At 40.2% G+C, this 139,369-nt stretch overlaps 1 protein-coding gene and 1 non-coding gene across 4 annotated transcripts; both read left to right on the plus strand.

The window, feature by feature from the left end:
- Positions 1-34,184: 34,184 nt before the first annotated feature.
- Positions 34,185-113,811, plus strand: LOC126162426 (aconitate hydratase, mitochondrial-like). 3 transcript variants are annotated; one of them, XM_049918927.1, is made up of 15 exons: positions 34,185-34,641; positions 37,421-37,581; positions 37,841-38,066; positions 38,778-38,903; positions 49,607-49,765; positions 57,487-57,637; positions 60,503-60,678; positions 66,022-66,151; positions 76,324-76,481; positions 78,842-79,100; positions 81,931-82,136; positions 100,641-100,738; positions 101,953-102,089; positions 108,248-108,459; positions 112,320-113,811. In XM_049918927.1, the coding sequence occupies exons 1-15, from the start codon at positions 34,609-34,611 to the stop codon at positions 112,458-112,460; spliced, it is 2,373 nt and encodes a 790-aa protein (XP_049774884.1). In that variant the 5' UTR covers positions 34,185-34,608; the 3' UTR covers positions 112,461-113,811. The 3 variants fall into 3 exon arrangements, with proteins under 3 accessions (XP_049774884.1, XP_049774885.1, XP_049774883.1); XM_049918928.1 differs by lacking the exon at positions 34,185-34,641 and adding an exon at positions 34,754-34,771; XM_049918926.1 differs by lacking the exon at positions 34,185-34,641 and adding an exon at positions 35,265-35,428.
- Positions 82,697-82,771, plus strand: Trnas-cga (transfer RNA serine (anticodon CGA)). The gene has a single exon. It is a non-coding gene; the product is annotated as a tRNA-Ser (tRNA).
- Positions 113,812-139,369: the final 25,558 nt, after the last annotated feature.

Genomic DNA, 139,369 nt, shown 5'->3' on the forward strand with positions numbered 1-139,369 from the left:
CTAGGGTGTGCAGATTTGAGTGAGGCCTTGTAATATCTTCGAGAAGTAGAAGTTCGATTGCATTTTTGTAGCGACGAACACATTGAAGTCGTTGCTCTTGGAAGAGAGCTGTGGCGGTGATGTGGCTCTGTTGTTGTTACCACGTAGTGATTTCCGAAGATGGAAAAAATCGAGATTCGAGCAGTGATTAAGTACTTCGTAAAGAAAGGTATGAAAGCAAAGGACATTCATGCCGATTCCCAGAAAACACTGAGGGTCTCTGCTCCTTCATATTAAGCTGCCGCCAAGTGGACAAATGAATTTAAATTTGGTTGGGAGAGCTTAGATGATGATCCGCGCAGTTATCGGCCAAGATGTGTCACTACTACAGAAATCATTGCAAAAGTGCACAAAATGGTCATAGAGGATCGCCGATTGAAAGTGTGTGAAATTGCTCACGTTTTCTAGATGTCATCTGAAAGGGTATATCACATTTTAACTGAAGATTTAGAAATGGAAAAAATATCTGCAAGATGGGTGCCGTGACACTTGATGCATGAGCATGAACAAATGGGAACAATGTTTGGCTCGTTTTAGGAGAAACGAACAAGATTTTTCGCGCCTTTTTGTGACGACAGATGAAACTTGGGTGCACTTCTATACCCCAGAGACAAAATAAGAGTCGAAGCAGTGGAAACATGCTGATTCTCCACCAAAAAAAGCAAAGACAATTCCTTCGGGGGGGGGGGGGGGGGGGAAGAAGGTCATGGCATCAGTGTTCTGGGATGCGAAAATGATTCTGTTTGTAGATTATCTCCCCACTGGGAAAACAATTACTGGAGAATACTGTGCTAACCTCCTAGAGAAATTGCGACTAAAGATATGCGAAAAAAGGCCAGGTTTAGCAAGGAAGAAAGTCACCTTACATCATTCCATCAAGACAATGCGCGCCCACACACGAGTCGTCGCCATGGCAAAATTACACGAACTAAGACATGAATTGTTGCTACAGCTGCCTTATTCACCTGATATGGTTCCGTCAGACATCAGTCTCTTCCAAAAACTGAAAATTTTTCTTGGTGGACGAAATTTCACTTCAAACGAAGAACTGATAGCCAGAGCTGACAACTATTTTGCAGGCCTGGAGGAAACTCATTTTCGAGATGGAATCAAATCACTGGAGCATCGTTGGACTAAGTGCACTAATCTACAAGGAGACTACATTGAAAAATAAAGAAAAGTTTCAGTGATGTAAGTACTTTTTTTTCTATTTCGTTCTGAGAACTTTTCAAACCACCCTCGTTGTTCTTGGGGTAGAACGAGTTTTCAGATTCAACAAATCAGTTAAACTAGCCCAGTACTGGAAAATGTTCTGCGGACGCCCATAGTCATAATGCAAACAATTCACCAAACATTGCCAACACCCTATATGAGCGTTGCTTCCTCATCAGACACCCCATTAGCAAAACGTGTCTTCCAGCATTGGTTTCGTGACATTGAAACTTTAGCGTAGTGCAGTGTATTCTGAGGTGCAGGATATTGTGCAGTCTTCTTACAGCAAGTTTTTCACGCGACCCTGTGGCCTAGTGATGAAGTAACTCAGTAACCAGGCCCAGAGGACCGCAGGATGCCGACCGGCCGCCGTGTCATCCTCTGCCATAGGGGGTCATTTGGGTGCGGTATGAAGGGGCATGGGATCGGCACACCGTTCTCCTGGCTGTTGTTTTTTCAGACCTTTGGAGCCGCTGCTTCTCAGTCAAGGAGCTCCTCAATTGGCATCATGAGGCCTAGTTGACCGTGAGTCCTCCGCACAGATGTCAGACGCACTGACCGTTCCACTAGGGAAATGGACCAGTAGTAGAAGGCCAGATTATAAATCCAAAGGTCACAAGTTCGATCCCTGGTCTCTCCTAGGATTTAGATCTGTCACTTACCACTTCTTTCACCTCTGGCAATGTTTGTTGATGAGAAAATTGCCCATTTGCACCGTGGCTCAGAGACCACAGTAAACGCTGGGGTAAATCACTTCAAAGGATGGAGGAAATTAGAGGCATACCACCTCAATAAGGCTATGCCTAGTAAAGCACTGTGGCATTCACACGAACCGTTGGATTGGTGACAGCTTTATTTGAGTCAGTGATCGTCGAGATGCATTTCAACTTCCTGGCAGTGTCTACACTACTGTCAAAGGGCATTCTACTGCAAACAAGGAGAAGATATGAGTTTCCAGAATGAGATTTTCACTCTGCAGCGAAGTGTGCGCTGATATGAAACTTCTTGCCAGGTAAAACTGTGTGCCGGACCGAGACTCGAACTCGGGACCTCGAATTCGAGTCTCGGTCCGGCACACAGTTTTAATCTGCCAGGAAATTTCATATCAGCTCACACTCCGCTGCAGAGTGAAAATCTCATTCTGGAAATATCCCCCAGGCTGTGGCAAAGTCATGTCTCCGCAATATCCTTTCTTTCAGGAGTGCTAGTTCTGCAAAGTTCGCAGGAGAGCTTCTGTAAAGTTTGGAAGGTAGGAGACGAGGTACTGGCAGAAGTAAAGCTGTGAGGACGGGGCGTGAGTCGTGCTTGGGTAGCTCAGCTGGTAGAGCACTTGCCCGCGAAAGGCAAAGGTCCCGAGTTCGAGTCTCGGTCCGGCACACAGTTTTAATCTGCCAGTAAGTTTCAAAGATATGAATTATCAGTATAAACGTGTGGTATCTGCATCATACCCGTTGAACTTATAACACGGGAAATTCTACAGCCTGTGATTAACAAACGTTTCTCCTCCAGAGGATAGAGCGAAGAGGACCTCAAAGCTGTTAGTCCAATTTCTCTGATCTGACACCACGAGGTACATTGTTTACAAGTACACGTCTCTTACGCCGAATTACATGAAAAGCCACATAAGAGCAGCATGTTCGTACATTTCATCGCAAATATTAAGTAATATTCAGCGATAGCTGCGTACTTGACTGGTAGCTTGTACCGAAACTAACGACAATCATTTTGAAGACACCTGGTAAAAGAATACAATAGCTATGACACGAATAGATACAAGGTTTGTTTTAGGTGATATTTAACAAAATGAAATTGTTTTTGGAATCACCGAACAGCTCCTTCACTTCGTGAACAATTGTCTGTACTTCCTGTTTGTGACAACACTTTGCGGCGTAACGACGTTATGTTACGAAATTTTTGTATCAGAACTCCACGGTATTCTCTCTTACGGTTCAGATCACCCTACTATTACTTTCGAAGTGAAACCGGCATTGCTATTTTCCAGAAATAGCTGTGTGATATTATTTAACATGTTTTCTAAACCTTTTATCTAAATTTTTACTGTATGAAAATTTAGGTATGTGAGGAACAAAGAGTTTTCCGTCTGAAGCAATTAATTATATGTCGAGTGAGTGGCTGCCGTAGATCCATGACTGACAGAAAACGTGGTGGAATTAAACAGCGTTATATCACAGCAGATGATAACATGCGTCCCCGACCATAGCAACAGTTCGTAATCGAGAATTTTGTGAAGCGCTGAAAATGCACCTGTCCACACAAATGGTTCAAATGGCTCTGAGCACTATGGGACTTAACACCTATGGTCATCAGTCCCCTAGAACTTAGACCTACTTAAACCTAACTAACCTAAGGACATCACACAACACCCAGTAATCACGAGGCAGAGAAAATCCCTGACCCCGCCGGGAATCGAACCCGGGAACCCGGGCGCGGGAAGCGAGAACGCTACCGCACGACCACGAGCTGCGGACTCTGTCCACACAGAAAGGTTCATTGCACAATGGTTCGAATAAAATCCAGTAGATTTGGCAGTCTTGCTCATAAAGCCCTAGTATGAACCGCATGTTTGGAATGAAACAAAATGTTTCAAATGGCTCTGAGCACTATGGGACTTAACTTCTGAGGTTATCAGACCCCTACAACTTAGAACTACTTAAACCTTACTAACCTAAGGACATCATACACATCCATGCCTGAGGCAGGATTCGAACCTGCGACCGTAGCGGTCGCGCGGTTCCAGACTGTAGCGGCTAGAACCGCTCGGCCTCTTCGGCCGGCGGAATGGAACAGAAAGGGTATGATTGCCAGCCAGGTAAATTAGTTTAAAAACGTTAACTTAGTTGCATATCTTGTCCAACTTCCCCAATTACTAACCAGCCGGGCCGGCCGCGGTGGTCGTGCGGTTCTAGGCGCTCCAGTCCGGAGCCGCGCTGCTGCTACGGTCGCAGGTTCGAATCCTGCCTCGGGCATGGATGTGTGTGATGTCCTCAGGTTAGTTAGGTTTAATTAGTTCTAAGTTCTAGGGGACTGATGACCACAGCAGTAGAGTCCCATAGTGCTCAGAGCCATTTGAACCATTTGAACTAACCAGCCGCCTTGAGGAAATGTAGTAACACTGTGTGTGTACCATATTTAAATTACCTCCCTGCCCTGAAGTGTGAGCTGTAACGACTTCTTGGTAGAATAACGCTGCGCACACCTTATCGTATTTACTTAAGAGTTCTTGATTTCCTGAATGAAGAGATTGCGAGCCGGATTACCTACGGCTACTGTTTTCAGTTTCCACGCTACTTTTGAAAGTACGTTAGTCCAGTGTAGAACGAACACATTATTTTCACCTGCAGGATATACTGCAGAATGCATCAACATCGCCTGCTGCCTTCTTCAGATGAAATTCTTTTCTCACATGATGAGCGGTCTTCCTAGAATCCTACGTACTATTGGTTTATATTTCAGCAAAATATTCGGAAATCTGTTATTGTTCATTTGTTCAATATGCTCTTTCCGTTTTAGTTTATCGTCCTGTATTCTGTTTTATATAGAAAATTTCCATTCTTCGACATCTCATTTCTTAGTTTTTAATTGGGGACTGAATATAGATTTTAAAAATCTCACCTCGGCGTCTTCTGATTTTCTTCCGTCTGCTCTGTTTACCGTCCATTTAACACGGGGACTGCCATCATATTAGAGAACTTGAGTTGTAGTGATTTCTCCATTTTTCCCCTAACGTCCTTTTGCTTGAACCCGGCGTCACTTTAAATATACTTATTAAGCTGGTAAGCTCTATTCTTTCAGCATAAGATACATAACACCCTTATCAGTTGTGACTGAGTATTTGTTCCACAGTTACATCAGTTGTAAATACACTAGTTACTTTTCAAATGTTGTATTGTTTCCATTGCAAGCCCGTCGCCTTGCTCTTGGTCACTGATATCTTCAGCTTAAAATTTTAGATTTCTGCAACAAATTGATGTTAGTTGCGTAGGTGTGAAACTTTGTCCATTAATCTTACAGTTCCTCTTGAAAGCAACAGGATCTCTCTCCAATACACAATCAACGAATTGTTGTTCTACCTACGCAGGATAAATAAGAAACAGAGTATAACGTAACTGTTCTACCCATAGGTGCCAGGCACTCAGGCAATTAATATTATCTTTCAGATGTGCAGGTGGCGTAGTTTTTCACCGCAAGCTCTGACGCTGTTAATAATCCGCCAACTTGGTACGACCTTGCTGTCCTTATCAGTACGTAGTCAACAAGTCAGTTACGTAACCCACGTTGACAGACTCTGACGTCCACATTGCTGTGCAGCTTGATTTTCTACGTATTTGGGCTGTGCGAGGCTGTTAGATAAGACGTAATTTTCTACGGCACTCATGCCTAATTAGGCACAATGTTCTCCTCTGTCAAGATAAGACCCCCAGCATTACGTTACTAACGAGCAGGGTATAGAAGTCGGGAGCCCACTGCGTTAGTGCCGAATATGGCCGCAGGAAGATTTCTCGATGCAATTTTCAGCAAGCTCGCTTTACAAATACTTTGTTAGCGAACAGAATACGACTCGATTTGTTGATAAGATAATGTGAACTCGCCATTCTCAAACAACTGAGTTACAACATGGGGAAAGTAGGATGTCTGAACGTATAGTTTTTCTTAAAGGGTAATAGCTGGATAAGAAAGCAAGATCAGTGTTTAACGTCCCGTCGACAACAAGGGTATCCAAGATGAAGCATAAGCTCAGACTTTCATGAATGTGGAAGGAAATCAGCCGAGTCTTTTTCAGGGGAATCATCCTGATATTTTCCGTGAGGGATTCACGAACACCACGGTAAACGCACATCACGATGGATGGACTGGGGCTTGAACCGCTGTTCTTCCGACTGTGAGTCAAGAGGGTAATCACAGAACCACCTCGTTCGACCAGCTGCATAAGAGATGATTGGAGAGTCGGACGTTGTGCTTTAGACAATACAATACTGAATGTATAGACTGCGCACTGTTTTGAATACTTGCTGTTTCCTTTTCGTCCCTTCTTTAGTTCTTCTTTTTCATATCCTGCTCCATCCTCTTCCGCCCCCATGCTTCAAACTGACAAGCGTGTGACTTTCAAATTCGTTTATACTCATATACACTGACGTCGATACAATAAGAATCTCCAGATCCACTAAACAACATGAAGCACAGCGCTAATTGTGAACAAAAAGGTTCTATATCATCACTGAGATATGTTGAAACGTGCCCATCGACTTATTGTGTCACTTGGACGTCATTTTTGTTGCGCCATTATCGCGTCTGCCACGCTAAAATTTACCGTGCACTAAACTTTTGGAGAGGTGGACCAAGCGAACTGTCTTATTTCATTTATTCCTATCGGTGCTATTTTATTTTTCCTTACACTGTATTTCATGAGTGAGTGTCTTTAGATTGTGTGGGTGTTTGATAATTAACGAAGCATGCAGGCAGAGAAGGGAATGGGCCATATAAGGCTCGGGGTGAGAGAGTTGGTTGGTAGTTTCAAGCCCAACAAATCTCTGATCCTCCAATTTTTTTAACAGAGGAACGAGTCTCTTGAGCATTTCGTTTTAGACACGACAGAGAAAGGAACAGACAATGATAAGGATAAAAAGTTGAGGCCTAGAGTGAGAGTGTGGTTGGACAATTCGAAACAAACGAACCTTTCCACTCTGCTTTTTGAACAGAGGAACTGTTCTCTAGATAGCGCGATGGTAGACACGGCAGAAAAGAAGACACCTTCATACAGGGATAAAAAAAGTTGGGAAGGGAGCAAGAGAGTCTGGATGGTCATTTCGAAGTAAACGAATCCACCCTCCTATTTTTAACAGCAGAAGAGTCATTCCGCTTGTGGGGGTGTTTTCGGAACACTTTTGGCGAACTGGGTAAGAGGGCAGATGTGTTCATCAGAGCATTTTTCTCTGGTTTGGGGGAAAAGGTACCAGAATGTGTTAGTTTTGTGATTTATCGTTTTAGATTACGATTGTTCCAGCTCAGTTATGTTAGTGAAATGTTTCGTGTTGTTATTTCCTTTTAGAGGCATTTTGGATTTGATAAGACTTTCGTGGGACTTCCATTCTACATTAGGCAGTACAGTTTCTCCACTCTGTCACCGTTGTTTTATCGTAGTGAGCAGTAATTAACAGAAAGACATGTTGTCTATGTGTATCTGCGATGAATACGAGAGAATAATAATTTTTCTTTATCAGAGAGAATAATAATTTTTCTTTGTCACAAATGATTACCTCAGTTCCTCCTCAAAGAGTGCATCTTTGACGTTTTAACTGAATTTTAAAATATTGCGTGTTAGGGAAACACTTTTTGTTGTTGTAAATGTTCTGATTCAGATTTTGTGGTGAACCATCTGACCTTGCTTAAAGAAATAAAAGACTCGCATTGTAAATTGTGGAAGCGTTCCACTATTATGCGAAGAGATCCCGTGCATTTCTGAGACTTTTCCCACACCAAAACGTTCATGAAAAGAAATAGTAGGAGAGGTTTTATAGCAATTTCTTTCAGTAATTAATCACATCTGAATTGAATTATGTACAATACGTCCAAACGCTATCTGCACTCGACCATGTCACTTCCCAACACCTGTTTGCTTGTAAGTCTTTACAGCGTATTGCGCGAAACTACGCTGAAGAGGCAAAGAAACTGGTACACCTGCCTAATATCGTGTAGGACCCCCGCGAACACGCAGAAATGCTGCAACACGACGTGGCATGAACTGACTAATGACTGAATAGTGCTGGGGGGAATTGACACCATTAATCCTGCAGGGCTGTCCATAAATCCGTAAGAGTACGAGGGGTTGGAGATCTCTTCTGAACAGCTCGTTGCGAAGTATCCCAGATATGCTCAATAATGTTGATGTCTGGCGAGTTTGGTGGCCAGCGGGAGTGTTTAAACTCAGAAGAGTGTTCCTGGAGCCACTCTGTAGCAACCCTGGACGTGTGGGGTGCCGCATTGTCCTGCTGGAATTGCCGAAGTCCGTCGGAATGCACAATGGACATGAATGGATGCAGGTGATCAGACAGGACGCTTACGTATGTCGTCGCCTGTCAGACTAGTATCTAGACGTATCAGGGGTCTCATATCACTCCAACTGCACACGCCCCACACCATTACATAGAGCCTCCACCAGCTTGATCAGTCCCCTGCTGACATGCAGGGTCCATGGATTCATGATGTTGTCTCCATACCCATACACGTCCATCCGCTCGATACAATTTGAAACGAGACTCATTCGACCAGGCAACATGTTTCCAGCCATCAACAGTCCAATGTCTGTGTTGACAGACCCAGGCGAGGCGTAAAGCTTTGTGTCGTGCAATCATCAAGGGTACAGGAGTGGGCCTTCGACCACGAAAGCCTATATCGATGATGTTTCCACACGCTGCCATTTGTTGATGGCCCAGCACTGAAATCTGAAGCAATTTATGGAAGGGTTGCACTTCTGTCATGTTGAACGATACTCTTGTCATCGTTGGTCTCGTTCTTGCAGGATCTTTTCCGGCTGCAGCGATGTCGGAAATTTGATGTTTCACCAGATCCCTGATATTCACGGTACTCGTGAAATGGTCGTGTGGGAACGTCCCTGCTTCATCGCTGCCTTGGAGATGCTGTATCCCATCGTCGTGTGCTGAGTATACACTACGCTCAAACTCACTTAAATCTAGATAATCTGCCATTGCAGCAGCAGTAAGCGACCTAACAACTGCGCCAGACACTTGTTGTCTTATATAGCCGTTGCCGACCGCAACGCCGTATTCTGCCTGTTTACATATCTCTGTATTTGGATACCCATACCTACACCGGTTTCTTTGGTACTTCAGTGTAGATTACCGTTTTCATTGGGCCATGATTTAGTTGTTTTATCCGAGTATCTAAAGCAACAGGTAACGAATCCAACATGAAGGAGTAAATCAAAGGTAAAGAGATAGTTCGAAGTAGACAAAAGTGCTCTATTCGGCAATTTCCTTGCGGGATAGTAGTAACAGCTTGACGCACAACTTTCATTTTACGACCTTCCGTCGAGATAATGGGCATAATAGGTCATTTTTATTCGGTAACTTCCTACGAAAGAAGTATTCATATGCATTTTTTGTAACAAACGTGGATCTTAGGATGATTAATAACTTGTAATTTTCTGCTTGTGTTAAAAATCCGCAGTTGCATAGTAGCATTGTTAACGGAGTCGTGAGTGTTTTCTTTTAGGGATTTGTTTGTTTAAGAAAGTATGTTCATATGAAAATTATTTAATAAGTGCTCAGGTTGATTTTTGTAATAGTAGACGTTTTTATTTTGTGGTTTGTTATTCCCTATTTTTGAGGGAGTATGGTAAAGAATTGAAGGTCATATTACGGCAGTAGTAGGAATGAAAGTTAATACAAGAATGAAAGCTTAAATTTTCAACACAATGGACGGTGAGTAGCCACGTTGTGAGTCTGGAGAAACCGAGGCAGGCGACTCTGACCAAAATAAGGTAAGTATCGTGGAGTTACAGATAGAGACGGGACTGGCTATATACCAGGACAGTAGAAAAAATTCCGAAATCCACACAGCGGAGACTGCAAGTGGACAACAAGGCGAAGAGACAATTTTTACCTCAAGAGCTGAATCTGTCTAGATAGAGGCGCCAGGCACGTTACAATGGCAACCTCGGGACGCTCACTAACCGAAATCCTCGCACTGTCGTTACAGGAACAATGGGCATTGGAGATGACTGTTAATGAGAGACAACAGGTGCTAGATAAAAAACTTGATGATCAACAAGAGTTAAATTAATAACTTGATCAAAAAAGAGCGTAGATAAAAAAAATTGCCGATCAAAACAAGACGTTCAAAGATAGACGATAGACGCTGGATAAAAAGCTTGGAGAATTAGGAATTGGTAGTTGCAGAGACTAACGCTGTTGCAGAATCCATGCACCAAGAAATGGCTGAAATAACGGAGGAGCTTAGTGTGGTCACCCAATGGAAAGACAAAATAGTAATGAAAACTGATTAGGTTCAAGGGAACCAATAGGAGTTGGGACGAGTACAGATATCGATAAGATAAGAGGGGTTATCGAAAGGTTTATGGCCAACACCAAGAGACTCTCGAACGAATGTGCCAAGTCATCCAATAAGAGACTTAGTTGCAAAAACACGGGGCTGAGGATTATGAGGTAGTCGAAAAAATAGTTGCCCTTGTAGACACTCTGGCAGCAAAAGTTGACCAAATGTCGTCCAGGAATGAAGGGGATTCAGACTGAACGGAGGCAGTGGCACTTGGAGAGAGTGAAGAGATACTTTCCCTGTTACGTCTCAAACAAAACCGGTGTGAGATAAACAAGCGCCGTCAGGAGACTCTAGATCAGGAGTAGTCAACCTTTTTATACTCACCGTCCTCTTTTCTATCTCTATCAGCAGTAAATTTTCTTATCGCCACAGATTCAAAAAAGTAGGGAAGTAAACTTACTTTGCACAATTCATAAAGCAGAATTACAACGAGTTAAACATACAGTAATAATAACTTACCAAGTAATTTATGTCAAACTTTCTCTAATTTTGGCAGAGTAAATCATTATAAAACGACTTACACCAGTTAAATCTATATTTTTATTTATATTTTGCATATATAGAAGCATGAATTCTTATGAAATTAAATTTAGGTAATTACATTATTAATGAGATCCTTCAGGCTGATACTGAGAAGTAACACTAAATATCTGACTCGTTTTTGTAATGAATAAACGTAGGTCTCCTCCTGTGGTAAATCACTATAAGACAAAAAAGAAAGAAAAAGAAAGCGACCTATCACGCAGGAATTATCTGAAAGGGACGAAAATCGGTAGATGTGATGTACATGCACAGACAAAGAAATGATTACACTTTCAGGAAAATAGGATAATTTATTCAAGAGAGAGAGCTTTACAAATTGAGCAAGACAGCAACGCATTGGTTCCCATGTGGCCCTTATGCAAGCTGTTATTCGGCTTGGCATTGATTGACAGAGTTGTTGGATCCCCCCCTGGGGTTAGCATGCCAAATTCTGTCCAATTGGGACGTTAGATCGTCAAATTCCCGAGCTGGTTGGGGCCCTGCCCATAATGCTTCAAATGTTCTCAGTTAGGGAGAGATTGGGCGATCTTGGTAGCCAAGGCAGAGTTTGGCAAGCATGAAGGCAAGCAGTAGAAACTCTTGTCGTGTGTGGGATGGCATTATCATGCTGAAATGTAAGCCTAGGATGGCTTGCCATGAAGGTCAACAAAATGGGGCATAAAATATTGTCAACGTAGAGCTGTGCTGTGAGTGTGGCACAGATGACAACCAAACGGGTCCTGCTATATAAATAAATGGCACTGCAGACTATTACTCCTGGTTGTCGTATCATATGGCATACGACACTCAGGTATGTATCCCTTCTATGTCCAGGCGCCTACAGACAAGTATTCTGCCCAGAATCTCATTGACTGGAGTAGAATTGCCTTCAGTGACAAGTCCTGCTTCATACTGAGCCCTGACGATCAGCAAAGACGTGTCTCGATATATGGCCTGGACAATAGCAGGATATCAATCTGACTGTCATCCACTGGATGGCTGTGCACCCAGAAGTGATGGTCTACAGCGCCATTCCTTTTCATAGCAGGACCTCTTTCGTGGTCAGTCTTGGCACCGTTACAGCACTGCGATATGTCGACGATATTTGATGCCCCGTTTTGATGCCCTTCATGGCAAGTCATCCTGGGCTTCCATTTCAGCATGATAATGTCAGCTCACACATGGAGAAAGTTTCTACGGTTGTCTTCGTGCTTGCCAAACCATACCTTGGCCAGCAACAGTGCCAGACCTTCCCACAATTGTGAACGTTTGGAGCATTATGGGCAGGGTCCTCCAACCAGGTCGAAATTTTGCTTGTCTAACTCGCAGATTAGTGTAAATGTAACACTGTAAATAAACAACAGTCTAATGGCGGTACTGACTAAAGAAATATTCAAATAAGCTTGAAATTTCCTGATACACCACAGAGCTCGATACAGTATAAAGTACTACTCTATCAGTCATGCAAACTTTTGTTGTATTTGAACTTATTTCCAATAACAGTTCTCATACAGTGTTAACAGAAAAAAAGTATGGTGGTTTTCTATGTATAGATAACGAAGGCGAAGGCAATGTCTTTCTAAAATATTATTCAGCTCAGAATTCATAAATCTTTTATTTATTTATTAGAGACTATAATAGTTTACCAAGTGACCTACAAATGAGCATTTCGATTTTTGTTAAGATATTAGAATAATGAGTAAAAACATCACAGTTTTTAAGAGCCTTTAAAACAGGGTGTTAGCAGAAACTTCCTGGCAGATAAAATCTCGAACTTGGGTCCTTTGTCTTTTGCCAGCAAGTGCTCTACATCCTGAGCTACCAAAGCACAATGCACAACCCCTCCTCACAGTTCCACTTCAGCCAGTACCTTATCTCCTGTCTTTCAAACTTCAAAGAAGTTCTCCTCTGAAACTCCATTGCAGAGTGAAAATTTCATTCTGCAAGCTATTAACATTCAGATCAAACAAGAAAGAAATTAATAGAGAACTGAGTGCCCAGTAAATGAAAATGAATCTCATTAAACTGAGAATAAAGTAATAACAGTGACAAGACCCATAGTATCTACAGACATCACTATACAAGGTGTTAAAAAAAGGTACGGCCAAACTTTCAGGAAACATTCCTCACACACAAAGAAAGAAAATATGTTATGTGGATATGTGTCCGGAAACGCTTACTTTCCATGTTAGAGCTCATTTTATTACTTCACTTCAAATCACATTAATCATGGAATGGAAACACACAGCAACAGAACGTACCAGCGTGACTTCAAACACTTTGTTACAGGAAATGTTCAAAATGTCCTCCGTTAGCGAGGATCCACCCTCCGTCGCATGGAATCCCTGATGCGCTGATGCAGCCCTGGAGAATGGCGTATTGTATCACAGCCGTCCACAATACGAGCACGAAGAGTCTCTACATTTGGTACCGGGGTTGCGTAGACAAGAGCTTTCAAATGCCCCCATAAATGAAAGTCAAGAGGGTTGAGGTCAGGAGAGCGTGGAGGCCATGGAATTGGTCCGCCTCTACCAATCCATCGGTCACCGAATCTGTTGTTGAGAAGCGTACGAACACTTCGACCGAAATGTGCAGGAGCTCCATCGCGCATGAACCACATGTTGTGTCGTACTTGTAAAGGCACATGTTCTAGCAGCACTGGTAGAGTATCCCGTATGAAGTCATGATGACGTGCTCCATTGAGCGTAGGTGGACGAAACTAAAATGAGCTCTAACATGGAAATTAAGCGTTTCCGGACACATGTCCACATAACATCTTTTCTTTATTTGTGTGTGAGGAATGTCTCCTGAAAGCTTGGCCGTACCTTTTTGTAACACCCTGTATAGCAAGATGAGCTAACCTCGATTGAGAGCCCATACAGAGCTCGAGAATTAGAATGAATCGTGACTGTGACCATTTATTTATTTATTAGTGGCTGTGTTTAACTACGACCTGTGCTCTGTAAAACACTGCAGTAGGTGCTTCACGGTTGTTTTTATGTTTAAAATCCACTAAAATCCATTGAAGATAGCACCAACAGAAATCGATAAATCGTGTGGCGATCGAAAGCTCAAACAAAGCCCAAGATTTCTCGACCTGTGGTGTCTACTACTTGAACAGGTCGTGTCATGCTCAATACAAGCACTAGCACTGACTCCAAACAAAAGAGCCTGCGCCATATATCATTGTCTGTAGATGCCTCTCGTGCATTGTGTATTGGGTCTGAGTTGGGAGCAGCATAAGGTATCATCTCTGCTTGTCTGTTGCACCTTGGTGGTTTGTGGGGAAATCCACGAGCTGTTCTGGGCAAGACTCTTTTGCTTGCAGTCACACCACAGCACCATTTAATTTCACATAACATAATGTGAACTGAACTTAACCGTGGGCACTACTAACAGCACAGATTTTTTAGGCATGGGGAATTTTGTAAAAACCTAATGAAATTTTTTTTAAAACTCCTTACCACCTACTGCCCACCATGAAAGCTGGAGTACTGACTAGTGTGTGTTAGGGACTAGGTTGACTACCACTGGTCTAGAGCATGTGGGATCATATAACTGATGTACATGAGATTTTTAAGTATGTGTTCTTGTGGAAGGGTGTACTCTCTCTCTTTCACTCCCTCTCTCTCTCATTGTATGGTTTAACTGTTCATGTGAAGTTCCCTGCAGAGATCGTATAACCAACAAGTATCACTGAGAGAGAATGAGCAGTTCTGTGAAACAACCACAATTTGCACTGATGTGTCACACAGATGAATCCATTCATCCAGGGATAATACGACTTTGGTATCACTATATCATTTCTTTTCTTTTAACTACCACCAGATAGAACTCATGATCTGACATCATTCCCACACTGATGCATTTACTGCCACTGATGTTTGGGCTGTAAGTCATGTTAAATAGTGTTAACTTCATGTTGAGTGACACCTGCTCACAAGAGGGCTGTTTTTTAGTGGAAAGTGTTGCTATGCAATTCGACATGTTTACTGAAATTTAAACCATCATGGGGAATTTTATGAAAACACAATGAAAATGTTTTAAAACCCTTCCAGTTACTGCCCACCATAAAAGCTTGAACGATGACTTGTGGGGTGGTAGAGACCAGGCTGACTGCTAGTGGTCTAGAACATATAGGATCATATAACTGATATACACGAGATTCTTAAACATATGTTCTTGTAGAAAGGTGAAGTCTCTCTCTCTCTCTCTCTCGTTGTACAGTTTCACTATTCTTATGAAGTCTCACACAGAGTTTGTATGATCACTGAGTATCACTGATGGAGAGTAAGCATTTCTGTGGAAGTAATATTAAATAGCGTTAATTTCGCATTGGGCGACATCTCCACATATGAGGGCTGTCTTGCAGTGGGGAGTGTTGAGATGCATATCGAAATGTTTACCTTCAAGAGTTCCCACATGACTGGGTGAATGATTTATCAGCCACTGTAAATATATGTTATATTAGCAACAGTGTATGCAACTTTTAAAAAATTAATTTATATCATCTTTGCTAAATACAAATACCACCTATTACAACTATATTGTGAGGACTGATAAATAAGAAATGCATTATTTTTCCTAAATTTTTTTAACGTATGTAGGCACTACAGCTTAGCAAGTTGGTTGGATTATTATCTGTTTATGAATGAAACACCATACCCACTGTCCTACGATGGCTACAAGAACTCCCTCTCTAAGATGTGTGTAGCTGGGTAGTGGTGTTATATCTCTGTCAAAAGCAATCTGGGAAGTGTTTTCTGGTGGCAATCATTGCCTAATTGACTGATTATTGACCAAGTGTGGTGGCAGCAATGGCAGCACGATGGCAGGAGAGGCACCTGCGCTGTTGCATGTGACCTCAATGTAATGATGCCGTTTCTCCCCAGCGATCTATGCCTATACACACTGAGGTAACAAAAGTCATGGGTACCTCCCAATATCGTGTCAGACTTCCTTTTGCCCAGCTTAGTGCAGAAACTCGATGTGCCATGAACTCAACAAGTAGTTGGAAGTCCCCTGTAGATATATTGAACCATGCTGCCTTTATAGCCGCCTATAACTGCGAAAGTGTTGCCAGTTCAAGATTTTGTGCACGAACTGACCTCTCGATTATTTTCGAAGGGAGTCATGTTTGGCGATGTGGATGGCCAAATCATCTGCTCAAACTGTCCAGAATGTTCTTCAAACCAATGTTAAACAGTTGTGCCCCAGTGACATGGCGCATCGTCATCAATAAAAATTCCATCATTTTTTGACCTCCATGTAGCCGAAAATGACCATTTCCAGTCAATGATCTGTTCAGTTGCACCAGAGGACCCAGTCCGTTCCATGTAAACACAGTCCACACCATCATGGAGCCAACAGCAGCAGTTGCTTCACGCAGTGTTGCTTGCCTGTTAGCACTGACAGTTGCAAGACAAAAAAAAACGTACACAGCATCGTGCAGTTTGCCTATCTCAGGGATAACCATACCTCAAGCAGAAGCATGCAACCAGCACCAGCACAAGCATCCCTTCCCCTCCCCTCGCCTCATGTCCCATCCCACCTCCTCCCAACCACTCCCTTCTTCTCCCTCCCCTCCCCTTCTCTTCCCTCCCTACACAGGTGTGCTTTGTCAGAAGTTCTCACAGTCACATGGTGCTCTGTTGCTGCTTTCAGAAGATTTGATGGAGGTTTAATGATAGTTGCAAACAATGGAAACACAAAGTTTCATCTTGGCTGCCAGTATCAAGCAATCCAGCTTCAGGTACTTTCTTAAGACGTTGCTTAATAGCTGAAGACAACCTTTAAAAGACGCCAGCCTTTGCATTGTATGTTCTATATTTAGGGTGAGTTAACCTAATCTCCTGCACATCACACACTGAACTGCATAACGATGCTGCTTCAGGAGATGAATGTGGGAGTATCTCCATTCTGCACACGTTACAAGTATCATACAAAACAAACAGTTCAACACACCGATATACCTCCCCAACACCCTCAGACATCCACAATGCCACAGAGCGCTCCGCTTTCAAAGCTCCCTTTATACACTCCTGGAAATTGAAATAAGAACACCGTGAATTCATTGTCCCAGGAAGGGGAAACTTTATTGACACATTCCTGGGGTCAGATACATCACATGATCACACTGACAGAACCACAGGCACATAGACACATGCAACAGAGCATGCACAATGTCGGCACTAGTACAGTGTATATCCACCTTTCGCAGCAATGCAGGCTGCTATTCTCCCATGGAGACTATCGTAGAGATGCTGGATGTAGTCCTGTGGAACGGCTTGCCATGCCATTTCCACCTGGCGCCTCAGTTGGACCAGCGTTCGTGCTGGACGTGCAGACCGCGTGAGACGACGCTTCATCCAGTCCCAAACATGCTCAATGGGGGACAGATCCGGAGATCTTGCTGGCCAGGGTAGTTGACTTACACCTTCTAGAGCACGTTGGGTGGCACGGGATACATGCGGACGTGCATTGTCCTGTTGGAACAGCAAGTTCCCTTGCCGGTCTAGGAATGGTAGAACGATGGGTTCGATGACGGTTTGGATGTACCGTGCTCTATTCAGTGTCCCCTCGACGATCACCAGTGGTGTACGGCCAGTGTAGGAGATCGCTCCCCACACCATGATGCCGGGTGTTGGCCCTGTGTGCCTCGGTCGTATGCAGTCCTGATTGTGGCGCTCACCTGCACGGCGCCAAACACGCATACGACCATCATTGGCACCAAGGCAGAAGCGACTCTCATCGCTGAAGACGACACGTCTCCATTCGTCCCTCCATTCACGCCTGTCGCGACACCACTGGAGGCGGGCTGCACGATGTTGGGGCGTGAGCGGAAGACGGCCTAACGGTGTGCGGGACCGTAGCCCAGCTTCATGGAGACTGTTGCGAATGGTCCTCGCCGATACCCCAGGAGCAACAGTGTCCCTAATTTGCTGGGAAGTGGCGGTGCGGTCCCCTACGGCACTGCGTAGAATCCTACGGTCTTGGCGTGCATCCGTGCGTCGCTGCGGTCCGGTCCCAGGTCGACGGGCACGTGCACCTTCCACCGACCACTGGCGACAACATCGATGTACTGTGGAGACCTCACGCCCCACGTGTTGAGCAATTCGGCGGTACGTCCACCCGGCCTCCCGCTTGCCCACTATACGCCCTCGCTCAAAGTCCGTCAACTGCACATACGGTTCACGTCCACGCTGTCGCGGCATGCTACCAGTGTTAAAGACTGCGATGGAGCTCCGTATGCCACGGCAAACTGGCTGACACTGACGGCGGCGGTGCACAAATGCTGCGCAGCTAGCGCCATTCGACGGCCAACACCGCGGTTCCTGGTGTGTCCGCTGTGCCGTGCGTGTGATCATTGCTTGTACAGCCCTCTCGCAGTGTCAGGAGCAAGTATGGTGGGTCTGACACACCGGTGTCAATGTGTTCTTTTTTCCATTTCCAGGAGTGTATATAGCCTACTCTAAAGATCCAAGATGCTGACACATCTGTTCACGTGATCATGACGTCACTTCTGGCCACGATTCTAAATTTGCTAGTATATGTAGTACAGTTGTAAACACTTAGCACAACTGTTCTACTTTTCTATGTGTATGTGTCTTGGCTTTACATGGGGTGCTCTGGTACAGGGTCATTTGGGGATGGGACAGGAATAGAGCTTGTAGGTGGATCCACCATGCATTTCATCTGGGATGGGGTTTAAAGGTGGATCCATCATGCGTTATGGTTGGGGTAAGGTCCAGAGATGAATCAACCAAGCATTATGGACGGGATAGGGTTTATCTACCCATGATATGTCCAGGACGGAGTCCTAAGGTGGGTTCAATAGGTCCAAAGTAGATTTCGAATGTGAATACACCTGTGATACGTCTGGGATGGTGTCTGAAGGTGGATTCACCAGCAGTAAGTCTGGAATAGGGTCTGGGGAGCCCCATGCAAAACCAATACACACACACAGAAAAATAGCACAGTTGCGCTAGGTGTTTGCAACAGTACTTCATTTACAAACAAATTTAGAATATGTGGCCAGAAGTGACGTCATGATAGTGTGAGCAAAAGTATCAGCATCTTGGACCTTTAGAGTAGGTTATATACACTATGTGATCAGAAGAATCCGGACCACCCCCCCCCCCCCCCTAAACCTACGTTTTTCATAATAGATGCATTGTGCTGCCACCTGCTGCCAGGTACTCCATATCAGCGACCTCAGTAGTCATTAGACATCGTAAGAGAGCAGAATGGGGCCCTCTGCAGACCTCACAGACTTTGAACATGGTCAGGTGATTGGGTGTGTCAGACGTCTGTACGCGAAATTTCCACACTCCTAAACATCCCAAGGTCCACTGTTTCCGATGTGATAGTGAAGTGGAAAGGTGAAGGGACATGTACAGCACAAAAGCATACAGGCCGACCTTGTCTGTTGACTGACAGAGACCGCCGACAGTTGAAGACGATCATAATGTGTACTAGACATGCATCTATCCAGACCATTACACAGGAATTCCAAACTACATCAGGATCCATTGCAAGTACTATGAAAGTTAGGTGGGAGGTGAGAAAACTTGGATTTCATGGTCGAGCGGCTACTCATAAGCCACACATCACGCTGGTAAACGCCAAACGACACCTCGCTTGGTGTAAGGAGTGTCAACATTGGACAATTGAACAGTGGAAAAACGTTGTGTGGAGTGAAGAATCACGTTACACAATGTGGCGATGCGATGGCAGGGTGTGGGTATGGCGAATGCTCGGTGAACGTCTTCTGCCAACGTGTGTAGTGCCAACAGTAAAATTCCGAGGCATTGTTGCTATGGTGTGGTCGAGTTTCTCATGGAGAAGGCTTGCACCCCTTGATGTTTTGCGTGGTACTATCACAACACAGGCCTACATTGATGTTTTAAGAACCTTCTTGCTTCTCACTATTGAAGAGCAAATTTGGGGATGGCGATTGCATCTTCTAACGCAATTGAGCACCTGTTCATAATGCACGACCTGTGGCGGAATGGTTACACGAAATAACATCCATGTAATCGACTGGCCTGCACAGAGTCCTGACCTGAATCCTATAGAACACCTTGGGATGTTTTGGCACTCTGACTTGGAACCAGGCCTCACTGAGCGACATCGATACCTCTCCTCAGTGCAGCACTCCATGAAGAATGGGTTGTTATTCCCCAAGAAACCTTCCAGCCCCTGACTGAACGTGTGCCTGCGAGAATGGAAGCTGTCATCAAGGCTAAGGGTGGGCCAACACCATACTGCATTCCAGCATTACCGATGGAGGGCGCCACGAACTTATAAGTCATTTTCAGCCAGGTGTCCGGATACTTTTGATCACATAGTGTATAGAGGAAGCTCTGAAAGCAGGTCACTCTGTAATGATATTGTAAGAGGTATCATTTTCTTATGAGAGACTCTGGATACTTTGTTAACGCCCATTGTGAAGAGTAAAGCCTTATCGTTAAAATACGTTCTTTTCTTGTTTTTTCCTACACCAATCACATTTAAGTCTGCTCAGTATGATAGCTGTGTAAGATTGTGATCTTAACTCCTCCTGACTTTTGTTGAAGAACAGTGATTTAGCCGGCCGGAGTGGCCGTGCGGTTCTAGGTGCTACAGTCTGGAGCTGAGCGACCGCTCCGGTCGCGGGTTCGAATCCTGCCTCGGGCATGGATGTGTGTGATGTCCTTAGGTTAGTTAGGTTTAATTAGTTCTAAGTTCTAGGCGACTGATGACCTCAGAAGTTAAGTCGCATAGTGCTCAGAGCCATTTGAACCATTTGAACAGTGATTTGTTTAGTCTCGAAGCACAGAACTGACATAGAATACCACTGTTTTGTCAATGTATGCAGTCTTCCATGGGGTTAAAAGAATAAAAACCAACAGAATTTCGGCCCCAATCGAGTACTGTTGATAAGATCTGTGCCACACAGTCCTATATGATCCAGTAACAAAAGCCTTTGTGACGTGTACACCCCGCTAAGCTAGTAGTGACTGCATTCTGTACTGAAGTGTACTGCAGGTAGAAAAAGAAAATATGGGTGCTGCCTACAACCATGCATCATATTACTTTAGTATAAAGGATTACACAACAAATTTTGGAGGTACTTGGTTTCTTAATGTATGCAGTTTTTGTTGGATGGAAGCATGATGCCATACATCAGTACCTTAATAGGGGGAAGTCTGCTTGCACTGTACAGTGGCTCATTGTGTATTTGTTCTAGATGTGGGATGTTCGTAGGTAATGGAGTCACCTGCTAGTAGACAGGAAGACCTGTTGTGGAGTTGGCAGGAGATCTTATCATAACAAAAACTATTGCACAGTAATAGAACTATAAATCCCATACACGGTCATTGGAAGCATTAACTGCAGTAAAATGCTCAGCAGTAAGCATCTGGAGGGAGCTCAAGAAGAACACATATGTTGGGTCGGATTTATTGGCTGGAATCTTAAGGGAAGCAACCCAGATGCTGAAGGCTGACAGTTCAGTGAGCGAAAGTAGAAGAATATGTCAGGCTCAAATATATATGCATGGATTATTAAAGGGGCATAATCCACCCACTAAGAAGTGACAGTGTAGGAGGCGAGTGGCTCGAATTTCCATTGGGATGTCAACTGGAGACTATGGCACTACAATTCGTATTGAGATGTAAGGGGCACTAAGATGACTGCTGTTGCTAGAGGAAACATCGACACTAATTTGGTCTGGCTTCTACTTGTTGGTCAATCAGCTCTCAATGTATGACTGTCGGATAAGTGTGTAAGTACTAGGTTTCTTTCAAAATAAATAACTATGCTTACATATTTGTACCATCAAATGGATATTCACTGTTCTAGACAGAATACGGTATCATGTCAGTTCACTCCTGAAGAGCACATAGGGAGAAAAATGAACAATGTAATGATTAAACTCCGATCTTTCCCTACTCTTGCAGTGGTTCTGAATTGTGTGTGGAGGTATGAGGCTGGTGCAGTGGGGAGCGTGCGTGTTGGAAGCTCTGTGACACTGATCGAATTGTAGCATGGAAGTACAGCCCAATTGGAAAACTGGTGACGTATTCTTCTGAAACACTATGCTGTCAACGAAGACTCTGACACCGTTATGCCGTCGCATATCTAACGCAATGATCAATGGAATACAGTAAGGGAGATTAGGACATGTACAGAGACATTTTTAAAGACAATCATTCGATACTGAAGAATTGTAGATACGGTATATCAGATTTTCTGTATACAGTCTTCATATAGTAAAGGTGCAGCAGTAAGGCTACATTGGCCGTTAAAAAGCTTATATCTGGAATAGCGATCATAGAAGAGATTGAGATTATACACAGAGGCACACAGACATTCAGTTTCACTCGATCATTACGAACATGACTGGAAAAGGAACTAAGAAATCTGTAATACTGTTACTACATAGTCGACAGCGTGCAGTGGTTTGCCAAATACGTATTTAGATGTAGGCTTCTTTTTATAGCTGGGTTGCAACGCCAGTAAGCTATAGGGAATTGCAGAGGATTGAGGACTGGTGGGCGTTGGAGCTGAATGTAGATAAATGTAACTATTGAATCTAAAGTAACTGAAGTGACCTGCTGCTATTTTATTACTTCGCTGACTACAAATCCCAATAAGCAGCACAGGTCGTAAGAAAAAACTGGACACAAGCATCCGCATGGTGGTGAATTTCTCTGCACGTTACTGTGCTATTTTTTCTCTTTGTGGTAGCTTTTTACATAGACAGTGACGGATAGAGGGCTAAACAGCCTTCTGACTAATTGGTGAGCGCTGTCGTAACGTGATGGAATTTCGAGAGAATTAGAAGGGTCTGTGACTTGGCTGGGGGTAAATATCACTATATATCGAAGGCTGGAAGATTCGTGCGAATATGGGGGGGGGGGGGGGGGGGGGAGGGGGAGGGGGGTAAGCGATACTCTGACAAAGGGAGGCTGAGAGGTGATCTCTTAATGGCTTCTTCTAATCATAGTGAGCAAACATATTACTCCCTCCTACGTAAGTCTCCCGAAGTGGCTGCAATGAAAAACTTAGCGACTATACCTCAACTGATCGACATACTAATCGAGGAAGTATAAAATGTTTACGGAAAGAAGGTAATACGGCTATATAAATACCTTAGGAAGGAGATAAATAGGAAAAGCAGGGCAGCAACGTCGATGTCACTGCATAAAAAATTTTATGTGCTATTTTTCTTGTTGTGATAGCTCTCTGCCTAGTCAGTAACGGATGGGGGAGCAGACAGATTTCTGACAAATGGTACAGCGCTGTCGAAACGTGATGGGATATCGAGAGAATTAGCAAGGGTCTATCAATTCGCGGGGAATATCTCTTACTCATCAAAACCACGTGGGCTCAAATGCTATACATGGAAGACTGGAATTGAAAGGTGCGTTCTGTCTCGCTCCTTCTAACATATTACAGCCTCTCTTATACGCACTTACTATAATTTTGAAGTCAGTCTCAATTCTACAGTAGTTTAAAAATTTTCATGAAAAAGTAAACTTCCGATCGTAGCACAGACGGATCGGCTGACTGTCATGCATTTGAAGAATTTCACCGACTACATTGCAGCAAACTCTCTGACTTTCAGAGTGCAATCTGACGTGAAAACTTAATTACGACGAATAAAAGGTGTATTTTCAATTCTAAGTGTTTGAAATTAGTTCTAATTAAAAACAAATAGTGCTTGTTCACCGAATTGAATGAGCTTGCTTAATAACAGGGCTTGTGAATAAACAATTTACGACGATGTCAAGCTGCGTTACCTCTGCCATTACTCTTTCAAGAGGTTTTAATGAAGTGTGTGACTCGTCCTCCTAGCTTTAAATAAAAATAAACTGGAGGTCGAAGACGTCGTCACTCTCCAATTTAATAAACTAAAATTTAGCACTCACGAAAGATACTAAAAGGAGCAGGAGCCACAAAGAGCTAAGGTCACTAGTGGGAACAGATTTATTGCAGTATATAATTCCTTACAGAGATTGTGACTAAAACAGCTTCCTCAAAATATTTGGATTGTTTTGGCAGCAGACACAGAGTTGCCGCTTGGTGTGCTAGCGGGTGAGGTAAAGCCATTGCAAGTTGTTTATAGTACAACATTGGCTGTCCAGAAGCAAAATACTGTAGGGCGGATGGCTCCAAACTGCACACAGTGGCTTTCGGCCACGCATTCTAAGTAGCGTACTCTCAACAGCCACAAATGATAAGAAAGGCAGCCATCACTAACGCGTTCGATCTGTTCGATTATCACATCATGGCAGCAAAACCAGGCATTGATTTTGTATTTTGTTACATGGATGATATTCTAATGTTTTCAGAGCCTCTATAGCAACACGAGAACCATCTAAGACATCTTTCCCAACACCTAGGCCAATATGGGATTGTCATCAAAAAAGACAAGTGCTTCTTGGGAAAAAGCAATGTTAACTTTCTCGGTTTTAACGTATCAGCTCCTACGCCTGAGAGGGTAAAAAAATTCACAAATTGCCGATACGACAGACATACAAAGATCTATTCCGCTTCCTCGGTAAGCTTAATTATTACAGAGGGCACGTACCGAAAGCAGCAGGACTGCAGGGAATTTCCCATGGTGTGATTGAAAGGAAAATATACGGCCTGTAGGAGGAAAGTGGAGTGACGTCAAGAACTACTAATAGCATTTAACTCGCTTAAAGAATATCCAGGTCAGGTAGTGCTCTTTGCGCACCCACAGCATAATGCATCGATGGCATTAATGGTGGACATCAGCCATACCATTGGACTGCCTTGTAGCAACTTGTACATGGAGTCTGGCAGCCACTACAATTTTTCTCGAAAGTGATTAAGACAAAACAGCAAAATTGGAACACAATCGACAGAGAATTGTACGTTGTATATGCTGTAATGCAACATTTCCCTGGTTCAGTGGAAGGCAAACACTTCACCATCTAGACCAACAGTTCTCCACTTACCAACTTCTTTTCTAAAGTCTCTACACACGGCTCACTGAGTCACTGTAGACAGGCTGAATACATTTCTCAATTCATTATAGCTGTAAAACTCATGAGCAGCTGTATAAATGTGTTTGCTGATTTTTTAATCAAGTTTTTGTGCAAGTGTGAAGGCCATCCCATCAGTCAGCACAGCAGAACATCAACAGATTTACAACGGCCTACATCTCACACTTGAGTTGCAGTCAAACCTCAACTTGTCACAGAGACATGTGCCCCCACTGCAAGTTTCATTGTGGTGTGACATATCACAGAACCTTCTGCACATTTTTGTATCTAGAAAATCTTAATCCTAGTTTTTGAGACCTTCCACAATTTAGCACATCTGGGAGTTAGATCAACTGTCAAGTGGATAACGAAAAAGATGGTTTGGCTGGGTATTAAGAACGACTGCCGAAAACGGGCTGGAGAATGCTCCAGATGCCAATAGTACAAGATTGACAGGCATATATTGGCACCACTTGGCTGCATAATCACACCTATGGCGCGATTCATGCATGTTCGTGTAGACATGGTGAGATGTTTGCAGTGCACAGGTCAGTTTAGTTACTTATTAACGGTTGTTGACAGGTATACATGCTTGCCCAAGACCTTTTCAATCACTGATATGGCCACAGAAATGGTGAACAGAACTTTTGTAAATGGCTGGATTGCAAGATTTGGGGTACCCTAGATGATAACAACAGACTGAAGAGGGCAGTTCGAATCGTTACTGTTCCACTAGCTCCTATGACTATGTAGTTGTTCGCATATTGCAACAACCAGTTTCCATCCCATTAGCAGCAGGATGGTAGAGAGGTTCTATCGGAGCACATAGGTGATCATTATCTGCTGGGGAGATCAGTGAACTAGGCGTTACCTCCAGTGCTATTAGGATTACAGAAGGTATTGAGGGAAGATCTGAGTTACACCACAACTCGCCTGGTGTATGGAGTGCATCTGAGACATATCTAGCCAAAATCATCTCTGCCAGACGAAGACTTCTGTCTATGGAAGAAGCCACAATGGAAGGACAACTTCTCCAAAGAAGCATGGTACTGAACATATCTTCATCCACAAGAACCCACAAAAAAACCTCACATGTTTGATTGCACTATGATATGATACAAACACCTTTAAGACTTCCTTGCACATGACCGTGTAAAGTCATCCACAATGGAGTAAACACATTCAACATAGAGTGGGACGATTGAGAAGAAACAGTCTCTATCGAACAACTGAAGTCAGCCCATGTGGAGGAGGACGCAATGGATCAGAGGCCATAGGCTACAACACCTACTCCATTTGGCTCTAAGCTCAGCCCGTCTCTGTCAATGCAAATGACGAGGGCTTTGAACGACATGGCGCCCAGCAACCTCCAACCTGTCACCGCGACCAGCAGTGGTAACCAGAGCGGGCAGAGCAGTAAAACACCAATTTCCCCTCACCTCCAGTGCTCCATGGTCAAAACAAGGCGAGGGGGTCTAATGTAGTGGCCTCAGAATCGACCGATCAGTCGCGTACAGAGAAAAGGCATATTGTGTGGGACAGTTTTCCTATGTTGTGCTCTCTGTACTTGCTTGTTTATCACGAATTTTGCTTGTTGTGACAAGTTTTAGAATGGTGTAAAGTAAAGCAAAATATGCGCGAGTATTCAGAGATCGTGTCTACATAATCACAGTAGTGTTTGTTTGCTTCGTGAACGCAAAAATTCTATACATGTATTATATGACGGTTTTTCCTTTGCTCCCTATTTTGACGTATTGATATCACTGTTACTTTTTTATCTTATTTGAGGTGTTGGAAACGACAAATGCAGTTGCTTCCATTGTACTCTGTTCGCGCAATTCAAAGGCAAAAAATTTTCAGTAAATAGATTCAAATTCTGGTTTTATGATGGTATTGCGTCCCACAGATTTTTAAAATTATCGTATTCCTTGTCCAGTGCAGATAAACTCGACCATTTAACATTCTTTCAGACAACATTTTCTTGTTAGTGTTTATAAGTGTATTCAGTTTGTTTGTATCTTAATTTTTGTGTTTATCGGACTTGAATATGGGAGCTTTACTCCGAGAACACGTTTTGTTGTGAAATAAACCTGGGCACATGTCCAGTACGAACATACACATATATATACATTTTAGATTCGAAAAATGGAAAATGTCGCTTTGAATCAACAACAGTACAAGACAAATTACTTGGTTTTATTTTGCCTTTGGCACGTAACGAACTTCCCTAACAATCGTAATCTTAGTTTCACTTTCACATTTTCCTCGTAATATGTGAGAAAAGGTACACCAATCTCTTTAACCTTTTCAAATGTTTCTTCTTTTTAAGAGATTGCCGATCCACTGCTGTATATTTAACAGAATGTGTGTGTTTTATGGCATGAAACATTTCTTCAGTCATTTCTCTCTTGTAGTACAAGTTGCACCAAGAACAGTTAAGATTTTTCAAATGTGGCAAGATGAGTGTTTTAGAAAAATTTCGTTCACTATTAATGAAGCAGCACAATGTAGCAATACGTTTATAGCGCACTGGCGTGTCTGCTTAACACTCACATTCATATTGGATCATCTTTGTCACAGCCTACTTGAAAAAAATGAGGGACTGCACATGCCGCTCAATAGCGTTATAACATTCTCATATCACACAATTACAATACACTTAGTTACGCGACTGACTGCGAGTTCAGCCGCATAAGGTTTCTGATTGACACTAGTTTCTCTTAAACGCTTGCCGGACACTACCTCCCTGAATATTTTCTGAGCTTCAAAACCATGTTACGGTACTGTTTTGAAGGTCTGTGCTTTTCTATACTGAGGAAGACTTGAAATACGACGAGTCCCATTGTACATTCTGGAGGCCAACATGAATTTAGGCTTGTAGTGGCGGATGCTATACACAAGATGTGCGCCGTAATACAGCTGACCTCTCGATCTCTCATTCATAAAATTTTCCGCTGTAGTGATGCTGCTAGAGACGCTCAGAGCCACAAATGCTACATTCACACACTCCCTATACCGAACGACGTAGCATTGCTTTAAACAGCCTGGCTGTTTATTCAGGAGGGTTTAGTCTTCACCCAGCCACACTGATTTAAGTTTTCTGTGGTAAATCCCAGGTCACGGTCGACTACCTGTCGCATTCCTTGTCAGACTAGATCTGTCATTATGTAAATGCCTGTGTGCACGAATTACATAATTTTTTTGTTCGTAAATAGTTTCCATCTTAAAGTTATGTGAGGTCACCCCTTCAGGAAAATCCACAGTTTCATGTTCTGATATGCAAACCGTAAAACATGGTGTCCTTCAAGGATCAGTTTTAGGCCCAATCCTATTCCTCCTGTTCATTAATGATCTTCCTCTTCACCTACAGACTTGCAATACCTACCTTTTTGCTGACGACACCAATACCCTTATCTGACTCAGATGATTGCAGTGAAGCTGCAGTTAACCAATGTACAGCTCTACTAGATTCATGGCTTACAGCTAATAGGCTACTTCTTAATGCAAAAAAGGCCTCACATTTCATACAGTCCAGAACAGAGACCCCACTGTCCCAACTATACAAGTAGGTGGAAATAGTACTGAAATGGAAAATGTAACTAAATTTCTTGGAATATCTATCTCTGGCACTCTAAGCTGGAAAAGGCACACCGACAGCTTAGCTACCAAGCTAAGTAAAGTATGTTTTATGCTTCTGTCAATCAGGGAAGTGACAAGTATAAATAACTAACATAGGTGTACCATGCTCTTTTTCACTCAATCCTAACATATGGCCTCATATTGTGGGACCACAGTTCTGAGTCCAATAAAATATTTAAACTCCAAAAGAAAGCTGTCAGGATAATCTTATTATTTACTCGTGTAAATGACTATTCCAAAAGCTAGGTATTCTTCCACTTCATGCCAGTACATATTTGAGATATTAAGTTTTACCAAGCTAAATTTTGGCAGTCTGAAGCAGAATCAGGACTATCACCAGCATGACACTAGAGGGAAATATTTGTTGACACAGTTTCCCCATTCCACCAAATTATATGCTGATAGTGTAAAGTGCATAGGGATTAAACTTAACAATCATCTACTGCTAAACATAAAAAACATCAATCATCCAGTACATTTTAAAAGAAGGCTTAGATCTATATTATTAAAATACTCCTTTTATAACTTATTTGAATATTTTGAATGTGATTTTTGTATGTAATATATTTGCACAATTATCTTTCTGTACTATAATTTATCTTCAAAATGTAATTTTCAATAAGGCCTTACCTTAAAAATTGATCTACTTGTATATACTTATTATATATATCTAGTAAATCTTAACTATTGTATGAGTTATGTAATGTTTATCTGTACTTAATTTGATTTCAAATGTATCCACAAATTTTAATTTTAACTAGGCCTTGTTGACCTAAATTCTCAACAACTTATGGGTACACTAATGCTCTATCCTGTAATCTATAAATATCAAACACTTGTGTAAGTCTAGGTGTATTTAATTAAGCGTTACATATTTTTAAATGTTTACCTCCTTCAATGACTTGTGCCATATCATGTAGTACTCTCTGTACGCAAAATGATTCTGTGGATCAATAAAGAATTAATGAATGAATGGATGAATGAATGAATGCAGATGAATAAAACTCCAACTGCTATTACTCCTGTTGGCTTATTTTCGTAAACAGTATTGTAGTGTGATTCAAAAATGCCCTCAGTTGGTTAAAAATTTATGTAAATTACTAGCATGATGATGGATTATCAGGAATTGTCAGTCATTATTAACCTTTCATTTTCAACACTGTTTTGGATGGGTCTGATGATAAAACTGTTTTATGTGTAAACAAACTGATCGCAGTTACCCACCCATGCAGACGTATTGCGTGCACGAATCCTATGTGATTCACCAGATAGCATCAGATTTTCATGCGATCAGCATCTGATCGTTGTGATTTGCACATTTGATTTGTCCACACGTGTAATCGCAGGCCCAGATCGCTGCAAACCGTCGATCTTTTGTGAGTCTGGTATCTCTATATTGACAATAGACGTTGGTTTCTTTTGTTTTGTCAAATATCTATTTTATTTAGTGGGTTTTATCGGTATGTTGCAGTCGATATATCAACCAAATTATTGGTTGTTTTCTTCTTTTTATTCCAGACATGAAATTCTATTTGCCTCGTAGGTAATTGTTGGCTAGTATGAACCAAAGAAACAATTAATCTTTAAATATAACACTTATTAGAATATACACAAATATAGCCTTGGTGTCTCGTGGACCCCAATCTATTTCTTCTTATATTTACCACAATTTTTTGAAATTTTTGTAAATATTTTGTTTACATACTTCTCATGTACATTTAATCATGCTGAAACAATTTTTGGTAGGAAAACTTGTCTTATCGAATTTTAGTAGCAATTTTCAAAGGATATTATATTCTTATTTACTAAAATGTATTGATTTCTAAAAAAAACTGAAATTTTAAAAACTGGATTGAATCTACTGATATTTTCAAAGTTTTTTGTTTCGTATAGTGAATTTGATGTTCCTCAAGTAATTTCATTGGGAAAACAAGATGTCAAAATGTGTTGTTTTTTCCGTATCCAGGGTGTAATTACAAAGCTAATAAAATGTTTTCTTGCCTTTAAATAATATTTTTCATCAGGTTATGGGCCCAGTACACGTGTAAAGGCAAACAACACAGTTTAATTAAAACAATATTTGAAATGAGCGTATGTCTGTAAAGAAACATGACTGCTAGCGGCGATTATAAGGTCAGCATTGATAAGCTTGAAGGACCTGACGACTGGGCCAAATGGAAATGGCATATTTCTATGGTGCTACGTTCATATGGACTAGAAGATATTATTAACGGTACACGTGAACGCGTAGAGTTGCCGCAAGATGCGACAAGTGAACAAAAAAAGGCGTATGTGGAATGGCTCAAGGACGACGCAAAGGCAGCAAGTCTTATAGCAAGTGCGCTAAGAAAACCTGTTGCAGAACTCGCCTTAACGTGCAAGAATGCTAAAGAAATCTGGGACAAATTACGCGCCCGATTTGAATGTAGCAGTACTCAGCCTTTGAATATGTTGATTGAAACATTTTTCCGTGTTAAACGTGATGAATCGGAAGATATTAGTGCACATGTGGCCAAACTGCAAAAGTTATTTGTGGACCTGAACGATGAATTAGCAAAACATAAAGAAAATACGCTATCTGAAAGAATCTTAAATGGTCGAATTTTGTCTACACTGGGAAAAGACTACGACAATTTTAAGGATCTCTGGGATACGGTACAGACAGAAAAGCAAAGCTTGAATTTATTGATTGAAAAACTCTGTACTATTGAACTGCGTGAACAAGACGTTAATGGAAGTGCAGCTTTTGTCGTTTCTAAAACAAGAAAACGGCAAACAAGTAATCAGCAAGTAAAGATGACGAAGTCACAATTAAAACAGAAGTTTCCGTGTAATAAATGCAAACAATTAGGTCACTGGGCAGCAGAGTGTCCACAGAACACTCGTGACAGCAATAAAAGAAAAGAGAAGAAGCGAGACAGTGAACACGCTGCATTTACTTCATACGCTATGGGTGTGTGTACCAGTAATCACAGTGACCCAAATAAATGGTATTGCGACAGTGGCGCTACAAATCATATCACTCCCAACAAACAGTATTTTGTTTCGTATAGTGAATTTGATGTTCCTCAAGTAATTTCATTGGGAAAACAAGTTGTCAAAATGTGTTGTTTTTCCGTATCCAGGGTGTAATTACAAAGCTAATAAAATGTTTTCTTGCCTTTAAATAATATTTTTCATCACTTATTTACTAAAATGTATTGATTTCTAAAAAAAACTGAAATTTCAAAAGCTGGATTGCATCTACTGATATTTTCAGAAAGTACACAAAAAGTAGAATAATTTAGTGTTTTCGGAAAAGTGAAAGCGTTTTAAGATTTTCTTATAATACCATACAAAAAAGATACTTTTTACTACAAAAATTACCCAAATCCTCTTACATCATAGGTATAGTCTCTTATACAATAGGAATAAATTGAAAACTAATTAAATCTGTAACCAGGACTTATATTTACACAGTATAAACTACATTTATTCCGCATAATGTTGAATAACTTTTAGATAATGGAATTCTAACAAAATTAATTAACCATTAAGTGAAAAATGTAAGAAAAATTGATTATTTGCCTTGAAGTGGTATATGTCCTTTTTCTACTCTGTACGATCTCTGCAAACCATTGCATGATGTTCCTCACACATAGCAGATCAGCATGATGAACAGAGGAGTTTTGTTTTCTGATCTCTTGCTTAAGGGCAGGAGGAGCAGCATTGTTTTTCTAGGTGGCTCGACGTCATTTGCAACTTGACATTCTGCTGGAATCTGCAGTATTTCTCGAATAGCAAGTCTGATTCCTCTCTGAATCGTTGGACTTTCCAGACGTTCATAGAGCCATGGTTTTATCAAGTTCTTTGCCAATATCTGCAAATACTTCCTTCAGCTGAGTTTAGGAGTTTTTGCATTCAAAAGGTACAAAACCATAGAGTTCATGCCACATTGATCCAACATCCCGAAAAAGAATCTTACCAGCCAACGTTTCGTTCTCCAGCTAACACTGTAACCATGGCATAATTTGTCAAAAATATCAGTCCCTCCTTTTGTTGAGTTATAGATCAGAACTATTTCGGGTTTCTTGGCCTCCGCATCTACATTTGCACTGTGATGCATTGTCGAGAGCAAAATAACATTTTTCTCTTTTGGGCTATAGGAAACTAAGGTCTTGTTATGGTCGAAAGTGAATAACGATTCTTTTGCAGGTTTAGATTGCAAACATTTTGCAGGTATCTCAGTTTTGTTAGCCCTCATTGTACCAACCGTTGTTAGTTTGTGGTCGACAAGCATTTTGTTGAACAATGGGATGGACGTGAACCAGTTGTTTGTCATAATATTACGATTTGTCCCATATATTGGCTCAGATAGCTTCCTCACATAATACGTGAGTACAGGTTCACTGTTCAGGGTTTTTACTTTTCCAATGTAATCAATTGCATTTAACATGTAACTGGTCTTACAATCGTTCGGCATAACTATTTTCAAATCATACCTACCCGGTTTTGATTTCATGTATGCCCTGAATCCACATCGATCACGAAAGCCTAGAAGTTGTTCATCAGTGGTGCAGTGGTGAAATGGTGTGTAATAAGCACGACAGTGTTCCACAAAAGTGTCCCACAAATATCGTATCGCAGCCAAAGGATCATCTCTTACCTAGTGGCTTTGTCATCAAAGTGCAAGCAAGTACTTATAAAGGGAAAACGAGGTAAGGACATAGTAGCTCTGTATGTAGAAAATCCTAACTCAGTTGACCAAAGTTCTTCTAACTTCCTTTTTGAATCTTTGTGCACACCAGCCAAGTACAAAAGCACTATGTACGCAATCATTCCGTTTTTACATGTATTCCACTGATACGATTGCCTTACAGTGTTGCATACTTGTCTGTCTATTTCTTCATTAGTTCGCATAGTTATCTCTTCTAGCATCACATCATCTTTTAGAAGCTTCCAAGCATTTTCAGGTGTTCCTACCTCTTTAGCAGCTCCCTTAGGACCAGGTAAATGAGTTACCAGGTTTCTTTCTGCAACTCTTCCACGGTGTACTGGCTCTTTGGTAGACCAAATATATGGCGTCTTTTGTTCCTCCCCCAAATCAGATGTCTATTTCGTTGATGTTCCTCATTTTCACTGCTATCATCTTCTTCACCATCTTCATTTTCTATTTCACGAGACTCACCACTATTCAGTGCATGATTAGGTTCACTGGCAACCAGTTCATCATCTAAATCCTCATCTTCAAGCACGACATCTGGATCAGAATCAGCATCATCACCAAATAGGCTTTCTGACTCTTCTTCCTAACTTGCTTCTAACAAAGCTAGAATTCAGTCTGGCCTATCACGTAAATTTTTTACCATTTTGTTAGTACAAACGGATGAAACTCAAATGTAAACAAAAACTTACAACTTAAAAAACGCACACGTCAATATAACACTGTGGTCGAGTATACCCCACAGCAGTTTGTTTCCACTGCAGGCAGAGACTGGAATAGGAGGGAGAACCGATAGAGGTACTGAAGGTACCCTCCGCCACACACCGTCAGGTGGCTTGCGGAGTATGGATGTAGATGTAGATGTAGATGTAGGCAGCCAGGAGCAGACTGACAGCTGGCGGGCGGTAGTGCAAAATCATCACATGGATGCCAATAGAATTTACATACGAGTGAAATATCCCTACCTTCTTTTTTCAAAGAGAAATAACTTAAAAAGGAAAGGGTGTGGTACGATGGACTCCATGGTAATATTTAAAGGTTAATATGGATTTCTGTAGAGACGGAATAGCTGTCAGCAGAATTCATTATGCGATTTGCTAGTGAATTAAGTCATGACAACGCGTGGCAATAAAAAACAAAAGTAAATGCTCTACGGTAAGCCTCTAGAGAAATACTTGTAGTTCGAAAGAATATGGATGAATGACATTTTGCTAGACTGTTGGTAAAGTGTCGAAGCAGAAGCAGTGTCGCAGTGTAGCACTTGATAAAATTTCGTTCAATCGGCGTCCTATCGTAACATGCACGAGAGATTAAGTTCCTCGGTATTTAAGGCTGAACGCAGAGGCCAAGTGCTATCAGATACAGTTGCAGATATTACTGGCGTCGTCTGCCACTGCTATGATGTACTGCGTTCGTGCTCTTCACAGCCAGGTAAGAACACCTGATTGGTTTTGATGTATTGTGATTTGTTAGAAAATGTGGAGTACTATACTGTACAGTGACCAGTTGTAAAACTTGATGCAGACATGTCAATCCTACGTACTGGAAACAACTAGCTAAGGTAATAACGGTGTTATGACTTAAAAGACAGCATAAGCCGACTTCGCAGCTTTGAATAGTAGGTCAGAGTAAAATCATTGATGTAACAACTCGCATTGTAATCTCTTTAGTATTTCGGATATGGAATAAAAAAAAAGTGATATTACTTGAACTTAACCTCTAGCTTACAATTGGGAATGATTAAATGATAGCCCTCGATTTTGGATCACTGCCAGTTCACTGACACGTCTACCGGTGTGTTTTCTGCCAAGACTAGTGCTGATCTTTATGTGATAAATGCATACCAGACCACGCCAGATCTGTTGCAATATTTTTAAGTAGATGCGTAGGTGTTGTACTGTGTTCCATCTATCGTGTTTCACAATTCATCTTCACGATATGCCAAACCAACGACATGAATTAAATTGATGATGATCATTTTTTTTTTTAATCAATGGAAAATTTAGCGTTTCAGTGGCCATAAGATATGTTTTACTATGTGGCATTTGGAGGAAGTGTGATCCTACAAATAATATAACATCAAGAACTGATAATGTAGTTCACTGTGTGAAACTTCCAAACATACCATACTGTACATATGAGCATTAAAATACTGTACCGCACAACACAATATTACCGTCATAAATGGGACATGCCGGGACATGTCACATTATTCCACGTAAGTGTCATATCATTTACTCCCCCCCCCCCCCCCCCCCCCCCAGCATTTGTTGCCTTTCCTTTGGCTCTTGTTAACACCTGAAAAGTAAATCTTTGGTGTCCCTTTTGGATTGGCTTTCTAAGTGGCCACTTGTCACTTGGTCCTTAAACTCGCCCTGGGGGTGCTGCCATGTTTTAGTTTTATACTGCAAACTACATCTGTCAAAACTAATGATTGTTGTAGCCCTACTGTAATAGCTAACATATTTTGCAATAAGTAATATAAATTTCTATTTAATTAAGCTTTTCAAAAGCTAGATCATTGACCAGCCATTGGGGGGGGGGGGGGGGGGGGGGGGGGAGGTTATGTTTTGATTAAATTGTATCTGCAATGATGTAAAATTGACGTTTTAGCAGCATATTACAGTTCAGACCACAGTGTTGTGAAATTCTGTGAACAGTAAAATTGTCATTGTAATCACGTAGAAACTGGAATGTTACATATCAATCATGAACATTTATTTCACGCTCAAGATTCAGCTTCTTGCTTGTCTTACAATTCGTTCAAAGTTAAGTGTTTATTCGTTGAGTCTCCAAGTTGCAACAATAGTTGATAATGATGTGATACCCAGCCTCCAATAGGACACTGCCTAATAAAGCCTGGGTAAAAGTTTCGTAGTGGACCCCTCCCTTGTGTTCTTCATAGATTACGTATGTGATGTGCATCAGAATCCTCATTATCTAATATATATTTTTTTAATTTCCCTTGTGGTTTGTTTTTATGACACAAAGTGTGTTAAATATGGCAAAGTGCACTTAAATATGGTGTCAACATAAACATTACACTATGCTACAGGTTAATCTGCTACCACAACCTTCATTTTACATTCACCAACACTCAACCAAATATTGCCCCCTCAGGGGTTACGACACTTTGCTGAGTGTGTGTGGTGAGTGCACTATTGCAGAACCTACTTCCTGCAATCTCTCATATCTGACTATCCTTCCTTTTCTTACTATCTGTCGTGAACTCAGCCCTTCCTGTTTGACATTTTTGGACCCATTCTGGGTTTCACCATTTTCAGTTTTTTTTTTTTTTTTTTTTTTTTTTTTTTCCGTAGTGTGGATGGATTGGTGAAGAACATCTTAAATAGCACCTACTGTATGCAGTGTTCAAGATCATATGTGCACAGCACCTGCATAGACTCTTATATACACTTCAAAGCGGACACAGTAGCCAATCTAATATGTAGTTGTCATGTATCCTTCAGTTGGGCCCCACTGATAACATGGGAGCTGAGCCCTGGGAGACCACTTAACTGCTCTAACCGACGTATTGATCCAATACACATACTTTTACTTGTGCATAATTCATTTTTCAGGTCTAGCATTAGTATTGCCTTCAGTGTCTTGCTTTTACCGGTCCTGTACACTTTCCTCATCATGGCATATTCGTAGTTGACGTCACTACCTCTAGATGAATGACCCCTTGATTGAGGGATTGATTACCTCTCCACTTAGCCCCTTACCCACTTCCACCAATCAACCAACCAAATTATTACCTTTCAACCTGACCTAGATCTTAGGCTACACTACAGATTAGGTGCACAACCAGGAATTCAAGAGGGGAAAAGAGGGGGGGGGGGGCAGTGTCACACTAGAGTATAAATGTTTTTACTGGGGTTCACAGGTCAAGGTGACACTGCATTTCAGATGTTTCCTACAAGCTCATTTTGTGCCTTTCACATCAAAGTTTGCAACTATGTCACTCCTGCTAATGCTTTCATTTCAAAATGCCTGTTACTTGATGCCATTAGTTTTTTTGCTAGCGAAAAGTTTGTGACGAACAAATCTGATTACTGTAATTATTGTAGCTGCAAGTAGTTTCTGTCTTGAGTTTGGATGTTGTTTGCACAATATTTTGTATTTGTGTGTGTGCTCTATGAAATAACTTTTTCTGTGTAACATGAACAGTTAGTGTTTGTTAGCAATTGTACTTTTGGTTACTTAGGGAACACCATGGCTGATTGCTGCACAAGAAATTCAACGGCGATGCTTTCATGTTTCGCCGCTTGCTGCTGCAGCTCGGAAAGTCGCCATGAGCAGGTTCGACAAAGACAGTTACTTGCCCTACGAGAAACTTGAAAAGAACCTGGGTATTGTTAAAAAGAGGTAGGTATCTACCTGTTGATTGTTTGGCTTTTGTTAATGTTTGATGAAAATACAAAGCCTACCTTTTTTTGCTTGAAATTTGCTATGTTGTACACACTTAACGTGAAATACATTTATGTTCATGACACATCTATAGTTTAAATTGCAATAGCTTAGAAATGTTGCATTAAGGTTGAGTGCATATAGGTCGTATTCTGTTTAGGTGCTTAAGTTGGTAAAATAATGAATAACGCATAATTATACTTCTGTTTTGTAATAGACTGACTCGTCCTCTGACATTGGCTGAAAAGGTTCTGTATTCTCATTTGGATGAACCAGAGAAGCAGGATATTGAACGTGGCACAAGTTACCTCAGATTGAGACCAGACCGTGTTGCAATGCAAGATGTAACTGCACAGATGGCAATGCTGCAGTTTATCTCATCAGGTCTGCCAAGGGTTGCTGTCCCTTCAACAATACACTGTGATCATCTTATTGAAGCTCAGGTATGCATCTGTTCTGTCAAGACTGACAGTACAGAATAAACTGAAAATATGCTGACAAATAGTGTAACAGTTGCATCATAATTGTTTAGGGTGGATATCTTAAAAACCACTCAGACATTAGCTGTTGGATTTTAATATGGGCCACTGAATGTGGTGATGCGTGGTTTTGAGGTATCACCTTGCCTGGAGTTCAAGAAGTAATGAGGATGTCAACCCTTTCCAAAGTTGATCATATCTCTGTGGAAGACCAATATGAAATACATGGACAATACACTCACTCAACACATTTCAATCCTGTAATTATCATGGGCTCAGTCCCCAATAGCCATTGCTGGCACATCCACCAAAACATGCTGCCTCATGGCCCCAATCTCATTCATTCTAAACTCGCACCCACTTCCCCACAGTCTCCCTTTTCATCTGTTTTGCCTCCCACTCCTAATCTCCTCCTGAACATCATTTTGCGCTGTGCATAACTATCTGTGCGTGCTTGTCAGTGAGCTGACTGGTGCCACATTGCTGTCACATGTGTCCCAGGTATCGGCCACCATTCCACAGTGCAATGTGTGTGACACCTCGTTAACGTAACTTTTAAATGCAGAAAATATCTTTTTGAACTTGTGCTATCTACTATTATTATTTGAGGGCCTTTATAAAGGTTCCTCTTTCACATTGATCATGAATGAGTAATTGAGACTGTATGATGTTTAGGTTGGTGGTGAAAAAGATCTTGCAAGAGCCAAGAATCTCAACCAAGAAGTGTATGACTTCCTGAGTTCAGCTTGTGCCAAGTATGGAATTGGTTTCTGGAAACCTGGTTCTGGGATCATTCATCAGGTTGGTTAGCTCTTTTAGTGCTTACTATTTTTGTTGTGTTGGTCTGTGATGATATTTAAGTTGTCACAGATGCATAAGAAATGCACAGCTTTTAATATTGAATTACCTTTGCATGTAGTGAATGGAGATTCAATATCAAAAGTACTGAACAGAGGAGAGGTTATTTTGCCATTCAGGTTGAGGAGGGTGGACCCTGGAAATTTTATGGTATTCACATAGTAGTAATTTTTGTGATATAATTGCAGTAGACTTGTAATGTAAGTTCTGAAAAAAAATGTGTAGCACTTGAAGATTTTTTTGTTATCATATTATTTGTAGGTCATTGTTTAGTCACTGTTTAATTTATATGAAGTCTGTTCAAAAAATTACACAGAACTTTGTCCACAAAATTTTTTGACCCTTACCCTATATTTATTGTGTTTGGTCTTTTTTGAAGTAATCTCCTTTGCAGTTGATACACCTCTCAGTGCCATTTCAACTTCCAAAAGCAGTCTTGGTATGCCCCTCACTGGATCATGCAAAGCTGTGTCTGCGAATTTTGTTTTATATCATCTGTCGCAAATCTTTGTCCTTTCAATGGGGCTTTCGACTTTGGAGATAAAAAAAGTCCATAGGGGCCAATTCTGGGGAATATGGAGGATAAGGCAGCACAGTGATATCAGTTTTTGTGCAGTAGTCACGCACCCACAGGAATGAATGTGCGACTGCATTATTGTGATGTAAGAGCCATGAATTGTCTCGCCCCATTTTGGGCCATTTCCTTCTCATATTTTCTTGGAAGTGTCACATCACGTCCCGATAGTATCATCGATTAACAGTTTGTCCCTATGGTATGAATCCATGATGAACTAATCCATCAAAGTCGAGGAAAACTATCAATATGGTTTTGACATATGACCTGATCTGTTGCACTTTTTTGGTCTTGGAAATCCTTTCCCGACCCATTGTGAAGATTGAACTGTGATCTCATCATCAGAACTGTAGACTGACGTCTGATCACCAGTTATGATTCTCTTAAGGAACATCCCATCCTCATTTGCGCGATCCAAAAGCTCTTCACAGATTGTGAGGTGAAGGTCTACTGCTCTTGACTCGTGAGCCGTGGGTCAAACTTGGCGGCAACCAGTGCGTTCCAGGATTTCATGACAAGATCCAATTTAAATGTTACTTTCTTCTGCAAAATCTCTCATAGTCAGTCTTCAATTGGCACACACAATTTCGTTGACATTCCTGACATGAATGTCATTAGTGGACGTTGAAGGGTGTCCTTAATGAAGTCATTTTTAACTTCTGCCCAGCCATTTTTAAACTGTGTGAAACATTTGTAACACCAAGTACAGCTTAAGCATTCATCACTGTAGATTTCCTGCATCATTTGTTGTGTCTCTGTAAAGGTTTTCTTGAGTTTCACAAAAAATTTAATGCAGAAGTGTTACTCCCCTAACTCTGCCATCTCAAAATTCGCAAACTTTGCGACACAACATTCTACTCAATACAGCACTGTATGATAACTAGCAGACATAAACAATGAAACTCCCGGGAGTTAGACATTAAACACAGGCATGTTCAGGGATGCCAACCGCATTTCGCTCCAACACACCATTGGTGTGAAATTCCGAATGTTCCGGAATTTTTTGAACAAACCTCCTAGGTACATAAGTGCAAGTGGCTTGTACTGTATTTTATATGTATTCTAGCTTAAATGGAATTATGTCCATGTAAGGTTTAGCTTTTCCAGTGAAATAGATGCTGAATGTGTTTGCTTCACATTGTAGCCACAAAATTTATCAGCACAGTAATCTCATGCAGCAAAAAAATGGCATTTCTTTACTAAAGAAACATACTTGTCTACTACTGCGACGTCTCTACCATGTTTGTATCTGCAGAAGTTGTGTGGTCTGGTAGCTTCTTTTTTTTTTTTTTTCATGCCTTTGTTCTTTGGACAGTTTGCTTGACCATTTTGCTGAAGAGACATTGCTGCCTTCGTAAGTACGGTTACTGGAACCTACATGAGTTGGCATTGTGATGAGGTTTAGGGCAAAGAGAGAACAATATTACCCATTAAAATTAGAGTTCTTCATTCTCCAGGTGTTCACCCACTGAATATTCCACACTCACACATACAGAACTGCATGGGTGAGCAGTTATACAAAAAGTTACAGCTGCAGGGTGACATAATAAACTTTTAATTAATATTAGTACAAATCTAAATGATATGTAATCACAAGAACATTCCCTATGAACTACATGTAAAGAGAATGGCAGTGCTTCATGACCTTTGCGTTTATCTCCACTCACATGAATGAAATCATATGTCCTTAGCACAAAACAACTTGAATAACATCATTTTTACATTACTGCATATATTATAACTAGGGCCTGGATTTTAATGACAAATCTATTTTTTTTTTTCCTGAACTATATGGTGAATTTTAGAACAATTTATACACAAATTTTGGTGTCGAAAAATGTATTTTGATTGTGCATATGAAATCATATTTCAACAGCTTTTACTAATAGGTCATACTGCGGCTAACTTTTAATATAATAGGTCATATTTCTGTTAACTTTTGCCAAAAATGGATATACCGTTTTTCTTGTATCTTATGGGACACACGAATAAGAAAATGAATATGTTGCTCACGAGATAATATTTAACATGCTATTATGAAAGATAAACAGATAAATTAGTACACAGCTTTATATCTCAGGACTGTAGCAGAAAATCGGTGTACCACAACAGTCGTTTCGCGAACATAAAACATTGTTTCACAGAGTCGACAATACGCTCTGAGCCAACAAAGGCGGCTTCTGCCGTAATAATCGTCGCAGTCACGCAGGTGTTCCCAGTAACCAGTTTGAATACAGCCTTTGCCTTGTTCAACATGCGTAAAGCAAAGTGCTGAGACAGCATGAAGTTGCAAGGATATGTTCGAGAATTTGGAGAGAAGTTCTTTAGTACTGATGGGAAAATATTATTTTGTAAACTGTGTGAAGTTAAAGTTAGTGCAGAAAAGCGCTTTAATGTGCAACAACACTGTAATACCGCTAAACACAACAGCTGTGTGAAATGAAATGCTGAAAATAACAGCAGGCAAATGCTGTTATTTGAACAGACAGGTCAATCATCAACCCTGCAATCGTTCTGCAAGGATTTGTGGGTTCTTGGAGAAGTACACAACACATCCAGTTCCAGATGAATCTACACTGAGAAAGAACTATTTATCCGTATGCTACAATGGTGTGCTCAACAAAATACGTATTACTATTGCTGAGCAAAAGATCTGGCTGTCGATAGATGAAACTACGGATATTAGTGGGCGATATATTGCAAGTGTTGTTGTTGGTGTTCTAAAAGTTGATGGTCCTGGGGATATATTCCTACTAACATGTGAAGCTCACGATAGAGTAACAATTCGACGATTGCTATTTTGTTTGACAACTCTCTGAAGCTAATGTGGCCGGATGGTGTGGAAAGAGACAATATTTTGCTGCTTGTAACATATGGTGCTTCATGTATGGCTAAAGCAGCCAAAGGGCTTCAGATTCTCTACCCCAGTATGGTGTACGGCACTTGCCTTGCACATGCGTTGCACAGAGTTTCCGAAGAGGTGCGATCAAATTACCCTGACATGGACACATTAATTTCCTGTGGCAAGAAAATCTATGTGAAGGCTCCGCTATGGTGCAGAAATTCAAGGAATGAGCACCTTAAACACCCCTCCCACCTAAACCTGTTCTTACACGATGGGGTTCGTGGCTTAATGCTACTGAGTATTACTGCACCAACATCATCCAAAAAAAAAGACAATCCTCTGTGAGCTTGATAGCTATGAATCAAGTGCTATCAAAATTGTGAAAGAAGTTTTTATAGATAAATTGTCTCGAAACTTGGCATACATCAACGCCAATTTTTCAGTGGTATCAAAAGCCGTCAAACAACTGGAAGCTGTTGGCACTCAGCTATGTGAGGCCCTGAGTACTGTGCAACACGTGCAGAGTGAGTTGGGCCGAACTCGTGGTCATGTGGCTGACAAAGTGAAAACCAAATTTGCAAAGTGTTCTCCAACGGAATCCTGAATATTCTACACTGTGCAAAATTAGTGACAGTCTTTCAGGGAATGCTGCAACATTTGAAGATACTGAAACAAAGCTGAACGCCAGTGACCTGGCTGCCTTCAAATGCGCTCCAGTGACGTCTTGTGAAGTGGAGAGGAGCTTTTCCAGGTACAAAACTATCCTCAGTGACAACCATAGATCTTTGACAATGGAAAACCTGAAAATGCACCTTGTGATCCAGTGCAACTTTGCAGATACTGAAGATTGACATACGGTATTAAATAATGTGAAACGCTTTAAATACTATGTAAAAATAAAAACATTGTGTTACTGTTTCAATAGATGATCTTTTCACTGTTCTTTGTGTTTAGAAAATAAAACATTCAGACATACAAAAAATAGGTGCAAATTAGCCACAAACCCTACAGAAAGGAAGAACTATATTTACAATATTTTGAGAAGTGAATTTTGTATTACTTTATGGTGAATAAAAAATTAAATAAACAAACAAAAGTGCTTTAAATAAACTTCTATTAAGTCATATTTTATTTTTTAAGGTCATATTTATGTAAGTTTTAGGTCATAAATGCTTGCATATTTCACTGTTTTTTAGGTAATTAAAATCTGGGCCCTAATTATAACATTAACTGTTTATGGTGCACTTTATGAAAAACTATGCATGCCGCTGTCATGGTGAAAGATCTCTTCTTAATTCTGTATGGCACATCCTGCCACATGAATAACTTTTAATGGTAATAATACATGGGTTTATTTTTACTTAATTGAAACAAATTAAAGAACAAGAAGTTGGTATTTCAAGAAGACTATACCTTGCACAAGACATTGATTCTTTTCTACAAAGTAGAGAATGGCAGATTTTCTTCACACCAAGGGGAGTGTCTGTTGCGTGACTTAGAAAAAAAAAATGTTAACTGAAAAGTGGTTTATCTTTGATATAGTTTGAAAAAACTAGCAATAACCACTGAAGAAGAGGCAGTAATTCTTCTCTTACTTCTGTCTGAACTTATCCCTCACTTAGCTGACACCAGCACGTTCTGTACAGGGAAAAGGGTCATGAATAACTGTGCAGTGATTTGGGAGTGTTTTGAAACAGGTGAAGAGTATGTACATTGAGAGGTGGACACAATCTGCTGGAAACAAGAAATTATGATGTTCTGATACAAGACTGGAGGGAAGATAAAAACGTAACTTCAAATAGTTTCAAATTGCCAAAGGTGAATAACATGTAAATTAAGATAATTGATTGCAGATCTTTTTGTCTGTGAGACAAATAGTTTACAATTCTACTAAGAGTGTTTGGTGTAAAAGATTACATATGCATTCTCCACAAGTAGAAGCTGTGCTGAAATTTATTGTTAGGTAGTTCAAATGCCTCCAAGAATGCCACTAATAGAGTTAAACAGTAAAATCACCACAGTTTCAATATTTCTTCAGACCAAAAGATTCTGCTTCTTGTGTTTATCATCTTAGAGCTTTTCTCTGTATCCAGTGAACAAATTACACGTAATTTAAGGTCCATATCCAGTGATCTGTGGATCTGGAAGATATCAATTTTGTGAACAACATACATTGTATTTTACTGATTATTGAAGGTACTGTGCATCATTTTGTAACTACAAAATTCCCTGTTTCTGTGGGTTAAATTCCGAACACACGTTACTGGATTTCATTGGGGATTTTAATAGTATTAAAATGTGGTTCTCAGAAGACCTGAGATTAACCCTCGCAATATCGGGGGGGGGGGGGGGGGGGGGTGTACCTACTCAGGTACTGAGGCAGCAAATACCCAAGACAGGCTTGAATTCATGGCATGCATATGGCTACTTCTTATTATGGGGAAGGAAAATTACGTAAATTATCTGTTACAGATTTATGGTCCTACACTTCAGGAAGGTTTGTTTATTCTCCCACCATGAGCTGAACCAGATTCTAACAGTTTACTGAAATATACCTAAAAACAAAGATGATGTGACTTACCAAATGAAAGTGCTGGCAGGTCGACAGACACACAAACGAACACAAACATACACACAAAATTCAAGCTTTCGCAACAAACTGTTGCCTCATCAGGAAAGAGGGAAGGAGAGGGAAAGACGAAAGGATGTGGGTTTTAAGGGAGAGGGTAAGGAGTCATTCCAGTACCGGGAGCGGAAAGACTTACCTTAGGGGGAAAAAAGGACGGGTATACACTCGCACACACACACATATCCATATGTATATGTGTGGATGGATATGTGTGTGTGTGCGAGTGTATACCCGTCCTTTTTTCCCCCTAAGGTAAGTCTTTCCGCTCCCGGGACTGGAATGACTCCTTACCCTCTCCCTTAAAACCCACATCCTTTCGTCTTTCCCTCTCCTTCCCTCTTTCCTGATGAGGCAACAGTTTGTTGCGAAAGCTTGAATTTTGTGTGTATGTTTGTGTTCGTTTGTGTGTCTGTCGACCTGCCAGCACTTTCATTTGGTAAGTCACATCATCTTTGTTTTTAGGTATATTTTTCCTACGTGGAATGTTTCCTTCTATTATAACCATATCATTAGTTTACTGAAATAGTAAGATTTGATGACAGAGTCGCGAAGCGATCACAGGAAACATGATAAGTTTGCTGCAATATGAAAAGTTTTTGATAAAATGAATGAATGACTGCAAAATATTATTATGTTGGGATGCACACTGTTATTGATGAAATGTCATTGTTCCATGGCATGTGTCCCCTCAAGGTCTTCATGAAGGAAAAGCCTGGTAAATACGGTACACGTATACACATGCTCACAGAGGCTAAAACCAGATATGTTATCAGCATGGAGCCTTATGCTGGGAAAAGAAATGATGGTACACAACAATCAAATTCTGCTGTAGCTGTGGTGAAATGCCTGGTGGTTCCTATACAAAATTCAGGGCGAAATGTCACTACAGACAGGTATTACACTTCAATTGATTTGGCTGAAGATCTATGGAGGAATCACAAGTTAACTCTCGTGGGAACATCACAAGCTAATAGGAAACATACACCAGAAGAACTGAAAGATATCTCAAGATGAGAATTATATTCTAGCAAACTTGCTTTCAGTGATACTAGTACTGGAAACATTCCAATCACAATTGTTCCTTATATCCCCCGTGAAAAACCCAAAAGAAATCTGCTGTTTCTATCATTTCAATATTATGATGCTGCAGTGGGTTCACCTACTGACACTATAGTGCGTTTAAAATTGGTTGCGACTTCTGATGTTTAGCTCACCCGAGGGGTCATGATGCCGTCACCCAGATAACACCAATGGTGAGCCATCTTTCCATACTGCGCTGCCAGCAGTTAAACTGGTAATGCACCCCTGTTGCCACTATGTGGATAAACAGCACCATGAAGTGTCACGCATTAGATGCAACTACATTCCTTAGCTCTCTTTGTAAGGTATTTTTTCTGATCTTGAAGTATTCTGCAGAAATTGCATATTGTGAACAAGTGTTTTGCATTGGCTTCGCATTAATAACAACAGTGCAGCACGTCTGAGCAAGAGATTCACAATAAAAGTGGTCGTCTGAACATGTTTAGTGGCTGTGAAGATAATGTTGCGCCTGCAGAATATTCCTCCAAATATGACAATAGTAATGGACAATGTGTCATATCACTCCCTTGTAATGTATAAAGCTCCAACAATGCATGGAGGTTCATTGATTTGGGGGAGGGGACCAAACAGTGAGTCATCAGTCCCATCGGGTTAGGGAAGGATGGGTAGGGAAGTCGACCATGCCCTTTCAAAGGAACTGTCCCTGTGTTTGCCTGAAGTGACTTAGGGAAATCGCAATTCTTGGAGAAAATCTTATATTTTGCTCTGGTACAAGTAAATGTTCCATTGCCTAAAGGTGAACATAGATTGTGTAAGGCGGAGTTAATGGAACTTTTGTACAAGCCAAAAACTCCATGCTACCAGCTCGATGAACTGGCTAACACTAAAGGGTATATTTTAACCAGACATCCTCCCTATCATGCTCATTTAAATTCTACTGAGAATATATGGGCTAGGTGAAAAGCAATGTAGCAAAAAAACAACAAGAAATTTATGCTCAGTCAGGGTATATGTTGATAAAAGAAGGCATTGCAAATGTTACACCACAGCCATATCAAGAAGGTAGCTGAAGAGACATGTATTCATGAAAGACTGTGATGAGTTGTGAGTAATACATAACTTCTCTTGTGCCATTCCTAAACAAGGAAGAGTTTACAAATATTCATCCCACTAGCATTTTAATGCAGCTGAAATTGTGACAGAATCCTAAAATAGCGTATTATCGAACTAGCAACATGAGGCTAAGACTGGTCGATAGTTATGAAAAAGGCCATTCTCAGTTTAAAAATAAATGTGTAACTTCACTTACATTGCTGCAAAACCCACAGAAAATCTCGTTTCACCAGCTATTGGTGGTCCTTAAATGTCACATTATTTCATCTAAAAATGTGTATTGTTTGAATATCGCAGTAGATATGTATTTTTGCATATCACTCATATTGTAAAATACTCTCCGCTTTGTGTGCCATCAGTTGCTAAAAACTTGTTTCCATACCTCTGACCTTTTATGAGATATGAGGGATTTATGAATATTTCATTATTTCATTCTGTCTTTTTAACTGGTGCTTGCGTTCTTGACGGAGCCCTTTATATACTTTCCATATCCACGACATTGGAGACAGATACTGACATCCTTCAAAGTTTCAAGGATAATTCAATATGTCATCTAAATTGGATGCAACTACATATAACCTAATACATACCAAATGCAAATTCATAGAGTCCCATGTTTTTCATTGCAAACTTTTAAGAATTTTGGGCAGTAGTTTACCTAATATCGAAATATCACAAAAACAATGACCATTAACGGAATGATAGGCAGTTCACCATGAAGCTGAGGAATGAAGCTATGAGAAGGGTGAGAATCAGAGTTTAGTACCAAACAGTTTCTTTAAAATCGTTTGAGAAAGACTGCAGATTGGCCGGCTTGCGTGGCTTGCTGTTCATGTGGTCAAGCGAGGTTGACAGGTTCCCCATTCAGCATGCTCTGGCAACTACGCTACCCACCACTCGCCTCATACTGAGCTGTCAAAAGTTGCAACTAATTCAGTATTCACTATAAGATGAGAACAGTTACAAATTTATATTATAATGAGACTAAAGGTGGTGTTGACACGATAGATCAAATGGTGAGGAAATATTAAACTAAGAGGGCTACAGGGAGGTTGCCACTGTCTGTTTTGTATACTCTTGTGGACATAGCAGCAGTAAATAGTTACACACTATTTTTGTTGAACTTTCCGTATTGGAATAAGAAAAAACCTAATAAGCGACACCTTCTTCTTCAAGAACTGGGACTACAGGTCACGAAACCATACATTGAAGAAAGGGCTACAAGTTTTGCAAGACTGTCAAAGCCTGTAGTTTCGGGTATGGAAAATCAAGCAGAACTTCGGTGAAAAGGAGGCTCATGGAGGTAAAGGTAGATGTCATTTGTGTGTTAGTGAAAGCCGTTCAAAAGGAGAAAAGTACAACAAAGTGAACAAAACAACAGTAATCTGCAACAATTGTAAGAGATACACATGTGGTTAACACAGCAAAAAGACTGTTATATGTTCCAAGTGTGAAATAGATTCCGAAGAAAGTTATGAATAAGTCTTCTCTCAAAACTATGTTAGGTGCCTGAGCTGTTTGTATATTACCTCAAGTTTTTGTAATATTTTTTAACTATAGTAAAGTGTACTTCAATAGCACTATAACGAGTTTTACTACTATTTGTTCTCAAGATAATTAGACTTAGTAAACTTAAATGACAAAGTAAGTGAAAAATATAAAATGCATTTTTGAAAACAGTTTTAATTTAAAAGAAATATTCAGATTCTGGATCCTGATCATGCATCAACAGATCTTTCAAAAGTATGTCATTAATGTAATTCAAGAACAATTAATGAATTTTATTTATTTCTTAAATTTTTTTATGGTGGGCACAAAGTAAAGCTCCCCCTCCCCCCTCCTCTTGGAAATACATGTTACTGAAAATGGTTTGGTATTGCGAGGGTTAAGTTTAGCATATTCTCATTTTGACCATTCAAGTTTCACACAAAACTGAAACAGAACTTTGAGATTGCCAAACTCCGACAATATAAGCTGAAAAGATTGCAGATATGCTGATTAGCTAGTGTCATATATTTTGCTTCCTGTTCTTACAGGCAAGAGATTTTTTATAGTTTTGCTCTTCATTCTTATAATGGTTAAGTATATTTTTGATATTTAATTATGAAATATTTTGGTGTACTTTCCTAGAGAAAATTTGAACAGGAAGTAGTCAATTTCCTTCCTCCTTATTTTATTATAAAAAGTTGGGGAGTGTTACATTGCTCAAGTACAGATAGGGAAAAACATTAAACAGTTAATTTGTTTGCACCTTTCCCTGATATTTCTTGACAGGTTACTATGTACTTCACATTAACTGACAATGCATACAAAGAACTTTTATTAAGAGAAGTATGTTTGTCTGATTTACAATGTGCTTGTCAAAGACTTATAGCTCATGGCAAACATGTTGTTATCGAGAAATATTGAATAGTCTTTTAACAGTTAATTACCTTGTGTTCTAGATTATCCTTGAGAATTATGCATTCCCAGGACTGTTAATGATTGGTACTGACTCTCACACACCAAATGGTGGAGGGCTTGGTGGTCTGTGTATTGGAGTTGGTGGAGCTGATGCTGTTGATGTTATGGCAGATATTCCATGGGAACTCAGATGCCCTAAGGTAAGTTTACAGCTTCAGAAATATGTTATTTTCCATGTAGTCCTCATTGAATTTATACAGGGAGCTTTCTTCAGAAAGATTTCTCTTTAAAAAAAACTATGTGTGTAGGCTTTTGTGGGATAGTATGCATTTGTCTTCAAATATTTGCCAGTTCAGGTTTTTCAGCATTTTTACGACATCGTTCCACGAGTCTACCAAACCTGTGATCATTCTAACTGCCCTTCTTTGCATATATTTAGTATCCCTGCTGTACTTACTTGCCATGTGTCTCACAAACTTCAGAAGTATTCTAGGAAGGGTGCACTGGTGTCCTGTAGGCAAGTTCCTTTGATAGGGTGACTTCATTTTCCCAGTTACGTCTGCCAAGTGCTTTACTGCACTTGATGGTAATTCCATTTTTTATAAATACAAATTGTTCCTCTCTGGTATTTGTATGACTGTTGATTCCAGTTCTGGCTTACTGATATTGTAGTCATAGCACCCTGTTTTTGAGATTTGTGTAGTGCAACATTTTACATTTCTGAACATTTAAAGCAAGTTGTCAACCTCTGGACCACTTTTAAATCATAACAACCAACTGAATATTTATGCACTTTGTTTCATAGTGTATTTCATTATGGGTAACCACATTATGTGAAAATTCTGAGATTACTGTTATTATTGAGTATCAGGTCATTAATATAAAACATGCACAGCAGTCATTTCAGAACACACTCCTGTGGCACGACTGAAGTTATTCTTCATTCAAGATAATATGTTATGTCCTGTCTACTAAGAAATCCTCACTCTAGTCACAAAAATTGATTCCCCATGTGATAACTCTTCCATTAATAATCATAATTGTGGTAGTTAGTTAGTTACATGTTTGATAGATCACGTGAACAGTTTTTATCAAAATGATGTGGAACAAGTCAGTTTACAGGGTATGCATAAATGATTAGCATTAATCTTAATGAATACATTATTATTTTAGTCCTAGTTGTGCAGCTACACTTGAAACAGTTTTTTGTTTCTGGCTACCAGTTTTTAAGTAGAAATTTGTCAGTGGAATAGGAGGAGTGGTCCAGCAGAAATGATTTTAAGTTATATTTAAAACTTGCATTATTACCTTTCAGACATTTTATGTTATTGGGAAATGATCAAACTTGTATTGCTACTTATTGAACTCTCTCCAAAAATTTGGAGTGTTCTAATCTATTTACTGATTCCTGTTCATGTGGTACCTCAATTGTTTGTATGACTCTACTTCCTGTACAGAACTGAATATTGTGTGTGGTTTTTTTTTCCCCCTCCAAAATTGAGGAGAGTCCATTTTCTGAGGACCACTTTCTAATTGTTTGAAAAATATCATTTACCGTATCTTCTGATGTTTTCTCTGTAATGGGATTTATTATAACACTAAGGTTGTCTGCAAAAGGTACCAATTCTGCTTGTTGAATGTTAAAGCATAGGATTGGACCCAAAATTGAACGCTATGAGACTCCTTTTGTGATTTTTTTTCCCTTATCACTAAAAGTTTCAACTTCTCAGCATAGTTCATGCTATTCAACACAAGCTTTTGTAGTTTGTTTGCTGAACATGATTCAAATTAGCTGTGTGTAAAGCCATCAGTTCTGTAAAACTCAAGTTTTTCTAAGAGAGTAATATGATCTCACAACAAAATGCGCTGGAAAGATAAAAAGAATACCAGCTGGAGATATTTTTTTATTTAAAGCTTATACTGTTTTGAGTGAATGTACCAGACAGTTATAATTAAACATCCCCAATTTAACGCGTTATAACAAGGAAACTAATTACCATATGAGGACCAAACTTGGTAGCATTAATATCAATGACATGGGGAAGGGAAATAATTCAGAATCAATTCAATAGAAACACTTTTAATGTGCTACTATGGTACATGATACCATTACATACCAGTACCATTACTGCTTCAAAAAGGGCTCAAATGGTGCCAATCAGTGTCCAGAAGAATCTGAAAGTGCAGGATTGCATTTGCATGAAACATGCCAGTAGGTATGCTGGCTACCTCTCATGATCAGCTGCACTTCAGATCAGCACATGTGTGAATGTTCTCCTGGCAAACCCTGTCCTTCAGGTAGCCCCACAACCAGAAATCACAGGAAGTGAGATCAGGTGATCGTGCTGGCCAAGCATTTGGAAACAACCAGCTGATAATTCAATCATTTCCAAATGTGTTTCAGAGAAGCACGTGAAATTTATGAGCGATGTGTAGAGGACGCCATCTTGCAAGAAAACTGTTAACTTCACTGCATCTCTCCTGTAGGGCGAGTTGACATGCTGGCGAAGCATATTGCAGTAATGTTTCCCAGCCACACTGCACGTGTTTGGGCCTTGAGTGCCATCCTATTCAAAAAAGAATGGGCCAATGATGAATGAAGCATTGAAGCCACACTATATGGTGACACATTCACCATACAGAGGAACTTCATGCACAGTGACTGGAGGTGAAGTTCCCCACACCTGACAATTCTGTGTGTTCACCGCACCAGTCAGAGAAAAATGACCTTCATCTGTTCATAGGATAGTCTAGGGCCAGCCCTCATAAACTTCAATCATTGCAAGAAAGTGGAGGGCGAAGTCAAACGTCATTGTGTGTCCTGTAGTGCAAGCTACTGTATCATATGGATCTTGTATGGATACTACTTGAGAATGGTTTGAAGCATCTTCTGTACAGTGGACCGTAGGAAATTCAACAATCATGACACAGCATGTGCACTGCCTGATGATTGTGAATTGCGTGTAGTATTGTCTTCCATAGCAACAGCGATTTCAGCAACCACTTGTGGTGCAACCGGTCATCAGCCTCTTCACGGAGCGACACGTAGTTCTCCAGTTGATTTGAACTTCTTCATCATGCTATGCACAGCAGGTGGAGAAAGAGAACCCTTCCATAATCCTTTCAGACGGCAATATTCTCGAAGTGCAGCAGCAGCAGCAGCAGCAGCATCATGATGACTGATCATGGCGCCTGGTGGCCATAGTTAGAACTGGACGGTGGCGCTGTGACGCATGGAAATCATGCACCCCATACTCTGGATGTTAATGCTGCCGAGTTTGGTACTGGTACGGTAATTAGTTTCCATGTTATAATGTGGTAAATAGGGAAAGTTTAATTATAACCATCTAGTATGAATATCAATTTCAGTAGAGCAACCCTTCTCAAATCCAAACTTTGATATGTTTAAGTGTGAGCGTACTCTTGAGTACATTACTTTTTTGAATATTTGGTAAAAGAGATGTCAGTAAGGAAATTGGATGATAGTTGTTTAAGTCTGTCTTGTCACCTTATGAAGAGGTTTAACAGTTGAATATTTTAAACTGTCTGGAAAAATTCCCTGCACCAGTGAAGCATACTAAGGCCATTACTTATTAAGTTAGAACAACATTTTAGAATTCTGTCTGAAATTCCATCAACACCACTGGAGCTTTTGCTTTTTATAATTCTGTTAATTTAAGTGAAGGCTGTTGGTGCTACTTATAGTTGCTTACAGTTATGTGGAATGGCATTTTAATATATTTTCTTGCTCCTTAAATGAAACCATTTCATCCTGTTTTTGTTGCTACATTTATAAAGTGATTGTTAAAAGTACTTGTAGCTTGTGAATTATCAGTCACAGCATTGCCATTTAGTTTAACTGTTACGTTATCTTGTACACTGACTGTCTCTCCTGTCTCCCATTTGACACTATCCCATATAGTTTTAATCTTATTATCTACATTGTTTATTTCTGTTGGGACATGCATACTTCTGAACATTTGCCTTTCTTTAAAATATTACTGTATTTTTTTGTTGTAAGCATGTTATGTCGGATCTTGGCTTGATTTGATTTGATTTTAACAGGGAAGCTAAAATAGCTTTGGTCTAACCCACCACTGCCCACACCAAAACTAAGTTTATTGTGCGTTATCACTTGCTGTATATCTAGTAAAGCCAGCCAGTGCCCTTAAATAGTGCAAGGAGTGAGTCCCTCTACCAGTTTTTTGTGAGACACTATTCCTTCAGGTCTAGTTGTCCCGAAGATTCTGTATCTTTTACTCTCCAATACCATTCATTCAAAGATTAGGTGTGATGCAGTTTCTTCACCCTCATCACAGGTCCTACATTTAGGGTCCTCCTCCGTTATACCCATTGTGTGTAGGTGTTTTTTTTTCGAGTTTTTTTGAAATTCCCATGGCCGGTCGTCAATCCAGTTATGAGTTCGATCTCTTTCCTGTTCAATCCCAAGATTACAGAGCTTCTTTTAAAACACGGCTTGGGCATCATTACCTTACCATGTTTCTGTTTATGGACCTTGGTCCTATATCCTACCTTATTTTTTCTACGTCAGTTCTGTAGTTCTAATTTGATCATAGCCTTGGTGATTGCCAGGACAAGTTCCGGTCCAATACATGGCGTTGTTGCCCTCATCCTAGCCAGTCTGTCGGTTTGTTCATTGCCACAGATCCCTGAGTGGCCAGGGACCCACACTAGGTTTACCTTATTGCTTCCCCCTAGCTCCACCATAGCCCTGTGGCATTCTGCAACAATCTTAGATCTTGTTGCAAGAGTTGCCAATGATTTCAGGGCTGCCTGGCTGGCTGAATAGATGTAGATGTTATGATCCTTGTAGCACCTATGCATATTCTCCTCCACACATGCCCTGATTGCAGTAATTTCAGCTTGGAATACGAAGGCCAGGTTTCCTAGAGAGATTATGGCCCCTGGTCTTGGCTGAACTCCATACACCCCTGCCTCACTGCCTTGGTCTATTTTCAACCATCAGTGAACCAGCGATGTCTCCTGTACAGTGTTGAACTGTTTTTTCCCACTGATCCCTGCTCCCTGCTTCCAATTATTATATTATAAGGTTTGTCAAAGCAGTAGGGAGTTATTATACAGTCGGCAGACATTTCCCCAGCCATTCCTATATTTACCTCACTCACTATCTTGGTGTGTGATTCTGGATATCCGAATGAATCCCAGTATTTGCCCATTTTAAGTCTGTGTGCCCCAGCTGCTGCCTCCACCTTGACCCAAAGGTGTAGTGGAGGCATGTCCAGCATGGCTTCCATTCCAGTTATGGTTAAGCAGACCAATCTCTGCACCTTAGCAAGCTCCTTAGCTGCAACCCACTGTTCAACCTTCTTCCATCACACTACGGCCCACGTAGGAAATCCTAGGTCTGACCACTGTGATGTATATCCAGTGCATACCCCTGGTGCTTAGGCCTCAGTTTTTGCCACAAGCCGTTCTAGTACTCACTAGAGTACTTTTTGCCTTAGAACAGATACAATTCGAGGGGTCCATGTTAGCTTCTCATCTAATGTTGCCACTAGATATTTCACTATCCCCTTCACAGGTAGTTTCATCGAAGAGATTTTAGATTCCAACTTGAGTGTTGAACATCTCTCTTCATAAATGGCACCACAACAGTCTTCTTAGGACTAACCCTCAGATCCTGTTTAATGCACCAATTTTGCACAATGTCCAAACCTCCTTGTGCCATATTTCTAACTGTGTCAGTAAATTTGCCAAGTATTACTATGACAAGGTCATCTGCATATCCGTGGCAGAAGCATTGTGTGGAATTTGATTCCTCAGTGAGTTCGTTCACCACTAGATTCCACAATAGAGGACAAAACTCCTCCTTGTGGGCAGCCTCTAGTGGTGTTAATTACCATCTTTTCATTCATCATGGTAGCCTCTACCTTCCTTCCACTAAGCATAGCCCTGGTCCAGCCCTTACCAAGGAATCAAAGGTCGTGTTACTGAAGGCCCCCTCGATATCTAAGAAGATGCAGAGGGCTATTTCTTGAAAGTGAAGTGCTTTTTCCACCTTCCCGATGAGTTGGTGGAGAGCTGTCTCACATGATTTACCTGCTCGATATGCGTGTTGGTTTGAATGCTGGGGGGCCCGGGACATGACTTACTCTGGCATTTATACAAATTTCTCTCTTCTTCTTACATGAAATTTTAATTCCCCAAGTTCTTGAAACCTTACCCTTTTCTTTTTTAAATTGATTTTCAGGATTTCTTTTTAGAAAAGAAACTTTCAATTGTTGACACAAATTTACTATGGAATAAATTGAATTTGACACTCGCTTCTCTTTTTACATATATGGTACTTCATTCCATACCACCCCTTTAACTTACTATTGAAACATTTGTATCCTTTTCTCATTAATATATCTCACAGCTTTGTATGATCCTGTCTGAGGGTTGTAAGGTCCCATAGTGGTTTTTTTTCCCATTAATTGTGCATCATGATCAGGTAGTCCATTGACGATTATGTACACTTTGTTTCAGCCTGAGCACTGTCTATAAAAATGTATGTCTTACTGTCTTGGTGCGTGGAAAAATAGACCACTGAAATTAGATTGGAATACCCAAATAATAATTCTAGTTCATTTCTCCTATCAGTATCTTTTAATAAATCTACATTGAAATCTCCATAAGTGACAAACCTTTTCTTCTGTTCTGGAATGTAGCTTAGCAATGCATCTAGAGTTCTGATAAATAGCTGAAAGTTTCTTAGAGGGGATTTGTAGACTTTTACAATTATTGGAGAAGTATCCTGCAGTAAGGATTCAAAAGCACATGCTTCTCAATGTCTGTAAACTGACTCTAACCTAAAAAAGTGCCACTTTTGACATGTGTGCTTGCGGCCCCCCTTACACTTTTTACAAGATGCTCAGCAAATCTTCCCCCCCCCCCCCCCCCCTCCCCAATCCTATTCAGGTACAGGCCATCCTTATAAGTGTATCCCCATCTCCGACCTTTATTCATATGTTCATTATATTCACTACCAAGATGGTAATATAACATATATACAGCAGTGATCCCAAAACAAACATTCAAGCCAACATGTTATATCCTACTTGCCAAGAAATCCTTACACTAGACACACAAATTCATTCCACTTATGATAATACTTTCATTAATATGCATTATTGTGGTACAAGAAAAGTGCTCTTCGGAAATCGAGAAGTACTACAGATTGCCTTGTTCCATGCTGACTGGCATGGAGGAAGTAATTGTGTTAGAGACAAGTAAAGATATTTTAAGATTCCACAGTAGGTGGATCAGTGAGGAGATTGGATGAAAGTTTTGTTGTACCCTTCTGGCACCCTTCTAGTAGGTGGGTGTGACCTTCGCTTTCTTCTAACTACTGGGCACATTTATTGTGAGAGGATCTGTAGCATATTGTGGTTAAAACTGGGGACATCTCACTTGGAAATTTTATAAAGAATACAATCCGAGTTTAGTAAGTAAGTGTAATACCTGCGGTAGAAGAATATATTTTCAGAGGTTCTTCAGCACAACATACAGGTAAGTTCTATGCAGAAAGAGGTGAAACACTGAGTTCAATGCATCATGACAAGTAAAATTATTCTAAGGACTGGTTGAGTACTGAACAGAACATTTGTAATGATTTGCATTCTGAGACTTACTGGACAGAAAGTAGTTTCCCATGGCTTTGGAAGAGCATAAGCCCTGCAGTAACTGAAGAATTTGGTTTTGCAGTTTATAATGGAAAGTAGATTGACACTTATGATTTACTGTATCTTTAGTTCCTTTGCTCATTGAACCTTTTATGTTAGTTCTCTGAGTTAACTTTGTACTAGGATTGGGCATTTTTACTGGAAAATGTTCTGTATTGAGTCATTTTATATGCTGCCAGATGTTGCAGAATTCTACATTGGTATGTCATTTGCAGGTAATTGGAGTAAAGCTGACAGGCAAGTTGCAGGGATGGACGTCACCCAAAGATATCATTTTGAAAGTTGCTGGAATACTCACTGTGAAAGGAGGCACTGGTGCTATTGTGGAGTACCATGGTCCTGGAGTGGACTCAATTTCGTGCACTGGTGAGTAAAGTGTGTGTACTGCAACAGATAACACATCTAAATGTATCTACACATGGGAGACTTACATACCACAAATAGTAACTGAGAACACTATTACTCCTCTACCAATGGCACATTTGTGGCTTAGTTCAAGAGAACATTAGATGGAACACAGTATGTTTACATTTGAGGAACGTAGTGTCAGTGATAGGTGAGATTGAAACTACTGATGTTTCAAAAATTGCTCTTGGTGAGCAGTCATGAAAGTTGAGCATTCATGGGTAGATGTCAAGTAGGGACACACATTTGACTAAAAACAATTTACACACTGCACTTGTGCATGATATTGATTTCTTGACACGAGTCATTGTATGAAGTATGGGGCAGCCAATAATGAGCTCTGCAGCAGATTAAGACATGGCATTGTGCTGTCATAACATTCTGTCCACTCAACTTGATAATTTTATACAATTAATCATAATAATTAAGAAAAGTAATTGTTATTTGATGCAGTATTTTATTGCAATAAGAATGATGAAAATTAAGTATCAGAGTATGTATATTTGACATACTTGTGTTTTAATGAAGTGAGCCTATCAGAATTTATTCATTGGAGGGTGAAATGCAAGGAGGCAAAATATAGCTTTCAGGGGTAGACAGGACCAGTGCCCCCCCCACACCAATATTGTGAGTCAGCAGAGCAGACCAATCCAGCATGTTCTGGAAAGTGGAGGAGCAGGCAGAGTGATGCTGAAAAGCAACCCGGAGTAAAAGTTAATGGGTGGTTTCCAGGGTTTGACACCCCTTCACCTTGGATCCTGTGAATAAGTCCATAAGTGGACTCAGTCAAAGAAAAAAATAGTCCCCCTCAATTTTGTTGTTGTTGTGGATAGAAGAGAATCTGCAGCTTTCATTAAAGTAACATTTAGAGTTTGTCTCCATGTAAGTCAATCAGAGAGAGTGATATAGTTGCAGTGCAGTTGCAATTAATATTTGGTGGGCTGTTGTGTCTGATGTCACTGCCATCAATAATCATGAGCAGTGGGGCAACATGCCATTGTTAAGAGAGACGTGCCTCAGAGGTTGAAATGGGCAAATGTGCGTCAAGTGTCTTCTGCCTTGATTGCACAGTATGCTTTGTTAATGCTCTTACTGGGATAATAATGTTGTCTAGGTAAAGCAACACAAGCATTGAACTTTATGAAGTGAAGTGTTTTAAGTATATTTGTGCTGGTGACAACCTGCTGAGGCTTAAACGCAAGTGATTAATGAGTATAGTTTAATATCGTGTTTGGCACATCACTCCATAGTGTGAAGATAGGTTAGACGTGGTGTACTATTGAGCTGCTTTCTACTCAAGTGTTGTGATATTGTCATCACTGATGACCTTTTGGTCGTGATTGGTAACTTAGTGGAAGTCTGTTGATTTGGACAATATCTGATGAATTATATCTGGCTCTCCCTAACTATACTGGTGAGGTGTGATATGTTGTGTGTGGCAGAAAACATAATTAGGCATAATTCACATGTTGGAGTGCAGCTTACTGATAACTGCACTGGAGATAATGTCAGGTGAATTTGACAGATTGGGGAAATGCGACTGGTTTTCTGCGGACACATTACTGGCAGATAGGTCATAGTGTCACACTCCCTCATAAACTGCCAATTACTGTAACAGTGCATTATGTCCAATAGTATGTTATCAATTAAGATATGATGATCTACTTTCTCTTTGAGTTGGCTGATGTATTTTTGTTGTGTTCGTCAGCAACACAGTTGTTAAATTTAGAGTGAGAATTAATCTGGCCACCAGAGGGTATTATAAATGTTAAAATATGTATGGCCTTTTCTTTACATTGTGCATTTTGAGTATTTTTTTGTGTATGACTTTTACATTTACTTGTAATGCTGAAGTAAGTGTTGTACTAAATACAAAGTTCTATAATTTTGGTAGCAGTCAGTTCTGAGTATAGCGTAATGTTTAGGTTAGGTAATAAAATCACAATTTTATCATGAGCAAGTGAATTTTTAAAAAAAATCCAAAATAAGATTTCTTTGGACTCTTGTCTGCTGCCATAAATATACAAGTATTACTTATGTTACCAGCTTATATTTGTTACTGAAATCAAAAGTGTATCTTGTTGTTGTGTTGTCCACCAAGAATAAGGTATTACTCTGCCATCTTAAATACCAATCATAGCTCATGACTGCTATTACTTGGCTCTTAGGGAAGGATTTCCAGTTCCTGCATTGACTGTTGCACTGCTTAATGTCACTTCACACTGTGAGAAATTAGTGGAAATAGTTACGTACACAAATGTGGTGGCAAGCTTGTGACTAACAGCACTAAGAAACAAGTAAAGATAGAGTGAGAGAGGTAATTCTTGACATCTGCTCATAGATAAATTCAAGTTCCATTCTTGGCCTTGATCTGTGCTGTTTTGGATGTAGCATTCTCTTTTTAATTGACTGCATTGGTATTTATTCTTGCCTTGCCTTATTGATCATTGATTATTCCCATACATACTAAGTTTTTTTCCTTTTAAGAGCATGGACAAGAAAATTTTATTTGGCTAAATGGTATGAATACAAAAATTTGGTCCCTAGTATCCTAAACTTCAAAATTGTGCTACTGACTGAGTAATGATATGTAGTACAGCTCCATTATTCATCTACAGCTTCCATCATGTCATCTCTCTATGCAACTTTTTGCACTGTTCAAAGAATATTGGGTTTGAAAAATATTTTCATTTCACTGTTACAGTTTGGCATGTTACCAGTGTCCCACTGGCCCTTCTTCCTCACCACCTCTCTAGGCTAACTGTTCAAGAATTTTTTTCACTTTTAAATCTTGATACGCTAATTACAAGTATTATATTGTTTCAGGTATGGCCACTATTTGTAACATGGGTGCTGAGATTGGTGCAACCACTTCAATTTTCCCATACAATCGGCGTATGAGAGACTATTTGGTAGCCACAAATAGAGAGGGAATTGCTGAGGAGGCAGACAAACATGTTGAGTCACTTTTCTCAGCAGATCCAGGAGCAACTTATGATCAGGTATAACTCCCTCTTCCTAACGTCTCCTTTCCTTTCTTCCTCCTCTCTCTCCCAGCGCGCGCACACGCGCACACTTATAGCAGTGCCTGTCGGTGGTGTTGTGGAGGGCACATTTAAGATGTGTAAGTTAATTTGCTGAGGCTGATTAATTAGGTTACATCATCATCATCATCTCCATTCCAACAATGAAGTTTGTGTTTATAAATCGTATTAAACTAAGAAATTAGCAGACCTTCATCACTACTCTTAGCTTCCCTGCCTTGCTACTTTTCATCAGGTATGAGGGGTCAGGGTTGTCCGAGCATTGTTGACCCTGTTACATGTCAGGATGATGGTGCAGGTTGGTGGCTTGGGAGCAGTATGCAGAACAAGTTCCTCGGCCACTATGAAATTGTAAAGGCAATAGTAACAACAGCATGCTTATTTAGCAGACTTCATATTATCAATGTAGTCAGTGTTGCAGTGGCTTGTGATAACACTGGGCAGTGCCACTTGCCCATTGAAGTAGGTGACAATATGAGATGCCTGTGGGGACGACAGGCTGGAAAGGTGGCCACAGCAAAGGAGCGGTGTCAACGCTTCAGCTGACTGGCACACAGCCGTGTCGAGCCTGCAGGCGTCAGACGTGCAGTGGGAGCACACTTGTGTACAGACCAGCCATGCCATTAGGTGTGAATGCGGCATCCAGACAGCAGCTCACCAGGGATCAGGTGCAGGAGGACCTCTTGGAGGTACCCAGGAGTTATTCAGTATCAGCCTGCATTGATTACCAGTTGGTAGGTGCCAGTTCAACCCCCAAAAGCATCAGGACTAGGTATGGCTCTCCGTAGATCAGTGGTTAGCAGAGGCAAGGCTACTTGTAGATTAGGCCTGATAACGTACGTTGGGTTGATGGCGTTCTGGATGTGGACAGTACTAAACAGCCACTGTATGGCAGAAGTGGCTACTATTTGTACTCACTCATCATGGTCTTATTTTGCCAGAGCATCGCTTCCAGTCACATAAGGGGCCCAGAGATTAAGTGTCAGAGCTTAGCATGTGGTAACCCTGACTGCCACAGTCCCAGAGGAGAAGTTGTCACCATGCCAGCTAGCAAATTTCTGGCTCTGGCAGTGGAATTTGGAAGGCAGCCTGCCGGCTCACTTGGCTGCAGGGTCGTGAAGTTGGCTTGGGAAGGTGGTGCTGCAATGCTGGGTCAGATACATTATGTGCATGCTTTGAGTGTAACAAACAGTTCACTCCTGTGGTTACAACACTGTTCTACAGTGTGGCTTCCATCTATGTCGGTGACTTAAGTGGGTTGTGTTGCATATAACTGTAATGAAAGTTGGCATGTGAGGCAAATACTCCACTTCCACATATTTACAGATATGCTTGTGACAGGAACATATCTAAAACACAAATAAAAAAAAGTGTACTCATGGTAACCAACCAATGTGAAATGAAATGAATATTGAAACATTAATATTTTCAGTGGTGGAGATATGTTTTTTCTTTTATTTGCATCTTTTTTCATGAGATGTTCATATAATCAGTGCCTTTACACTCTTTAGAATTTCAGCTTGGCCTGCAGTAACTCTCACCCACTTGAAATTTGATACATTATTCATTCTTATTCGAGCAGCACAGCTCATTTTTTTTAACTGATATTTCAGTTAATTTAGTGTGTTGATACTGAGTGGTGCCCTGTTGGCAAACAAGCTGCATTCCTCCTCATGACTGCTTGCCATTTGTTTTTGTTGTCGTCGTTGTTTAGTTGTTGAACATAAATTGGAGATTGGTGTAGTGAATTGTGGGCAGTCTATTCATTTCCATCAGTGGAATCTGGAAGTGGTGCTTCTCCTGTAATCAAATTACTCATGGTACACACTTGACATGACAACATGTGAAAAGCTCAGTGCCTTCATAACCTTGGAGGTTGTGTTCCATGCACTGAGCATCCATGATCTGGTGGTAATCAGATATACTTGCCATACTTCTCACCCATATTTTGCTTGATTGTAGTGACTGTCAGTGTAAGATGATGACACCTGTGATACGGCAAGCTGCACTAACCTGCTGACCCCTGCAATAGGAGTGCTGTCTATCCAACACAACATTACATAAATTTAAATTATTCATGTGTTTATGCACAAAGGCAATTATATGATAATCTGTGGTGATGGTGTGGCAGCGGCAGTGTGGTTCAACTGAATTATGTTTTGCTGCAGGTGTTGGAAACTATTATTTTCTCATTCAGTGTATATGAGGTGGTTCTGCCGTGTATCAAGCAGCTAGAGAAATAATGTCAGCCCGTTATGTTGGCAGGAAAAAGCAAACTACACCTTCTTCTTCTTTTTTTTCTCTCCAAGAAATAAAGGATAATATTTAAGGATTTTTCTTTTCTCTGTAATTTTATTTGTCATCAGTTGAATAAAACAACTTTTCAGTATATTAAAAAAACCTCCATCATACTGTCACTTTGTTGGTGTATGGAGCTGCACACCTACTTATGGAAAAAACTTTTGGTCCCAGAGACTCATTAAAAATGGGTTTTACTGTAAATGGAGATGCATTTCTTAGCAGTAGGTACTGCCAACCTTGCTTGATACTTAATTAAATGCAAATACATCACATTTTCAAATATTTAAGAAAGAGAGCAACGAAAAATAAGAAACCACACATCTCAGCATAAAATACCCATTTTATGACATAAAACTGGCAGTTTTGGTTTTGCTAAGTGCTTCATCTGCTATATGATCTTCAATTGAAATATGCTGAATGTTTTAATTGTCCTTCAATAACTTTTTTTGAGTGAAAAAGTGCCTTGTCTTTATGTATTTTGTGCAACAATGGAATTCAGGATTTTTTGAGTCTCAATATTGCCATATTATCAACCTTGACAACTAGAACATCAGTCAGTTCTCTCATTCCCCCTAAAAAGTCTACACAGATAAATTATTTTGTTATCAACTTTTGTTGCACTTACCATCTTTGTTTTGGTTATAGATTGGCAGTCATTGCCTTTCTTTGACTGTCAGGAGATCGCTTCATCTTTAAGTGTGATAAAGACACTAGATGGTTTGTTGCACCTCCAAAGTCTGTGTCACTGTGGCAATCTAATATGCTAATGCACAAATCTGGATGATGGATGATATCTAAGTCGCATGTATCTGCTACATTGCTTCACTACATCTTTTGTTGATGTCATTGTATGTGTATTACATACAAGGCTAAGAGCATTGTATGTGTATTACTTACAATGCACTTAGCTTTTCACTCATGTTAACTCGTTCATAATGTTTTAGCACTAATCTGTCTTGCATATTACCCTGTCTTCTACCTTTAAGCTCTCAGGTTTCCAAATCTCGTCCAGTGCTGTCCTGAACAATCAGTCATTCCTTCTCATCCCGTCCAATAATTCTCCCCTGACCCAAGGTTCTGGGAGACTTTTCCAAACACTACCCCTTTTCCTAACCCTCTCCAGTCCTTTTCCTTCACTGCTCTTCCTTACCCTACAACCCTTGTGCTGGAAGAAGGAACTATTGGCTCTGAAAGCTTGCATATCTAAAACCTTTCTTTATAGAGGATGGAGTATGATAAGTCACCTGATTGAATTTTGATCCTACAAGTATACTATTAGGGCAATAGCTTTCAAGTTGTGCGCTCAACTTCGTGCAGTTCATGGAAATCACACCAGATGTCATAACAAATTCATCGCTTCCATTGTGAGTCCACCATTTCAGTTTTCCACAATGGTGGACGAAGGACAGTTGACCGTCGCACAAAAGACGAAGATTGTGTTACTGTGCACGGTGACATACTGCTTTACATTGACGCAGAGAAGGTTTTGTGCTCACTTTAGCACATGGTGGGCTTCCATCCCACAGACAATACCCAGATTACATAAAAAATTTGAAGGTACTGGAACTGTTTCAGAGTGTCAGCGGTCACATATACGTACTGTACGTTCGCTGCAAAACATTGAAGCAGTTCGAAAGGCTTTGACTTATAGTCCAAATAAATCAACAAGAAGAGCCAGTGCCAAATTTGGAATTTCACGCCGATCTGTACAAAGAATTATTCAATCTGATGTTCGCTTGTATCCATGCAAGATGAGTTTGGCGCATAAGCTTACTGTGAGAGATAAGGAGCAGAGACTGCAGTTTGCAAGGTGGGCAATCGAGCAAGACCAAGAGGCAATGCTATGCAACACATGGTTTTCTGATGAAGCTTATTTTTACATGAACAGTATTGTGAACAAACAGAACGTTCTATTCTGGGCATGTGGACCTCCTTGAATAATCCACACGAAAGACACCTATGGATAGAAAGTGCGTGTGTGGGTTGCGATGTCAAGGCATGGCATCATTTGTCCATTTTTCTTTGATGATACAGTAACTGGTGAATGCTATTTATATATGCTGCGAAACCAGTTCTTTTCTCAGCTCATGGCCTCATGTCTTCCATTGCAGACACAATGATTCATGCAGGATGGAGCACACGCCCATACTGCCAACGTTGTGCTTGATTTCCTACACAAAAGACTTGGCCTTAGTGTATTTTCAAACAGATTTCCAGAATGTTATGCAGGAGGAGGAATGTGGCTGCCACACAGCCCGGACATTAACCCATGTGACTTCTTCCTTTGGGGGTTCCTTAAAGAGAAGGTGAACTACAGATAACCCCAAAATGCAGTGCAACTTAGGGCCATCATTGTGGAGTTATGCTGTGCCATTCCAGAAGATTTGTATTGGAGAGTCATCACAAATGCAAGTGTGCAACTTGAAGAGGTTGTAAACCAAAATGGCAGTCATATTGAACATGTGATTCATTAGGTTGTATTTCCAAGCTGTATTCTTTACTTCAACACCAATAAATTACAAATCTTGTCAACAACAACATGAAACAAGTCGGGTGACTTATCATGCGCCACCCTGTATGTTTGTTCTCCTGCTGGCGAGTAGATTTTTATCTGTCTGATTACTTTATATTGTTTAAAACTAATCAGTTACATGGATATTTCAGTTTAAACAATATAGAAATGTCACTGTTATTGTAATGTGATATGATGTAAAATGAAATTCTAAAATGAAAGCATTTTTCTTGGCATTTTAAATAAAGAAAGTGAAAGAATTGTTTAACAACTACTGTGCAGTGTGTCATTTATTGTCTGTCCAATTTCTTACCTTCTGCTCTAGTTTTGATGTGTGTTTAATTTTTCATTCTGTCAACATCACAGGCATAAAAATTGCCATTATTATTCCATTGTTCAAGTTGAGTTTGCCATTTCTTTATCTGTATAGCAAATGACATCTGATACACAGTTCCTTTCAGTTTTCTTCTTCTTCTTTTTTTTTATAGATAATAGAGCTGAACTTGGACACATTAGAACCACACATCAATGGACCTTTCACTCCAGATTTATGTCACCCTGTTTCAAAAGTTGGTCAAACAGCTAAGGAGAAAGGATGGCCTGTGGACATTAGAGTGGGTAAGTATTTTTACTTTGAAAATGTTGAAAAATGAAACTAAGCTGCATAAAGACTCACATTCTGTGTTACTCATCTTAAGCAAAAAGCGAATGGTAAAACATTGTATGGGGGAGACACATGTTAGTTGTCATACTGTTTACCAAATTGCATGTAAATGAGGTAAATAACATAATAAATATATCCATAATGTCTCGAAATTACACACTAAACCATATCATTCATATTATAACAACTCCTCTGGACTTACCTTGTAAAATGCAAGTGCCATGCCAGAAACTTCCCTGATGTTTTGAAATCCTTAATTGTTTCAAGTTATAAGGAAGATAAAATGTCTTGACCACTATTGAACAGTATCCATCATGTCCATAATCTCGTCTTAATCGTATGGTTTTAGGCTTAGTCTGTCTACCATTAACACTGTGATGTTCTCAGATGTTTTCCAATGTTTTGAAAGCAATTCCTTTCCTGTGCTATGCTCCTTAATTTAGACAAAGCACTTGACTGTATCACATGATACCATAGTACCTACATTTGAACAACATTATGTATATGACAGTGAACTATAATTAATCAAATCGTATATATTAGACGGGAAACAAGTTGTCATAGTAAGTAATTGAAGGTCGAATGCCCTTCCAATTGCTACAAGAGTCCCACAACACTTTGTTCTAGCACTTTAACTTTTTTTAAATATATGTGATCTTCATCGTCCAACAAGTCTGTATTAACAGATGATACAACCCTTATAGTGATAGATCTCAAACTAGATGTTGTGCTGAAAACAAAACTATACTGTTCATTTACATCAATGTATTACACTACACATATCACCATTATTTACATTACACTGACTTGAAAGGAAAAAGTAATTTGTTATGCTTGATAATTAAAGAAAAAAAATTATGCTTTAAGGCAGAAAGGGTTTCAGACAAACACTGCAGACAGTTTCTCAAATACCTTGTCATTATGTCTAGATTACCATTAGACAGACTTCACTGTAGTTAGATAACTGTCTCTCACTGTCAGCATTGGAAGAGGAAATCCAAATAGCCTTCAGTCCCACAACTCCAGACTGCTGATTGTCTACTACATTCTACATTTTCTACATTTATACTCCGCAAGCCACCCAACGGTGTGTGGCGGAGGGCACTTTACGAGCCACTGTCATTACCTCCCTTTCCTGTTCCAGTCGCGTATGGTTCGCGGGAAGAACGACTGTCTGAAAGCCTCTGTGCGCGCTCTAATCTCTCTAATTTTACATTCGTGATCTCCTCGGGAGGTATAAGTAGGGGGAAGCAATATATTCGATACCTCGTCCAGAAACGCACCCTCTCGAAACCTGGCGAGCAAGCTACACCGCGATGCAGAGCACCTCTCTTGCAGAGTCTGCCACTTAAGTTTGTTAAACATCTCCGTAACGCTATCACGGTTACCAAATAACCCTGTGACGAAACGCGCCGCTCTTCTTTGGATCTTCTCTATCTCCTCCGTCAACCCGATCTGGTGTGGATCCCACACTGATGAGCAGTACTCAATTATAGGTCGAACGAGTGTTTTGTAAGCCACCTCCTTTGTTGATGGACTACATTTTCTAAGGACTCTCCCAATGAATCTCAACCTGGTACCCGCCTTACCAACAATTAATTTTATATGATCATTCCACTTCAAATCGTTCCGCACGCATACTCCCAGATATTTTACAGAAGTAACTGCTACCAGTGTTTGTTCCGCTATCATATAATCATACAATAAAGGATCCTTCTTTCTATGTATTCTCAATACATTACATTTGTCTATGTTAAGGGTCAGTTGCCACTTCCTGCACCAAGTGCCTATCCGCTGCAGATCTTCCTGCATTTCGCTACAATTTTCTAATGCTGCAACTTCTTTGTATACTACAGCATCATCCCCGAAAAGCCGCATGGAACTTCAGACACTATCTACTAGGTCATTTATATATATTGTGAAAAGCAATGGTCCCATAACACTCCCCTGTGGCACGCCAGAGGTTACTTTAACGTCTGTAGACGTCTCTCCGTTGATAACAACAGGCTGTGTTCTGTTTGCTAAAAACTCTTCAATCCAGCCACACAGCTGGTCTGATATTCCGTAGGCTCTTACTTTGTTTATCAGGCAACAGTGCGGAACTGTATCGAACGCCTTCCGGAAGTCAAGAAAAATAGCATCTACCTGGGAGCCTGTATCTAATATTTTCTGGGTCTCATGAACAAATAGAGCGAGTTGGGTCTCACACGATCGCTTTTTCCGGAATCCATGTTGATTCCTACATAGTAGATTCTGAGTTTCCAAAAACGACATGATACTCGAGCAAAAAACATGTTCTAAAATTCTACAACAGATCGACGTCAGAGATATAGGTCTATAGTTTTGTGCATCTGCTCGACGACCCTTCTTGAAGACTGGGACTACCTGTACTCTTTTCCAATCATTTGGAACCTTCCGTTCCTCTAGAGACTTGCGGTACACGGCTGTTAGAAGGGGGGTAAGTTCTTTCGCGTACTCTGTGTAGAATCGAATTGGTATCCCGTCAGGTCCAGTGGACTTTCCTCTGTTGAGTGATTCCAGTTGCTTTTCTATTCCTTGGACACTTATTTCGATGTCAGCCATTTTTTCGTTTGTGCGAGGATTTAGAGAAGGAACTGCAGTGCGGTCTTCCTCTGTGAAACAGCTTTGGAAAAAGGTGTTTAGTATTTCAGCTTTACGCTTGTCATCCTCTGTTTCAATGCCATCATCATCCCGGAGTGTCAGGACATGCTGTTTTGAGCCACTTACTGATTTAACGCAAGACCAGAACTTCCTAGGATTTTCTGTCAAGTCTGTACCTAGTAGTTTACTTTTGAATTCACTAAACGCTTCACGCATAGCCCTCCTTACGCTAACTTTGACATCGTTTAGCTTCTGTTTGTCTGAGAGGTTTTGGCTGCGTTTAAATTTGGAGTGAAGCTCTCTTTGATGTCGCAGTAATTTCCTAACTTTGTTGTTGTACCACGGTGGGTTTTTCCCGTCCCTCACAGTTTTACTCGGCACGTACCTGTCTAAAACGCATTTCACGATTGCCTTGAACTTTTTCCATAAACACTCAACATTGTCAGTGTCGGAACAGAAATTTTCATTTTGATCTGTTAGGTAGCCTGAAATCTGCCTTCTATTACTCTTGCTAAACAGATAAACCTTCCTCCCTTTTTTTATATTCCTATTAACTTCCATATTCAGGGATGCTGCAACGGCCTTATGATCACTGATTCCCTGTTCTGCTGTTGCCTTTAAACATTTGGCTATGTCGACGTATGCTGATTTCATGGACATTTTCTTTCCTGCACCATTCCACAGTGTCCTTATTACTGAGACCAGTCATTCCAGCTAAGACTTCAGGATCTTTGCCATGTCTACATAAATGATGTCCCAGCTTATTGCCCTTGGGTTGAAACCTAAATCTAAAGCCTTGAAGACTGATTTGTTTGGATCTGTGGCCTTGAGTTATCCTAATATAAAAATGCAACCCAGTATGCTTCAATCCCTCCTATACTTCTGCATGAAGCACTTGCCACTTTACCTTTTTTAAAATTTTATTTGTTTGTTGCACAAAATACTGAAACATGCTTTAAGTAGAGCTCATGTGATGACAGATATTTTGAAGTCCCAAAGGAAATATTTATATTAAGTCACTGGCATGTTTAATGAAATTGGCCTCCGCAAGAATCCAATTCACTTAATCATCTGACAGCAAATTCACATTCTGATTGCACACTTTTACGTGACCCTTGAGTGGAGGATGCTGGGAGCAGAAGCCTGTGATTGGCTGCAGATACAAGCCCTGCCTTCTTTTCCCATGTCACCCAATTTATAGCTTACAAAAGAAATGAACATGTAAATGTCTGAAGATGGCCTTGTAAGCCGAAAACCGGTTAGCAATAAAAATAATATTGTAGAACAAAAGCAAACTGGTGCTTTTCATTTATTATTGTAATTTTGTTCTACCAAGAACCGACGGAAGACTCTGTTAAAATGAACATGTAATGATTATTGTGTTGCAGAAGTGACATGAAAGTTAATGGTGAATCACTAGAAGGACCAGGTAGAGCCTCTTCACTCATTTTTGTAAATAATATAAACAATCATTTTGCACAACAATACACACAGATCAACACTCTATTCACAATGGCTATTTATTGTTACAAACTACAATATTGTTAAGTAGCTGTGGTTGGCAACGAGCGTAAACCTTCCAGAGTGGCACAAAGTCAGCTGACTTTTGCTGATCACAGAGGGCTCTAGTAAAAGTGTGCAATCGGCACTCTGCCCACATTGGAAGGCTCCTGAACTTATCACTTTAGAAGAATTCAATCATTTCTTCAAAATAATCTGCTTCGTGAAATTGCTGTGGAGAGCAGCGAGTCCTGGCATGTTAAAACTGGAAGAGCAAAAAACTTTTTGTCTCCATTTTTTTCCTTCAGAAACTGCAAATACAATTGTTTCCTTTTCTTGGTGTTCAAGAAAGGATGCTTTGAATTGCTGCTATTAGTGTAAAACTTACTAAGTTCCTTTGAAAAAATGTTTACAATCAGATGCAGTTTATGTGCCCTGCACTGTACATGGTTTAAGTTATTACCTATTATTATTATTGAAGAGGCAACACATTTCTTAATGTGTCTAGAAGTGTCACTCACTACTGATTGTGTGTTATCTTTCTGTGTATAGTATTTCTCAAGACCCCAAAATTGCCCAAGCTTATTACTTTGAGTTTGCTGTCTAGAGAACCTGTATACTTGCAGCCAAAGTTTCTGCTGGTTTCACACTTCAGCAGACCTCAACAGCACAGCAGAAACACAATGGCCTCATCTGTGAGTACACTCGTTGGCTGAAAGCCATGTACTCACTGCTACTGAATATATTTTTTTGTTGCAGTCGTGTTTCCAACTGTGTTCCACAAGAAGTTCGAAACTGCGTAGTGTTAAGGTTGCTGTACACACTTGCAGCACAATTAATACTTAAAGGTACATCCAAATGAAAGAACACATATCATTAGTGGATGAAGAACTACTGCAGGAGCTGAATATGGAAGCCAGCTTTGATTTCTGTAACATCTCTTCGATGTCATTAACAGATATTTAAATTCTGGTAGATATGATAGAATCAGGTGTTTCAAAAAAAGACCTAAATTTCAAGGAGCACTTCGTGTCAATGAAAGACTTTCTGGTTACTCTCCATGTTTTTTTGACAACAGGAGATTCATTCAAAGCCTTTCGTGTTTATTTCACTCTTCAAAGCAAGCATTATCTTAAATATACCTGAAGTTGTAGACCACTGTTGGAAGTCTTGAGGGGTTATATAAAGGTAACTAAACATAAAAGCATGTTAAATATGTATTTTGTTCATTTTTTATTCTCTTTTTTTCTTTTCAAGAACTGGACACCCACAATCAAAAAGCAATACTTCCTCAGTTGTGTTGCTTGCAAATATAACTGGGAAATTAATGCTGCATGTTGATGCACATGACACATCCATACACACTGATTCCATACTTGTGTAGAAGAAGGCTTAACTCTGACTGAAGCAAGATGTCATTCAGCTTTTGTTTTGTCATTGCCCTCTATATTTATGGAAATTTTCTTAGTGACTGTGCCATTTATAGGCCACAGATGCAGTATTCATCAGTATCCTCATTTTCCTGATTCTACAGTACTTCTAGAAGTAGTTGGGAGGAGACATTGTACATATCTTGCCACCCATTCATTTTAATTTCTTGTGTGTAAGAGATGATGATGATGATGATGATGATGATGATGTAGAAGAGCCAGGAACTTGTTCATTACCTCTTTCCAGGATAAAATCTTCTGAAACCTGAAATCAGATTTATTTATTTCAGACTGAAAAAGACTGGTGTGGAACAGCATGTCTGTTCTCAGCCACAACACTTCTCCCATTGTATGGGAGCAGTTGATGGGAAGTACATACTCATACAGTGCCCTGCTACTAGTGGGAGCAAATTTTACAAATAAAAAGGGTCGTATAGCATTGTGGAGCTTGCAGTTGTTGATGTCTGCTATGATCCAGATATTGGTTGCCATGAGAGAAATGGAGGTTTATTGAAGAACGTAATCGTAAATGAAAAAGTTCTCAGAAAACTGCTGAACTTGCCACAAGCTGACTGGCCCTAAGATACATTTTCATAGCAGACATTACTTTCCCATTAAACAAAAACATGAAACTATACCCAGCAGTGTATATCCAAGGCTCAAATGAACAAATTTTTAATTACTGACTGTCTGGGGCTAGAATGGTTGTAGAGAACATAGTTGGTACTACGGCTTTAGTTTTTCATATCTTTCAAAAACCTGCGTTGTTGCAAGATGAGAAAGCAGAAATTGTCACCCGTACAGATTTGTGTCTACATAATTTTTTAAAATGAGGCAAGGAACCAGTATACCCTACAAGGAAGCTTAATTTTGTATGGTTTACCAACAGGTGAGATGATCCCAGGCACATGGAGTCAAGATGGCATTACATTGAATTTTACTGTACTCAAACTCGTACCACATAAAGCTTCTAACTGAAATGAACGCATTCCTGACAAGTGTGCAAATTATTTTTAAAGCCCACAAGGAAGTGTCCCACGGAAAGTAACTATGAGTGAATGTTACTGTACAGTTTAAAAATACAAATAAAGACAAGCAAGCATAATTGTTTGTACCTCTGTGTGTAGTTTCGTTTGGCCCATGAACATTATTGAGAAACTGCAAGAGTGGATAACCAAATGTGACATTCACCATTTGGAAATTTGTGAAATAAAAAATATAATTATCATTACCGGTACCAAAAATACACTTTAAAAATATACAGACCATTTTTATTGGAACAGTTGCCAATGTACATCACTGTGAGTTGCAATTTCAAATGACACACATATAACTAAGAAAAGTATTAACAATATACTTAGCTCTGGGAACTGAAATTCAGTCATTTGCCTGGATTTTTTTTGTAACTATATTAATAATGAGACAGCTGTTCCAAATTTCTTCATTTATTGTATCCAATTTATTTAGACAAAATTAAACATATGTTCACTCAGTTTTTTTATAAAAATGATCTAGCAACAGCTAACACAGACTACCTTCCTTAACTTCAATCATAACAGTGACTACTCAGTATAGGCATGATACAGCGATAAAAATGCTACTGAAACACTTGGAAACTTGCAAGTGAATGTGACGCCAGTCTGTGTCAGTGTGGAGTCTAGTGCTTGAAAATTATTTTTGTTTTTTTGTAAATAAATGGCAGATATTGTTTGGAAATTAGATCATAAAATATTGCATGGGTTCTGAGCCCAGCACTTTCATTTGCAACATAAATTACAGGACAATTCTTAGCCACATGTACTTCAGTAATCATGAATTGTGAGCCTTGCATCTAAATATCGTGATTATGTGGTGTAAATGGTGTTATAAGCAATGACCAAGGGAAAAAAAATCTCGTGACGATAAGAGTCTGTAACTATGTCTATGTAAAATACCTATTTTCACACCACATAATCAATTATGCCACTGTAAGTGACTATCATTGCAAATATTCTCACTCTAATGGTTAAACAGTGCATGGTCCCACACAGTTTCCTTTGTAACATGACCTGAAACTACACCTTTATTGGTTCGCAGACAGGCCAGCTGAAAAAATCAATCCTTTATTGTGCACCTAACTGTTTCAGTGTAAATAAAATCTCCTCAAAATCTGTAGGCTCCTGTGAAATAGAAATGTTATACCAGCTGCACAAGCAGTTGCGTGACTGTAAAGAAAAGTATTAAAATCACATTTACCATGCAATGGAGCTCCTGCGATTCTATGTTGTCTCAGGCACACAAATGAAAGGTATCTCACACACACACACACACACACACACACACACACCACCACCACCACCACCACCACCACCCCACCCCACTCCAGCTAGCCCACAGGTGGTCCCCACTCTCTCACAAACTGCTAGACGCTCACCCCACCCCATCCCAAACCCCCTTCCTCATCCTAGGTCATTCACTGTGGGCCATAAATTACTGGCAGTTGACTGAGCACAGTGTAGGGCGAAAGGCGTGTGCATGTGAGTGAGTGAATATGTGTGTGTTTCTGTGCATGTTTTTCCTACAGCTAGAAAAAGGAAGTGCATTCCAAAAGCTAGTCAAGCATCATGCCTTTTGTTTTTGTGCCTATCCACGATGCAGCACTTCTGCCTTGCGGTGAGTTGTCTCTTTTATTCCTAAATAATTCATAATTTTCAATCATAACTGTCGGTACATTATTTCACAATTAACAACACATTATTTAGTCTTGCAGACGTGGAAGACACAGAGTGATCCTGTAACAGTGACAGGGTTGGAGAGAGATAGTGCCAATAAGCGAACTGTCAAGGAGAGAGATAGACACTATTACAGTGGCGCTTCTATGTTTATACTAAATTGTAGGAGTCACAGATATAAATATACTGTTTCGTCGCACATTATATCAAGTCTCTATTGTCACTGGTTTTCTCAAAAGTAATATTTTGTAGAATTAACAGTCTTAAATTCCATGGTCATTAGTTTCCTTTATCACTAGTTATTACATTATATGGACTTCCTTTTATTAAAGTCTCTCAATTCATTAATTCATAACAAGTATAAAAATGTTCGTGACAAATAGTATGGAGATGCACTCTCCAAACCAAATGTGCTCTGCATATTCTCTCATTTGTTTACTGCAGATTGCACATGATTTTCCATTTATACTGAAGAATAAGGGACGTGTGAGGGGCCTATTTGTTATCTGCCACATCCAGGTGAAAGACAGATTCTGAAATTGTCCACCCACCTGGCATCTTCTAAGGGTGTCCTTGCCCTGCATAGAAGTAGCACACAGGCTGTACATTCATCGTGGGCAGCTGTAAGAAAGTCTCTAGCGAGTTGGCTATGGCTCGCTAAGCTATTAAATGAAGGTTCAAGGTCACCTGGAATGCCAGTGATTTTTCTTTTATTAATGACACACACACACACACACACACACACACACACACACACACACACACACACACACCTTCTTCCCCCCCCCCCCCCCCCCCCCACACACACACACGCATTTATATGAAAACACATTCAAATCAAATGGAGCACAGCAGCTATTATTCCGCAATAACTACAACAGACTGTTGGTGTTTTGAAATACAGCTACCAGTGACCAGTTGAATGATGCTGCTCAATGGTGGGGGAAGGATATTGGTGTCACGAAGTACAACTGAGTTGAACTTTTTTGGCATGACAGAAGTTTCATCTCCTGAGAAACACCACTAAAAACTGTTGTGCCACAGCAGTATGCCACTAGCTGTTATGTCACTGTAGCTGTGAGTGCGACCCTGGTTTAAAAGTTTCAGTTCTGTAAGAAATTCTAGCATTTCCAGAGAGTAAATTTTTTCCACAGTGAAATAAAACTGTTTAATTTGTTGGATTTCAATTTAGAAATCACAGTTCCTTATTGTCGCACAACTAAGTTCAAGCTGCAGATCATAGAGAGGATAAATATTACAAAGGATTTCACATACGTTCTTCCAACAAGTATCACTTGCAATGCTTCATACATTCCTTCAATTTTTTTTAAATATTTCAGTTAAACTCTAATTTGATATTGAACAGAACAAAATCCTGGCGGGCTCAATGTAAGGCATGTTGTCAGTGAATCAGGAATACATTCCAGTGACTGACAGTACATAAGTTAATTTCGTATTTCTTGTTTAGCAACAATGGCATCCTGATGCTCCATGGCTTCCAGAGTATTACTGTGCTGCTGTCACTTCACACACAGTCCAGGCCAGGTACTACTTTTTCCTCAATGCTTATGGATACTGCATGTCATCACAATACTTCTTCTACAATTTTTACATCAAATTAGCACAAAATAAATCCTCAGCTTGTGATTATGTTTGGCTGCTCAGCAATTCCAGTCCATACATTCTCCTACCATAATGATTTGCATGATGATTAAAATTATTTACTTACATTTGTCATTGGCAAACTGTAACAAATATTAAAAAGTAGTCAGTATTGAACTTTCACTTGGAAACTTTTGTATGGTGGACTACATTCATTCATGTGCCATTTTGTTATTGATGCATCACTATTCTTTTTTCTAGGTCTCATTGGTAGTTGCACAAATTCTAGTTATGAGGACATGGGCCGATGTGCAAGCATTGTCAAGCAAGCACTAAAACATGGACTCAAATCGAAGATTCCATTCAATGTAACACCTGGATCTGAACAAGTGCGAGCAACAATTGAGAGGGATGGAATTGTGAGTGCAGCTCAGTGTTAAATTATAAAGACTTGTTTTGTGACAATGTTCTAATTAAATCATTCATATGCAGATTGAAAACCATAAACACAGGGTTATTTTAAATGATGGACCCATTCAAGTACAAATCCAAAGTTAACAAGCATGATAGCAATGACAAGAGGAAGTTTCAGTCATAAATGTTAAGTGTGGCCACCATTGGCTGCATGGCAAACATCAACGTGGTAGCCAAACTCTTCCCATACACGCGAATTCATATCTGCTGTTACTGAGTGCTTGGTGACAGTGATCTGGTTCCGCTGATCATTCAGAGTGGTTGGTAGAGGCAGGACATAAACAGCTTCCTTCATATAACCCCATAAGAAATAGTCGCATGGTGTGAGATCAGGAGATCTCGGTGGTCAGAAGTACAGAGCCAGGTCCTCAAGTCCCCTGTGACCTATCCAACATTGAGGAAGGGAGTCGTTCAAAAAGCCTCATACATCATGGTGCCAATGTCGCGGTACTCCATCCTGTTGGAAAATGAAGTGGGAATCTTCCATAACATCCGCTATTCCAGCATGTCCAGTTATATGATTCCCGTTACAATTCTTTCTGCAAAGAAAAATGGTCCATAAACCTTTGTACGTGATACAGCACAGAACACGTTGATCTTCGGTGAGTCTCTTTCATGTTGCAATGTTGAATGTGGATTTTCCAAACCCCATATGTGGACATTGTGTCCGACTTTTTCACTAAGGTAGAATGTCGCTTCATCACTAAAAATTACACGCTGTAGAAATGCGTCATCCTCCACCTTTGCTAGCACATAACCACAAAATGCGAGACGCTTCTCTTTGTCATTGGGGTTGAGAGCCTGCACAAGTTGTTGTCGGTAGGGCTTGTACAGCAAACGCCATCTCAGAACTTTCCATACAGATGGTTGGTGTATTCAAAGTTCTTGACTGGCTCTGTTGGTAGACTTATTGGGACTGCATACAAAACTTTCGTACATCTATCTATCGGACATCATCCTCTGACACACACACACTCGGCCTGTGCTTTTTCCGTTGCACACACTCCCAATCTGTTTAAACCGCTTAAACCAATGGCTAATGCTTTTGTGAGTCAGTGGTTGAATAACAAATTTGGTAGGAAATGCTTGCTGCACTGCAGTTTGCGACTCACTTACAACTGACAGTGAAACGGAATGACAGCCTTATTGCTGTGCAAACTCTACTGGTCACTTCTGAAACCATCACCACCTGCCCGCTGCTGCCTGCAAAAAACTTTGAATCTTCATCTTTTCTTTGGTATAAAGCTTGTTTATTTTGGATTTGTACTCGAATAAATATGAATTTTTGAAAATGGGTCCATCATTTAGAATAACTCTGTAGGGCCATAAAAACATAACGGTTATCTGGTGTACTCACCTTCATAATTTACATTCTGTCTCATAATGTAGATTATTTTCATAATTATAATATGGTCCAGTTAATGAACTAAAACGAGGGTGGCAATTCTTCTCTGGGAATTCCAGGAATTTCGTAAATCTCAGGGAGTTCATAATTTTTAATGTAGCATTGAAATTAAATTTTATTGAGTTTTATAAATCAAAAATTTTAAAATAATATTTCAAAATGTGTTAATTATTTGAATATCATTCTGTATAAATTACTGCTTTTGAGAACTGTGGTGAAACTAGTGCTTATGGCTGGTATATGGTCCAGCTGAGAGGAAACAAAAATCGTTACTGTGATATGCTGCCTCCTCCCCCCCCCCCCCCTTCTCACTGTTAATTTATCAGTAGAATCTTGACACCATATGCCTCCTCATACCAGGAATCCTCCGAATTTTTTAGAAGTTTGAGTAGCCACCATGTAAAACTGAACTACAATTAACAGACAAGACTTTTAAGTTGTATGTTGAAGAAAAGATTCAACTTTCCACAGTTACTACTATTGACCATAGTATACACATGCTAGTAAAGTCCCTTAAATGATGTTATGGCTGATTCTTCATTTAGTCCCAGTTTTACTCGAGATTTTCCATGAGTGCGTAATGAGGAGGAGGAGGAGAAGGAGAAGGAGAAGGCGGCCTTACATTGTTATTTTAATTCCCATTTGTATGTTAGGATAATAGCTTTTTATGAGACCATTATGGGGACTGAATCATCAGTTCAAGAGGGAAAGAAATTATTCGCTATGCATTGTTTGCTTCACTAATGGGAACTTCTGCTGCTGCTGCTGCTGCTGCTGCTGCTGCTACTACTACTACTACTACTACTACTACTACTACTACTACTATTAATAATAACAATATTAATAATAGTCCTCTATTGAGAACTGCTACATTTTTTAGTGCTGTAATTAATATTTCAGGCAGAAACACTAAGACAGTTCGGAGGCACAGTCTTGGCTAACGCCTGTGGACCTTGTATTGGACAATGGGATCGAAAAGATATTAAGAAAGGAGAGAAAAACACAATTGTTTCTTCATACAACCGTAACTTCACTGGACGAAATGATGCAAATCCTGCAACACATGCCTTTGTGACATCACCAGAGCTCGTTACTGCTCTGTCCATTGCAGGCACCCTTGACTTTGACCCTAGGAGGGATACCCTGAAGGGAGCAGATGGTATGTTACTTAGATTTAGTAGTGCTGTTAATGTCATAACAAATATAAACTGTAACAGCTCCTTCTATATGATGGCTCACAAAGACAACGCTTCTGGGTTATTAACAAACCATGTTGGTAGACAGGTTAATTTAGTCTATACAGACTTCCATATCATTTGTATGTCTTAATTTAAAAAAAAAAAAGAAGGCAAAAAGGAGGATGGCTCAAATACAGAATTGTTGTCACTGTTTCATCACACTGAAAAGGCGAATTCTGTTGCTACTACCTTCAGAAAGTGGAAAAAATTGCAACATGTCAGTTTTTTGGAGTATACATAAGCATTTTTCAGAGGTAATTTTTTCAATCACTTTTTGCCATATGGAAGTTTAATTTTCTAGATCTTGTAAAGAAATGTATAGCAGCATTACCTAATCTAGTTTAGGTAGTGTTAATCTAAGTGCATTCTTCCTCTTGCCTGTATTTTCAGTGGGAATGCCAGGACTACTTTTTCAAATACTGTTTCAAGGAGGAAAAATATGGTCTTACACATGAAATTGAACTGCATTTGTTAAATAATTTATTAGAAATATGTTATAATGCGCTACTGCTTTCTCTATCCCATCTCTTCTTGTGTGTTCTTTATGTTTCTGCTCCTTACATTTTGCATTACTTCTCCTAGACTTTGTGTACCTATGTCATTACAATTCATAGTGTACTCTTCCTTTCCCCTTTCTTCCCTAGACCCTGCCTGTAGCAGTTAACTGCCTCTATTAAACCCCATACAGAACTCCATACAGCTTGCAGAACTGTCCAGTGTACCTTGGGTATAAATGTTTCACCGAATAGAGCCAGTCAGAATTTTAATGGTTTCGCAGCAACTTTTAAAGTCCAGCTTTCTTGTACACCACCTCGAATGTTAACTTCTGACAACAACCTTCTCTTTGTCATTCTGTGCCAAAACGTATTCAGTCATAATATTGTTAGAATGCAGGGCAGTGTGGGAGAGAATCTTATTTATGTGAAGATGGTCTTGGTCCCCTTTGTGAGCACTTCTTAAATACAAAATTGTTAAGGCTTTCGTGGCCACTTGTTGACAAACTGCCTATTGGCTTCTGTCTCGGGTTCTTCGGCCGACGTTCATCTAATGATTTTTCTGACATTTCGCCAGCACGAGTGGCTGGCATTGTCAAAGCTTCACCCTCCATTGCCGGTGGTGAACTGGAGCCGATCTCGCGGCCGCAGACTATATGTACCTGGCACGCCAACATCCGAGGGCTTCTCCGCGGTCATTTCCGGTGCGGTTCTCCTCTTGCTACCTGCGACGGTCGTTCGCTGCAGTACAGGAAGCCAGGATCCGTTTACCTTACGGCTTTCCTCTTTCTTGTTGAAACTGTTTGCGTATTTTTGTATTTCTACAGCTTCCCTGAACAAGTGCGTGTGATAGTGCTTCTCTACAGCCAGAACTTCCATGTTGGCGAATTTTATTATGTGGTCGGTCTCATTCAGTGCGTGCTCTGCCAAGGCCGATTTCTCCACATGCCCCAACCTGCAATGTCGCTTATGCTCTTTGATCCTGGTGTTAATTGATTGTCCAGTCATTCCGACATAAACTTTTCCACATGTACATGGTATACGGTATATTCCCAACATTGCATGTGGGTCTCTTTTCTCCTTCCCCAATCTAAGACACTCTTTGATCTTCCTTGTCGGTTTGAAAATCATCTTTACGCCATGTTTGCGCAATATACGGCTGATTCTGTCCATCACTCTGGGTCCTGCACAAACTGTCAAACCACCACCCGAGCCAGAAAAGAGGCATGATTAGTATGCTCGTAACGAGAACAGGACGAATATGTGAGCCGCAACACCTCAAACGAGAAATGCAACACCTGGAAACTGTTCTGAGGAGCAATGGGTACTCCACAAATTACATTAGAAGTGTAACAGAGCCAAACACTCGGCGAAGTAAGGAACCAGAAAAAGAAATGTTGGGTACGGCCTTTCTGCCGTACATTCCCAGAGTGACGGACAGAATCGGCTGTATATTGCGCAAACATGGCATAAAGACGATTTTCAAACTGACAAGGAAGATCAAGGAGTGTCTTAGATCGGCGAAGGAGAAAAGAGACCCATTTGCAATGTTGGGAATATACCGTATACCATGTACATTCAGAAAAGTTTATGTCAGAATGACTGACACGCGCTTGTTCAGAGAAGCTGTAGAAATACAAAAACACGCGAACAGTTTCAACAAGAAAGAGGAAAGCCTTAAGGTAAACGGATCCTGGCTTCCCGTACTGCAGCGAACGACCGTCGCAGGTAGCAAGAGGAGAACCGCACCGGAAATGACCGTGGAGAAGCCCTCAGACGTTGGCGTGCCAGGTACATATAGTCTGCGGCCGCGAGCTCGGCTCCAGTTCACCAGCGGCAGTGGAGGGTGAAGTTTTGACAATGTCAGCCACTCGTGCTGGCAAAAGTCAGAAAAATCATTAGATGAACGTTGGCTGAAGAACCTGAGACAGAAACACTTCTTAAATACTGGATTTAAATCACTGGTGTGAATGATTGTTTGTTAATGGTTTTTGTGTGTGATTTTTTAAAAATGTGTGCTATTGCTAAAGGAAAAAACTTTTCTCAGGAGCCGTCCGTTGTGGCCGAGCGGTTCTAGGCGCTTCAGTCCGGAACCGCGCTGCTGCTATGGCTGCAGGTTCGAATCCTGCCTCGGGCATGGATGTATGTGTTGTCCTTAGATTAGTTAGGTTTAAGTAGTTCTAAGTCTACGGGACTGATGACCTCAGATGTTAAGTCCCATAGAGTTTAGAGCCATCTGAACCATTTCTTTTCTCAGGCAAGGAATTTAAGTTGGATGACCCCTTCGCTGATGAACTGCCACCAAAAGGCTTTGATCCAGGTGAGGACACATACCAGGCTCCTCCAGCAGATGGTGGCAAATTGAAAGTCAATGTTGACCCTAAGAGCCAACGTCTACAACTTCTAGAACCATTTGATGCTTGGGATGGAAAGGACCTCACTGAAATGGCAATACTCATTAAGGTATGAAAGTATTCTTATACAATCTTGATACAGTTTGCATTTAATCATTGATAATTTCAGTGAATGTTGTTGAAGTAGACATTCAAACATAACACACAATTAATTGTTACTAGTTAGGTGATCTAGAATTGAAAATGGGTGATGTTTGTCTCCGCCCATGTAATATGCACTAACTTGCTTGTTTTGATTTGCAATCCAAAACCAACAAGGAATGGCATAAGCAGACTTCAAACACTATACATCTTGAAACTTCCTGGCAGATTAAAACTGTGTGCCCGACCGAGACTCGAACTCGGGACCTTTGCCTTTCGCGGGCAAGCGCTCTACCAGTTTCACAGTTTTAATCTGCCAGGAAGTTTCATATCAGCGCACACTCCGCTGCAGAGTGAAAATCTCATTCTGGAAACATCCCCCAGGCTGTGGCTAAGCCATGTCTCCGCAATATCCTTTCTTTCAGGAGTGCTAGTTCTGCAAGGTTCGCAGGAGAGCTTCTGTAAAGTTTGGAAGGTAGGAGACGAGGTACTGGCAGAAGTAAAGCTGTGAGTACCGGGCGTGAGTCGTGCTTCGGTAGCTCAGTTGGTAGAGCGCTTGCCCGCGAAAGGCAAAGGTCCCGAGTTCGAGTCTCGGTCGGGCACACAGTTTTAATCTGCCAGGAAGTTTCATATCAGCGCACACTCCGCTGCAGAGTGAAAATCTCATTCTGGACTATACATTGCGACCGAACCGCTGAATCTTTCCATCAGTAAATGGGGTATGTTCTCCACTGACTCGGTTGTTTTAACCCCCTCCACTGACGGAATGACCCACTTCCCAATTCCGTATGTATAAAACCAATACGGACTTGTAGCTGTCACGCCTTTGCGCTTACTGCTACGTATTTTAACAGTAAATAGCTCAGTCCCAATGGTAAGAGGTAGTAGTGAATTCACGTAGTTAATATTTGAATCCAGCACAGCTGCCACAAGCTCAGCTCACTTTTACTCCACTCCTACCCTCGCCATTGCACCACATTAACTAGGTGCTACGTGGACCTTGCTAAATTCACTTGCGTATACATTTTTGACCGTTACTCGCCAGTATTTACCTAATGAATAGTACACTCCTAACCGGACTATTTCCCTAAGAGCTGTGATGATTGAACGGGTTCGATCCACGGCCTACAGTGCCCTACAGTTCACACGGTAACACTGCCTACCGTTACTCGCCAGTATTTACCTAATGAATAGTACACTCCTAACCGGACTATTTCCCTAAGAGCTGTGATGATTGAACGGGTTCGATCCACGGCCTACAGTGCCCTACAGTTCACACGGTAACACTGCCTACCTGACCCACTTAACTTGGTAGTGAGCTTATTTATCCAATCACCACTGCTAGCAGCAGTGGATAATCCTATCAGCACGACGAGAGCAGCAGACTTACCGTCGAATCCTCCTGAAAATACTTATAACTACGGTCGCCAGCTCTGAAGGAGCAAAAGAATAAATCAATTTTTGGGCTCGTTTCAAAGTGAAATGGCTTGAGTTGAATTTAAACTTAATTCTGAATATTACTATTTCTGATCATTCTAGATGATTCTACAAAGCAAATACTCTCTCAATTTCTGTGAGGTGGCTTGGTAATTACTACCAAGACAGGTTATGCAACTTCGGTTAACAAAATTCTATCCTTCAACTTATTTAATGATTTTGGATATTACTCTTTGGACCATTGATACAGAATTAGTTAGGTGACTTTACTTGAAAGGTTGCTCAGAAAAATTTAAGTAACTGTAAATAGGTGACTCATTCTGGTGTGACCATTGCTCTTTTCAACATTCTTATACGCTAAAGTATTCTACAACCAAAAGAATTGTAAATGAAAGAGGCGATGGTGGCCTCAGTCTGATTTCACTATACTATGTTTGAGGTTACTACACTTTACAATGAACAACATGTGTCGTAATTTTACTCATTACTATATTCTGTCCTCTGCACTTGCATAAAAGAAAACTGGTATTCTCCTTTAACATGTATACAATGTTCGACTTAACAATTGCAAGCAGTCTTGCCTTGGGTAGACGTGTCGGTGCTGGTGGTGAGATGCATGTGACTAACGCAGCTCTTCACGCCTCATGCCCTTAATGGCGGCTGGAACTATGAGCTGTAGCACTCGTATAAGCTACTGCACGCCCGCCATAAAATCTGGGCGCAGGAACTCTTACAATCAGCCCCAGTGGCATAGAGGCGGCTTCAACAACCATTCGTCGCGTTTTACTCCAAAAACGGCGACGATATTCGCCTCTTCTCTGTTGCACAATCACTTTTGCGTGAGCACAGTTACGCACGTCCAATCACGTCAACACTCCCCAGGCCATTTCATTGTTCAGTCCCTGTGTCTCCAGCTACCTCTAGCTACGCTCGTATCACCAAGAGTGGGGGCGTTCCCCTACCACCTTTTTACCGAAATCATTTAGTATTTAAGAATATTTATATTTACTACCCTGGAGTTCATACCAGTCATAATAATTTACTACTAGCGCTTTACAACATTAAATTATACAGTAATAACTTATAATTACCAAGAAAAAGAATACATTTGACTCTGAGAGCTTAGTGCATTGTCTGAAAGGCCGCGCTAATTCCCAGTTTCGCCAATAGATGGCATCAGGGTGCACTCCCTGGCAGTCTCACACAAGCGCGCCCGTTTCCGACGCGCGGGCTCCAAATTACTGTCAGCCCACCATCATTTCAGTTCCGTTACAACATCTTGTTGTTGATGCTCACTTCTTGTCCTTGTTTGCTTTCAGATATGTAGTTTATAAAATTGTAATTGTACCTTGAGCAAACACCTCTACTTCTTTAATTATTTAAGCTACTGACGGGCAGACTAACGTGGTAAAGACCCTGCTCTTTCCACCTTCCTCCCTCCCTTTCCATGCACAAAAAATAAATCATGAAGCTGACAACATCCTCATGCCTCTCATTTCATGTTATAATGTAAGAGGGTCACACTGTAAGTTTTGGTGGTAATGGCTTTGTTTCATTGCTGCATTTCCTAGATAGTCACACATTAATAGAATTAATTTAGTAGTAAAGGTAACAAGTCACTGGATAGTAGAGGCATTGAGCTGGTGACAGGCTCACAAACAAGACTGAAAACTTTGCTAGCTTTCAGACTAATCCTTTCTTGAGCTAGTGTACAAACTACATTTATAGTCTCAGCATTACGTGACTGTAAGAATCTGTATGTGAAGTCTTTCTATGATTCAGTGAAATCAGATGTCAGTCACTTTCAGGCAAATGTTACACCGGACATTAGGCAACAAATGCTTCAGAACGTAATATTGCTGTACTTTTTGAACTTGATCAGTGGCCTTTTCCACTTCATTATTATTTGACAGAAAGGTCTCTGTTGTGGTTGCCATCAATACAAATGCAAAATCCATGTTGTAGCAGAATTACCAGGCTAAGTAGAAGGCAACGACTCTAGCAAATATCACAGTTGTGAGCCATGTAAATGGCTGGAATATTGACTGGTATAACATTGACCAATTGACTTGTAAAATCATACACTACACCATAACTGGACAGGAAATGAAACAGCATTGAAAGCATTCTATTACTGGCAAGATAATCAAGGAAGCTAACTGGGATGTCCAGTGCTGGGCAACAATAAAACAGACAGTTTGAGAACTGAAATAGGTCACGTATAAAGCAACAGAATAGTAAAACCACAAGAAGCCCTTCTTTGTGTGTCCCTTGTATTTGATTTGAGGTAGTGCAGAAATTATAATTTGAAACAAGTGACTGGGGGGGGGGGGGGGGGGGGGGGGGGGAGCTGTAGCAGTGATGAAGAAAAAAGAATTCAAATGCTACATGGATAAATATTTCAACATAGTTGCAGACCAAATATGGAAAGGTAGAGGCATTTCATAGAGAGCAAATGGGGCTCCAGCTGACCTAATGCAGATATTGTCTACTGCAGCCTGTTATGCACCTTCAAAAAGGAAGGACGCACAAGCCTTTGAAGACTAGCGACTATCAGTAAAGGGCAGAACAAGAATGTTATTGCATCCAAATATTACAGACCAGTTGGTCTTCTAAGTATTATAGATAAAATATTTGAATAGAATTTGTTTAAAGGATTGCGTCACCACATAGTCACACGACATAATTCCTCAGTAGTAAGGCTTTAGAATAGGCAGGAAATAGAAGATGCCTTTCTTGAATGATATCAGCTTTCTGCACTGGCTGTTATTGTTATGGTTAAACTATTTTTTCAGTTCATATTGTTCACTACTACTTAGTTTCGGCTGTGTAACCATTCACAGGTGTAGCGTATGACATGTTAAATGTGTGTACTTGGATTACAATCAGTGTACTTGCCACAATTTTAGCAGAGCTGTATTGGCCGGGCTATGGAATTATAGGCATAACACTACTTGTTCACAAAAACAATAATTACACAGCATAATCAAGTGGAGCACTGAACCAGGACGACAAAACCTTGTCTCTCCAGGTCATAGTGCTGTGCCTGTAATTCCAAGGCTGACATTCTGTTTCTAAAATTGTGTGATGTAAACAAGTACATTGACTGTAACTCATGTGCACAATGGTTTCTACATCTGCACAACTACTCTGCAACTCATGCTTAAATTCAAAGGTTTCATTAAAGCACATTCATATTATTTTTTTACCGTTCCATTCTTGAACAGCATGCAGGGAAATGAAACACTTAAATTATTCCACACGAGCTCTGATTTCTTTTATTTTATTACAGTCATCATTTCTTCATATGTACATTGGCGCCAACAAAATATTTTTGGATTTGGAGGAAAATGTAGGTTACTGACACTTTGTGAAAAATTCTTGTCTCAGTGAAAAAGGCCATTGTTTTAATGATTACCAGCCCAACATGTGTCCCATATCCGTGACACTCTCTCCTCTATTGCAAGATAATATGAAATGAGTTGCCTTTCTTCAAATTTTTTCAATGTTCCCTGTCAATCCTATCTGGTGGAGACCCCATACTGCGCAGCAGTATTGCGAAGAGGCTGATAAGTGTACTGTAAGCAGTCTCTTTAGTAGGTCTATTATTCTGCTAAGGGTTCCCCTAATAAAACACAATCTTTGTTTCTTCCTTCAGTTTAAGTAATTCGTAACTGTGATCCTTAGTTAAATTCATAGCCTTTAGATTTGTGTGATTTATTATGTAACTAAAATTTAATGGATTACTTTTAGTACTCATCAAACCAGTCTCTGGACTGAGGACCACAACAACAACAATGGACGAATTCATACTTTGTTATTGAAAGTCAGTTACTACTTTTCACACCATACAAATATCATGTCTAAATGATTTTGCAAATTGTTTTCATCTTCTGATGGCTTTACTAAATGGTAAATGACAGCATTACCTGCAAAAAATCTAAGAAGGCTGCTCATATTGTCTCGTAAATCATTTATATAGGTTACGAACAGCAGAGAGCTTATAACTCTGTCTTGAGGATCACCAGCTATCACTTCTGTTTTACTTGGTGGCTTTCCATCAGTTACTATGAACGGTGATCTTTCTGACAGGACGTTATGAATCCAGCCATGCAACTCTGACTATACTCCATAAGCAAGCCATTTGGTTAGAAGCTGCTTATGAGGAATGGTGTCAAAAGCCTTCTGGAAATCTAGATATATAAGGAATCAGTTTTAGATACCTATTGACAGCTTTCATTACTTCATGAGAATAAAGAGCGAGTTGTGTTTCACAAGAATATGGTTCCCCCCCCCCCCCTCCCCCCCCCCCCCCCTCCCCCCACCAAATCCGTGCTGGCTAAGAATCAACAGAGAGTTTTCTTCAAGGTAATACATAAGTCTGAACACAGTGTGTGTTCTAAAATCCAACTGCAAATTGATGTCAGCAACATGAGTTAGTAATTCAGTTGGTGTGACCTGTGCAACTTGTATATACAGGTCCTTTGTTGAGTTAGTGGTTGCACATAGTTGCATAATCTGAAAGGAATCTAAATGGTATACAGTCTGGCCTGGAAGAGTTGCCTTTATTAAGTGATTCAAGCTGCTTTGCTACACATAGGATAAGTGCTTGTAAGTTACTCATCTTAGTAGGTGTTCTTGATTTGAGTTCTGGTACATTTACTTTGTCTTCTTTGGTGAAGGGATTTTAGAAAACCAGATTGTCTCACACCTCAACGGCGATTCGGCATAGAACCCTCAGAATGGTTGGTGGGTCAAGTTGTCCATAAACAGGCCTTTTCAGTCTATCCCAGCCATGTTCGATAGGATTCATGTCTGGAGAACGTGCTGTCCACTCTAGTCAAGCGATGTCATTTTCCTGAAGGAAGTCATTCACAAGATGTGCATGATGGGAGCACGAATTGTCATCCATGAAGATGAATGCCTCACCAATATACTGCCGATATTGTTGCAGTATCGGTCGGAGGATGGCATTCATGTATCGTACAGTCCTTATGGCACCTTCCGTGACAACCAGCGGTGTACGTCGGCCCCACGTAATGCCACCCGAAAAAAGGGAACCTCACCATGCTGCCCTCGCTGGACGGTGTGTCTAAGGCGTTCAGCATGAGCGGGTTGCGTCGTAACATGTCTCAGACGATTGTCTGGTTGAAGGCATATGCAATACACATCGGGGAAGAGAATGTGATGCCAATCCTGAGTGGTCCATTCGGCTTGTTGTTGGTCCCATCTGTACCACGCTGCATGGTGCCGTGGTTGCAAAGAGGGACCTCACCATGGACGTCGGGAGTGAAGTTACGCATAATGCAGTCTATTTCTCACAGTTTGAGTCATAATATGACGTCCTGTGGTTGCATGAAAAGCATTATTCAACCTGGTGATGCTGTCAGGGTTCCTTCGAGCCATAATCTGTAGGTAGCTGTCATCCACTGCAGTAGTAGCCCTTAGGCAGCCTGAGCGAGGTATGTCATCAACGGTTCCTGTCTCTCTGTATCTCCTCCATGACCGAACATCATCACTTTCATTCACTCCGAGACACATGGACACTTTCCTTGTTGAGAGCCCTTCCTGGTAGATAGCGATTGAACCATCTAGGCGTGGGTGACTTACTGACAACACAAGCTGTGTACCTCCTTCCTGGTGGAATGACTGGAACTGATCGGCTGTCGGACCCCCTCCATCTAATAGGCACTGCTTATGCATGGTTGTTTACATTGGGGGGGGGGGGGGGGGGGTTAGTGACATCTCTGAACAGTCAAAGGGACTGGGGACTGTGTCTGTGATACAATATCCACAGTCAACGTCTATATTCAGGATTTCGGGGAACCAGGGTGATGCAAACTTTTTTGGTGTGTGTATTTATTTGAATTTAGGCCTCACCTGGCCTGAACTTCCATAGTACCGTATTTACTCGAATCTAAGCCGCACTTTTTTTCCGGTTTTTGTAATCCAAAAAACCGCCTGCGGCTTAGAATCGAGTGCAAAGTACACGGAAGTTCTGAAAAATGTTGGTAGGTGCCGCCACAACTAACTTCTGCCATCGAATATATGTAGCGCTACAACAGGCATGTTTTGCAGGCACAAAGATAAATACTGGCGCCAAAACCTCTTCGTCAGTAAATAAATTTTAAAAAAAGGTGGAAAACGAGCTTTTTTCTCCGCACCGAGTTTCGACCACTGCACTTTCATACATTATCCAACGAAGTAAATAGAAATTTCGTATTGTTCATCTTCTAGCAGCATTTCAATGTACTACGAAAATCCGACTGGCAAGACTGTTTGGGATGTTTGTCAATATGGGAAACTCTACGTCCTGAATTTTTTCCTACCTGTGAGAAGAGATGGTTGCTACTAGGAACTTTTATGAATTGTGAATCACATGCAGTATTCTCTTCATAATAAGAATATAAACATTTTGCCATGTATTCTTTCGTGTTTGCTGCTGTCTCATTTAAATCCTGTCTGCCTAATAAACTACGAAACTACAGTGAGACAACAGCAAACGCGGAAGAATACACATATCATGTCATGTTCGTCATATTCGTATTATTCTTATGCCTAATAGTGATACAGTCAGAAATGAAGCACGGCAATTGACTAGATTTTTAAATCTAAGATGATTCTAATTTCTGTGCAGAACATAATGTACTAAAGAGGCGTCTGCAAAGATTTTCAAATGGTGAAAAATGTTCGCTAAACTCTCGTTCAGAACATCTTCCATCATATGCAGTCTATTATTTGGTTCTTGTTGATCATTATCAAATAAAGCAGCAGTGTAAGTAACCTCGCACAAGAGCAAGCCACGCCGCGAGCGGTGACAGGCCGTAAACACTCATTATCAGAATGCGACAAACAATGCAAGACACAGTACAGTAATGCATTTTCAGCTTAGAGTGACATAAACACATAACGGCACTTATCAGATCAAAGAAAAATAAGCAATCAATTCAAACCAGACGAAGCACGTGAAAAAGGAAGGGCACCCGTATAAATACGGACGGAGCGCCTGATGCATAGCAATGTAACTGCTAAGCTTACGACTCGAACCAAACTACTGTAGCTGTATCGTCATTCATTCGACCTAAATTGTGTCTCGTATTATAATGGACCAACATTGTTTCGATTTGGAGGTGCGGCCTAAAACTTTTATCTCCCCTTGAATTTCGAGTCTCAAATTTCGGGTGCGGCTTAGATTCGGGAAATTTTTTTTTCCTTTATTTCGAGTCTCATTTTTAAGGTGCGGCTTAGATTCGAGTGCGGCTTAGATTCGAGTAAATACGGTAACTTTGGAAGGGACTCAGATTGTCTCTTACAAAGACAACAAGTACATTTTTATTTGCTGTTTTAGATATAGTTTTCATTTATTGTTGGTGGATTTGGTTGTTACTGTATTCAGTCTTCCTACAATGACTTGGTGGCCACGAGTCCCTATATCCATTTTGATGCTCCCAGTTTGCTCAGGCTTATTTCTTGCGAAGAAATAAAGTGTGTTTTCGCAACCATTTGCACCTGGTTGGCTCCTAAACTAATCGATCAAAATAACGTTCAGAGAAAACATCTAGTATGATTTTGGACAATGCTTTGTGCCTGTCACTGACTTTGAAAAGGTATTTTGGCCATCATAGATTTAAGTCACCACCAACTGTAATTGTATGAGTGGGGTACCTATTTGAAATGACTCACTTGTGTTCTATGAACCATTCTGCAAATGCATCATTTGAGTTGGGAGTTGGGAGAAGTGTTAGTAAAAGTAACGAGTTATTAATGGATTCTGGTTGTCAGGTAAGCTGCTACCCATACTTCATTTTCTTCAATCTACTTCATTTTCACTAAAAGATAAACTACTACTAACAGCAACAAACATGCCACCACGAACTGTATTTAAACCATCCTTTCTGAACACCATTAGGTCCTCTGTAAAAATTTTAGCTGAACTTATCTCAGGCTATAGCCAGCTTTAAGTACCTGTAATGATTCAGGCTTCACTGCTTTCTATTGGTACTTTAATCTTTGGTTCTTAACAAATGCAATTACGACTGTTTACAACTTCAGAACTGATGGTAAAAAGTTTGCTTCTTCATACTGAAGCAAGATTTTAAATTGAGTATTTGAACTTAGGCCTAAGGTTTTTATGTTTCTCACAACCAAACCTCCAGATTTCAGACACTCAGATTGGTATCAAATGTTTTCGTGTCGATATAGTATGAACCAAAACACCAATTTAGTTCATGCTCTGTGTTATCAACCAGTAGAATGTGTGTAAATTGTAATTAAAAGTATCACCAGAGCTACAGAGCACATGAAAAATGTGTATGTGAATGATTGTATTGTAGATCTCACATGGGTGAGAAGGTAAAGCGTTCAGTCATTGTACCAAAGGTCCCACCTTTAAGTCCCACTGATAACTTTTTTTTTTACTGTTTATGTGTGAAATGTTATATGGGAGAACATTTACCTGACATGTAAAAGGACTTTTCAGAGTTTGCAGCAATGTTCTTTTGGCAGTCTGTTTTCGTTTCAAATGGGTCAAATGGCTCTGAGCACTGAGGTCATCAGTCCCCCTAGAATTTAGAACTACTTAAACTTAACTAACCTAAGGACATCACACACATCCAGGAGTCGAACCTGCGACCATAGCAGTCGCGCGGTTCCGGACTGAAGCGCCTAGAACCGCTCGGCCACCACAGCTAGCACTTATGCATAATTAGTTGAACGTTATGCACTTATTATTGATCTTATTATTAATTGTAATTATTACTATTACTGTTACTTATGGACGTGTGACACAGTTGTTTCTTTATTTTTCTGTTCTGATTGTATATTCTGTAAACTACAAATGTTCTCTATAGGTTCACTACTTTAAAGAAACAAATTGAAAGCAGATTGCCAAGAGAAGACTGCTGTAAACTCGAAACAGGTATTGTACATGTCATAAACATGTCCCGTATAACACTTTCACACATAATACAATAAAAAAATTATTGTCATTAGGCTTTGAACCCAGGACCCTTAGCATGAGGATCTAACATTCTACTAACTTCTCCACGGAAGCAAAGTCAGTCAGTTATTCATAGCTGTGCTTTTAATGTTCTCCATAGTTCTGGTGTTACTTTTAATTAATGCTTGCATCCGTTCTGCCGGACGACAACACATAGTACGAATTAAATCAGAGTTTTGGTTGATACTCTATTGACATACTATGTTTGCTACTGATCTGATTTTCTGACATCTGGAGTTTGGGTGCCAGTGACAAATTTTTTTCTCCCCTCCACAACAGCTTTAATAGCAGATAACAGGATATTGTGATTCAAAAGGAAGTTGAGTCTTTTTAGTTCACAAGTACTGAAGAATAAGTTTCTAACATTCCCTACTCTTACATCATTTTTGGAAGACAAAGACTTAGCTCCCACATTATTACTCATTAGAGACATTATTACACATGTAGAGGTCCTTCAAAAAAGTTTTGGAAAGCAGTTTCCAGAACATTACACAAAGCATGATCGAATAAGAAGTAGTCGTGAAAGAAACTCCCATCGACATGGCTAGAAACAGTTCAATAGAAGATCTTTTCTAAAAGAAAACACTGCTTTGTTTTATGATGGGAACAAAAGCAGGGTTTTTTAAAACAAGCAATCTGATTTTTGGTGTCATTTGTTGCTACTTACAGGAGTAAAAGTGTTTCTTACATTAAAAATAAGTACAGTGACAGATTTAGTGTTGAAGACAACTTGAGAACTAAGTTGAACGCAGTCGAGAAAGATTTTGAAGCTCTGACTAAAGATAAACCGCAACATGCTTCCAACTGAAATATGTAGATGTTCTTTAATCAAAATCTAAGATTGATTCGGAAGCCTGATTAACTGGCACAGTTTGATTTATCCTGAATTTTTTTGCTTTTTGGACTGTAATTTACTATACTCCATGCTTACTTTATTACTCTCTTGCACAACAGGATTATATTATTTGAGATGTAGAAGTTTAATAAATATTTTAAATATCATTCCTCTCTCACTCACTCAACATTTGTATCCAAACAGGCTTAATTTCATTTCGTATTATTTGCTGTGAGCAAGTAGCACATGTTAACATCAACACCTCTCAAAAAAAATTAAAAAAAAGATGCTTCCACAAAGTATTATTAGTTGTGTGTGTCACATTTTCTACCACACATAGTAGTTGATTGACATGACACAAAAACTGTGTGTGTGTTGTCTGCACTGAGAAAGGTGGCAAAATGTTTCCTCCCATAGCATTCCTGCAGCAGTCATTTCTCAACCATCCGCACTCCCCCTCTCCCACCTCAATGTTCGTTAAAATGTGAAAAAGCTATAGCGGTACACCCAAATTTCCAAAAATGTCAAGTAGTATGCAACAACAGGAAGTCTAGGAATGTCTGCACTACACAGTTATTTAAATGTAGGAGTGTGCATATTAAATACACTAACATGCAAGAAATGTAAGCTACAAAGCAGACACGTAAATCAAAATTAGTTGCTTCTATATAGAAGTCTGTAACAAAAAGAAAAAAATCACAAACAAAACACTGTGCTGCTGTAGAGACAGAAGCAGCTGCTGACACACTGGGCATGCATTCGGGAGGGAGTTCAGTGATTTACCAAACCCAGGCAAATGCTGGGATGGTTCCTATGAAAGGGCATAGTCAGTTTCCTCCAGTTTGAAACAATCAGAGCTTGTGCTCTGTCTCTAATGATTCCAATGTCGAAGGGAAGTTCCATCCTAATCTTCCTTCCTTCTTGAAGTACATCATGCATTATATTCTAACTTGAGAATAGATACATAGCCAAAACTATGGTGTAACAAATTATATGGAATAAAAAGATGATTTAATACTAAAAATAACAGCTGGTGCGGTAAATTGGTTATTCAAGAAATTTACCGTGGCTGTGAACAGTATTCCAACTAAAACATAGGATGAGTCTTTGATAGGGTGTGGGTTTGTCTGGAAATGCTGTAAAACTGTGTAGGACACTAGTACCACAGTGATAAAGCATCGGTAATATGTTCTGGATTGGAAATTACATCACAAGGCCATCTTTTGAGATAAGTGTAGGCGGAGGTTTGTTTGTTTGTTTGAATAGAACTGATGCTTAAAATTACATTAATAACAAAAGGAAGTTTGGGCTTCCTTTGAAAACTGTCAGAGTGTAGGTCCACCACCAGTCTGTCTCTTGGTTGTATGGTATGATATGGACCTGTAGATTACTGTTTGTGAAGCCAGCTCTAGCTTTAAGAAGAGCATAGTAAGATGTGCTACTGAGCTTCACAGACAATTTCTTTAAGACACCAACCAATGCATTCCAAGTTTGTCCTACAGACATTTCCAGTGGCTCTGGAAATCAGGAAAGTATGTACACTATTGGTTAAAGAAATGTAATCAAACAGAAGAAACTAGAATATATGGAATTGAGACCAACAGGAACAAAGAAATAAGATGTAATTTACAACTGTGGCAAAATGATTGAAACACATGTAGTGCAGGTAGAAGTAAATTAATTTCTCCTAAAATCAAGACAATTTTTCTTTTAATCCCTTGGTCAGTCTGATTTACTTCTCAGTAGTTCATGGTGCACATGAAACATATCTGTATGAAATGAAGACCTGCAAAGGAATTTGTTGATGTAGTAGGGGCTTGGTTGACAGACATATCAGGTGTAGTTGCCCAAAACAACACTGGGGAACAAATCAGTCTGATGCATTTTGGACAAAACTGCAGCTGCAGTATCCAGGAATGACTTCACAAGAGATTAAGCCACATAAGTTTGTTGCCCTTAGTACCACTTAGTGTTCTGCTGATGGAGAGAAGGTGATTGAGGTCATTGACCATTGGGCAAAGTGACCTAATAGTGTGGTCACTGAATTAGCATGGCTGATTCCAGAAATGCGGTTCATTGATGGTGTACGTAATTGCGTAGTGTTAGCTGTAGTAGATACATTGCTGACATTTGTATCATACCTAGCACATAATATGTGTTGTTAGTGGACATTAGAAAGTGGGTCCATTTGCAAAAAGTAACTGTGGGTGGTTTAAACATACATAAGGAAACGTGAGGCGGAAGGAAGGGGAGGGTCTTGGTGAGGGAACTTATTTATTTATTTATTGGAACCAAGATTCCAAGAGTGTACATATAGGATTCAAGAAATGTACAGTTTCAGGCAAGAAAGTAAAGGAATTTATATGTAGAGGCACATACAAAATTGAAATCAGTCTTTGCCCAGAGACACAGCTACAGCATTTTCTTGTACCTTGAACAACTCTCCTCATTCCAAGGACAACATAAATAATGACACAGATGATTCACTGTCTGTACTTCTCCACATCATCAGAGTTAGCACTTGTAAGTATCCTCATTACATTTGGCTGTCCGATTAATGAACCCCCATTTGTAACCTGTTCATTGATCTCCTTGTGTCCAGTCAAAGTTGTGTCTGGCTGGTGAGCATTCTTTTGGCTTTACCCCTGCTTGGACATGATTTATATCAGCTGCTCACAGTTCTTATTCGGCTTTCTTGGCTGGTATATTTAGTGCAGATATTGACTAAAAAGCTCTTTCTATACTTCAGCGTAGGTCTTTGTGGAGAATGTCCATTTAGTGGATGTAATTCAGTTTTCTTTGACACTCTTCTTTTGCAGCTACTTCCTGACAGGAATGTCCAGTAGCCAAGAAACAGAGTGCCATAGTAGAAGTATGGACAAGCTGGGGCTAGGTACCCCAATTTCTACCAAGTTTCCATGTGATGTTTTGGGCTGATGCCTTAAGTTTGGTATTAAGATAGTGCCATCAGTGAGTGTTAGATTCAAAGTATAGTGGTGTAAAACAGTGTTCTAGCTTGATGCCTTCCCAAATCACTTTGTTTTTTCCTGCCTGTTTATTTCACAGGTGTAAAATGCAAACCTAATTCTGTGTGCAGCTTCAGGTGGTTCTTGTTATAGTAATCAGAAAACATTCCCAGAGCTCTGGTCAGCATCTTTTCTGTTTCTGAAGAATTACCTGTCTGCTCAGTCAAAGCAAAGACATCAGCATATATGTAACTTTTGTACAGATTAGGTTTTGACTGATCATTTATGTAAATGTTGTAGAGCACAGGTGACAGTACAATCATTCCCTTGGGAGTAAAAGATTTCTTTGGTTCCTCCAACAGCTGTGTCTTCCTTGGAATTCAACATATAATCTTCGATTGTGCTGTAAGGTGGCAGTTATTCTAATAAAACCATAGTCTTCAGTCAGAGTGTAGGTTTTGTGAAGCATTATGCAATGCAACTGTATAGTGAGCTGATGAAAGGATGATAAATGCGATTCCAGTGGTCTTCTCCCTTTCAAACCTGTCCCCTGTGTGCTGTCCTAGATGAGTTATTTGTGCTGTGCAGTTTCCTTAGGGTCTGAAACTGGCCTTTTCATGTATATGTAAGCTATCAATCTTTGTTGACAGTTAAAAGCATGCCTTCACATATCTTACAGAAATGGCATTATAATGAGATGGTTCATAGCTCTGAGGATCATAACACTCTTTTCCTAGAGTCATGATAGCAATTATTTTTGTTTTCCTCCATGGTTGTGGAATATTGTTCTGTTTTAAGCAGTTATTGCAGAATTCCAGAAGCCATTTAAGTGTAGCTGGTCTGAATTTCTTTATCGGCTCCATTTGTCTGTCATCCAAACCAGCTACCTAGTTCTTAAATTGATGTATAGATTTTTTGCAGAATTGAGTTTAGAGCTCATTTGTTACTAGATGTTCTTGCCTTCTTAGCTCCTTTGCCCCATTTGTCTGTTTTACCATTTTTATGAAGCTTTCGATTGGGGGAAAATGTTTGCATGGGTTTTCCTTTGTGTTGCACCATTACTCAGATGTAGCAGACTCCATCCCATTTGATTACTTTTGGTCATGTGTAGACTGTCTAGCACTTCTATCAACTGATTTTTCATACCTTCTGCCACAGAAATTTGAAAGCTGCATTTGATACTTGCTCCGTAAAAGGGGTTTCTTCAAAGAGTTTCGTGAACTAACAAAAAAAGGGTAATGACAGTATTCGTAGTAGAAATATAGGGATTGCGAGTTTAAAGAGCAATGGTAGTTTTGTAGTCACTGGCGGCAGTCTTTTCTTACAGTGACATGTAGCAAATACTAATAATAAATTGTAAAATGGTATAGGGGATTAGGTGGTATATTTTAGTTCTGAAGGCAATAGGCTGTCATTCGTATTACTAAACAGCTAAAACTGTGCATGGATGAAGTTGCTGGTTCCCTATTTAACGGCTTCCAGGATCAACGAAAAATATGATTTTCAGGATGTCATATAATTATTGACCATCTCTAAAAATTTGAAATGCCGATGTAATCTACTCATTAAGCAGTATAATCTTACATTAAAGGTTTATCACAATGAACCAGTTAGTCTAGTTAGAAACTGTGTATATGTCTTGAGGCAGGGCAATGCATGGTATGCAAATTACACAGATTATATTCATCAAGTATTTGAGAATGAGAGCACTTAGCAACTTCCAGCAAACTTTACACATAACTTCAAGACTTTTCTAAATTTTTCATTAGTCTATGGGTGAATAATTAAATTTTTCATTAGTCTGTGGGTGAATAATGGAGTAAAATAAAGCCAACATGTTTAGGGTTTTATGTCTTCATCATAAATGTTTTAAACTCTTATCAGCAAATACACTGAAGAGCCAAAGAAACTGGTACACCTGCCTTATGTCATGTAGGGCCCCAGCGAGCAAGCAGAAGTGCCGCAACAAGACATGGCATGGACTTTAATGTCTGAAGTAGTGCTGAAGGGAATTGATGCCATGAATCATGCAGGGCTGTCCATAGATCTGTAAGCGTACGAGGGTGTGGAGATCTCTTCTAAGCAGCATGTTGCAAGGCGTCCCAGATATGCTCAATAACATTCATGTCTAGGTAGTTTGGTGGCCAGAGGAAGTGTTTAAACTTGGAAGAGTGTTGCTGGAGCCACTCTTTAGCAATTCTGGATGTGTGGGGTGTTGCATTGTCTAGCTGGAATTGTGTAAGTCCATCGCAATGCACAATGGATGTGAGTGGATGCAGGTGATCAGACAGGATGCTTATGTGGCACTTGTCAGTGTCATATCTAGATGTATCAGTGATCCCATTTCACTCCAACTGCACCATGCCCCACACCATTACGGAGAGCCTCCACCAGCTTGAACCGTTCCCTGCTGACATGCAGGTTCCATAGGTTCATGAGATTGTCTCCATACCCATACACGTCCATCCACTTCATACAATTTGAAATGAGGCTCATCCGACCAGGCGTGTTTCCAGTCATCAACAGCCCAATGTTCCTGTGCTTTGTGTCGTGCAGTCATCAAGGGTACACGAGTGGGCTCCGGGAGCCCATATTGATGATGTTTCATTTTGACGACCCAGCATTGAAATCTGCAGCAACTTGCACTTCTGTCATGTTGAACAATTCTCTTCAGTCATCGTTGGTCCCATTCTTGCAGGAGCTTTTTCTGGCCACAGCAATGTTGGAGATTCGATGTTTTGCCAGATTCCTGATATTCGCGGTACACTCATGAAATAGTCATATGGGAAAATACCCACTTCATTGCTACCTTGGAGATACCGTGTCCCATCGTTTATGTGCTGACTTTAACACCATGTTTAAACTCACTTAAATCTTGATAACCTGCCATTGTAGCAGCAGTAAGCGATCTAACAACTGTGCTCGACACTTGTCGTCTTACATAGGCATTGCCGACCTCAGGGCCATATTCTGCCTGTTTACATATCTCTGTATTTGAATACAAATGTCTATACCAGTGTCTTTGGTGCTTAAGTGTGTTTAACACATTAACTCACATGTAAAATAATCAGACTTTTGAAGCTCTTGTGTACGTGGGAGTTAGATTCTTTAAAAAATCAAGGGTAGGGTTAAAGGTGTCCAGATGATTCATTGTGCAGCGGGGTGGGGGTGGGGGAGGGGGGTGTAGCCATAGAAGTAGCTCCGGTTCCAACAACTCTGTTAAAAACCTGTATGATATTGACTGTGCCCCCAACTGGCCCTTGCTGTGGGCACACTTGGGTAGTGTTTCTGGTTGTGAAAGAATATATAAAAAAATAAGAAAAGTTGTTCTAATTACTTTTGCTCGATAGGCTTAGCACTGTAGAGCTCAGTTTAAATTAAGGAAGGCATCTTGGGATGGAATAATGTAAGGGGGACATCGAGCAGTAATGAGGACAACAATGATATGAAGAAAAAAGAGTGAATGAGGGACAGACTTATGACAGAGGCTTGACATTTTTATATTTTTGAAATTATTGCTTAACGAGCCTCAAAATAGCGTTCATTGAGTCCCTAAAAAGTGATGCACATCATAAATTTATTGTATACTGTGGGCAAATGTATTTCAGTGCCAACAATTTTTTGAGATGGTAACCATCGAGTCACTCAAATTTGGGGAACTATTTTTTGTTCAGTATCGACTCAAAGGCACAAAATGCGTAGTTTGTGAAAATTTGGCCCTTTGTATACCCATGTAAACTTTACTTCTTGTGTGTATTTTGCACCCCTGTGCATTCTATATTAAATTTATTCTCTACTTAAATATCTGTGACAGAGCAAATTAAGCCTCTCAGTACAAACATTACTACCACTCAAAGGATGCTGCAGCCCCATATGAATTATATGGGAACATACAGTACAATTACTAAAATACTGACTGGTTATTGGCAGTATTAGTTGCTGATAGCATTTTGTTTAATGTTAAAAACTGCTTCTTTCATGAATTTGATTATAAATGTAAATTTTTTTTGTCACCAGAATAATTTCTGTCTGGTAGTTCATGTAGAATTTTTGAGAAAATATTTTAGTACAAATTTATAAATTGGTGCTTGAAAGAAATTGCTTCTTGAAAGAAAACACCTGGCTACACTATATTTTTTCTTCATTGGTTTCAGCTTTTGTAACGAAGCACAGAATTGAATATCATTACAGCTATAGGTTTTGATTGCAAATTAAATATAATTTTCATTGCTGTAGGTAGAGGGCAAGTGCACAACTGATCACATCTCTGCAGCAGGACCATGGCTGAAATATCGAGGCCATCTGGATAACATTTCGAACAACCTGTTCATAGGGTAAGGTACTCATGAATCATTTGGTTCGCTTTCTTTCATGAACTGGAGGGAAAATGGGATCATGAAGTTCATATTACATTAAAACAAACTTTCAGAAAAGATGCTAGCTTAATCGTAGGGTGAAAGGTTGTTTGAAAAATGTTGGTAATGCCCTAAAAAATTAATTTATTCATCAAGAAGACTGCATAGTAGCTTTACAGCATTACTGATTTTAGTTGTCGCCAACAGTGATTCATGTTAGTTGCCTTGGGCACTACACAGACACAGTCATGCAATACTGAAACTGGTAATGGTGTATGATTTTTGTTATTGGCTAAACAGTATTTCAAGATAAATCAAATAGCAATATGTGTTAATCGCTACATCAAATGTCTTAAACTGAAGGGGGAAAAGTAACTACAGTGAGGGTGTGCGGTAGCTAATGCTGCAGTTCAGAGTATGCATGGCAAACGGCACCCATGCAATAGTTTGTAGGGGTGGGCCTAGACCTAGGGGTATGGACTATTTTTAGAAGTTTAGAAGATGAGTAGGACTTGTTAGTATCCATAGAAAAGTTCCATTCCCAACCCTGTTAAAAACCTGCATAATACTGACCTTCAAATCTTTTTGAAAGAAAACACCTGGATACACAATTTTTTCTTTCCCTGAGAGCTGGAGGTGGTGGTTGGGGGGGGGGGGGGGGGAGGAGGGCTCCTCCTCCTCCTCCTCCTCCTCTCCCTCCCCTGACTCCCCCTTCCAGCACCAGTTGTGGGCGCCCTTTTGCATGACAACAGTGCTGGTTGTACTACGTGATGATAGCTATGTTGTAACATCATCTATGATACTGTGTATGTAGGGAAGGGGACCATAGTTGATGGGAGCAGTAAATTGACATTCATTTTTCATTTTTATACATAAAATGTTAAGGTCAGTATTAATCTCGGGCACAGTAGAAACTTACATCAGTTAATGAGTAATGGATCACCCTGTAAGATAGATGTCAGTTTCTGAGCAAGCTGAATTTGATTATGGTTGTCATGTCTCTTCATCTGGTGGTATCCTAACAGTAGAAGTATTGAATTATTATACATATATAATTTTTTTCCCATTGTGTACACTGTAAGACGCAGGGATTGGTTCATATTTGGAAACCTGAGGTATGTTAATTTTCTGGCATTACTGGAGCAAAGTGAGTGAATGAATGTTTGGTTGATTGATTATTTCTTGAATTTCAGAGCTGTGAATGCTGATAATGGTGAAATGAACAAAGTGAAAAATCAACTTACTGGTGAATGGGGACCAGTCCCAGATGTCGCGAGAGCTTACAAAGCTAAGGGTATTCGTTGGGTAGCTGTTGGAGATGAGAATTACGGTGAGTTGTGTGCTTCACTGGTGTCTCATACATTACTAAGACTCGTTTGTTGGTAAGTGGGCACAATGAAAATTGACAGCCATTAACATGCTGAAACACAAATTGGTGGTGTGTCAGATAATTCTGAAGATAAACAAAACTTACCTGATTCCACGTCAGTTGCAACTACGTTGTTGCTAGTCATTATGGGCCTAAGGAGTGATAAACGGTTTCCATTTGAGGGTGTTGCTGCAGCGTGTATGCAACACAGTGCAACTCTGATGAAGGTTTACTAGCACAAACATGTAGGCAAGGGATAATTGTGGCATTTGTGTCTTTCCAACATGTGTGCAGTAAATGTGGAAACATGAACTGTGACAACGTTATTACCGACATGCTGTTATTCTTTTCTTGGCTGCTGAAGGACAAGCACCAGATGACATCCATTGGAGAATGAAGAATGTGGGTGGGGCTGCATGTCTGTCAAAAATTGCTATTGTGCTATTGGGTGGGGAATTGTAGGGTGCCCCTAGATAGGTCATGGGTGCACTACACAAAGGAAGCGGCTACTCAGGTAGCAGAGTACTTGTGGCGTCACATGGTTTTTTTTTAGGCTGGGCAGTAGTGCGAGGTGTCCTGATGAACACTCACAAGTCGACATGCAGGCAGGGAAATCAGGACGCGCTCAGTATAAAGACACTTCCGCTATCAAGATATTAGCAGTAAATTTTCAGTGTTCGGAATAAAGTTCCTGAATTTACTGCCCTCCAGGAAGCGTGTGGCGCGCAAATTATTCTTGGGACTGATACCTGTCTGAACCCTGAGATAGGAAGTTCTGAAATATTCATTGGAATGTGTATCGGAAAGACAGATTATACACCATAGGAGTTGGTGTCTTCATTGCAGTTGACAAAAATATTGTGTCTATTGAGGTCAAAGTAGAGTGTGATTGTGAGGTTATCTGGACACGTTTAACAGGGCTAGGGGAAATAAAGTTAATTGTGGGGTGTTATTACCGGCCACCAGGTTCCACCATGACAGTTCTAGAATCATTCAAAGGGAGTCTATATTCTGTATCACAGAAGTACCCGGATCATCTATATTAGTAGGAGGCGACTTCAACGTACCTAGTGTAGACTGGGATGTCTATGGATTCATTACAGGTGGTACAGACAAGCCGTCGTGTGAATTACTTTTGAACACATTATCCGAAAACTGTCTTGAGCAGCTAAATCAACAGCCAACGCGTAATGGAAATATTTTAGATCTGGTAGCCATGAACAGACCAGACCCTATTGATGGTGTCAGTGTTGAAACAGTGATTAGTGATCATGATGTTGTCATTACGACTATGGTTACGAAAGTTAAAAAGTCAGTCAAGAAGGCTAGGAAGGTATTCTTACTAGAAAGAGCAGATAAGCAGTTGTTAGCATCCCACTTAATAAAGGAATTTACTTCATTTACTTCCGGTACAATGGACATGGAAGAATTATGGGCAAATTTTAAACACATTGTAAATCACGCATTGGAGAAATATGTGCTGAAAAAGTGGGTTACGGATGGAAAAGACCCACCGTGGTTTAACAGCGCAATTCGGAGAATGCTCAGGAAGCATAGGCAGTTGCACTCGCGGTACAAGAAAGATCGGGAGAATGAGGACAGGAAAAAGTTAGTAGAGATTCGTGCTGCTGTAAAAGAGCTATGCACAAAGCATACAACCACTACCACCGTCATACCTTAGCAAAAGATCTTGCTGAAAACCCAAGGAAATTCTGGTCTTACGTAAAATCGATAAGCGAGTCAAAGGATTCCATCCAGTCACTCGCTGATCAGTCTGGCCTGGCAACGGAAGACAGCGAAATGAAAGCTGGAATTTTAAATTTAGCATTTAAGAAATCTTTCATGCAGGAGGATCGTACAAACATACCCCCGTTTGAGTTTCTTACAGATTCCCGTATGGAGGACATAGTGATAGACATCCCTGGGGTTGTGAAGCAGCTGAATGGGTTTAAAATAAATAAATCGCCAGGTCGTGATGGGATTCCAATTTGGTTTTACAGAGAGTACTCTACTGCATTGGCTCCTTACTTAGCTTGCATTTATCGCAAATCTCTTGCCCAACGTAAAGTCCCGAGCGACTGGAAAAAAGCGCAGGTGATGCCTGTATATAAGAAGGGTAGAAGGACGGATCGTCAAAATTACAGACCAATATCCGTAACATCAGTTTGTTGCAGGATTCTCGAACATATTCTCAGTTCGAATATTATGAATTTCCTTGAGACAGAGAAGTTGCTGTCCATGCATCAGCACAGCTTTAAAAAGCATCGCTCCTATGAAATGCAACTCACCCCTTTTTCACATGATATCTTGTGAACCATGGATGAAGGGTATCAGACGGATGCCATATTCCTTGACTTCCAGAAAGCGTTTGACTCGGTGCCCCATTGCAGACTCCTAACTAAGGTACGAGCATATGGGATTGGTTCCCAAGTATGTGAGTGGCTCGAAGACTTCTTAAGTAATAGAACCCAGTACGTTGTCCTCGATGGTGAATGTTCATCGGAGGTGAGGGTATCATCTGGAGTGCCCCAGGGAAGTGTGGTAGGTCCGCTGTTGTTTTCTATCTACATAAATGATCTTTTGGATAAGGTGGATAGCAATGTGCGGCTGTTTGTGGTGTACGGGAAGGTGTCGTCGTCAAGTGACTGTAGGAGTATACAAGATGACTTGGACAGGATTTGTGATTGGTGTAAAGAATGGTAGCTAACTCTAAATATAGATAAATGTAAATTAATGCAGATGAATAAGAAAAAGAATCCTGTAATGTTTGAATACTCCATTAGAGTGTAGCGCTTGACACAGTCACGTTGATTAAATATTTGGGCGTAACATTGCAGTGCGATATGAAGTGGGACGAGCATGTAATGGCAGTTGTGGGGAAGGCGGATAGTCGTCTTCGATTCATTGGTAGAATTTTGGGGAGATGTGGTTCATCTGTAAAGGAGACCGCTTATAAAACACTAATATGACCTATTCTTGAGTACTGCTCGAGCATTTGGGATCCCTATCAGGTCGGATTGAGGGAGGACATAGAAGCAATTCAGAGGTGGGCTGCTAGATTTGTTACTGGTAGGTTTTATAATCACGCGAGTGTTACGGAAATGCTTCAGGAACTCGGGTGGGAGTCTCTAGAGGGAAGGAGGCGTTCTTTTCGTGAATAGCTACTGAGGAAATTTAGAGAACTAGCATTTGAGGCTGACTGCAGTACAATTTTACTGCCGCCAACTTACATTTCAAAGATAAGATAAGAGAAATTAGGGCTTGTGCAGAGGCATATAGGCAGTCATTTTTCCCTCGTTCTGTTTGGGAGTGGAACAGGGAGAGAAGATACTAGTTGTGGTATGAGGTACTCTCCGCCATGCACCATATGGTGGATTGCGGAGTATGTATGTAGATGTAGATGAAAAATCATCATTGTGGAATAGTGTGCCAAGTTCCGTGCTTGTCGCAATTTGACACAAGACACCAGACTGTCTGGGAGGCTAGCCTCATCAATTATGGACAACAAGTGGGTGGTTGTATATTTTCGTATTATGAAGGTATAAATTTGAATTCCACCAAACACTGCATGTCACTTTCCAAAGCATTGAAATTGAGATTGCGGTGCGCTTTTGTAAGCCGCCCGCTGATGACAGCATAGGACACGTGAGTTAATCAGCCAATAGCAAGATCACTCTTAAGTAGCGCGAACACACAAATAAGAAAAGTTCATGCTTTAAATTAAGATACATCACACAAATGTGCCAGTAAAAGTTTTAATAACTATGTAAATGTCTGATCTGGGTTCTAAATTCTTCTAAATGGTCGTCCTCAAAGAGCTGATTTTTGAATGGAGTCAAACGCTTGGTGATTTAAGAAATTCATCGTACATTCTTGCACATAGTTCATCTTGCGCAAAACGAAATTTGCTTGAATGTAACACTTTTCAAACCACCATTCGCAATATTTTCCTGTGACCTGTTAGAAATACTTTCATTTCAGCAGTTGCAAGAGAGCGCCCAATGACAGGCGTCACCTCGCTTGCACAGCTACGATAACGCAGGAAGCCCATATGTTCGAAAGGCTAAAACAAAACATTAAAAGGTCTTACATCATGTCATAAAAGAAACAAGAAATCAGAAGATACTTCAAGAGCATCGGAGTTTCATGATCCACACTAAAATGTATAATTCGGCTTATAATGCATAAAGTATGTCCACATTTGGATCTAAATTTCCTTGGAGTACCAGTGCTGTATTATCTCATGTTTGGTTCTTTATTATGGTATAATGCCATACATGCACTTGAAATGCAGCGAACAGTTGAAACCAGCCAAGAGTATGAAATTAAACACTTCGTTTCAAATAAATTGACTGCCTCAGCAGAAAAGATTAATAAAAGCCAAATCTCTTTAGTAAACCGACAAAAATAACTTCATTGTTCTGCAAGGTGATTAATGGCTGACTGTCAGAAAACTGGAAAAAATTCTGAAACTAATAACATATTTTAGCCTTCCGTTACTAAGCGAACGTATTTTAATTCATTTGATAGCTCCCGGCCACAAAAATCCGTTTCATCATCATTTAACGTGAGAGCAATAAAGGAAGACAAAACAACAAAATCACTGAACGTAGACACGGGTCTGTGGAGACGACCCAGCTTCCCACCACAACTTGAACTGCTCTGTGCATCAGCCCCAGATTTACTATATTTGTGAACTGGGGCAATATTAGGTAGTGGCGCCCAGCCACACTTCTGTAACCAGAAGCGGGACAACGTAGTACTCATACGCGACTAAACTGCGCATGCGCAAGTGCCTGCCTGCAACTGCTCAAACGACTCTAATTTAAACAGTTGTCACGTCACGCTCATCGGAGGCAATTTGTTGTTATGAAACATTGCATAGTCTTGCTAAGCCTTAGACACACTATGCTGTTGGCAGATGCTTGTATGAGCACTGTGTTTTGTTGTATATGGCGCATTTCTTTTGCAACTTACGTTTTATTTTCGTTTTGTTTCCTCTCGTTCATGTTTTGTTGCTGCAGTATTATTCTGCAGTAGCAGGATTCAGTAATATCCTTTGTTAGAGTATTGGTTCTTACCAGTCAAAATCACAAAAAATTTAGCGGAAAACCAAAACACTGAAAAATTACTGGAAAATTACTGGAATTCTAAACAATTCCTGGGTTTTTCCCGGTTTTCTCCTGGTTGAAAAAATTCCCAGGTTTTTCCCAGTTCTCCCGGTTGTCCCGGGTCGTATACACCCTGTTGTTATAACCTTAGCTGAGTGGTGTGACCGGTAGTGATTGAATTCACACTGTTGTGTGAATTCAGTCACTATCAGTCACACCACTCAGCTAAGGTTATAACAATTATAACAACAATTATGATAATACGAAAATATGCAGCGTACATGTTACTGCACATGCAGGATCTTCCCAAAATGTGTTTTTCCCCCCTGAGTTTCATTTTCTAAAGTGCCGGAAAGTTCTCCGCTGCTGTATAAAACCATCCACTCAAAGGATAAGTTTTACAGTTTGGAGGGAAAGTATAATTAACACGGAAAAAGTGTATTTTCACCCAGGAGAAAATGTATTTTTAACCGGGAGATCTGGGAACAAAATCCATGAATTTTTTCCTTATCTGCGTATACACCCTGATTAGAGACTGAAAGTGATGACAGTACATCAGTTGAGTGACAAGCACTCACCAGTTATACGAGATAAATACATCCGCTGTGCTCCAGCCAGCTCCTCCAAGATTCAGGTTCACGGGAAGCCACTGTGAAATACACGGTTAGACTCCATAACTATACGGAAACTAACAAAAATGACTTCAAGTTTCAGGATATTTTAGTCAAAGTACAGTGTATGAGTATACTCAGGATTTTATTATTGGTGGACTTCAGAATTTTGTAACTCATTATTTTGAGCTTTTAAAGCTATCTTTATATGTTTTTTTTGTAATGTCATTCAATATAAGATGTTTCTCAGTAGTAAAAAAATATTATTTTTTGGGACATAATTTGAAAAAAAGTTAAGGAGTTAATGAGCGTGTCTGAGAGTGTGTTCTGTTTTAAAAAGACAAAAGAAAGAAAAGACTATTATTCCTTATGTGACTCAACACTAAATGTTTCTCAGGAGAAGGAAGCAGCAGGGAGCTTGCTGCACTGGAACCTCGTTATTTGGGTGGTCGAGCCATCATTGTGAAGTCATTTGCTCGTATTGCCGAGACCAACCTGAAGAAGCAGGGTCTGCTGCCACTCACTTTCGCTAATCCTGCAGACTATGACAAAATACAGGCTTCAGATAAGATCTCACTTCTTGGACTTAAAAATCTTGCCCCTGGAAAGGTAAGGATTGATGTGCATTGATAATTTATTTCTCTTTCAACTACTTCTCCATAGTTAAGATGGTATCTTGAATATCTTTCACGAGATAAAAATTGAAGATAGCTAGGTACTCATAGTTAAAACACTCACTCTGCCTCATGACCTCATTGCTAGCCTGTTAATATAAATTAGCCTCTTTTGGCCTGTAGATTGTACAGGAACCACATGCTGGGAGGGGGAGGGACAGTAAATTTTAAAAATGCTTACTGATGATTTCCATTCCTTTGCTCTGAGCTGAGATACTGTGCAGACTGCTCACAACCTACCCAAGGCTTCAGCAGGCACTACTGACCTGTTGATGTTCTCATGGTAAGGATTGCTGATCATGAGATGCCGTGAACGGACTTCATTCACAGTCCCTGGCCTATGGGAGTGTGAGACCAGGACTGCATGCTGCTGGCTCGCTCTCTTGCCTGCCTACACCTGACCTGCAAACATGTCCCTCTTCTGCTCTCGCATGCCATCCTTAAGACTTGGTCATAGTGGCTACCTTCCCAAGCAGTTAGTTGCTTCACCAGATGCCTCAGATGTACTTCCCGTTTCATGAATAAACATTTCTGGATTCTTTTTTGGAATTTATTGCTTTATTATTTCAATTGATGTTTCTGATCCAGATGCCCATATCACACTTGCTTCTGCTATCCTGCACAATATTGTTGGTAGAATGCTATTTCATACATGTACAAATATTACCTTCCCTTCAACATTGTTTTGTAAGTTGTCAACATAAGTTTATTTTTCATAAGTATTTCATTGAGGTAGTGTGATTTAAGGTAGTTGGTTTTGTCCCTCTATAGTTCTCTAATTTGGATTCCTACATAATGAAATTTGATGAATGAGTTGTTCTTATATTCATGTAAAGAACAGCTGCATTTCTCATTTCATGTCTATACATTTCAGTGAGAAAAAGAATATGACTGTTTTAATGGCTTGAAACTCTGATGTTATATTGCTACTTGAGATAATGTTGAATTATGTTCATTTATAAAGGGGAATATAATGTTGCACTTTCTTTTGAAATGTTTTTGCAGAGCAGTAATTAGGTTTTAATGTATCAGTGATGACATGCTCATTAGAGATAACTGTACAAGGAAACCAGAGACCAGAACAAAATCAGAATATTACAGTCATCCCCAAGTTTCTGGTGCTGCCTCCTAATAAAATTTACAACTGGGGCAGTGAGACACACTCTGCCTGTTGGAAAGCTTGCTGTGACACGTCAGTGAGGAGCTAGTGCTGTAGTGTGATAGTTTGAATGTGCAGTGAATAATGATTCTTCATATAAAAATGGCAGCAATGTGTGGGGAGGAAGACGGTGCGCTGTGTTTGTGTGGATACTTCATTAAACACATTGAAGAGGCTTTTCTGGCAGGTGGAACAGGGTACAACCAACTGCATATTGTGGTACACATTGAAACAAATGATGGCTGTTGTGTGGGCTCAGAAGCCAAACTTAGGTCAGTCTAGTGACCGGAAATATGCAGAATTGTTTCCAAAACTGTTTGTGGCCCCCCCCTGGTTTTGTTTTGAGTGGAATTTATGAACCATGGACTTTGAATGTTGTGTGGCAAGGTGGGCTGTGGCTCAGCTTTGGGGGTCCCCTATATGGACCAGGGGTGTACTACACATCAGAAGTGGCTACCCACACCACAGACACTGTGTGGGTTCCATGAAAGGATATTTTGGATGAGGTGGCTATCCGTCAAGCTCAGATATTGATGTATGTAGGACACCCTGAAATATTTATGCAAGATCCAAAAAAGAGTCTACTAAAATTCTAACAACTAGCTGCAGAAGTTGGCAACAGTGAAACTTTTGGGGTAATTATATCTTAATATATAACAGAGAACTGTACGGAGGACCTCAGCTTGCTAATACATAGGTTCCACAATCATACTGTCATCATGGAAGACTCATAAATCATCAAAAATTGATAGTGGTATTGTAAGGGGATGTGATGCGACATCCTGCGAAACGGTACTGAATACTTCCTCTGAAAACAATCCAGAACAGACAGTTGGAAGCGTGCGTGTGATGGAAATGCATTAAATCTCATGGTAACAAATAGACCTGACCCTCTAAGAAGCTACACACTGAAGCTAGTATTGGTGACCATAAGGTGGTTTTACCAGCAATGATTACCAAAGTACAAAGAGACTGTCAGTTCATATCTGTTAGAGTAACTTCAGACATTTAGCTCTGGCCATGAACAGGTAGAAAGGCTAGGAGGTTGACCAAGTATTGGGTGCAGGTGTACTTGGTAGAACAGTTCTTGGTGTGAAGGAGCCTTAGTGATGTACATTCTCTTGTAAATAAACAATGATTGCTGTATATAAGTTGTGAAACAAAGCACAAGAGTGTGGGTGCAGAAATGGTAAGGCAAACATGTCTGTCTAAACAGCAATGTACAAAGCCATAATTAACTGCTGTAGGAAAGTTTTATGAAAAGATGTCTCCCAGAACCCATAATTCTGGTTGTATGTAAAGCCTGTGAGCTATACCAAGGTTAGTGCCCATACACTCATGGCTTACACAGGATAGCAAAAGCAAAAATAGAAATGCTGAATTCTGTTTTTCAAATGTTTCTTTTTAAAGGAATTTCCAGGAGTGCAGCTACATTACAATTCTGACACCACTGCAAAGACGAGTAACAGTGATATTTGTGACAGTTGAGAAACACCTTAAGTGCAGTACCTGTGTGATTCTATACACAGTCAGTGACTGCAATAACCCCCGGCTAACTGGAATATACTATAGAACCATCAAACAAAAATTTGTGACTGGTAGTTTCAAGAAAGCACAGATCACACCTGTTTACAAGAAGTGTTGCAGAAGTGATCCACTCAACTACCATGCAGTACCTTTCTGTTGCAGAATCTTAGAATGTATTACTAGGTCAAACAGAAGGAGCTATCTTGAGAAGAATGACCTTTGCCATGCCAACCGGCATGTATTCTGAAAACGTGGCCATGTAAATCCAAACTTGCACTTTCCCCACATGACATCCTAGTCAAGGCTGTCAGGTTTATGCAATAACTTCTTGGCCTGGAAGACAACATTAAGAGTAACATCGGACTTTTTCATATTATGCAGTTACCTATAATGAAGTGTCTGAAAAAATGCAGAAATATTTTATCAGCGCATGAAGATTTCAAAGTTGTGCAATTGGAAACGTGTTTAAATGTTCAGGAATGTAAAATTGTGCACTGCACAAAACACAGAAACTAAGTATCCTAGAACTACAACATCAGTGAGTCATAGTCGGTTATCTCACTAAAAACCTGAGTATAATAGTTTGTCGCTTTTTGAAATGGAATGCTTGCATCGACTCAGTTATGGGTAAAGCAGGTGGCTAACTTTTGTTTATCAGTAGGATACTGGGGAAGTGAAAGAAGTCTAGAAAGGAAATTGCTTATAAAATTTTCAAGCAGCACATCCTAGAATATTGTTTAAGTGTATTTAACCTCACCAAATAGGACTAACAGTGGATGTTGAATGTATACAGAGGAGGTATAGACACACAAACTACACCATCAAATTCTATTTATGAAGCTTTAAGTATCGATACGAAGTGAAGAATCTAAGAATATACTAGAATTCTCTACATACTGATCCCCTAGATACTGAAAAGACAAGATTAAATTACAATGTGCACAGAGGTATTCAAGGAGTTCATACATTGACATACATTTTGGTGTTTTGCTGACTGTAAATGTAGAATGTGAAAGCCTTATTTATTTGGCATTTTGCTCACTCTGTATTAACACATTTTTAACAATATTTTAATGCTGCAGTATTGTAATTTTTGCTGTTTGTTTCAGCCTGTAACTGCAGAACTGAAACATGCAGATGGCAGGAAAGAACAGATACAATTGAATCACACACTGAACGAGCAGCATATAGAATGGTTCAAGGCAGGGAGTGCCCTTAATCATATGAAGAGAATTGCAGCAGGAAAGTAAAGGAGATATGGTTCACCATTATTTATGTAAGAAGTAGACAATTGAAGGACTGTAACAAGTGAAATTTTGTGTATATGATGAACGTATTGTTCTATGTTCGTAATACTACACATTTGTGATAGAACATATGTGCAGTAATTTACACACACTGAAGTATTGTAAGATAAAATGATAGGAAGTCCAGGATGGAATAACAACAACAATAATAATAATAATAATAATAATGATAATAATAATAATAATAATAATAATAATATGAAAAGGGTAGACTGCTAGTCATCACATAGAGGAGGTGTTGAGCCACGGAAAGACTCAATGGAAAGACTGTTAAACTTAAGCTTTTGTCACCTTAGACAGTAGTGTGTGTGTGTGTGTGTGTGTGTGTGTGTGTGTGTGTCGCTTCTGATGGAGGACTTTCCTGTCTGAAAGCTAAAAGTATAGCAGTCTTTTCATTGTGCCTGTCTGTGACTCAATGTGTTCTATATGTGGTGAGTAGCGATCTATCCTTTCCATATTGTTAGTATTTAAGACAGCTATTCTAACCATTTTATTGTAAATGGGCTATTGTTACACAGTGCCTTCTTTTCTGTAAGTAATTTTTGATAATTACTGAAATCAACGCCAACATTTACCTGCTGTACGTAGTATATTATGGTGCTAATCATGATGGTATGTTACTAAAATATTATGGTCTGCTGTATGTAAAAATTAATAACAGACATCAGTGGAGCAAGATTCACAAAAGTTGAAAAAGATGCAAGAGAACTGGAAATTTCTCCTAAAGATATCCAGGAGCACAATCTGCTTGAGAAAAAATTATGAATGTACAAAGATTTCTAGGAATAGCTGAAGTTGAAGACAGGGAAGGCTTGGACCAAAGAGAATAAAGAACAACATTGGAAACGAATGCAGGAGGAGGAGGAGGAGGAGGAGGAGAAGAAGAAGAAGAAGAAGAAGAATGGAGTCGTGTGATTGTTTACTGAGTATGGACCAGTGCAGCCCTAAAGACTGTATCAGTTGAAGTAAGGCTATTAGTTTTATACTCATTTCCTAAAGCATGGAAGGAGCCTGGAACATGCAAATATGTTCTACTCATAACTAGGGTATTGTGGTGTTACACTTCAAAAAGCAATAATTGAAGTGTGTTAATTTCTGTCTCTGCAGCTGAGACACTTGTTTGCATTGACAAATGTGGTATCTACATTCCTATATACCTATTGTAAGATAGACCCTGAGAGCTTTCTAAACATTCCATTGTTCTGTAGTTGGAATTTCAATCAGATTTAAATATAACATGTTTTGTGGAGTTTGTTATTCAGATGGAAAATAAATTGTGGTGCTTACTTCAGAATATAAGCTTTTTTCATATATTTAATCAACTTTCTTATTGTCTTGTCATTTACTCCTTTACATCAATGTTCATCTGTAAATATTAACAAAGTCTCAGTAATTCACTATTAGTTCAGAGCAATTTAGAAGTTTTTTTATGTATATGTGCGTGCATGTACATGTTAAATTGCCTGAACATAAATGTGGTATTTTCATATTTCCAAGCTGAATACCCTTATAAGTAAAGCTATGATCAGAAATCGATAAAAAGAAAAAGTATCTTTGTGATCACAACGTGGCAGTGACGCGCACGCGCACACACACACACACACACACACACACACACACACACACACACACACACACACACACACACACAAACTACAAATGTAACTGCACAATCCTTTGGAAATATTTATACCTTCTTATTTTGGTAAAGAAAAAGATAAAATTTATCAGGTATTACAGAGAAAATGTATCAGTAAATCCAGTCAAGGGACACTGAGTGTGGGGATGGAGAAAGGGAGGTTGCTAAAATTACATTAGGAAACCACGAGGGAAAAAAAAAAAAAAAAAAAAAAACAAACAAACAATGGCTTGAATTTTCTCATTTTGAGATGACAGAAGGGGCGATCTGTTGTACCTGCTAAACACATACTAAAGCCAAGATCGCATAAATATTTCTTTATTTAAAACAGCCAGTTTCAAGAGACTTTGCTGTCATCTTCAGGTCTGTAAAAAAGTGCATGTACATGGAATATGTCTCATAACATAAGATGTGATATTTGGAATAAGGTTGGCATTACAAAAATGGAAGTGAAACTGTTCATTTACATACTTCAAAATATCTTTTTGTTATGAAATGTGTTCATTTTATGTTGGACCTCACACAAAGTAGTCATGTGGATAAAAAATAGCACATTACAAAAGGTTTGCCTTAACTAAAGTATTTAAAAACAAAAGCACCTTGGGCAAATAGCCATGTCCAATCAGATGATTGTTACATAACAAAAACACAGTAGCACATCTGTTTACATAAGCTGGGCATATTGTAAACATTGAAAACCCACCTTAAATGGTGTATAAGATACAACTGTCAGGTAGTATTACAAAGGTAACACTTGTATAGCGTTTTAGAGCCACTAGATGGTTCTGGCATCGGTACCCTCTGATCAGAGCGTAAATAATTATCTTTTCACTCTACAGTTAACTGCTTTAGTGAGTGGCCTTTAAGAATAGTTACGATTACAAAACTTGAGACTGAAACATATTTTTAGTTCTCATAATCCCCTTCATACATTCTTAGTATTGTATGCATGATAGGAAAGTTAAGGTATTTATTCTGCTGTTGTTTACTTCGTTGTTATTGTGGTGCATGTATGCCACAAACACAACAGGCACACAAATGCACAGGCCCAGGAGGGGGAGGGGGACGGCAGAGAGCGCTGGCCTTAAGCCTTAGCACCCACCAGAATCTACAAACATCTCAACATTAGAAATAGTGAAGCATTGCAGTATTGGGGGAAGGGGGGGACTGGGGACATTTACCCTCAAACTACAAAGTATATACAAACTTTACATTGTAGGGCCCTGTACCGACTTACCAAGCGTAACGGGCATGGAACTCCATCCCACAGACATCTAGCACTGGTATAATGCAATTAATGCACATTTCCATGTCTGCATTCAACATTCTGGTGGTTACACTGGTTATTAATGTATCAGTATTTCACATGTGCAATGGCTTATATCGCACTTACATTAACCTGTGATCTTGCCAGTTACGTGTGGCATCAATGCTGCAGCTCACAACACAGTGACATTCAACACCACTGCCAGTGCTACACAACTTTACTGGTACCAAATGCAATTCGGTAGCACTGCATGCAACTGTTGGCTTCGCTGCTCCCAACTGTCGGCTTCTCTGCTCCCAAAATGCCAAGTGTGGAGCGAAGTAGGCACATTGGGCCACACATGAACAATAAGCTACCTCACACATATTGAGCTGGACATGAGCTGCTGACAACTCCACGATCTCAGTATGTGGATCAATTAATCACATGTTTCAACTCGGCAGAAATCTGCACTATTCATGGACTTTCCTAATTGCTGTCATATTATTTGTGGACTTCCTTCAATGTTCTGCCTCTCACCTGACCTCAAACAAGCAGCTGCTGTGAGACCCAACATCTCATCACTGGCTTTTTGCCCTGGTTTCACCTCTGGCAGTGCACTCATTCTTGGAATCTACTGGTTAATTAACAATGTTAATGACAAATGCTTGACTATCATCCAAGAAAGCATTATGGTCGTCAACACAATCATGATGACACAGCACCAATACCTCAACACTCATCAACAATCAGAGATTCTCTGCAGAGATAATGAAAACCTAAACCTTCAACTTCACAACATGACATGGGATCTCGCGTACATTCTTGAGTAACGTAAGATACTAGCGGCTGCCCTCCCTCTTGACGGCCCTACCCCATTGGATCACCAACAAGCAGACATGCTGGTGACGCAACACAACTCAGCACAGCAAACACAGATTAGTTATCACTTTCTGCTTCGCCTTCCGGTTCATGGACTCCACATTATACCCTCTACATGATGTGCACAAGTGCTCACCATCGCGCCATTTGCAACAGCACAATGCGTCACTTCCTTACTAACCCTGGCCCACGGACTTGCCACAAGGCATGCCAATTAACTCCTGCAAGCACTCAAGACAGCAATCAATGACCTCCTTCAGTCAGGGATTGTTTTTGCCCCTCTGACAGGTCCTGAGTGTCATCCATTAAACTTGTCCTGAAAAAGAACAATTTTCTCTGACTTAGCGGTGACTACAGAGTGCTTAATTTCTGAACTATATAGGATAGTTACCCCATTCCCAACACACAGGACTTCACGTATTCACTCACAGGTGCAATCTCCAGTGTGATAGACTGCAAAATGTCATATCTGCAAATACCAAATGCATAAAAATGATGATAAAACAGTGATCATTACCCTGTTCGAAATCCTGTTCATTCCTTATAGTCTGAAAAAATGCTGCCAAAACATGGTAGAGATTAATTGATGGTATTCTCTTTAAATTAGATTATTCTTATGCATATCTCTTGATTTCCTCTTACAACAATCAAGACCAAGCGTGCAAGCTCAAATTAGTTCGCACCACCCTCTGAGAGACTGGGTCATCAAAAATGAAGAAAATGCAACTGCAATAATTAGAGGTTCCTTTCTCAGACACACTCTGAACGCTGAGCATTAAACCCATACTGCAATGGACTGAATTCATCTGACAGCTACAGCTTCACAAAAATATCACAATTTACAATGATTCCTTCGACTTCTCAAATTTTACCATTGCCATCAGTCACATGTGGCTGAAATTAAAGCCCCACTCACCAATGCTCTCCGCAAACCAAACATGCATGGCAGGAAGAAACTAGTATGGACACTGCAAATGCAAACTGCACTCAAATGAGCAAAAGCCAACCTCGGAAAAGCAATGGTGCTTGCCCATCCCTTCCAGATGCACCCTTCATGGTCACAATAGATGCAACTGAAATGGCTATCAGTGCAGTCTATGCAGCAAGGAATAGATGGTGAGATGCAACCCGTACATTTTTTCTCAAAGAAACTTAAAACCTCATAGTCAAAGTGGTCTGCCTTTGACTAAGAACAAAACATGGAGTATGAAGTGGTATGATTCTTGTGCAAGGACATTGAAGGAAGACATGTAGTGATGTATATGGGTCCTAAACCAGTAGCAGATGTAATACACAATCCATCAGAGGTTATCAACCCGTCACTTCCGTCACCTTTACTTGATCTTTCAGTATACTACCAATGTTGGATATTTACGAGGAGCTGATAATATTTTTGCAGATTACTTCTCTTGCATTAGGACAATCTTCTTCCGCATAGACTACACCAAACTCATCATCAACACATTAATCTCATGCATCAAGCAGTGTGCTATGACGCATCTATGTTTGCTTACTGTGTGAGGTCTCGCAAAATAGAGTGAGGCCCCTCATACCAGACTACATGCACTATTTGACCAAATTCACAACCTGGCTCACCCAAGTGTTCAACCAATGATATGGCTGATGACTGAATGATTCATGTGGCCTAATACCAAATGAAACTGTCATACATGAGTGCAGACCTGTCTGTCATATGAACACAGCTCGATCGGGTGTCATGCACAAATGACACTCAGTCACTTTGAGGTACCATATACTCGATTGTGGCACATATGTCTGGGTCTGTTTAGCACACTTCCCAAATCACAAAGCTGTAAATACATATTAGCGGTCATCGACCATGTGTCTCTCAGTCATCAATCCGTTGGTATCCCACTTTGGTTGCCCTGCGACAATCACTACCAATTAACCGAGAATTTTTTCATCCGGGAGAAAATCGGGAAAAACCCTGGAAGTTTTTAGAATTCTGGGAATTTTTCATTGATTTAGTTTTCAGTTAAATTTCTGTAATTTTGGCTGGCAAGAACCGGTTCTCTAACAAAGGATATTACTGTATACCACTATTGCAGAATAATACTGCAGCAATAAAACATGAACTAGAGAAAAAAACGAAAATAAAACTTCCGTTGCCAAGGAAATGTGCCGCATACAACAACAAAACACAGTGCTCATAGAAGCGTCTGCAAATAGCAAAATGAATCAAAAGCTCTAGGAAGACTATGCAATACTTCATAACAACAAATTGCCTCCCATAAGTGTAGCATCACAACTTTTTACGTTAGATTCGTTCGAGCAGCTGTGAGTGGGCTCATGTGCATGCGGGGTGTCTGCCCCAGGTGGAAATTTTGGGATGGGGGGGGGGGGGGGGTACCCTCTCATGTCAACTGCGGGGCCCTACCATCATACCTGTATTTAAACTGCATCTATTGACACCTCCTAGCAACCAGTATGCCCCTTTCCCCTGCAGCATCTCTAACGCCCGAGCGATGCCTACCGCCACCACCTGCTCCAATGCAACCATGGTTCAGGTGCACACTACGACCTCTGTGGCTCTTTCAAGTACATGCTGCCTCCACCACATTACAGACAGTGAGAAATGGTACAGCCATGCACTGTCCTGCAGCGAGCCATGGCATGACTAGTCACGTGCACCTGCATCTGCACAACACCACAGTCGATGTGGGTCAGTCACCTCTCTTAATAGCGCTGTGTACTATGGGGAGGAGGGGCTCTGTGGGGACAACAACACTATCGATGTCAGAGACCAAAGAGCTATAGCTCTAAAGTGGGATATCTGTGGGACTAGAGATCAAACAGTGTCTGGTTTTGACCTTTGTATTGTATAGACATCGTGTATGTATTCTCTCATAATCAAATGTTATCTATTCATAACTGTGTTGCCTGACTTATTGGTATGTCCTCCTGTATCCATAGTGTAGCTCTACTGCAACAGTATCAACAACTGGTCTCTTAGGAGAAATGTGTTTGTCACCCGCATGACTATGTTCAGAAATAAATATGTAGACAAGAAGTATAAAGATGCAGAATGTTAATAGAGTTTGTTTTATTTTAAAAGTTTTAAGAGTTTTTACATAAAAAAATTCAAAGCCATTACTTTACAGCAAGCCCTTGTCTTCTCATTGCCTTTCTAACGTATTCAACTCGGCAGACTTATTTTATTTTTAGTTTTTTCAGGACCATTTAAATATGGCCAATTTCTAGATATTGTGGTTTTAACTGAATGCAAATGTTTAAGAGCAGTCCATATAAGAAAAATAAGTACTGTGTTTTAAATTAATGCAAACAGAGCTCAGATGAAAAGGAAATAAACTTGCAATACCCATATAACTGATGTAGAGAAGTGTAGTGTCCGAGACATTTTCCATTAGCAGTTTCCTTGCACTGTAAATTGTGCCCATCATAAATATGCAAAAGACTAAAGGTATTGTTAGCAGGAGGGCCTATTCTTGTCAACACCAACTGAAGGAAATATACAATGAAAAATTCCACAGAGCATTAGCCGGCCACAGTGTTATCAGATGTACTGTTTTGGGTTTCCTGCTTTTTAAAGGACTGACTGCTAAAAAACAAAAAAGTATCTCTCCGGTTTATCATGTTCATGTCTACTCTTTCAGAGTAATTTATAGTTTGCAGAATTTTGGTACACCACTTGATTAACTCGTATTTCTTGAGATACTGATTAAGATTTGGACATCCCTTCTGAGAATCCCTCGCCTCAGAAACTTTTCTCTTGTTAATTCTAAGTGCTGACTAGTTGCTCTAAGTTTATTCCTCACATGGACGTTATTTAAAGTCTCTGTTTATAAGAAGTGCCTAGGTAATGTTACCCATCCTATATATGACTGCGAGAAGCTAAACAGACTCTTTTATATCTGTCAGGACAGATCTGGCAGGAGTTTTGATATCAGACCACTGCAGAGTGAAAAATTCATTCTAGATTCTTAGAAGATTCTCATAATAGTCTGAAGCTAAAAATAAAATATGTGATTTATTTCCCTATTATGCTGTCAAAATAAATCTGCAGTAGCCCCAGCATTATTTGTTACAAAAAAGCTGTTCCCAGATACCCGTATTTTCATAGCTAAAATTATGGAGTCAAAGCATTAAAAGTAATGGCGATGGTAAGGTGTGCCACTTTGTGTCAACATTCTAGAGTTACTGGAATGGTATGAGTGAAGGGTTTGAACATATAAACAACATAATCAGTTACCATGGTGCATACTGATATCAATTAGTGGCTTGCATTTCACTGCAGAGATTAAGATGCCACAATTCACTATCAGCTGTGTGTGGCATATTTCTAACCCTACAGTTTGTGCGCAAAGCTTTGTATTGCAGTAGTTTGTTCTCATGAAAGTTAAACACAGAAATTAGTAGACCTGGAGCTCGTAAAATAGTAAAGTACACTCAAAACTACAAAAGTGATTGCGAAAGTGAAGTTAAAGTTAAATGTTGGCTACATCTTAAAAGAGCAATAATTCTGTGTACTGTAAAGTGGGTGAAAGTAACTTCATTTTCAATCCAAGACTCAAATGTGAACAACAAAGTTATTGAGGTGCAAATAAGGTTCTGTGCATTTATGGCTGAGAACAACATATCTTTCAACATTATGGAACATTTGCCTGCATTACTGGAGTCAGTATGTTCTGATTCAGAAACAGTCAAAAAAGTTACATGTAGTAGAGTGAAGGCCTCCAATACTGTGAAACATATTACAGGTGGTGAAAGTAAAGACATGGTATGTAGCTTGCTTCACAAAAGTAAGTTTACAGTAATTGTTGATGAACAAGTGATCTCAGTAGTATTAAACATTTGTGTGTTGTTGCTGGATTAGACCTAGGACTTGGAAAGATGGGAGATGCATTTTTAAATCTCATTCCAGTAACTGAGGTCAATGCCGTAAAATCTTTATAACAGTCTGATTGAATGAAACTTCCTGGCAGATTAAAACTGAGTGCCCGACCGAGACTCGAACTCGGGACCTTTGCCTTTCGCGGGCAAGTGCTCTACCATCTGAGCTACCGAAGCACGACTCACGCCCGGTACTCACAGCTTTACTTCTGCCAGTATCTCGTTTCCTACCTTCCAAACTTTACAGAAGCTCTCCTGCGAACCTTTGCAGAACTAGCACTCCTGAAAGAAAGGATACTGCGGAGACATGGCTTACCCACAGCCTGGGGGTTGTTTCCAGAATGAGATTTTCACTCTGCAGCAGAGTGTGTGCTGATATGAAACTTCCTGGCAGGTTAAAACATCCCCCAGGCTGTGCCTAAGCCATGTCTCCGCAGTATCCTTTCTTTCAGGAGTGCTAGTTCTGCAAAGGTTCGCAGGAGAGCTTCTGTAAAGCTTCTGAGTTCGTGTCTCGGTCGGGCACTCAGTTTTAATCTGCCAGGAAGTTTTATATCAGCACACACTCCGCTGCAGAGTGAAAATCTCATTCTGAAGTCTGATTAAATACTTCATCTTTCACCATATAAAAAAAAACAAATAGCTTAAAATGTATCAATGCCAACAGAACCAGTGTCATTATGGGCAAGTAAAACTCAGTTTATCCCTTTGAAAAGAGATTTCCCTAGTTTGTTCATAATGAAATGCATGTGCCATTGTTTCAATATGTGCTTCTACTATGCTTGTGCTAAACTACCAAGGGCTCCTGACGATCTGGTTTAAGATATATTCAATTACTTCATACTAGCAGATCTGTATTACAGCAGTTTCAAGTTTTTGTGAGAGTCAAGTCACACAAATTGTTACATCCGAGCCAAACAAGGTGGTCTTTCCTTCAAACAGTGGTCTCTTGAGTGTTACAGCAATGTGACGCACTTGTTCTTTTCTTACTTTGGTTACTTACATGCAACACAGTTCTTCAGAAACTGAAATCTCATTAAAATAAGTTGTATTTAGAGTTCATCTCCTTAAAATAAGCTCTACGTAGAGTCCTTGGAATTGGTGCTATCGATTTTCAGTCAACCAAATGAGCAAATGCAAAGTGAAGAACCTCAGATGCGTACATTAAGAGACAGTATTTCTTCTTCACTGCTCACCTTACTTGACTGCTATGTCAGACACAAACACCTGCAATTCTCAAATTTGGTGAAAATACTGCACAGAGATCCTCATGTCTTTCTTTCTCTTGAGGAAAGGTGCAAATATCTTTGGAACAAATGAAAGTTTCAGATATGCAGTCAACCTACATTGCTTGGATTTTTATAGCGAAGCAGTCCAGAAAATTTTGTCCTATTTCTCTTTTACGGATCCTGCAATTAAGTCACTGTAAGTATTGGATCCAACAAAAATCCATAACATATTTTCCAAGAATTGTGGCTAGTAATGAATTTCAGCAATTAGGTACTGAATGGCATCTGCTCCAGAACATCAAAGTTGCGTACAGTCCTGTTATTGGGTCACAGGAATTTTGGAAATCTGTGAAGACTAATGTATACACATACTCAAAGTCTGTATTTTCTGTACTTGTCAGATTTGTTTGGTGGTTGCTATGTCTCCACCACTGTAGTACTGCCGCAGAAAGAGTATTTTCTGCAATTGGGCCAATGAACACCAAAAGCAGAGACAAGTTGTCTACCAAAACATTATGTGTATCATTCCACACACAATGATGGATGAGAATTCCGAGTGTTTTTCCTTTGAAATTACAAATTCAGTGATAAAGAGACATAATAGAGGTATGTATGTTGCTACTGGGGAACAACAACCATGCCTTTCAGTCTTTGGTGGAAAAATTTCATGTTGTTGTTGTGGTCTTCAGTCCTGAGACTGGTTTGATGCAGCTCTCCATGCTAATCTATCCTGTGCAAGCTCCTTCATCTCCCAGTACCTACTGCAACCTACATCCTTCTGAATCTGCTTAGTGTATTCATCTCTTTGTCTCCCTCTACGATTTTTACCCTCCACGCTGCCCTCCAATGCTAAATTTGTGATCCCTTGATGCCTCAGGACATGTCCTACCAACCAATCCCTTCTTCTAGTCAAGCTGTGCCACAAACTTCTCTTCTCCCCAATCCTATTCAATACCTCCTCATTAGTTACGTGATCTACCCACCTAATCTTCAACATTCTTTTTTAGCACCTCATTTCGAAAGCTTCTATTCTCTTCTTGTCCAAACTATTTATTGCCCATGTTTCTCTTCCATACATGGCTACACTCCATACAAATACTTTCAGAAACGACTTCCTGACATTTAAATCTATACTCGAAGTTAACCAATTTCTCTTCTTCAGAAACGCTTTCCTTGCCATTGCCAGTCTACATTTTATATCGTCTCTACTTTGACCATGATCAGTTATTTTGCTCCCCAAACAGCAAAACTCCTTTACTACTTTAAGCGTCTCATTTCCTAATCTAATTCCCTCAGCATCACCCGACTTAATTCGACTACATTCCATTATCCTTGTTTTGCTTTTGTTGATGTTCATCTTATATCCTCCTTTCAAGACACTGTCCATTCCATTCAAAATTTCATGACACATGTAAATGCTGAGTGATTTTTATCTATTTTCTTTCATTGTTACTATTTGAAGTGTAATAAGCATTATTGTGGATAAGCATTATTATGGGCTTAAAACCGTTAATACTGCTGTTTGATTATATGAAGTAAATTGTGGCTGTTGAAACAATTTTGGTAAGTTACATCTGGTATGTAATAAAGCACAGTAATGAAAATAATGCTCAGTGTCACCTATGCTCTTATGTTTTTGCCTGCAATTTTATTTTATTGTATGAATAATAATAATAATAATAATAATAATAATAATAATAATAATAATAATAGTAACAATAATTGCATAAAAGAGGTACATAGATATAAAACATTGGGGTCAATTCTAGTGTCCGATACCACTTGTCGGCTGTGACCAATGACGTAATGTGTGATGGTGATTTTGTTTGTGCCACAGATTGCTGTCGATGAACGTTAAATGATTTCTCTGGATTTCCTCGTTACGCGCGTATATTAAAAATTCGATGTAGTTTGTTTTGTTTTCATCTCATAATTTGTTTTCGGCATCTTTTGTTAATGAAAGTAGCCGTGATTTATAAGTAGCTGTGATTTATAAGGTCTTGATTTCTGACGCTATTCGTTATGGATGAATCAGTTGTTTTTACAGCGAAAATTCTGCTTCAGAAATGAATGACCCTAAATCAACTATAAAATTTTTGCAATCATTGGGCGTCTTTGCTGAATTTTGCAAGTGCAGTGGATGTGGAAATTATATGGTTTTGACGAAGTTTGCGTCATCACGAACTTCCGACGAATTCATGTCATGCTAACCTACGATTTTAGCTATGAATAATCTTGCAAATCTGTCATGCACGAAGCAGGGGTTTCGTGTGGCACTGTAGTCGACTGGTTCTCGTTTTGCAGAGAAGTCTGTAGGGAATTTATAAAGTATACGGGATCATTTGAGGGGGGGGGGGGGTTAGGGGCAGGGGTTATAGTTGAAGTAGATGAGTCACATTTTGGAAAGAGAAAGTACAAAAGGGTGCACGAGGTTGTTGGGCTTTGGGTTTTTGGAGTAGTAGTTTCTGGAGGAGATTGTGCTGATGTTGTATTTAGGGTTTACCAAATCGGACAAAGGAAGTCTTGACATCTTTAATAGAAGAATATGTGGAAGAGGGTTCTGTAGTCATGTCGGATGGGTTTGCTTCGTACAAGGGGTTGGGTGGAAGGGGTTATCGTCATTTGGTCGTGAATCACAATATTGAGTTTAAAGATTTTAAGACGGGGGCATGTACTAATACTATCAAGAGGGGGGGGGGCTGTAAAATCTGTTGTCGGGTGGGGAAAGAGAAGGATTTCTGTGTTGCAAGGCCATTTGGATGAATACTGTTGGAGGAAGAGTATTCCTAAAGGTTATTGTTTATTTCTTGCATTTATGAAAGTAGTCAGCAAAATGTACAAGCCCAGTTTTGTTAGTTAATTGTTGGTGGGTCTGTTACTTTTTTCTTGTTTCACGTTGCGTTTTTTTATGTTACTGTATTGTGCCAGTGCTACTTCTGTGGTTTCTCTGGAGGGAGGTTTTTCTGTCATTTTAATATTTTCTGGTTACAATGGTGGGCCGTGGGGTATTGCTGTGTCTTTGCCGGAGGACTTTTGTGATTGACTCGTGGTTTCATTTTTTTTTATTATTTTAAAATTTTGCGTCTGATTGAGGGCGGGTGGTAGGGAAGAACTGATTTGGGTGGTACCTCATTCGTGCCTGGCAGATTGTGTTTCTTATTTTTTTTTTTCATTACTTATTCCGGATTTTGCTTCTTTCGTTACAGTTTCACCTTCTAACATTATTATTTCTTGTTATGTCCTTATTTCGTTCTTGTCAATATCGATCTTTGACTCCTTTGGAAGTTCATATGCGGTAAGTTTCTTTTTATGTAACCTCTTTTATGTTTTACTTTTCGATGTTTCTGCTACACTTCTCCTATTTTTACTGTCACTCCTGGTGTATCGATTTTACTGAGTGTTCTTTGGAGCTACTGTAGCTGGTGTGACTTTCGTGTAGTAGAGTTATCGGTTGCAAGGTTTGGTCATTTTTGCGTTTTATTTCTCTGCGTGTGCATTAATGTGTGTAAAGATTTTCATTTTTTGAAAGTCTAGTCGTATTCTTTAGTTCACGAAGAAGATCATTTTTTTAGCACGTTTCTGGTATGTTATACGATTTTTGCGCAACAAACAGTAATATTGGAATCGGTAACTAGAAATGATCTCCTACATAGGTTGCTTCTAGTTACCGATTCCAACTATTCGACGGTTCATTATTTACATCGTTTTTACAGTATGTGTAAAAAATATAATATATGCACTCATAATTGCTCTCGTGTTTTTATTTATTTCAGCCATCTTGAACTCGTTTAAATGGAATTCGCGCGTAAATAATAGTCGCGTTAAATGTATTATTTTATGGCATACTACATTCGTTTGTTTACGAGTATGATCCGTTGTATTCATAGATTGTCCATTGTAGCATCTTTGCCTTACGTATGACGTCATTGGTCAAAGCCGACGAGTGGTATCGGACAATAGAATTTATCCAAACATTGTTTATGAAACCACTGCAGTAGCCACTTTTGTTTATTATAAAATCTATTAACATTTGATAGTGGAGCATTAGCATGTTCGTCGTTAACGCTGAAGCGTAATTGTAAAGAGCATAGCTAACAAAACAGGCGACGTGGATCAAACCCAAGTGCTTCCTGATTTTTCCCATGCTTATTTTACATCGTTTCTTCCGATTGTTCAACTATTTACCGCAGAAATTAAACACATTCAAGCAGTATATTTATATAATTAGGCGAAAGTGTTAATGCAAATAAAGTTTCCAAAGATTCTTGTGATTACGTGCGATACTTTTTATTCATTATCACAGTAGAAGGTTTGCAATTTTTATCGTGACATCTATCATAGAAACATGTGAAACATATATGTTTCACACAAGGCACAATTTATGAAGGCATTGTTTGAGCACTTACAATTTGCCGAAACATGCGTCATTGGAAAGGACATTTCATTCAAGTTTTGAAACGACGGTTTGTCCGCTATCAGTTTGGATGCAAACCAAGCGTACTGGATCATAGGGGTGAACACAGGAGCACTGAATTGATGCTGCACGATCGAATGTATTTTAATTGCATCTTCTCTTGATGATATTTCTCGCTGTTGTCGGAGCAACTCAGGGGCACTTTGTAATCTATTAATTAGAATTTTGACTTGGCGATAGAAATATACATCACACAGTTGAACCAGCGGTGTACATTTTGGTGGAATGACCCTCATGGTACACATAGCCTCGCCTAGCTCATTTGTAAATGTCTCATCATACAAAGTCGAATCTGTTTGGCCGCTCCAAGAATCCACCAACAGAAGAAATTTGTTGTCAGCGACGTATGGCTTCGATGTTGTTTTCGAGAGTGTTGCATAAAGCACCTTTTCATAAATATTTTCTTCATCAGGCTCTATGTATAGTATCAGATCTTCGTCGTGCCCTATGAAATGCGTATTCATAAAGTCGATAACTGCCTCTGCAATTGCTTAACCTGTGGATATTACTGTAGGACTGAAGGACATAGGAGGACTGTGAATGATCACCCCTCTTTCTCTACAAACTGAAAAAGCGCAGGAAAGAGTACTGGTGAAGCTTGCTTTGAAATCTTCATCAAACGTTTCGAGATTATCAGTCACTTTTTGTTGGGTTGCCATGTTTGATTGTGGCGCGACGATACAGCTCCACGAAACGTTGGAAACAAACAATAGAAGCACAGTCTAATACATGTCTAATACTCACTGGTGAGAAATCCATTACCGTCTGATAGCTGAAGAGACGCTTGCGATTCGAACGGTCAGCTAGGATAACGTCTGTTAGCGTTATATACATAATAAGAATAATATTTTATTTTCTAACCTTTTTGTACGTCATTTACGATATGATTGTTTTATATTTGATTCGAAAGCTTGAATGTATTTAAATTCTACGGTAAATAGTTGAACAATCTGAAGAAACGAAGGAAAATAACAATGAGAAAAACAGAAAAAGGATTAGAAAGCACTTGGGATTGAGCTCAGGTTGTCTGTTTCGTTAGTTATGTGCTTGACCATTACGCTACGCCGTTAACAACTCGCAGAGCGCTGAATACGATATACAGGGTGTTACAAAAAGGCACGGCCAAACTTTCAGGAAACATTCCTCACATACAAAGAAAGAAAATATGTTATGTGGACATGTGTCCGGAAACGCTTACTTTCCATGTTAGAGCTCATTTTATTACTCCTCTTCAAATCACATTAATCATGGAATGGAAACACACAGCAACAGACCATACCAGTGTGACTTCAAACACTTTGTTACAGGAAATGTCCAAAATGACCTCCGTTAGCGAAGTTACATCCATCCACCCTCCGTCGCATGGAATCCCTGATGCGCTGATGCAGCCCTGGATAATGGCGTATTGTATCACAGCCGTCCGTAATACGAGCACGAAGAGTCTCTACATTTGGTACGGGGGTTGCGTAGACAAGAGCTTTCAAATGCCCCCATAAATGAAAGTCAAGAAGGTTGAGGTCAGGAGAGCGTCGAGGCCATGGAATTGGTCCGCCTCTACCAATCCATCGGTCACCGAATCTGTTGTTGAGAAGCGTACGAACACTTCGACTGAAAAGTGCAGGAGCTCCATCGTGAATAAACCACATGTTGTGTCGTACTTGTAAAGGCACATGTTCTAGCAGCACAGGTAGAGTATCCCGTATGAAGTCATGATAACGTGCTCCATTGAGCGTAGGTGGAAGAACATGGGGCCCAATCAAGACATCACCAACAATGCCTGCCCAAACGTTCACAGATAATCTGTGTTGATGACGTGATTGCACAATTGCGTGCGGATTATCGTCAGCCCACACATGTTGACTGTGAAAATTTACAATTTGATCACGTTGGAATTAAGCCTCAACCGTAAAGAGAACATTTGCACTGACATGAGGATTGACACATTGTTGGATGAACCATTAGCTGAAGTGTACCCGTGGAGGCCAATCAGCTGCTGATAGTGCCTGAACACGCTGTACATGGTACGGAAACAACTGGTTCTCCCGTAGCACTCTCCATACAGTGACGTGGTCAACGTTACCTTGTACAGCAGCAACTTCTCTGACGCTGACATTAGGGTTATCGTCAACTGCATGAAGAATTGCCTCGTCCTTTGCAGGTGTCCTCGTCGTTCTTGGTCTTCCCCAGTCGCGAGTCATAGGCTGGAGTGTTCCGTGCTCCCTAAGACGCCGATCAATTGCTTCGAACGTCTTCCTGTCGGGACACCTTCGTTCCGGAAATTGTCTCGATACAAACGTACCGCGCCACGGCTATTGCCCCGTGCTAATCCATACATCAAATGGGCATCTGCCAACTCCGCATTTGTGAACATTGCCCTGACTGCAAAACCACGTTCGTGATGAACACTAACCTGTTGATGCTACGTACTGATGTGCTTGATGCTAGTACTGTAGAGCAATGAGTCGCATGTCAACACAAGCACCGAAGTCAACATTACCTTCCTTCAATTGGGCCAACTGGCGGTGAATCGAGGAAGTACAGTACATACTAACGAAACTAAAATGAGCTCTAACATGGAAATTAAGAGTTTCCGGACACATGTCCACATAACATCTTTTCTTTATTTGTGTGTGAGGAATGTTTCCTGAAAGTTTGGCCATACCTTTTTGTAACACCCTGTATAGTGTTGTCGGAAAAAATTTCGAGAGCATTTTCTTCTTTCCTAAGGCCCACTCAGGCGAAATATTTAAGGCACGTGGTGTAGAGACCCACCTCCTGCTACACACGCAATTTGGGCGAAATCGACGTGTCCCGACTGGCGACCTCTCCTTGTTAGCAAATGCCGGGTACGCCCCCCTTATCCTTTCCGAGTGGGCCTCATGGCTCATTACCCCAGTATACGTTCCTATGTATACTATAATTTTTTTGTGGTAAAGCTGCAAATCTACTCTACACATCGCATTCACTTCTTAATATACCATTTAATTCCCAGAGTCTTCCTCTACTTCTCAACTTGTCTATAATTCAAGTCCTACTATCCTACTATTCATCAATTTTCAGAGTATTTATTATACTGACTTTTCTTAAATGACTATCACAATTAATTCCACTCTTGTTTGCGTTCTTTTTCTTTGCACTCGCCACCTTCTTATGTGTACTCGATGTAGAATCGTCCTAGTTTTTATAGACTTATGTGTATGTATGATAGTTGTTTTCATTGTCTGTGTTTAAGGGTATTCTTGTGTGTATGTGGGTGTGTGTTCGTGTAGTCTGATTCTTCGGCCTCCTTATCTGAAGATATGATTTAGAAACCACGGAAACTAGGAAGGACTTCAGCGATAGAAGTTTGTGTATATAGAGAGAGGGAAAAAACAGATAGGTCCTCAAATGAGAAGAAAGAAAGGAAAAAATTAGATGTGGTTGCTAAGATCGAAGAAGAGAAAGAAGATAGCCCCAAAGACAGGAAACGCTTTGCACCGCCCTTCCCCAGTGTCCTACCTCTCAGGTGCTTGAGTGAGACGCCGGAGGAGGTTTGGTGTTAAATCGTCTCCTACAGATCCTTCGCCCTTTAGGTCCCCAAAGGAAATCTTAGCAACCCTATGGAAACGGCAAATGGTGAAGAACCAGGCACACTTGTTTGAGAGGGTTGTCTGAAAGGTGTGATGTGTGTTTCGTGTTAGTCATGATTTATTTGCTCTTGTAAACCATGCTTTTATCTACAACCCCCACCACTTTCAAACTTAATACAAACACTCCCATTTATATCACATCTCACAAAGGCATAAAATATCCTATACAAAATATGAAATCTATATACTGCAGTATATTAGTTGTTCAACTAGTAACACAATATTATATTTTCTACGAACATAATATTCCATTCAGTTCACTTTATCTAAATATCACTTTGTACCTGTGATTCTCTAGGATTGTTTTTTATTTGACTGTCATATCCGGTTTTCTAAGATATAAGATTACAGGACAGTTTAAGAATTTAGGAATAGGTGACAGAATAGTTTAAGATTTTAAAGGAATTCGGTGCAGAAAAACTATTTTGGAAAAAACATCGAAAACAACTCGGGATCGGACGGTCGTCACTCCGCCCGTTAACTCAGAATGTTAATGTCTCTGGAGGTTAGATGACTCCGCCCGGATCCCATGAATCTGATAATAACTTCACTTGATTAAGTGCAGACCAGTACTTCTCGTTAAATTTTGTTTGAAAGTCTCCCCACTGCAAAACAATCACTACTTCACTAGGTAACACAACATTAGGTGAAGTTGTTCTATTTTCTACTCTGTCCTGGACAAGTCGGAATTCTTTCCACAAGTCATCTATAAATTTGCTGGTATCATTATATTTGGAAGAAGCAATAGTAGAAACGTTCCCGGAGGTTATTCTCTCGGTCACTTCTCGATCTATAATTTGTGCAAATGGTTCCTCCAAACTACATACATTTATAACATCATAGTTTGCTATTTTCTCTTTAAAGCTTCTTTCTACATTACCCACTCGTGTACTTACGCCTTTAATTTGCCATTGAATGACAGGGATTAACTCACTCTGCTTATCTACACTTTCTTTTAAAGAACTCAGTACCCGCTTTACATCATTAAATTTAACATTACACACATTTTCGAAAGATCCTAATTTTCCATTGATTTCTGATTCTACATTATTGCATCTGTCCTCAATCTCATATTCTAACTTTTTTGATAACTTCTGGAAATTATCATTCTGTTCACTACTAAGGTTAGTGAACATTTGATTTACATAAATGTGCAGGGAAACTAGTCAATTCATTCTTTAAATCTGTCTTTAAATTCTCTATTTTAGTATTTAAAGCGTCGAATTCAGTCTTCAGATCTCCCATGCCTTCACATAGATTACTAAATTCTTTACTTCGTGAATCTAACTTGGCACTTAATAATCCTAAAGTTTCATTCTGACCATCCAATTTAACATTTAAAGTTTCACTCTGAGCATCTAATTTACTCTCGTCATCTAATTTAGCATTTAAGGTTGTACTCTGTGCACCTAATTTAGCATTTAACTGCAGACGCTGAGATTTAAGGCTTCATTTAATTGAGTTTTGATTACATTTACCAACTCAGACCAGTCTGGCTCTTCTTTACTAATTTTCATAGCCATGACTGGTTCTGAAGTTTCCCCAACTTGCTGTTAGTTATCCATATTTTTACAAGTTTTAGACTTGGTGAGCATTTAAAAATTAACTTAAAGTATAATAACTACACTAATAAAGTTCACTCAATACTTTGTCATCAACAAAAGCAAAAAGTGGATAATGGAATATAGTCGAATTAAGTCGGGTGATGCTGAGGGAATTAGATCAGGAAATGAGTCACTTCAAGTGGTAAAGGAATTTTGCTATTTGGGGAGCAAAATAACTGATCATGGTCGAAGTAGAGAAGATATAAAATGTAGATTGGCAATGGCAAGAAAAGCGTTTCTGAAGAAGAGAAATTAGTTAACATCGAGTATAGATTTAAGTGTCAGGAAGTCGTTTCTGAAAGTCTTTGTATGGAGTGTAGCCATGTATGGAAGTGAAACATGGACGATAAATAGTTTGGACAAGAAGAGAATAGAAGCTTTCGAAATGTGGTGCTGCTGAAGAATGCTGAAGATTAGATGGGTAGATCACATAACTAATGACGGAGTATTGAATAGAATTGGGGAGAAGAGGAGTATGTGGCACAACTTGACTAGAAGAAGGGACCGGTTAGTAGGACATGTTCTGAGGCATTAAGGGATCACAAATTTAGCATTGGAGGGCAGCGTGGAGGGTAAAAATCGTAGAGGGAGACCAAGAGATGAGTGTATGAACAGCTTCCTCGAGGATATTTATTATCAACTGTGGTGTCTTGCAGACGCAGTCGAAGAGCAATGACCAGGAAGACTGCGTGCAGTGATGCTACTAGACGATAACGGCCGCCCGTATTCCGCTAGACTGACAAAAACACTGTAAAGTAGCTGGGTTGGGAAGTCATTCCGCCGCTAAGCTGACACACTGCTGGAGATTATGATAATGAATGATGTATCTCTGCTTATCCCCCAGCATTGTGATCGGTTTTGACATGGAGCCTCCTTGCGGAACTAGTTGCTCTGGGCACAGCAGCAAATCGGCGTGCGCATCACGCAAACTAATAGGGTATGTGAGTTCTGCCTCCACTACATACCCTACATCAGAATCAGCTGCCATACACCCCCACCCCCTACCCATCATTTTTCCACCTAATCCCTTGCATTCGTCTTCGGATACCCATCGAAACTCACAAATCGGCAGTGATTGCAGCATGGCGTGCGCATATAAGTTATTCACGTCCAGGTAAATTGTGTAACTCGAATCAAGGGATGCGTTGAACCTGTCACCCATCCATGGCTTATTTGCTTTGGCTGCCTATGAACACATTGGCAAAGTCCCCCATAGATCCCTTGCTCAAAGAAAAGAAGCACGTCAGCATCAGTCAATAATTCAATGCTGCACTTCCTTTTCTCGAGCATTGCATCCCAAGACAATCCAGGTGCCGTGTAAGGCTCCAGAGAATATGTGGTCATGCATAGACTCCAGAATTTTTCGAAAACGTCCGCAAGTAAGCACATATATGTGTTCATGTAAAGCCGTGCATACTCTCCTAAAGTTGAAATATTGAATTCCCACGAAACATTCACAGCATGCTCATACTCTGCATCCGTTATGCCATCGTCTGTAAGGTTGCAGAAGAGTGCAGTTGTGTCGGGTAGCCTGGTTTCATTGAGTTTCGCTATACTATTCACATACTCATATGGGAAAACACCCTTCCTAGTCAAAAGTTAAAACTTTTCCTCGTCAGGAAATGCAGCAGCTCGAGTGATATACATATCCCCCCCCCCCCCCCCCCGAGGTAGAGTTTCTGGAGTGGCACTGCATAAAATGTAGTGTATCAAGGAAGTGGAGCATAATTCTTGGCGTCATTCGTTTGGAGAATGAAATGTATTTCAGGACGTTCTCAGGTAGGACACTGACCTGATCTTTCACCAAACCAAAATCAGCCAAGTGCTCAACAAGAAAGTGAGCATCATACCCACATAAATTGTGGAAGAAAACGGGTATATGTCTTGGTAGCTGGTACTTCAAATTGCACATTTTGTGAGCTGCACCACAGAACTTCCCAGTGAGATGGCAGTGGACCCTACAAGGAGTTTCCGCTTTTCTGTCTAACAGCAGCCTGCAAATTTGACGATCAGTTGCATTATTTTACAAATCTTCATTCTCCTTCGATTTGGTCATGGGAACGTTGTCACTGTAAAGCTTATCAACCTCCTACAAAAAATTTTCGGGCTCAGTGAGAAGCCAAACCGCAGGATTATCCCCGACATAAGATTTCTAGTGGTTAAGGCTGGAATCATATGACGATACAATTTGGTATGCTGCTGAATATGGTACGTGTTTTTCTGTAAAGGTGGTGTGTGAGGCTGTAGGGTCACCGTCACAGCGGGTCATGGGAGTGAGGAGGCATTCAAAGTCGGCGTACACTACAAACAGGCATCGCTCCTGGTGGTGAGCATTCTGGAACTTTATGAATTTGTTTTCCTCAGTAGGTACGTACTGATTCCTTGGAAGCACAGTCTACTAGATGCGCCACTAATAAGTTGTCTGAGAAGAAATAACTGAGGCACCTTTAAGCAAATATGCTTTACACAACAATCAGTTGATAGCTGGGAGGAATGGAGTCAGGACATGTCTTTCATCCAAACATAGTGATAATTATCACATTAAGAGAAGAGCAGCATGTTTACATGCAGTTCACGCACAGCAGCAAATTTTGAGAAATGGATGGGGCCGACGACAATATGCTTGTCCTGCTTATCTGACTTGCTTTTCTTCTCCAGGCCATAAACATGGACCGATATGCTGGTATTCTGCACCTCAAATTTAGGTATGTCCTGGATCTTGACAGGGAACTCTATACCATCAAAGTTATAACATGCACGAATATTATCACCTGCATCGTATGTATTCAGACACTCAGGATGATCTCAGTAATTGTACTTTCTCTCACAAGCCAAGACTGGCCATCCAAAACAAGCCTGATATTTTCTATTTTCGACATTAATGGATGCCCTGTTGTTAGCTATATCTTTAGGGAGCTTGATATAGCTTGACCCTCCATTTACCAAATTGTAGACATGTGTATGGATGTCTAGGTGTAGTATTCGGCTGAGCGCTTTAGCTGACCCTCTGACTCCCACCTCAGAAAACTGGACCAGTTAAGATGGATTTACGAAACCACTTGACGATTGATGTGCTCCATGTTATCACGCCATCCCCTCCCCCCCCCCCCCCCCGCCCTCCCTGCCCACCAAAGACAATGAAGTGTTGTCTGTGCAACAGCAGGCTCAACTTTGGGGCGGTGCGATTGTTCGATGCAAAGCACCACTCTGTATTTAATGACAGGATACTGCAGATCATTGACTACCTTGAGGAGCTCTGTTCCTACGACGGGAAGGCACGCCCTTAGAAAACCGATAGGGCCACAGTATCCTCCTGCCGGGTTCTCGATCTTGCTGAACGAGATTCGCTCCTCAAAAGCGTCTGCAATCACTGAGTACTCTAACTGTGGTATGGTATCACTGACCTGATGCCCTTCACTAAAAGGATGGGAGAGGGAACTGCCACTAACCATGGGTTCTCTATCATTACTACTACCACTACTACTACTACTAATACTAGGCCGAGCTGCAATGCAGTCTGCTGTGTCATACACCTGAGGTTGCAAAGTACCCGCTGGTGGTGGTGGGTGGGTGGAGCCAGGGGTGAAGTGCCAGTGTCCAGCCAGTGGGAGCAGCTGAGCCTTGCTGCAGGCAGGGCGTAGCGGATAACACTGGCTTGAGGCTGTGGCTCATCCCTGAATTGGCCAGTCCACTACCAATTGCTGAGGCATTGGTGGTCGTCTGGTGCCACTGCCCGCCGCCTTCACGGGCGACCAAGAGCAGGGCGGATGGGGGGTGGGGACCCAGCGATGGCTGACTCCGTGATGCACAGGTCCCGGCGGGTTGAACCGTTTCCAATAGCTTCGCAGTGATGGGTGCAACGCATAGCTCTGCTCCTCATACTGGGGCTCTAATGACAGTGTGCCACGCCCTGACACCTGCCACATGCGCTATGGCCATCTGATGCTTCACCTCTGTGAAAAAAATAATAGGCATCGCACTGTAGAGTATGTTTAAATAATTACAAATAGACTGATATGGAAGTATGAATGATAATAAGAATATGAAATCTATAATAATAGTCACCTTGTTGGTTCCCAGACCATGGCTTAGTCACAGCAACCAGCCCTTCATCGTGAATTTTGGGATTGAAGTCCCCATCCGTGGCAAACTGTGCATCAATAAACGCATCACGCTGAAATTTCATTTAAATCATCAAGCTGATCCAAATCACCTGTAGAAAAAAAAAATTAGATCGATGAAATCGAATCTTATGCTGGAGAGATGGTTCTTCCTCCTGGCGAATAACGCCATGGTCTAAATTAGAGGGTTGTACTGAACCCGATTCATCTACAACACCAACAATGAAGTACACATTATATTATGGTATTATCGGACACTTGAGATATTACGAAAACACAAAACAAATTTCATATTCACGTTTTTGAGCTGACGGGGTCAGATTCCCCCTTCCCAGTGCATCATACAGCACGTCCGGCACCTCAGCGATGAATGCTGAAATGAGGAGAAAAACAAATTCAATTTCACGCATGCACAGAGCAGTTCTGTATTCTAAACGGGGCTTCACATACTAAAGTAATACGAAAGTAATAACTTACGTGGGACCTCATTCAGGCGAGAGCACTTCCCCTCACTCCTGCAGATGGCTGAAGATCTCTTCATGATAACTGCGAAAACGAAAAGCCGACTGATGGACTGGCTGACTGTATCGGAATGAGGGGGAACACACGCATGCTGGGGTTTAAATAGGATGCCGAGCGTCCCCCCACGTCACCAATATGCTAACCAATGGTTGTTGAGTTCCTTGGGGTGAGCCCACTAGCATCCCTGGCTACTTGAACCTGAATTAGCCAGATGCGTCCAAAACGTCTAACTGACCTGAGTCTTTGATAATTTATGGATTTACAGCGATAGAATTCATACTATGAGTAACGATGCTATTTCTAATACATGCTGGATGATATTGAATTAAACTTCTGTGTTTTGAGTCATTATGTGTATTATGAGCTCAGTGCATTCAGCAGATATTTCAGCTGTGGAGAATGCAATTAGAGCTCGTAACACTTTAGAAATATTCTGGATGAAGAAAGGGAGCATTTTTTTACAACCATACTGGATGCAAGAATATTTTCAACACTTATTGTGCAGTTGATGAGATATTGCACCTCCCTCAAAGTGATTTTCCACGGTGAATGTTATATACGAGAAATTCTATGTTGCTGGTATTAACACTATTGTTTCTTACATTTAGCTTAACTTCGTAAACGCTGAAGCAAATGATTTACAAAGTCTTCGTATGATAAAACGGAGAATTTTACTGTTTTGGGAAGGTGTACAGCGGAAAAGATGAAATTTCAAGTAGCGCTGTCAGTGGAATGGACGGCTTATATGAGCGCTGAAAGTTTAGTAAATTATTCTACCATGGTGCTGGATAATCTTTACATCGAATTTCTCGAAATGTATAGTTATAACTAAATATGAACACGTTTGTACTAAAGTGTTATATGTTTCGAACTCTTTAGAGCTGGAGTTAAATATCTAACGTGTTTAATAGATGTCTTTCATTGTCTTGTTAAGTCTGGAAATGTTTATCAAAGGTGAATATCATCTTAATTGAGTGGCAGAATGACACGTGCAAGAGAATAATAAAGTGATGAACGCTAGAGGGAAAGATATAGCCCACTGTAAATCATTATTCTCTCGTTCTGTTACGCATGTAGCAGGAAGCTGGAAAAAAATTATCTCGAAATGCATGGTTATAACTTTTGTACTTCAGTGTTATATGTTTTGAACTCTTTAGAGCTGGAGTTAAATATCTAATGTTTTTAACAGACGCATTTCATAGTCTTTTAATGCTTCAGTGAGTCTGGAAATGTTTTCTCGATGTTATGAAGCGTAACGACTGAAGAGCTTTGAAGGAGCTCTTTGTTAATCGCTGTTAAGAACACCTGCGTGTGTTCCCTAGAGGCGAATCGCTAGGCAGTTGTCTCTCGTAGCGTGGGAGCTGAGACAGATGTTTCCATGCATTGTGTTATGCAAAGCATTTATTTGCAGGACCATACTGTTCCTCTTCATATGTTCAAGCATTAATGCTCGCTTCCATTATTCATGTGGGAAGTTATGGGTGCACTCATCGGCTGAATGAGTGCATGTAATACAGCTATTAAAACTCCCCCGTCTTGAAACAACATTTTCTCATGCTCATTCTACACTGACAACTGATATCTCAGCCTCTTGTGGCGGTAACACGACACTAATGCTGTATGTAGATAATAAATTTAAACAAATTATATTCGAATTGAATGGCATCATGAGCAGTCTCTAGTGGTGGCAATACCATACTAACTCCCCTGAGCTGCAGCAGTAAGCTCTTAGAGCAAAATTCCCTTCAAAATTCGAAATTCCCACCAGGGGGGCATGGCACTTCCTGCCAAACGCCGCCATCTTGGATAACGGTACTCGCATCATCAGCTGGCGTCACAGCCGCCAACTTGGATGACGTCGGTGGGGTGACACATAGGTTGTTCCACTACTGAACTGTCGACTCGATTGGTTTCGTCTTTTGTGGTGATATGCAATAGAGCCTTGTTCAACAGTTCACAGTAGTAAGCAGCATTGATTGTGCGTCGCGCATACAAAAAATCAATCAGCAAAGTGCCTCGCTGGTCGAAAGAAATGGTTGAAAGAACCTTGCCAGCTGACAGTCGAGTCTTGGCTTTCACTGGTGCTGCCACCCCTTTCCTCCGCCACTCCTTTCTGGTTTGTTTGGTTTCTGGAGTGTAGTGGTGAACCCATGTTTCGTCACAGATGACGATCCGACTCAAAAATGCACGTTCCGCAAAACTTTCTGTAAGCCTCTGACAGACCTCCAAACGTCTCAACTTCAGATTTTTGGTCAAAAGTTTGAGTACCCATCTGGAACACACTATACGGAACTGTAGGTCGTTTGTGAGGATTGCTTGACAGCTCCCATAACTGATTCCGACTTTTTGTGCAATTTCTGATACTATCGCCCGTCGATCGACGTCAATAATGCCTTTAACCGCGCGAATGTTTTTGTCTGTAATGCTGGTCCGAGGACGGCGATCGTGTTGCTGATTTTCCACACGTTCTTGACATTCCTTGAACTTTTTATGCCCGGAAGACACATGCGTTCTTGATAATGTTTTAGCACCGAACAGTGTAGTCAATTTTTGGCAAATTTCCGGAGCTGTAACTCCTTCACGAGCAAGAAATTTGATAATTATGTGGAGAAGTGCACCTGTTGCTCAGACATCGTG

The sequence above is a fragment of the Schistocerca cancellata genome, chromosome 2 (genome assembly GCF_023864275.1).
Source record: "Schistocerca cancellata isolate TAMUIC-IGC-003103 chromosome 2, iqSchCanc2.1, whole genome shotgun sequence".
Lineage (NCBI taxonomy): Eukaryota > Metazoa > Arthropoda > Insecta > Orthoptera > Acrididae > Schistocerca > Schistocerca cancellata.

Coding starts and splice junctions, on each gene's coding strand:
- LOC126162426 (XM_049918926.1), top strand. CDS start 35,348: ATGAGCATTAAAATACTGTACCGCACAACACAATATTACCGTCATAAA. Junction 79,101..81,930: donor TACCCTGAAGGGAGCAGATG/GTATGTTACTTA, acceptor TTCTTTTCTCAG/GCAAGGAATTTAAGTTGGAT. Junction 100,739..101,952: donor TCGAACAACCTGTTCATAGG/GTAAGGTACTCA, acceptor CTTGAATTTCAG/AGCTGTGAATGCTGATAATG.